The sequence below is a fragment of the Microtus oregoni genome, unplaced genomic scaffold (genome assembly GCF_018167655.1).
Source record: "Microtus oregoni isolate MIOR12 unplaced genomic scaffold, Mior012 000019F_ref0000042, whole genome shotgun sequence".
Taxonomy (NCBI): Eukaryota; Metazoa; Chordata; class Mammalia; order Rodentia; family Cricetidae; genus Microtus; species Microtus oregoni.
This window is the reverse complement of record NW_024543078.1, coordinates 35476313-35598279: the sequence shown is the minus strand read 5'-3', so window position 1 is coordinate 35598279 and position 121967 is coordinate 35476313. Positions and strand designations below refer to the sequence as shown.

The 121967-nt window shown below is 48.9% G+C and overlaps 5 protein-coding genes across 28 annotated transcripts; 2 read left to right on the top strand and 3 right to left on the bottom strand.

Moving 5' to 3' along the window:
- Window positions 1–19443: 19443 nt before the first annotated feature.
- LOC121459474 (ras-like protein family member 10A) lies at window positions 19444–23384 on the top strand. Of its 5 annotated transcripts, none has more exons than XM_041669285.1 (4): window positions 19444–19983; window positions 21178–21462; window positions 22257–22381; window positions 22516–23384. In XM_041669285.1, exons 2-4 carry the CDS (start codon window positions 21244–21246, stop codon window positions 22895–22897), a joined length of 726 nt encoding a protein of 241 aa, XP_041525219.1. In that variant the 5' UTR covers window positions 19444–19983; window positions 21178–21243; the 3' UTR covers window positions 22898–23384. The 5 variants fall into 5 exon arrangements, with proteins under 5 accessions (XP_041525219.1, XP_041525218.1, XP_041525217.1 ...); XM_041669284.1 differs by having other exon boundaries at window positions 19447–19983; window positions 21142–21462; window positions 22516–23379; XM_041669283.1 differs by lacking the exon at window positions 19444–19983 and having other exon boundaries at window positions 20123–21462; window positions 22516–23379.
- Window positions 23375–28142, bottom strand: LOC121459473 (GAS2-like protein 1). Of its 2 annotated transcripts, XM_041669282.1 has the most exons (7): window positions 27988–28141; window positions 27639–27814; window positions 26684–27336; window positions 25427–25534; window positions 25250–25346; window positions 24991–25162; window positions 23375–24662 (listed from the first exon to the last, which is right to left on the bottom strand). In XM_041669282.1, exons 3-7 carry the CDS (start codon window positions 27314–27316, stop codon window positions 23642–23644), a joined length of 2031 nt encoding a protein of 676 aa, XP_041525216.1. In that variant the 5' UTR covers window positions 27317–27336; window positions 27639–27814; window positions 27988–28141; the 3' UTR covers window positions 23375–23641. The 2 variants fall into 2 exon arrangements, with proteins under 2 accessions (XP_041525216.1, XP_041525215.1); XM_041669281.1 differs by lacking the exon at window positions 27639–27814 and having other exon boundaries at window positions 27988–28142.
- A 3890-nt stretch (window positions 28143–32032) lies between these two features.
- On the bottom strand, window positions 32033–63287 carry LOC121459283 (RNA-binding protein EWS). Of its 5 annotated transcripts, none has more exons than XM_041668823.1 (18): window positions 63227–63287; window positions 58158–58194; window positions 57989–58040; window positions 55683–55806; window positions 55133–55150; window positions 49673–49859; window positions 47493–47660; window positions 44868–45079; window positions 43733–43913; window positions 40986–41023; window positions 40422–40454; window positions 39903–40021; window positions 34986–35115; window positions 33778–33900; window positions 33281–33443; window positions 32944–33041; window positions 32543–32795; window positions 32033–32417 (listed from the first exon to the last, which is right to left on the bottom strand). In XM_041668823.1, the coding sequence occupies exons 1-18, from the start codon at window positions 63237–63239 to the stop codon at window positions 32378–32380; spliced, it is 1989 nt and encodes a 662-aa protein (XP_041524757.1). In that variant the 5' UTR covers window positions 63240–63287; the 3' UTR covers window positions 32033–32377. The 5 variants fall into 5 exon arrangements, with proteins under 5 accessions (XP_041524757.1, XP_041524758.1, XP_041524759.1 ...); XM_041668824.1 differs by having other exon boundaries at window positions 40986–41020; XM_041668825.1 differs by lacking the exon at window positions 55133–55150.
- Window positions 63288–63382: 95 nt separating this feature from the next.
- Window positions 63383–70505, top strand: LOC121459285 (rhomboid domain-containing protein 3-like). Of its 11 annotated transcripts, none has more exons than XM_041668833.1 (9): window positions 63384–63487; window positions 63967–64112; window positions 64579–64777; window positions 67246–67282; window positions 67619–67808; window positions 68472–68855; window positions 69578–69740; window positions 69826–70110; window positions 70195–70505. In XM_041668833.1, the coding sequence occupies exons 5-9, from the start codon at window positions 67661–67663 to the stop codon at window positions 70370–70372; spliced, it is 1158 nt and encodes a 385-aa protein (XP_041524767.1). In that variant the 5' UTR covers window positions 63384–63487; window positions 63967–64112; window positions 64579–64777; window positions 67246–67282; window positions 67619–67660; the 3' UTR covers window positions 70373–70505. The 11 variants fall into 11 exon arrangements, with proteins under 11 accessions (XP_041524772.1, XP_041524767.1, XP_041524765.1 ...); XM_041668831.1 differs by having other exon boundaries at window positions 63459–63583; XM_041668832.1 differs by lacking the exon at window positions 63384–63487 and adding an exon at window positions 63641–63789.
- A 200-nt stretch (window positions 70506–70705) lies between these two features.
- LOC121459626 (EMI domain-containing protein 1) lies at window positions 70706–119519 on the bottom strand. 5 transcript variants are annotated; one of them, XM_041669518.1, is made up of 15 exons: window positions 119405–119519; window positions 112811–112924; window positions 112383–112486; window positions 101686–101763; window positions 100662–100723; window positions 98261–98381; window positions 97815–97895; window positions 96748–96894; window positions 95280–95378; window positions 95105–95157; window positions 94707–94769; window positions 94560–94604; window positions 81716–81760; window positions 75083–75167; window positions 70706–71410 (listed from the first exon to the last, which is right to left on the bottom strand). In XM_041669518.1, exons 1-15 carry the CDS (start codon window positions 119503–119505, stop codon window positions 71283–71285), a joined length of 1326 nt encoding a protein of 441 aa, XP_041525452.1. In that variant the 5' UTR covers window positions 119506–119519; the 3' UTR covers window positions 70706–71282. The 5 variants fall into 5 exon arrangements, with proteins under 5 accessions (XP_041525452.1, XP_041525451.1, XP_041525454.1 ...); XM_041669517.1 differs by lacking the exon at window positions 75083–75167 and adding an exon at window positions 73891–73981; XM_041669520.1 differs by having other exon boundaries at window positions 112383–112480.
- Window positions 119520–121967: the final 2448 nt, after the last annotated feature.

The window sequence follows — 121967 nt, the reverse complement described above, 5'->3', positions numbered from 1 at the left end:
TCGGAGGTTAATATATAATCAAACTTTTTTTTTTTGGACACGGTATCAACTTTATTTTTGGTTTTGGTTTTTCGAGACAGGGTTTCTTTTTTAAAAAAAAAATATTTTATTTATTTATTATGTATACAATATTCTGTCTGTGTGTATGTCTGCAGGCCATAAGAGGGCACCAGGCCCCATTACAGATGGTTGTGAGCCACCATGTGGTTGCTGGGAATTGAACTCAGGACCTTTGGAAGAGCAGGCAGTGCTATCTCTCCAGCCCAACAGGGTTTCTCTGTAGCTTTTGGAGCCTGTCCTGGAACTAGCTCTTGTAGACCAGGCTGGCCTTGAACTTATAGAGCTCCATCTGCCTCTGTCTCCTGAGTGCTGGAATTAAAGGCATGCACTATCACTGTCTTTAACAGTTACCACTAATAACTTTTTAATAGTTTTTTTTTTGTATGCAATATATTCTGATCATGGTTTCCCCTCCTTCATCTCCCACATCTTTCCCACCTACCCAACCCCATGCATTCTTTCTCTCTGTAGAAAGCAAACAGGCAAATTAAAAAATGACCATAGAAAAGAAAAAGGGGGGATTGGAGAGATGGCTCTGCGGTTAAGAGCATTGGGTGCTCTTCCAGAGGAACTGAGTTCAACTCCTAGCACCCACTGTCTGTAACTCTAGTTCAAGGAATCTGACACCATCATAGATAGACATACATGTGCAAGCAAAACACATAAGATAAAAATAAGTTATCTTTTAAAAAAGGAGCATGAATATATGCAAGCACATGAATCAGAAACCATACTGTGTAAGCAAAAGATCAGTGAGGTCAGAAATTCCCAGACAAAACATTGAGACAAAAAAAACCTCCAAAACACCACTGAGTTCATTTTGAGTTGGCTGTCTACTACAGGACATGGGGCCTGCCCTTAAATGTGGTTTGTGTACCCTGTGAGACTCCACTGGGGAAAGTTTTCCTTTGCAAGTGGTTGTCAGTTGGAGATAGCTTCTTGGTTAGGGATGGATCTCGTGTTCCCTTCCCACTCTTCAGTGCAGACCCTGTACATGTTGCCACAGTCTGAGTTCATATGTAGGTTACTCCTGTTGTGGCTAGAAGGCATTGTTCCCTTGGTGTCTTCCATCCCTACTGGCTCTTAAGCCTTCCTACTTCCTCTTCTGTAAAGTTCCCTGAGCCCCGAAGGGTGTTCCAAGGTCTCATTCTCTGCAGTGTCCAGCTGTGGATCTCAGCTTGTTCCCATCTACTGCAGATGGAAGCGTCTCTAATGGTGCCTGAGCACATCACTGATGTATGAGTGCAGCAGTTGGGAGTCATTTTATTGCTACATTCCTTCAGCAGAACAGTAGTGTTTGGTCTTCCCCTACATCCATGGATACCTAGTTCCAGGTTCTTGACCTCCCCAGCAGCATCAGCATGTGTTCCATCTCGTGGAGTGAGACTTAAATCCAATCAGGTAGTGGTTGGTTATTCCCACAACCTGTGTGCCACTATTGTACCAGTGTATCATGGAGACAGGTCACCATTGTAGATGGAAGGGTTTATAGCTGGTAGCATGCAGCATACCTCCCAGGACTATGAACACTGTTGATTAGGGGTGAAGGTTCTAGTTAGGCACCAGCTCAACTCCCCCCAAAAGTGGACAATCAGGTACGTAGGCACTGTCTTCAGCAACAGAACCTTAGCATCAGTTTGTAGAGTAAACAGTAGCCTTGGCTGAAGGCTGAGTTGCCTGGGGTTTCCATGGGCCCCTTTGGCCAATAACCCAATTATATGTAACACATTCCTAGCACTGGAGTTTTCATTGGTGGCGAGAGATGTCTAGTTGAGGCTTTGTTTCCCTGCTAATTGGTGATTTCATTTAGGTTTGTTTTGATTTTTAAAACAGGGTTTCATTGTCTTGAACTCACAGACATTCACCTGCCTCTGCCTCTGTGCCCTGGCTTAGATTTCTTTGGTGTGTGTGTGTATACATATATATGTATTTATTTATATATGTATATATATATATTAAGAATCTTCTACTGTAGCAGGTTTCTATATGCCCTCTCAAATGTCCCTTAGTTTTAGCTGTCCTCCCCTTATTCCCACTTTTCCTCCCTCCCTCTGTTCAATCCTTCTGTTCCAGAACCCCCCATAAATCTCTCCATAAATATATATTCTATTTTTCCTTGCCCAGGAGATTATTCCCTCCACCCTAGTCTTTATACCTAACTTCTAAGGTTATACAGAGTGTGGCAATGTCCATTGAAGGCTTAAAAACGAACATTCACATACATACACATATTTGTCTCCACCCAAAATGATTTTTTCTAGCTTTATCCATTTTCCTGAGGATTTCGTGTTTTTTTAACAACTAAGTAATATTCCATTGTGTAAATGTACCACATTCATCTGTTGTTGTTGGTGTGTGTGTGTGTGTGTGTGTGTGTGTGTGTAGCTTTGGAGCCTGTCCTGGCACTAGCTCTTGTAGACCAGGCTGGCCTCAAACTCACAGAGATCCGCCTGCCTCTGCCTCCCAAGTGCTGGGATTAAAGGCCGGCGCTACCACCGCCCAGCTCACATTCATCTGTTGGAAATCTAGGCTGTTCCCAACTTCTGGCTATTGTGAATAAAGCAGCAATGAACAAGGTTGAGCAGATGTCTCTGTAGCAGGATGTGGAGTTGTTTGGGTATCTGTCCAGGAGTAGAATAGCAGGATCTTGAGGTAGATCTATCCCATCTTTCTGAGGAATCTTCTCACTGATTTCCATGGCGGCTGAACAAATTTTCACTCCCACCAGCAGTAGATGAGTGTTCCCCTTACTCTACATCCTTACCAGTATGAGTTTTCAATTTGTTTTATTGATCTTTGCCAATCTGATGTGTTAAAATGAAATGTCAAAGAAGTTTTGATTTGCATTTCCTTGATGATTAAGAATGTTGAACATTTCTTTAAGTGTTTCTTAGACATTTTTTTGTTTCATCTTTTGAAAAATCTCTGTTTAGCTCTGTACCCCATTTTTTAAAAAATTGGATTATTTTCTTTTTCTTTTTTTTTTTTTTTTTTTTTTTTTTTTGGTTTTTCGAGACAGGGTTTCTCTGTAGCTTTGGTGCCTGTCCTGGAACTAGCTCTTGTAGACCAGGCTGACCTCGAACTCACAGAGATCTGCCTGCCTCTGCCTCCCTAGTTCTGGGAATTGGGTTGTTTTCTTGATGTCCACTTTTTGGGTTTTTTTTTAGTTCTTTATATACTATAGATATTAACCCAACACTGATGTATAGTTGGTAAAGATCTTTGCCCATTCTTTAGCCTGCCATTTGCCCTAATAACTATCCTTTGCAGTACAGGAACTTTTCAGTTTCATGAGGTCCCATTTAGTAATTGTTGTTTTAGTGCCTGAACTATTGCCATTCTATTCAGGAAGTCTTTTCCTACTGCCATGAGTTCAGTATTATTCCCCATCTCCTTTTCTACCAGATTCAAGGTATCTGACCTTACGTTGAGATCCATACTCTATTCGAGTGAGTTTTGTGCAGGGTGACAATTATGACTCTATTTGCATTCTTGCACATGTAGCCATCCAGTCTGACCACACCATTTGTTAAAGATGCTCTCTTTTTTCCCCAGTGGTCCACAGGTATGTAGACATATGTCTGGATCTTCAGTTTGATTGCATTGATCAATGTGTCTGTTTTTCTGTCAATACCATGTTGTTTTTACTATTGTAGCTCTGTAATACAATTTGAGATCGGAGTGGTGATACCTCCAGCAATTCTTTTATTATTCAGGAGTGTTTTAGATATCTGGGGTTTTTTATGTTTCCCTATGACGCTGATCATTGTCCTTTCAATTTTTGTAAAGAATTGTGTTGGAGTTTTGTTGGGAATTGTGTTGAATTCTATCTATCCATGAGCACGAGTGGTCTTCCATCTTTTGATATCTTTTTAATTTCTTCAATATCTTAAAGTTTTTATTATGTCTTTCACTTGCTTGATTAGAGTTACCCCAAGATATTTTTGAGGCTATTGTGAAAGATGTTTCCCTGATATTTTCTCAGTCCCTTTGTCATTTTATATAGAAAGGCTACTGATTTTTGTGTGTTAATTTTGTATCGTGCTACTTTGCTGAAGGTGTTGGAGTTTCCAAGTGGAGTTTTAGCTTTATTTATGTATACTACCATATCATGTACAAATGAAGATACTTCGACTTCTTCCTTTCCTGTTAGTTTTTTTGTTGTTATTGTTTTTGTTTTGTTTAAGTTTGTTTTGGTTTTTCAAGACAGGGTTTCTCTGTGTTTGCTGTCCTGGAACTTGCCTTGTAGATCAGACTAGCCTTGAACTCAGAGATCTTCCTGTTTCTGCTTCCCCAATGTTGGGACCAGAGGTGTGCACCACCACCACCCAGCTCTTCCTTTCCTATTCATATTCTCCTGATCTCCTTCAGTTGTCTTTTTGATCTAGCTAAGACTTAAAAGTACTGGGCTGAATAGGTATACAGAGTGTGAAAATCCTTGGCTTGTTCCTGATGTTAGTGGAAATGCTTTGAGTTTCTCTGTTTATGTTGGGTGTGGACTAGCTGTAAGTTGCTTCTGTTATGTTGAAGTATACCCCTATACCCCAGGACTTCTATCATAAGGGGTATTGGATTTTGTCAAAGACCTTCTTTTCTGCATCTGATGATATGACCATGTGTTGTTTGTGTGGTGGGTTACATTTATTCGTCTATGTGTGTTGAACCATCCCTGCATCTCTGAGATGACTGTGTGTGTGTTGGTGGTGTGGTGGGTTACATTTATTGGTTTATGTATGTTAACCATCCCTGCATCTCTGAGATGACGCCTATTTGATCATGGTGGATGTTCTTTTTAAAGTGTTCTTGGATTTGGTTTACAAGTATTTGATTGAGAATTTTTCCATTTTTGTGCATAAGGGAAATTGGTTTTTAATTTTTTTCTTAGTTGGACCTTTGTGTGCTTTAGGTAGCAGAATAATTGTGGCCTATTAAAAAGAATTGGGCATTGTTCCTTCTGTTTCTATTTTGAGGAATAATCTGAAGCGTACTGATGCCAATTCTTCTTTGGAGGTCTGGTAGAATTCTGTGCTTTTCTTAGTTGGGAAACATTTAATTACTGCCTCTGTTTCACTTGGGGATTATGGGTCTGTTTAAATTGCTTATCTGGTTTTGATTTAACTTTAGCAGGTAGTATTCTCATGATTCTATGGTTTACTTTAGTGTCTGTTGTGATGTCTCCTTTTCATCTCTTAATTTTCTTAATTTTTATTTCCAGTCTTTTTGTTAATTTGGCTTAAGATTTATCAGTCTTATTGGTTTTTCTCAAAGAACCAACTCTTGTTTCATTCTTTGTCATTTTTGTTTCTATTTTATTGATTTCCTACCAGCTACTCTACTTGCCTTTTGAGTGTTAGGGGTTTGTTTTTTTTGTTTTTGTTTTTGTTTTTTTTTTTTTTTTTGGTTTTTCGAGACAGGGTTTCTCTGTAGCTTTGGTGCCTGTCCCGGAACTAGCTCTTGTAGACCAGGCTGGCCTCGAACTCCCAGAGATCCGACTGCCTCTGCCTCCCGAGTGCTGGGATTAGAGTGTTAGTTTTTTTTTTAATTTTTTCTAGAGCTTTCTGATGTGCTACTAAGTTGCTAGTATAAGATAGATTTCTCCAATCTTTTACATAGGCACTAGTGCTATGAACTTGCCTCTTAGAACTGCCTTCAAAGTCTCCCATAGGTTTGGGTATGTTGTATTTTCATTTTCGTTCAATTCTAAAAACTTTTAAATTTCTGTCTTACCAGTGATGATGGCATACACCATTAATCCCAGCACTCGGGAGGCAGAGGCAGGCAGATCTCTGAGTTCAAAGCCAGGTTGGTCAACACTGTGTGTTCAAGGACAGCCAGGGCTACACAGAGAAACCCTGTCTCAAAGAAAAAATAATAATAATCTGTCTTGTTCCATTCTCCATTCAGTAGTGAGTCATTCAGTTTCCATGAATTTGTAATATTTCTGTTGATATTCAGCTTTAATCTGTGCTGGTCAGATATGATGCTGTGTTTTTTCAACTTTCTTGTATCTGTTGAGGATTACTCTGTGTCCAGGTGTACTGGCTGGTTTTGTGTGTCAACTTGACACAAGCTAGAGTCCTCAGAGGAACGAGCCTCAGCAGAGGGCATGCCTCCATGAGATCCAGCTGTTAGGCATTTTCTCATTTAGTGCTCAATAGGGGAGGGACCAGCTCATGGTGGGTGGTGCCATCCCTGGGCTGTTGGCCCCGAGTTCTATGAAAACCTGAGCAAGTGAGGCTGTATTTCAGCTGTGTCTGTGCGTGGCTGCTGCTGCCTCACGGACCACTCCTGGGGTGGAAACTGTTCCCACCCCAGCATCCTTTCTTCCAGAGAGCAGTGCGCACAGCTTCTCATCCCTAAGACATGGCATTCCCCTGCACTGCTCCTTTGCCCAGCTGAGAAGACAGATTCTTAAAGCTTCCTTTTTCCACTTCTTCCTTCTGAACTTTATCTTGACACAAATCTTGGCCCGTTTGCTTTCAAGTGGCCCAAACAAGCCCATTTGCTGCCTTTTGCCCCATCCCTTCCCAGTTCCTTTAGCACTTTATGAACATGACTTACCTGTCAGTCTAAATCACTCAGAGCCTCTTTTACCAAGACCATGAAGCACTGTGGGGCTCAGCAAAGCCACTGAAGCCTCCTACTAGTCCAAAGTTCCTGCTGAATCCACTGGGCTCTCCTGTGTTCACAGTCTTGCCAGACCGGATACCCCGACTATCAGAAGACAGCTTGCACATGGCTGCTTCCTTCAGTAATGCCTGTCCTTCCTCTCTTGTCCTCCAGCCCTGGATATTCTTGGAGACTTCAGCTGGCAATAGGCTGACTGAGTAAACCTAATGTCTGTATAAACCAGTTCTTCAGGGGCTGCTCTCCCTCCAGTAAATCCCTCAGCTCGTATATAGTCTCCATCTTGAGAATGAATGAGCAGGTGCAGCAATCAATGCCCTGCATCCCCATGTCCCGTGGCCTCGAGTCAGACAGAGGTTCATTTCTTGTCTAAAAGTTCCCAGTATTTGGCAAATAGAGGCCAGAGGATCTGGAGTTCAAGGTTAACCTCAGCTATGCAGCAAGTTGGAGGCCACCCTGAACTCCATGAAACCCTTTGTCAGAAAATAACTGGGCTGGAGAGATGGCTTAGTGGTTGAGAACACTGGCTGTTCTCCCAGAAGAACCAGGTTTGATTCCCAGCACTCACATGGCAGCTCACAACTGTAATTCCAATCCCAGAGCTATGATCCCCTCTTCTGGCTTCTGTGAGCACCAGGCAAGTGTGTAGTACACAGACATACATGCAGACAAAGCATCCATACACCTAAGACACAGTTTTATAAAATTCAAAGTGATGGCTTAGTGCTCGAGGGTGCTGCATAGGACTCCCCTTTGGTTCCCAGCGCATACATTAGGCAGCTCCCAACTCCAAAGGGTGTGACACCTGATTCTGTGGACACCTGCATTCAGGGACACATTCCCACACACAGACACCTAATTAAAAAATAAATAAATAAAAACAACCAACAAAAACTGTAATTCAAAGAGTTCAAAGGCAAATGTGTTCCCAGTTCTTGTGCTTTTCTGTGCAGGACCATTATCAAGGACTCTGCATGCTGAATCGTGGGTTTTATTTCTTCCGCTTTCAGTCAGACCTGAGGAGTCCTAACACGCCTACCTCTCCTCACTGTCCAGTTCTTCCCGTGGGTCTAAGCGTTTGGATACCAGGAAGTGCTCTTAAGCACAGATTAATTTGTGCTACCCAGGCACACACACAAGCCGCAACAACTGGACAAACCCATCTCACCCTCGCCACCCCCTCCTGCCAATTTAGATAGTGGTGTGGGGACAGCACCTTCATTGTCACGCCTCCCTTAGACAGGCACACTGAGTAGAGTTGAACCTCCAGTGCCTATCTTGTCACCCACTGCACACACAAGAGCCAGCACAGCCTGCTCACAGTCCCATATCCTTTGCCTGACTTTTGTCAACAGCTTAGGGGAGGCATCCCTGAATTCATGTCTTGGACCCCATTCATAAAAGAGGAATAGCAAACTGAAGACAACAGCCATCATAGGAGACTCCCTCTCCATGGACACTCCATCTTCAAACGGAGCAGCCTCAGTGGGTGTCTTATCGCCTACCGCAGGAACAGCGTAGCTGCTTCTCCCAACTTATCTTTGGTTCAGTCATGTTCCTGTTTGGGTAGCAAGTGTTGTGTGTCTTCCTGGGAAGAGTGAACAGTAGACATTTACCCAGATAGGGTACCAGCAATGGAAAGAAAAGAATTCTACCCATGTCTAGCATGGTAAAGCCATGGATTTAAGGAGGATTGCTTACAGGAGCAGACAGTTTACAGCTGCACCAGCTGCTGAGGAAGTGTCCCTTCCTCCCCCAGCAAATGACAACCATTTCTACCATGCACCACCTTCTGGGCTGAGTTATGAGCCCTCCCTCCCTTCAGTGGGGACCAGCCACAGCTGCAACCCAGGGAGGAGTCCACACAGTGACCCACCACCAAGACCTCACAAACCTCACACTAGCTGGTTGCCAGGGAGCTCTTTCGGAGGGTTACCTTCTGGTCCCAGAGGCTAATGTTTCTAGAAGGTTTGCACATGTACTCCATCAGCCCTGCCTCCTGCCCGCCTCAGACACTGCTGCCCACTGGTCTGACCACTGCATAAAGAGAGAAAGTGCCCCTCTCCACTGCTCCAGCTCAATCTGTGTGCCAACAGTGCTGCTCTGGGGACTCCAGCATCCAGAGTCAAAGCCCTTGGGTGCACATACTCCATTGTGTTTTTTTTTTTAATATTTATTTATTTATTTGTTATGTATACAATTCTGTCTGTGTGTATGCCTGCAGGCCAGAAGAGGGCACCAGACCTCATTACAGATGGTTGTGAGCCACCATGTGGGTGCTGGGAATTGAACTCAGGACCTTTGGAAGAGCAGGCAATGCTCTTAACCACTGAGCCATCTCTCCAGCCCCCCACATACTCCATTGTTAACAGAAAGTCCGGTCTTGAGAAGCCCCAGGCCAACTGAAGAGAAAGACTGTCACCTACCACTTTCCTCCCCTGACCCAGCTTCCTGAGTACACCCTTGGGGAGCAACTGTGGGGATCGCTACTCCCACAGCCTGCATGTTTGAAGCTCCGAGTGCCTTGTAGGCCCCCTCCAGTTTCCACTCCTTCTCTGCTGAAGCCAGGAGAGTGTAGACACAGGACGACTGTCCTCCATGGAGGATGAGGACTTCAGCAACCTCATCCTTGGTAACTCTCCTCAGCCTACACCTTCCTCTCAGGTGTGGACAGAACCCCACCACAGCTCTGCCTACACCTACAGACGCTCAGTAAGAATGGCCCCAGCATGAGGGGAGAAGAGGCCTGAAGGGAACAGGGGAGTCTACACAGAATATGGAAGGATGGAGGGAATCCTAGGGTGGCAGGAGATGCTGTGTGAGAGATGGCTCAGTGGTTAAGAGCATTTACTGCTTTTCAGAGGACCTAGGTTTGGTTTCCATCACCCACACGGTGGCTCACAACCACCTGTAACTCCAGTTCCAGGGGATCCCTTCTGACCTCTGCAGGCGCCTACACATAGGTGGCACACATACAAACACTAAGACATGCACACAAAATAAATTTTAAATGATAAGAAAAGGGAGAAGAAGGAGGTTAGGGAAAGAGAGGTTAGGTTAACCAAAACTAAAGATGAATAAAAAAAAAAAAAGAGGAGTGGAGGGAGGGGGAGAAGGGTGGGAGGAGGGGGAGGAAAATGGGAGGCTGGGAGGAGGGGGAAACTTTTTTTTGTCCTTTTCTCAATAAAAAAAAAAAAGAAAAAAAAAGCCGTATGCAAGACCATGCATAGCAGTTGCACGCTTTTGATCCCAACACTTGGGAGGCAAAGGCAGGCAGATCTGAGTTCAAGGCTATCCTAATCTATATAAGAAGTCCTGGACAGCGAAGACAACACAAGAATCAAGAGCCAGGTGGTAGCACACACCTTTAATTCCAGGACTCAGGAGGCAGAGGCAAGCAGATCTCTGTGAGCTCAAGGCTAACCTGGTCTACAGAGTGAGTTCCAGGACAGCTAGAGATGTGATACAGAGAAAGCCTGTCTTGAAATACAAAAAAAGAGGAGGAAGAGGGAAAAGAAGAAGGTGCCAGGTGCCACCATATGGAAAGCCTACTAATTTTAATAATTTTAAAACTAATTTTAATATTTTTAACACTTTTTTTTTTTGCTCTTGGTGGCTCACCCTGTTGCTGAAGACACCACACATCCACACATCTTGGTTACAGGACAAAGAAATCAAGCTGACTGAACTGGAAGCTTCTTCCCTGCTGGCAAATTTTCACTGTGCCAGAAGGTGTTATGCAGGCCACCAGGCAAAGAAAGTCACTGAGGGGAGTTGCCCACCTGCGGATCCTACATTTGTTACTACCAGTCTGTGCAGTGAGGCAGCAGTGCATGATTGTTATGAAGGTGACCAGTTGGTTACAGTTTGAGCTGAGACTCACTCCCCAGGAGGAGTTTGTCCACGGCACAGCTGTCCACGGCGCTGCTGTCCATGGCACAGCTGTCCTTAGCACTGCTGTCCACGGCACAGCTGTCCACGGCACAGCTGTCCATGGCACTGCTGTTCAGGGCACAGCTGTCCACGGCACAGCTGTCCACGGCACTGCTGTTCACGGCACTGCTGTTCAGGGCACAGCTGTCCACGGCACTGCTGTTCAGGGCACAGCTGTCCATGGCACTGCTGTCCACGGCACTGCTGTTCAGGGCACAGCTGTCCATGGCACTGCTGTTCACGGCACAGCTGTCCACGGCACTGCTGTTCAGGGCACAGCTGTCCACGGCACTGCAGTCACGATGCTGCTGTCCATGGCACTGCAGACCTCAGCCCAAAGGCAGAGGAGGTCATAGGCCCTAGGACTGAACCTGCTTTTGTTTTGCTGAGCGGGCATATTGTCAAACTAACTCCTAAATACTTGTGCAGACTTCTGCCTTGATTAGAGAAGCTTGTTGTTTTTACAGCAAACAGCAATTACTGCAGATTCATTGCTGCTCAAGGTGCTGGGAATAATGGCTGTTAAGTGCTCAGCTCTGAGCTCTAAATGGGACATATAAATCCTCATCCCTGTTGCTACTTCCAGTTGATGGTTGTTTCTGGAGCTCATTCCCTGGGCATGAAGATCCACCCACCTCAGGATTTCTGGGCAGTCCCTGTCAGTGGATGAACATGAGGGATGTCTTCCGTGAGTCCCAGTGATGCCGCAGCCACACCCTGCCGCATACTCCCACGACCACTGGCACAATAGCGACCTGGGGCCTCACTCCAGGCGCCTTCAATGAAGGGAGTAGGAGGTGTACATCTGAAACTGTGATGGGGCTAGCTGAGGCTAAGCAGACTAGTGTGCTGGATTGCACGACGCCCTGGGTTTCATTACAGCACAAAAGAAAAAAGAGGACACCACTCCTCTCCCCAAAGGAAACCAATATGGTTATCTAGCATCTAATATTTTTTCCTTTTAGCTTTTTTGAAATGGGACCTTACTATACAGCCTTGGCTGCCCTGGCGCTCACTATGTAGACCAGGCTGTCCTCAAACTCCATCAAGGGTATCTGTCTGCCGGGCTCTAGCTCTCAAGTGCTGGGATTAAAGGTGTACACACCACACCTGGCCTTCTTTCCTCTTTGAGAAAGGGTCTCACTGTGTTTCTCTGAATAGACTGGAACTCTTTATGTAGACCCTACATGCTGCCCTTGAACTCAGAGACTGCCTGACCCTTGCCTTCCAAATGCTGGAATTAAAGGAATGTGCGACCATGCCTGGCTTGATTTTTTTCTATATTACATACAAATTGTGTTGCTAAAATTCCTTGGACGAGGGAAAGAATATAGACCCCTCCTCCCAAGATCCCATGGCAAACCAAGTGAGGCACAATTCCACCGCAGTTCAATCTGGGGGAAACTAAGTTTATTCCGTTTTTATCTGCAGAGATGGGTCACCTGGCAGGGGTGCCACACTGGAGATCTTTGCTTTCCCATAGCTGCACGGATGGAGGCGTCCCCCAATACTCCCCCACCTATACTCTAGCCTCTCCGTGTGCAAAGGAAGAGTTGCAAACAACTGATGGTGAAGGGCACCTGGATACTCAGGGAGGGTCTCCTGACCACGCCCCCCTGCACCTGGATGCTCAGGGAGGGTCTCCTGACCACGCCCCCCCTGCACCTGGATGCTCAGGGAGGGTCTCCCGACCACGCCCCCCCTGTACCTGGATGCTCAGGGAAGGTCTCCTGACCACGCCCCCCTGCACCTGGATGCTCAGGGAGGGTCTCCTGACCATGCCTCCCGGGGCTGCACCTGGATACTCAGGGAAGGTCTCCTGACCACGCCCCCCCAGGGGCTGCAAACTGCCAGCAAGCCCATCTGGGATGATCCTTTTGCAAAGGGCACAGCTGATCTCCCTGAGGTGGTGGTTGCTTGGCCCAGGTGTCAGTCATATACAAGAAATGGAACACACTGCGGGTGTTTATTTTACTCTTTTGGCTCTTTACTCTTTGTAGGGGGTGTGTGCCACCCAGCTCCCAAATAAATCACACAGAGGCTTATTGTTTCTTATGAATGCCCAGCCTTAGCTCGGCTTGCCTCTAGCCAGCTTTTCTTAATTGAAACTATTCCGTCTACCTTTGGCCTCTGGGCTTTTATCTTTCTCTGTTTCTGTACAGCTTTCTTTCCTTCTTCCTCTGTGTCTGGCTGTGTGACTGGGTGCTTGACCCCTGATGGCCTCTCCTCATTCTCCTTTTCTTGCTCCTCTATCTTTTTATTTCTCCTCCTATTTATTCTCTCTGCCTGCCAGCCCCGCCTATCCTTTCTCTTGACTTGCTATTGGCCGTTCAGCGCTTTATTAGACCATCAGGTGTTTTAGACAGGCAAAGCAGCACAGCTTCACAGAGTTAAACAAATGCAACATAAAAGAATTTGCATCGTGAAACAATTTCCCACAGCATGAGCAAACGTGACACATCTTCAGCTTATAATCTACAACAATGTCCTGCCCCACACCGCACTCCACCTGTTTTCCTGTCACTGAGATGACACAGAGACGTCCCTGTGTCCTACTCCGGGGAAGAGAATCCAGTTAGCACCAGCCTTGGGTGATTCAAATGAACTTGTCATGGGTGTCACCAGTACTATTAGTCAGACATATTTTTTAGAGAAACAACTGATAGAATTAATATATATTAGCCGCAAGGTGGTGGCGGCGCACACCTTCAACCCCAGCACTCAGGAGCGGAGAGGCAGGCAGAGCCCTGTGAGTCCAAGGCCAGCCTGGTCTACAGAGAGAGTTTCAGGATAGCCAGGGCTACAGAGAGAAACCCTGTCTCAAGAAAAAAAAAAGTTAAGAGAGAAAAGAAAAAGAATTAATATATATTAAAAGGATTTAGGGACTGGAGAGGTGACTCAACAGTTAAGAGCACTGGTTGCCCAATACTGAGGACCCGGGTTTGATTCCCAGCACCCACATGGCAGCTCACAACCTTCTGTAAGACTGGTTCAAGGGGACCTGGTGCCCTCTCTGATCTCTGTGGTCACCAGGCACTAATAAGGTGCAGAGACAAAACACCCACACCCACACCCACACATAAAATAATTTCTGGCCATCCATCCTGGTGCTAACAGCCGAGAGGATTCCTGGGGAGCCACTACTTTTCAGTCCACATCAGAGGACTGAATTTGAGGGAACTGGGCTCTGACGGCGGCAACAGACAGCTGTGGCTGTGGCTGTGTTCGCCAGCAAGAGGCGTGGGCAAGCAGGCAAAATGCGAAAGCTCTCACCCCAACCTCCATACAGCTGGGCCACTGCTGGAAGGCGACACCAGCATTTAAGAGGTCTTCCCAGTTCAGATTTAATCGAGAAAGCCCTCACAGGTGTGCCCAGAGGCTGGCCTCTCAGTTGAAGCCAGATCCAGTCAGGTTGCTAACCAAGATAAACGCTTATCTGCAGAGACAACTTGTTCCTCGTGTGCACAGGCAGATCAGCTCCACTGACAGGAATTTCTGGCTCACAGATAGGTACGTTGGTAATTCTGACAGCTGTAGCTAAATGACCCTCCATTGATACTCCACGCTGGCAGGCGCCAGCTTCCCACATCCCTACAACAAACTGGCCGGTGAAAATCGCTGTCCTCCTGTGTCTGTTTTCATTTAGTTACTTGTTTGATTCATCTGGACAAAACTTTTTCTATTACTCTTGTGTGCCACAGCGCGAGTGTGGAGGACAAAGAACAACTTTCCGGAGTGTTTTCTCTTTACCATGTGGGCAGAACTCAGGTCCTGAGGCTTGGAGTAGGTTACCTTTTCAACCAACTTATCAGCCCTTGTTTTCTTCTTAGGGAGGCAGGGTCTTATACAACCCAGACTAGCCTCAAAGTCCATATGTAGCTGAGAATACCCGAACTTCTGATCCTCCTGCCTCCACATGCCAAGTGCTAAGATTCCAGGTGCATGCTAGCACAACCAGCAATCCTGTGTTTAAAACTTCGTTTAGATTTACTTACCTTTCTTTATGTGTGTAAATGTTTTTCTGCATGTATGTGCACCATGTGGGTACTTCAAAGGTCTGAAGAGGGCGCTGGAGTTACAGATGGTTGTGAGCCCCATGTGGGTGCTGGGAACGGAATCTGGGTCCTCTGCAAGAACAAGTGCTCTTAGCCATCTCTCCAGCCCCAATATTGTATTTTAAGTGGGCCTGCATTCATGTATTTCTAGGCAATCTCCCATTTCTGGGGAGCTGGCTCATCCCTTTTGCCTATTTTTTTTGTTTGTTTTTCGAGACAGGGTTTCTCTGTGGTTTTGGAGCCTGTCCTGGAACTAGCTCTTTTTTTTTTTTTATTTATTATGTATACAATATTCTGTCTGTGTGTATGTCTGCAAGCCAGAAGAGGGCACCAGACCTCATTACAGATGGTTGTGAGCCACCATGTGGTTGCCGGGAATTGAACTCAGGACCTTTGGAAGAGCAGGCAATGCTCTTAACCACTGAGCTATCTCTCCAGCCCCCTGGAACTAGCTCTTGTAGACCAGGCTGGTCTCGAACTCACAGAGATCCGCCTGCCTCTGCCTCCCAAGTGCTGGGATTAAAGGCGTGCGCCACCACCGCCCAGCCCCTTTTGCCTATTTTCTGTGTGGTTGTTGGTTACTTTCTAGTGATTTGTCTTCATTTCTCCGCATTTTGTTTGTTACTCCCATTTCCTCTTCCATGTCAATATTGTGTTTTCTTTCTTCCTTTTTCTGTGTGTGTGTGTGTGTGTGTGTGTGTGCGCGCGCACGTGCACACAACTCTGGGAATGGTGCTTGGATCCTCTGCAAAAGCAGCCAGTGCTCTCCACCATCTCTGGGTTTTATGTAATTTCTTATATTTCTTTCTAGTACTTGTCTGGTGTGAGCGTTTGCATCTCGCTCCCACTCCATCTGGCCCTGTAGGAATGAGGTAGGGCTCCAACTTCCCCTCCCCCTCACGGTCCCCTAGTCGCCTCCACACCATGTAATGAATATTCATCTTTCCCCACAGATCTGCAACACATTTTTATTATATACTGAACTTCTACATATACTTCGATGTCTTTCTGGACTCCATCCTGTACCAGGAAATTTCACTACTTGCTGTCTTCTGCAAAGTGTGCCTGTCAGAGCTCGAATTAACCCTAGCACTCAGGAGGACTCAGGAGACAGAAACAGGCAGAACTCCGTGAGTTCCAGGTCATCCTGGTCTATAGAGTGAGATCCTGCCAGAAGAAGAAAGAAGGAGGAGGAGGAGGAAGAGGAGGAGGAGAACCGGGGAGGAGGAGGAGGAAAGAAGAAGAAGAAGGAGGAGGAGGAGGAGGAGGAAGGGGGAAGGAGGAGGAGGAAGGAGGAGGAGGAGGAAGGAGGAAGGAGGAGGAGGAGGAAGGAGGAGGAGGAGAAGAGGGGGAGGAAGAGGAGGAGGAGAAGAGGGGGAGGAGGAGGAGGAAGGAGGAGGAGGAGAAGGAGGAGGAAGAGGAGGAGGAAGGAGGGGGAGGAAGAGGAGGAGAAGAGGGGGAGGAGGAAGGAGGAGGAGGAGAGGGGGAGGAGGAGGAGGAAAAGGAAGAAGAAGAAGAAGAAGGAGGAGGAGGAGGAGGAGGAGGAGGAGAAGGAGAAGGAGAAGAAGAAGAAGAAGAAGAAGAAGAAGAAGAAGCAACAAAACAAAACCCCAAAACCCAAAACACACATACACAAAACAGCACCTGCTTGACCTTCAGAACTGGCTAGTGTTTGGAGGGAAAAAATAGTGTTTTTATTTAGAGTTCATCAACTGTTTACGTTGTTTTTAGAGCTTTGGCATCCTTATAATGATCTCAGTTAACACTGAGGGGTTGAGGAGAGCCAAGGGGTAGGGAACTTATGTAGGTTGTACAAGGCTCTGGCTGTGATCTCCACCACACACGCACACACACACATACACACACTTGTGTTAGTTTCATTGTTTTGCTTCTTAGACAGGTTCTCCTTGTGTAGCCCAGGCTGAACCGGCATTCACAGAGCTCCACCTTCCTCTGCTTCCTGAGTGCCAGGACTAAAGGCATACACCACTATGCTTGACTGCACACATAAAATTTTTTAAATTAAAAATAATAAAATATTTTTTTAAAGAATCATTTAGAGAATGGTAGAGGGGCATCCGACCTCCTCCTCTGGCCTCAGTGCACACATAGGAGGCTCGCGCTAGCATGCATGTGTGTATAACACTCACACAGCACAGGAAAAGGAAACAAACAGATGTGCTTGGTAAAGGCCAGGTCACAGGGACACATCTGGTTATTCCAGAATTCAGATGGCAGAATGATTCCAGAAGTTCAAGGCCAGCCTGGCCTACATCGTTCCAGGCCAGCAAATGTTATACAACAAGACCTGATCTCAAAAGAAAGAAAAACACTTCTTGAATATTCTAGTACATGTATTGATTTCTAACTTCAGGAGGTTACACGACACTTTGGGCTCAAACAAACCAACAAAATAATAACTAAATAAACTTTGTTTATACATTTCTACTGTGCTGGGATTAACAGGACCCTTGCACATGCTGGGCCAGAAATCAAGCTGCCTTGATTTTGCTTCTTTCCTTCCTTCCTTCCCCACTCCCCCAACTCTCTGCACAGGCAGCCCCGGCCTGAACTGGCATCCTCTTCGCACAGCCTCCCTGGTGCTGGCTGGAGGCCTGAGTCACCGCTATGCTCAGCTTCCTTCTGATTTTCCCTTTGTCCTCCCAGAGCTGGGGATACAGCCAGAACCAGCTAGACAAGCCACCGAGCCACCCCCAGCCCTAGGCCCCCAGATTCTTCTCTCTGGAAACAAGTCACCGACCCAGGGCTCTGGGAGACAGAACACGGCAGGGGGCGGGGGGAGGGCAGGGTACATACAATCTTTGAAATTCTTCTGAGAGAAAAATAAGTTTATTCTCTTGGGATTGTTTGCATATTCTAGCATTTTCATCAGTGTGGACTTACGGATCAGTTTTTGTGTTTGTTTTTTGGTTGTTATATATTTGTGTGCATGTGTGTGGGGTCAGCATGCACACGTGTGAAAGTCAACTCCATCTTTCTTTTTGAGATGGTATGTCCAAGCCTAGGATCCTCCTGTTCCCCCTCCACATGGGATTACAGGCACACTGCCTCACCCAACTTTTGATGTGGAGCTGGGCATCGCAGCTCAGGTCCTCAGCCTGCAAGCACTTTGCTGACTGAGCCGTCCTCCCAGGCCTTGTTTTGTTCTTGCTATCCAGCCTAGACAGGCCTTGAACTCAGGATCCTCAGCCTCAGGCTCCTGTGTGCTCAGCTCACGAATACCTGAGCAAGCCGGCCACATCATTGTACCTCCGCTGGAAGGGCTCCAGGCCCCAGGAGCCTTTTCCTGCCCTACTCTGTCCCTTTGACACACCATCCTTGTGCTAATTTATTTGTTTTGGCATTTCCTTTTTTTCCTGACTGCCCAAGCTATTCTGGGCTGTGTTTGTCCTGTCCCAGCCTTACAGCAGGTCATTTCTCAAAGAGCCTGGTTCCTGTCACTGAACACAGAGTACGGAACCGAGCCCTGGATCTGAGTGTGCTCCTTACTATTCAGAGTGTCACTTAGGTCCTCACGACTGACAGAACGGGAAAGCCTGGGTGCCCGCTCACCATGTAGACACAGCATCCTGCGGCCGCGTCTTTACTTTACGTATAAGATGGAATTGTTTTCTCTGGGAAGATTTTCGTTCCCTAATCTCATTGTGTCCCACAACTCTATGAGGTCCGGATTAGGAATTTTAATAATTTAAACTTATTTTCCTAAATATTTATTTCGAGACAGGGTCTTGCTATGCAGTTCCTTGTGCTCTGGGGTTACCCATGTGTGTGACCACCATCAGCGGGGTTACCGTCCCTTTGAGAGAGGTGGGAACCGAGGCTCCGAGGGCTTGAGCAGCCTGCAGAGACGACACAGCTCTGGAAGGAAGATCTGCCTGCTGAGGGCTCTTTAGCACCTGAGCTGACTCTTTGTCCCTTCAGGAGGGTGAGGCCACCGTGGATAGGAACATAGTGCCTGGTGTCTGAGCAGTAGGGGACCCCCATTTAATGCTCAGGGAGGTGAGTACGAGCTGGGACAGCTGGTGTGGTGTCATGATTGTAGGCAGAACAGTGATGTGGCCTGGGGGAGCCTAGGCCAAAGGCCCCTCAAGCTGATGCAGGCTGAACCCCAGGGAAACACTGGAACTGGGCTCCCCAGAAAGAAACCATATGGTGCAGGTCAATAGGATAGATCTGAAGATATGTCTTAAAAAATCAGAGTGTGACCTTCACATTGCTGCCTGAGAGGCGAGGGCAGCAAACTGGGAAAGGGAAGGGCCTCCCAGCCTGGCTTGCTCAGCTGCTCCCCCAGGCCACTCCACTATCTGGGGCTTTGTTTCTACGGGCTTAGCTTAGGAGACATGACAGCCTCCCTCTGGCTCAGATGGGCAGAGAGCTGAGCTCAGCTCTTCACTACACCAGTCTGGGTAAGTGTGAACTGCTGTTGGTAACTCTGGTGTGCAAGGGATTTGTGGGGTCCTGGGGGCCGTCCCAAGGATAGCATCTTCCACGGTTCTAGGAATACGCAGGCCAGGTATAGCACTGCACACGTGACCCCAGCGCTCAAAAGACTGGCACAGGATTAAAATTTTGAGGCCAGCCAGGCCAAAAACAGACATCTGGGCTGTGGTTGCACATGCCTTTAATCCCCGCCCTTGGAAGGCAAAGGCGGGCAGATCTCTATGAGTTTGAGGCCAGCCTGGTCTACAGAGCTAGTTCCAGGACAGGCTCTAAAGCTACAGAGAAACCCTGTCTTGAAAAACCAAAATCAAACCAAAACAGATAAACACTGGCTTCAACGTCTCACTGGGGGCCAGACGTGCCTCCACAATGTCGCTAGCGACTCCAGAGGAAACCCACCATGGGCACTCAGCCAAAAAAAGGAATCTGACGTTTTAGTTTTAGAGAACTCCAGCGCTGGGCCCTAAGACACACACAGCCCCAAAGACCAGCCTGGTGTCTGCCCTGCTCCCCGCCGTGTGGTAAGAGGAAGGGAATTTATCTACTCGCTTCTTTGTTTCTGGAAGCAGCTCGTAAAATCCTGAAGCCTGAAAACCTTTAAACGGAAGAGGAGTCATTCTAGGGAAACTCAGCAAGAAGGGGAAGGGGGCGGGGAGCCAGCTGTCACTTGTCTGAATGTGAAGGCCTAGACTGTCGCTGCTGTACAGTCCCTAGCGGCTGGAGCAAGAAGGAGCCAGACCAGGCCTAGGTCCGCTCCGGGACAGGAAGATAATCCAGCCTCCAAGCACTACCCCTGGCAGCTGACACCTGCTTCCTGTGGGAGGGTCTGCATTCTCCCCCTTCACAGGTTAGTTTCTCCCGCCCTTTCTTCCGCTAGTGCCTTTAGAGCCCTAGTTCAAAGTACTTCTAGAGCCTTCCGGCTAGACTTGCAGTACTTGTTGAATAGGTGACTGAATGACCGCCTTGGTTAGGGGGAGGTCACGTGTCTGCATTTCGCAGTATCTGGGTGGAGGGCAGAGGCTTGGAAGTTCTTCCATATGTGTGGAGATGGCAGAGCCAGATGGAGGCTGGGCAACCCAGACTTTCCAAACTGTCAGAGGAGCTTCGGTGCTTGCCCCGTTCGGATGGCATGATGTCTCCCTCTGAGGGATTCTATGCAGTAACCCGTGAATCTGGATCTGTTTCTGCATCTCCAACCTCTTGAGGCAGTGGTTTGGGGCTGAGCTTCTGAGCAGAGATTTGTGTGCGGGCTCAAACCCTTCTGTCCCCACCTCCCCTCAGGCTAGTCCTCTGAACCCTGTTCTTCTGGTCATTTGCCCTCGTGGGTGTAAAGAAGGTGGAAGGGTCTCAGAGGAGATGCAGGTTCGGACTAGGGTTCCGCTGTTCTTACTTGGGGACGCCCCTCTCCAGCCTCAGTTTCCTCCTCCCTAAACCAAGAATACCAGGTTAAGGTTTCAGGTTCAAAGATGACGCAGGGTAAAGCTCAGAAAAGGACTTGGCGCTTAGGGTCTCAGGCCATAGGAGGAAGCCTTGAAGCCACGGGTCAACGCTGCTGGCGGGGACGGAGATCCAGGAGATTTGTCCAAGGTCACTCAGCCCGAGGCCGGGTCTGACCCCAGGTGGCTTGATTCCCGGGACCTGGGCTTGGCCAACAGCCAGGTTGCAGCTAGCGGTGTTGGAGGAGCGGAAGGGGCTTCTGTTTCAGAACGGTTGAGGGGAGCACGCTGTCCCCTGGGGGACTAGGCACTAACGGGGCTGCAGACACTGAGCCCTGACCCTCCCCGGGAGGGGCGGGGCGGGCAGTTACCTCATCGCCGCCTCCGAGAGGCCCTGCTCGCTCGCTTGCTCGCCCGCGCGGCCGGCTGGGGCGCGGCTCCCGGCGCCGGAGCGAAGAGGACAGAGCTGCGGGCGGGGGCGGGTCTGCGCCGCGCCGGGTGCGCTCTCCCAGCGGGGCTGCGGGTTTGTCTGCCCGCTCGATCCTCGGGCCTGGCCTCTTACTGCCCAGGTGCTGCAGGCGGCGCGACGCGGGTGTCTTCGGCAGGGCGCGCACGGCGCGGTGCCGGCTCATGAAGCTCCCCGGCACCGGGCGCGGGGGCGCGGGCCAGCCATGGGCGGCAGCCTGCGTGTGGCTGTTCTGGGTGCTCCGGGAGTGGGCAAGACTGCCATCATCCGCCAGTTCCTGTTCGGTGACTATCCCGAGCGCCACCGGCCCACAGATGGTCCTCGCCTTTACCGGCCCGCCGTGCTGCTCGACGGCGCTGTCTACGACCTGAGTATCCGCGATGGTGACGTCGCTGGCCCTAGCTCAAGCCCCAGAAGTCTTGAGGTAGCGGTTCGAAGGTGGCCAGGGGTGTGTGTGTGTGTGTGTGTGTGCTTGGTGCCCACGTGCGTGTCCACGTGGACTGACCCAGGGCGCCCCAGCGTGTTACGGAATTAAAGAGTATGTCTTGCAGTACCGCATGGGAGCCTCCTGCACTAGCCTAGAGGCACCCGTGGCTGTTTCTTGTCACCGTGAGTTCTGGTGTCTTTCTTGCCTGCCTGGGCTGGTGGCGTGTGGCACAGTACTGTCTGAGCTGAGCCACTGTGATAGACTGAGCCAGACATAGATACAGGAGCATCTTTTCTAGAGGGGGTCAGTGCTCCCTCATTCCTGTGTTCTGGATCAAAAACTCAGCGATTTGTGCAAAGTCCCAGACAGACTACTAGTCTTTGGCGCTGGATGCCTTTGAAGACTTCTCAGAGGGGTTGGCAGTTGAGCAACACCTGGGAGGCTAAATGGATAAAGGAAGCCGTAAGAATATTGCAAGGGGAAAGAGCAGCAGGTGCTTAGGGCAGAGGCATCACCTGTTCAGCTGCACCGGGACAGTCACAACATCTGCTGGCTGGTGGAAGGCCGATTCCGGGGTCCGCAGCGGGCAATTAGAGTAGCAGTAGTTGTATAGGTTGCGGGGATATTAGTCTGACGGGAGGTCCCGGACGGAGGGAGAGTTCGGGACTGACAAGATCCAGGCACGCCGGGAAATCTAGACTGAGGGAGGGTGCATACAGAGTTTGGGAGGTGATGGGATCTGAGGAGGAACCATGGGGTTTTGGAGTACGTCCAGCTGTCTCTACCCCCAGGAGTGGCCAGACCCTAAAGAATGGAGCTTGCAGGACACAGACGCCTTTGTGCTGGTTTACGACATCTGCAGCCCCGACAGTTTTGATTATGTGAAAGCCCTGAGGCAGCGCATAGCGGAAAACAGGTGAGACTTGGCTGGCGGTGGAGGTCTGCTTAGGGGAGCGGGTAGTTCTGATTTGGGTGTTTTGGGATCATACTTTGTGCCCTTGAGGCCTCCCGCTGTATGAGGTCTTTGGAATACCCGGGGGTCTCTGGCAGTAGGAAGGGACCCGCCTGCATTTGTACACATGAGGAGGAGGCCACGGAGTCTCCAGCACTGCGTCTCTCATATCCATCCGGCCTCCAGGCCCGCAGGCGCGCCAGAGGCCCCCATTCTCGTGGTAGGCAACAAGCGGGACCGTCAGCGGCTGCGCTTCGGACCTCGTCGTGCACTGGCCACTCTAGTACGCAGGGGCTGGCGCTGCGGCTACCTCGAATGCTCAGCCAAATACAATTGGCACGTGCTGCGTCTCTTCCGAGAGCTTCTGCGTTGTGCTCTAGTGCGCACACGTCCTGCGCATCCGGCCCTACGACTGCAGGGGGCGCTGCATCCAGCGCGCTGCAGCCTCATGTGACTGGAATGGACAGGGAAATCTCATAAAAGCAGGCTCCCACCCAGTTTCCTAGCCGACAGGCTTTTCTTTGAACTTGATTGGACCCAGCCAACTCCCAATCATTCAACAAGATCAATTTTATCTGAGACCTTATTGGGTCACAATCGCTGATGGAAAGGACTGGAATATGAACATGGCTGGAAGCATTCGTACAGCTCCTGGCGCTTTACTGCAAATACCTTCTGGTTTTGGCTTTTTGAGACAGGGTCTCAAGACATAGGCCTGACTGACATTGAACTACAAAGATCCACCTGCCTCTGCCTCTCCAGTGTTGGACTATTGGAGCTACTTTTTAAGTCATGCCTTACCAGGTAATAAAAAACAATTTAAACGCACAATTTAAGGGTTTCTTGTTCTGGAATAGGCAGGTCGGAGCACTGAGGTTTAGCCTCGAGGCAGTTAACTCTAGAATCCCAGCATATAATGAAGGCTCAGTCCCCAAAAAACAGGAGCTGGAGCAAAACTTTACTGTCAGAGGTTCTGTTTACTGGACACCAGGCTGGCCCAGTATCCTCTAAGGCATTCAATAATATTAGTAATTAAATAGCAACACTCATCCCTGAAACCGGAATGTACAACAGGTGTCTCATTGTGCCATGTGGTCCCGTGGGGTCTGGTCCCATGAGGTCTGGTGCTCAAGAGGTGGAAGGGGGTCCCTGATGCAGAGGGTAGGTTAAGGCCACAAAGAAAATGGAATGGGGTATGGGTGCGGCTGAGCCGGTCCATCACATTCAGGAATCTGGTTGGGTCCTTGGGGTGACCGACTGCAGGGAATGCCAAGCCCCGAGCTCCATGGGTCCTGATGGGCGGCGGGGTCCCCGAGGTGTGGGGATGCGTGAAGGTTTACGGTCTGGTTGTGTGTCCATCCGCCCCCTTGCCAAGGTCAGAGACGGTTCTGGGCCAGTTAGAGAGCTGGTTGCATCCACTGCCCCCCCTACAGCAAGGCAGGGGCTGCCTTCATCAGAGGAGCTGGACAGAGCTTGGCTGCGGGGTGTAGGCAGCCCATTGGCTGTGCGGCCTGATTCCCCGGGTTGGCCACACTTGCCACCCAGGACACTGAGTGATGAAGATGAAGAGCTGGACGAACAGTAAGCAGAGTCCGGAGCTGGGGGGTCAGGGGCTGGTCCCATGGGGGTACGGCTGGCGGCAGCCTCCAAGGCTCGGGAATTGGCCAAGAACTCCTCTTCCAGTCGCCGGAACAGCTGCTGCTCCTGCTGTGGATCAAGCTGCAGCGGTGTGCGGAAAACGCTGGCGGGTGTGGCAGCCAGCTCTGGGCTCGGGCTGGGGCCCCGGGAAGGGCGGGGCGCCGCAGGGCTGCGAGCACGTGGAGTCTGTGGGGTGCTCCTTCCAGAACCCCCCGGCCCCCCGCCACCCCTGCCCCGGGCTATCCACGAGTGCTGCCCGTCTTGGTCCCTCCGCACCATCAAGACCGCCTGTTCCTCGCGGCTCTGGCTACGGGCACGACGCACGGGGCTGGAGGCCGAAAGCTGAGCGCCTCGGCCTCCCGGGGTCATGCGGGGCCGTCCCCGGTCCAGCCGGTCTCGAGACTGGCTGCGAGGGGTGGGCGGCCGTCTCGGGGAGGCGGGGAGGCCAGAGGTCAGCCGGTGGCTGGGCTGCTCCCTCCTGAAGCTAGTGGCCATGTCGTCGCTGCGGGCACCCAGGGAGCCGCTCTTGGCCGAGGAGGCTGAGGAGGAGTCACTGTCCCCGGAGTAGCGGCGGGAGCGGGGGAGGGGGGGCAGCTGATCTCGGGGCCTGAGGCGGGGAGCGAGAGAGATGTGCATCACTGGCGCGGGTGGAGAGAGCTGGTGAGGCTTGGGCTTGGCCAGGGGACTTCCAGGACAAGTGAGTATCCCGGGTGAGGCCGCTACTCCCCGCCCCAGGTTTCCGAAGTCTGGGTTGGACGGGCCACCGCCTGGAGCCCGCCCCAGCTGTGTTGTTGGTTTGTCTGGGTTACCATGGAGATGGAAAGCCAGGCCCGCCCCCACGCACGGGAACTTTTCCCAGGGTGTGAGTCACCGCGCCCAAGCGGACGCCCCTCCCCCACCAGCCCCGGTAGCTTCTCTGCCTTCCAGCTTCTCACCTGAGCGGGACCTCAGGCCCCTCCTTTGTGCTTCGCAGGCTGACGGGGGTCATTTCTGGCCGGGAGCCCCGGCGTTCACTTCCAGGGACTGGACTACCAGGGCGGGGACTAGGAGTGGGTGATCCCCTCCGTGGGGAGAAAGTCCCGGCCCTCTGTGAGGGCAGACGGTGGGCTGTGGGGATGGATGCTGTGGGTGAGGGCAGGGCCTCAGAGACCAGTCCCTCCCTGCCGGTGGCCTACACTCCCACCCGGCACTTACCAGTGGACGAGCAGCGGCATGGGTCATGCTTGTCTAGGTAGTGCTCCAGTGTATCCCAACCGCCACCCACGCGAACCATCACGTGGCTCCTCAGCACCTGCAGGTCAGAGGGCAGGTTAAGCGGGCCTCCTAGACACGCCCTGGGTGGCTAGACTTGGCTTTTCCGACCCCACTTACCCTCACAAAGATGAGCAAGCTGGAGTCTCCTACTCGGTACTTCCCCTCCGAGACCTTGATCATGGGGAACTGGTCCGGGCAGGTGCAACGACCCAGGATCTCCCTTACCTGAGGCCAAAGACCAGAGCCTGAAGGTCAAGGATCAAGTCCCTCCTTCTGGGGCTTAACAGCAGCAGCAGGACAGGAGGAAGTGCCCACTCCCTCCCACACAGGACCTTTTGCCAGCTCACTGTCGGGGCTCTGAGAACTCTCGAGAGTTCTGGAAGCCAACCAGAGAGGATAGGGCTGCAATCAGGTCAGGGACTGTTCTCTGGAAGAAACTCCCTGAGAAGCCTTAAGCCCAGGAGAGTCCTGGAGCCATCCACAGCCAAGCCAGGATGCGCACAGGAGGCCCATGCTCCCATCTGAGCATCCCAACCAGGGGCACCATGTGGAACACACGCACCGCACCGACAGGCACAGAGGCCTGACAAGCATGCATGTCAATAGAGGCCAGGCTGCGGTGACAAGCTGGCTCTGTGGGAGTCTATCCTCCCTACCAACAGAGGCACCAAAGGGAATGGGCAGGTGGGGCCTTGGGTGACCCAGGCCCGGGCTGGGGGTGGGTGTGGACGGCAGCCACACAGCGCCTCTAGAAAGGCACATCGTGGTCCAGAGCTCCTGATAAGAAGGAAACTCTCGGTCCAGCTGCGGGGAGTGCGGGGGCGGCAGGGACACCTAGGTCTTGGGAAAGGAGGAGGGAGCTGGAAGCCTGGACCTCCTATGCTCCAATAGCATTTCCTGTTCCCAGCAGCAGCCATAACGGGGCTAGGCTTTCCATCTGGGCACCAGAGCTGAGGTCTCCCCAGACACCGTTTGCACCTAGCCTAGGCCGGAGGCAGCAGGCGCTCAGCCTGAGGTCTGTCTAGCACCCGTGTGCCAAAAGATGCCCCAGTCAGTCCTCCAAATGAAGCAATGCACCGAACTGTGTTGCTGCTGACTGAATACAAAAAGAAGAGCTCATGCCAGAAGCTGGGCTTTTATCTGCTCAGACACAGCTGGGCTGTGTGGTCTAACTCTGCCTCTCTGGCCTTATCCAGTTTTTTGTGTCCAGGTATACACCCGGCAGTCACCATACATACCACCCTTTCTGTGGGGCAGGCTGCAGAGAGTGGGCCCCCGGAGGCTCAGGGATGGGATGGGCATTAGCTCTGCCATCTGGCCCCCAGGTGAGGAGGGTGGGCAGGGGCCACCCAGTGTGTGTCTCAGAAGACTCACCAGCTCATCGAGGTTCCGAAGGTCATTGGGTGTCATACGGGGTGTGCGCGTGTGAGCCCCGGATGCAGCGACAATTTCAGTGGTACCCTCTTCAGCAGCAGGGACGCTGGATACCTGAGGGGCAGCCTGCAGCTCCTGCTCAATTTCCTGCTCAAACTGTACCAGCCTCGGGGCTAGCAGGCCGAGGCGCGCTCCGCGCCGGGCCACCTCCAGCAGGCACAACACCACACTCTTCTCGTTCTTGCGCAGCACCAGGTCCTCGGTTTCAAACATGAGCACTTCAGGCACCCCCAGCTCGGCCCGGCACCAGCCGATGAAAGTGGCCACGTTGTCTCGGGCCAGGAAGGAGCCAGGCGCCACACTGTGTGCCTGGAAAGCTACACCTCGGGTTGGGCGGGCAGCAGCCAGAGCGCGGGCAGCCTCGGTGACAGCGTTGGCATGTTGGCACAGGGTTGTGCCTGTGGCCAGCCCTGTGAGGAAGCCATCACCACTACCGGGTAGACCTAGACCGTACAAGGCATTGAGCCAATCGGCCAGGTCTTCCTTCATGGCTTCCACGTAGGCCTCACTGGATCTGAAGGGCCGCACACTCTTGGCCGCAGAGCCCGCGATGCCCGCCACTGGGTCCGCCATGCCCAGGGCCAGTGGAGTCACTGTAGGCAGGAGACAAAGGTCAGGATTGCCGTGGAGACCCGCATGGACTCTCCCTCTGCAGCCTGCCACTGTGGCTACAGTGCCATGGCCTGCTCCAAAGCGCTCAATGAAGTTCACACCATCTTAGTGTTTGTTTGCTGTCTGGCTCTGAGGGGTGGCTGGCACCCGCGGGGAAGAAACGCCACTTAAAGACATGTGGGCAGGGAGGGCCAGGAGAGGGGCCTCGCCCAGGCAGGACCACAGAGGGGCAGTTTCCACGGCTCAGCCCAGAGCCCTCACGAAGTCCCCGCCTTTTCCTCACCCCTCCGCTAAGGGCCGCGCCACCGGCTGCGCGGCGACGCTATCTCCATTCTACAGATGAGGAAACTGAGGCGCAGAAAGGGCAGGCGCTGGCAGAAGGTCGCGGAGCAGTGGGTGGAAGAGTCGGGTCGCCCAGGCAGGCTCTGACTTCTGGGAGAAGCCGTCCCTGGCCGGTGCCTGAAAGACCCGGACTCCGAATGAGCCCCGCGAGCCTCCGCAGTGCTCGCGGCCTGGTCCAGAGAGGGTGCGTGGCCGGTCAAGGTCACACAGCCCTGAGAAGCGGAGGCCCCGCACCGCCCGGCCCACCTCCGGGCACCCAGGACAGGGATCCTGGGAGTCCCCGCGCTCACCTGGTTCACCTCGCCGCCCCGCGGAGCATCGCCCCGGCGGGGCCGGAGCCGGGCCGCGCCGCCGCACACAGGCGCCGCCCGAGCTCGCAGCATCCCGGCGCCGGCTCCGCCCCGCCCCCCTGGAATTCGGATCCGGCCAGGAAGGGGCGGGGCCGCGCTCTTAAAGGGGCCGCGCTCTTCTCGACCCTTAGACCCCGAGGCGGGCGAAGATGCCTTCTTGACGATCTTTCACTCTTGATCTGCCACCTCCTCAGTCCTGGATCTCCCGAGGAGGAGTTCGGACTCTTTTAGTAGTCCTCCCTCCGCGACAATGGCCTTCCCGGAAGCGATAGGGGCCCGGACTGCAGAGTCACCTCCTTCCCTGGTGGACCTCTGCAGGCCAGATAACCCGATGCCCTTCCTCCAGGATGGCCTAGAGACAGTAGTTTAGGGGACCAGACATTGGGGCTCAGGGATAGGCAGGTGGGTGCGGGTTAGGCTACGGAGGGGGCGTGGCAGGGGCAACTCCACGCCTGAGGAGGAGCGCGGAAGATCTGGGGAATCCTGCCCCCTACTGTCGCCCAACGGGCTGGGCACCGCCTGCTACTTGGATGGCCACAGCTTTCATAAAGCTCCCACTGTGCTCCCTAGACTTGTAGACTGTGGAATCACCTCTAGGAAGGGCATCTCCAGGAGAGAAGCTGAGGGAATAGCAGCTTGATCGTGACTGTTACACTCTCAAGGATCACAGGCATTTGTTAGCACCTACTGTGTGCCAAGTCTCACCCAGCTCAGTTGTCAGGAAAGCAGCCCCTGGTTTGAGAGAGGAAGAGGTACTAAGGAGAAGAGTCTGGAACCTGTGGGTGTGTGGAAAAACTGTAATTTTAACTCGGGTCAAGGAAGGAGGTGAAGGAGGAATCTGGGAGATATCTAAAGGAAGAGTTTTTCACACTGACGGAGCCTGTCTCAAAAAAGTAGGGAAGGAAGGAAGGGGGGAAATAGGGAAGAAAGAAAGGGGGTAGGTTTGCAAGGCTGGAGTGGTAGAGACATGAGGGCAGGTCATACAGGACCTGTGCTTTTCAAAGGACATTGACATTTTAGATGGGGCTTATTATTATTATATTGTTATTGCTGGGCGGTGGTGGCACATATCTTTAATCCCAGCACTGTTGGGAAAGAGCTGCTAAACAGCAACCAGCAGGGAGGGAGGAAGGGAGGGAGAGTCTGGAGGTGGGGAATTAGATATGGAGACTAAATTCTAAGTGAAGGAATTGAGAAATGACCTGGACTAGAACAAGCAGTAAGGAGCCATTGTACCCAGCAATAATCTGCTACAGACACTTTTTATTACATCTGTGTGTGTGTGTGTGTCTGTGTGCACGCATGCGCACATGCCAGGATATGTATGGAAGGCAGGCTTTTGGGAGTTTTTTCTGCCTTGCACCATGTACAGTCCTGGAGATTGTAGCTTGGTGGCAAGAGCTCTTATCTCTTGAGTCATTTTGCCAGCCCCATATGATTTTTGTAGATCTAGAGAAACTGAGGACTGGGGAGGTTGAGGTAAAAGTGCAGCCAGCAGCTGTGCAGGAATTTGACTCCTCCTCCTTCAGGGTTCTGGACACAGGAGAGACGCACGACAGACTGAGGTACAGATACCACAAAAGTTCAGTTTTTATTGGAGTTACGTACAGGAGCAGAAATGACTCAAAGACATCAGCATCACCAAAGCCTGTCCAGCATGAGTGATGGCTCACAGAGCTGGGAGGAGCACACTGCACAGCCTGCCACAGGTGCCTCAGTTGCTCTAAACCTCTTCTAGGCAGCTAGCTCAGCGGGTTTCTACTTCTTTCAGGTCTCCTTTCAGCTCAGCTTGTCTCAGAGTCTTCTTTGCAGCCTGACTCTGCTTACCCTGGTGGGGAGAAAGGGGCCTAGTGAATTTGGTCTGTTTCAGGGACTTCCTGAAGCTATTTTGAGTTATCTTCTTGCTTAAAAATAGCTTCCTTGGAGGATGGAATGTTTCAATCTTTTTAAAAATATTTTATTTATTATATATACAGTGTTCTATCTGCATGTACACTCGCCGGAATCAGATCTCATTATAGATAGTTGTGAACCACCATGTGGTTTTGGGACTTGAACTAACCCAGGTGTTCTGGTAGAGGAGCCAGTGCTCTTAACCTCTGAGCCATTTCTGCAGCCTGGAATGTTTCAATCTTGAAACTGCTTCTTAGTTAAGCTCACTAAGCCTTAATGGTTTCATCTGTAAAATAGGACTGTAGTCATCACAAGAGTTAAAAATAGTACTCGGTGTGGCTTGGTGATGTCTACCAACCTTCTGAAGGGAGGAGCAACAAAGACAACTCTTCCAGTCCCTTGAGCTGGGGCTTGTTTGCGTCTTGCTCCACACGGCAGCCTTTAACATTGGGATTCCCTGACATGGCAGCAGTGAATGCAGACCTCATGGATGTGACCATGAGGTCACACTGGAGGACCGTGATCAAGGTAGCCAGCTCAGGGCCACTGTGTAGCCTTGGGTTTCTTGCAGATCCTACACATACAGCAGAATCATCTAGAACAACAAAAGGGTTGTGTTCTGGGATGCCTCGAGGGACAATAATCTTGAGGCAATGGCTCCTGGTATGAACACACGACCATTTTCCTATTTGTTTTGCAGTAGGGTCCATGATGTTTCCTAGCTGGCCTTCAACTGAACAGTATAGCAGTTTTATTGCACTCACTGTGTGTGTGAACATGACCAGCTTCCTGTATTCTGTAACAGAACAAAGCAAAGGCTTAAGGCAGTCCCCTTGAGTGGTACCCCTACATCCTTCAGAACTGAGGCAGAATGGGTGGCAGGGAAGTTAACTGCTGCCCTGAATTCTGATTGCACTGAGGGATACTCCCAGCCTCTTCCCACATGACCCCACTTTTGTCAAGACCTGTGATGTGTGGCCACAAGACTATTTCAGAAATTCTATTTGCTGTCCTTCCTTTCCTCCCTCCTGGCATCCATCGGTCTTATGGATTCAGAATCTATACTACCTGGGTGTTTAGGCACATCTCCAGTCAAAGTGTTCCACCACTGAACCCTATCCTATCTCCAGTCTTCAGTATTTGTGATCTCAATTCATGATTGTATTTTAGCCTCCTGAGTCCTGGCCAGAGTGTGCACCAACACACTTGATTAAATGCTAAGTTCTTTAACCTCTCCAATCAGGTGTTTGGAGTTAACATGTTAAGACATTTGACATGGTATCTGACAGCTGTCTGAAGGCACTGACTGTGTGGTGCTTGACTGTAGTGATCAAGAGCTGGGTGTGGGTGAGGCACTAGTCAAGATCAGGTTTTGGGAAGGGTGGATCTGCCTCAGGCATGGCAGTTTTTAAATGTTTGGATGACCTTAAGCTGCTCTGGCCTGAGAAAAGGGAGCCCAGTTTGTGATGTCCAGGAATGTAGACTAATATGGAAGCTGGTGTGGGGTACTAATGGTTAAAGAACCAAGGCCTACTTCTGGTCAGACTGAAGCCGAGGCAGCTCTTGTAAGAAAGATGCCAACTGAGTTACAAGTACAGGGTAGGGACCTGGCATGGTGGCTCAGACCTTCAATCCCAGCACTTAGGAGGCAGAGGCGGGCAGATCTCGAGTTCAAGGCCAGCCTGGTCTACACAGGGAAAACCTGTCTCAAAAAACTAAAAGAGGCAGGGTGGGAGATCAGCTGGGTGTGAAAGCCCTGAGTCAGGAAGGGGGCAGGAAAAAGGAACTAAGACTGACCTGTTGGCACTGCAGAGGTCGCGGCGATTTAGGTCTATTGTCTCAGTGAAGACACTGAATGATCCTGTGGGCTTGGCTAAGTGGAGTTGGGATGACTAAAGGCCTGATGGCTGGCTCAGTCTTCCACAAGTAGGGGTGCAAACGATGCAGTAAAGCCTACCTTCCACCTCACTCTGTAGGCACAGGTTTCCAAAGGTTCACCCTTTCAAGAACACCCCTAAGTCAACTGTTCCCATCCAGTAAGGGCTGGAAAAAACTAAACAGGAGACTGCATTAACAGAGGCTGAGAAGGATGACAGTTTATAAACATTTGGAATTTTATTTAAAAAAAAAAATCACAACCATGAACATTGTTACAATTAGAGGCCCTCTTGGTTCTCCACAATGATACTGAGCATGCTCACAAGGGGTTCCCACTGTTAAGTCTTAAAACAACCATCTTTAAAAGGAAAAAAAAAAAACTCAGCACACTACCATTTAACTTGTTTTAATGTTTGTTCACAAATGGTGAAAATACTAAAGTACAGACAAGGAATAATCATAATGTTGTGGCCAACATTATAAATATGGAATTATAAATTTAAAACATTTTCTGGTTTAAAAAATAAATCTGGTCGTCAATGCAGCTCTGCAGGTCTCTTTAGTAGGGCCGGTCTCTACGTTCCTGACGGTGCTCGCCTCTGCAAAGTAAAGGGAGGCTTTAGTTAGAATGAGGAAGAAAGACAGAGCCCTATGAGAGCCCGGGTGCTCCAGGAGACTCACTGCAGCAGAGGCTGGCAAGGGCAGTGCTCTCCCCACCACATACTTATCCATTTTCCCAGGTCCTCCACGTCCGCCTCTTCTTCCTCCCATCTGTTCCATCAATGGTCCAGGAGGACCCCCAGGACCACCTCGTCTTCCTCCACCAAAGCCACCTCGGTCCATGCCACGGCCACCTCGGAAGCCACCTCTGTCTCCACCTCGGCCACCTCTGAACATTCCTCCAGGACCACCACGGTCCATAAGTCCACCTCTTCCTCCCCGCATACCACCAGGGCCGCCTCGGCCACGATCACCACCTAAGGCAGGAATAGTGGCAGTAGAGTCAGTCAGAAGAGTAGAGGCTGAGGCTCTGAGGACACAGTGGTGGATCTGCTAATCCTTCTCCTAGAGCAGACACTACTCAATCACCAGGAAGCTGAGGGGCTCCAGGAAACCTCTACCTACCCGGAGGTGGGAAGGGTGGCGGGAGGAAGCCCTCAGGCTTGGGGGCCTTACACTGGTTGCATTCTGTTCTCCAGGCAAAGTTCTGGTTTCCACAGCCCCTGCATAAAGTTGTACACAGCAGAAATCACCAACAGAACAGAGGGAAGTAGAGAGAGCCACACCATTCTATCCACAATCATGGGATTCCAGGCACGAAACACTAGGTCTGCACAAAGTCTCAGGCAGCGAGCGATGCACCCCAGCAGCTCAATCAGATCCATACCCTCAACAGTACTGCCCGAGTGGGAATGGGGTGACACCACTAGCAGGCTCTCAGTCTGCAGGGGGAGGTACATACGGATTGGGACACTGCCAATCTCCGGCTCGGTGCTGGACATTTCCTCCTCCAGAGGGGTTCCCTCGGGAGCCCCGTGGTCCTCGTGGGGGGAAGCCTCCTCTGTCTCCTCCACGGCCTCCCATGCGACCCATGGGCCCTCCAGGACCTCCAGGGCCACCAGGACCTGCAACAATAGTCAATAGTCACCTCTTCATTCCAACTTTGCTACAGGAAATTCTTCCACCGGGCCCAGAGTGCTGGCCATGAATGCTATTCTTTCTGTGTAATTCCATCCAAGCAGAGGTTCTCTGGAAGGAACTTCCACCCCCTCTAGCCAGTTAACACAATAGTACAAACATGCAATGTTGGCTCAATCGTCTAGTATCAACTTTACACACCCTTTTCTTAATTTGTTGCTCTATTAAGTTTCTCAAGGGCAAAAATTACTGGGGGAAAAAAAAAAAAAAAAACCAAACCAACCCTGTTTAAAAAGTAACAGAAAAGTGCCCGATTAATACCTCCACGAAGTGGTGGTGGCATCCCTCTGCCCTCACGAGGTGGCATGCCACCCCGCATGCTGTTCATTGGAGGCTTCTTTCGGGCAAGAGAAACTTTAAGTTTGCTTCCTTGAAAATCTTTTCCTGGAAAAAGATAATAGAACATCAGTGATCCTCACATTTCAACTCTTCTCTCTTCAAGCAGACACTTTACAACAAATTCCCCCTTACCGAACTTGTCTACCTCCGGAAGCATAAAAACCTGCTCTCTCAAATCTCTAGGATCTTTCCTGGTATGATTGGAGATATGTCACAGTTGGTAGGGTTTGTTTAACATGTACAAAGGTTTGGGTTCAATCCCTAGCTCTGTATAAGACTGAGCATGGTAGCCAGCTAGCTAATGCTTATAATTTCAGTATTTGGAAGCAGAGTAGGCCTGGAAGATCAGGAAGCATAAGTCATCAATAGCCGCATGTGGAGTTTTGGCCAGCCTGGACTAGATGATAAGCCAGGAAAGAAAAATGGAGAGAACAAAGGCTGTTAAAGATATTTATTTAAGCAAGGTATGTGGCATACTCTTGTAATCCTAGCATATGGTACAGAGACTGCCACATTTGAAACCAGCTTGCCCACACAATGAAAATGTTATTTAAAAGACATCAAAGGCCTAGGAATAAAACTCAGCACTCGTGAGGCAGAAGGATCTGAGTTCAAGGCCAGCCTGGTCTACACTAAGAAACCCAGTCTTGAAGATTCCCCGCCCCAAAGATGCAACTGCCCTAGCCTAATTATCAGAACTTGGTGCTGGCTGTTGAAACAATCAATGTATATTGGGACAAAGACATTTTCCCTCCTGTGTATGTCTCTCTCATGGCACTAGAAACCGAACCCAGGGTCTGTACACATTAGGTGAGCTTAAGCAAGGCACCTTTGCAATAAAACACACATTAAAGGGATATTCTGACCCAGGGGTAGTGTCTGTGTGCTTTAACAGTTGAAGAGGAACATGATGAGCAACTTCTGTAGTAGACCATCTTAGTGTTTAAGCTCTCAAATTCCTCCCTCCTCCTATACTGTGGTCCAGAAAAGGTTTCTGCATCTAGACTCTATTTTAATGGTTTCCAGTATAGCATATGCTCTCTCGGAAGGTCACACACACACACAACTGCTCTAAGTTCCTAAATATGCCTGAGTGAGCAGAATTCAGAGCAACAAAGAGCACATCATACCATCAAACCATTCCACAGCAGCCTTGGCAGTTGGCGGATCTTCATAGGACACTGTGGCATCACCTTTAGGCTTTCCTGTCTCCTTATCCAAGTAGATGTGGATCATGGGTTGCCCAGTTCTCTTGTTCATCTACAGATAAAACAATAATTAGGATGTGACTATACCACCCGAGCCTTAAAGAAATTCATAGTTACAGGGCGGTGTACTCCTTTAATCCTAGCACTCGGGAGACAAAGATAGGTGATCTGATCTCTGTAAATTCAAGGCCAGCCTGGTCTACAGACTGAGTTCCTGGACAGCCAGGACTACACAGATTAACCCTGTACCAAAACGAAACAAAACAAGCCAAACATTCACACACATAAATTGCTGAAAAGCATTTCTGTCTTTTTTTCGGGGGTGGTGCTGGATATTTTTCTAGACAGGGTTTTTCTGTGTAGCCCTGGTGGGATTAAAGGCATGGGCTGTCACTGGCTGACCAAACATTTTTATCTCATTGAGCCATCTTTCACAGTATTAAGACTTAAAAAAAAAATTATATGTGGCCGGGCGGTGGTGGCGCATGCCTTTAATCCCAGCACTCGGGAGGCAGAGGCAGGCGGATCTCTGTGAGTTCGAGACCAGCCTGGTCTACAAAGCTAGTTCCAGGACAGGCTCCAAAACCACAGAGAAACCCTGTCTCGAAAAACAAACAAACAAACAAAAAAAAAACAACCAAAAAATAAATAAATAAAAATAAAAAAAATTAAAAAATAATAAAAAAAAATATATGTATGTGTGAGCCTTCAGAGGCCAGCACAGGGTGTCAGATCCCCTGGAACTTAAGTCATGGTTGTGGTTCACCATGTGAGTGCTGGAAACTGAATATGGTAAGGCAGCAAGTGCTCTTCATTACTTAGCAATGATGCAAACTGGGGATAGTTGCTCATGCCTATAATCTCAGCACTCAGAAGGGTGAGACAGAAGGATCATCACTGGTTCTAGGTAAGACTGGGCAACAGGGAGTGAGACACTGTTTCAAAAATCCTAAAATTATACATGTGTCAGTCAATACCATTTTTTGTTTTTGTGACAGGGTTTCTCTGTCTACCCCTGGCAGTCCTGGGACTGCTCTGTAGACCAGGCTGGCCTCCCAAGAGGCCACTGCCTGGCAATCAATACCATTTTTAAAAAACACAGGAAAGAATACAGCAAAAGTCATATAAACAAAACGTCATTTAAAAAAGATTTTATAGCCCAGAATGCCTGCATGTATGCACGTGTATCTCATGTATGCAAATAATCACAGAATCCAGAAAAGGATGTCAGATCCCCTGGAACTGCAGTTACATAGGGTTGTGAGTGTTAGGACTTGGGAAAGATGCTCTTTAACTGTTAAATCACCTATCTACCCAGCCCAAAATGAATGAGCATTCTACCTGTGAATGTCAGCATACTATTTATGTGCTGGACCCCTTGAGACTGGAGTTACAGACAACTATGAGCTGTCATGTGGGTGCTGAGAACTGAACCTAGGTCCTCTGGAAAAGGAACCAGTGCTCTTGACTCCTAAGCAATCTCTCCAGTCCCACAAAACCGATGGCAAATTACTGACTTAACCAGAGTTAATTATTAACCCAATTAATACTAGAACTCTATGTGCATGTACACATGCATGTATCTATCAGTCTGTCTCCATACAGCCCCGCCCCAAACAGTTGGCTGGATGGTGCTAGAGTACACCTTTAATCCCAGTACTCAGGAGGCAGAGGCAGGCGGTTCTCTGTGAGTTTGAGTTCAAGGCCAGCCTGGTCTACAGAGTGAGTTTCAGGACAGCTAACCCTGTCCTGAAAAACCAACCAACCAACCAACCACACAGAGACTGACAAGCTGGCTCAGCAGGAAAAGGTGCATATTGCCAAGTCAACCTGAGTTCATCTCTAACATGGTGGAGAACTCACTGATTTACAAGTCATCCTTTTATCTCCATATACACATTGAGATGCACTTTTAAATACAACAAACTAAACAGAAGTAATCAACAGACCCCCTGTCCCCCAGGATCTCCCTGTGAAGCCATGGCTGGCGTCAACTCGGAGGTTGGCCTGCCCCCTGCCTCTGGAGTGCTGGGGTTAGAAGCATGTCACCACACCTGGCTAATAATCAACATCTCAAACATAAAATATAAGTACAGAATTTGGACTTTCACTTTTGCCCAGAGTGGCTAGGTCAACAGAAAATATAACAGCATATGGTGAATGTCTGTGTATGCATACACATAGAGAACATGGGGTATTCTTACAAAGGACCTGTGTTCAATTTACAATACTGATGCCAGACTTTGCAACTGCTGGTAGCTCCAGTTTCACCAAAGATACCCTCTTCTAGCCTTCTTGGGCGCATCTACATGCATGCAATTCAGAGACAAACACTCAGAGATGTTATAGATGGGGTTAAACCTGTACTGCAGACTGGACAGCAACTGTGCAAAGAGGGCTGATCAGACAACTGACACAATCCCTGCATCCTACAAAGGGGAAGGAGAGACATGACCCTCAAATTGACCTCTGACCTCTAGAGATATCCTGTGGATCGTGTATATATACGCCCACATTTACACAAACATATGGATCTTAACTGTAAAGACAGACAATACAGAAGAACCTATTTTCCTGGCTATGGAGACTCAGAACAAAGCTGTCAGACAAATCAACCAAGTGCACCAGTCAGCCAATAGTTACATATGGGTAAACCTTTCAGTAAGATGTCACAAGGGCCCGTAAACAGGAAAAAGGAAAAGAAGTCAACAAAGAGCAGATCTGATAGCTAACAATATTTAAACCAAGAACTTCTAGTCCAGCCAGGTGTGGTAGCAATGTGCTTTTAATCCTAGCTCTGGGGAAGAAACAGGCAGGATTATCAGCCTAGTTTACATGGCCAGCTTCATGCCATTCATCTTTAAAAAACAAAAACAAAAAAACAAGCCATGGCGCCAGGGAGTTAGTGGCGCACGCCTTTATTCCCAGCACTCAGGAGGCAAAGGCAGGTGGATCTTTGAGTTCCAGGTCAGCCTGATCTACAAAAGTTAGTTCCGGGGCAGTTAAGACTATTACACACAGAAGCCTTGTCTTGAAAAACCAACCAACCAACCAACCAACCAACCAACCAAACAAACAAACAAACAAAAAAAAACAAAAACAAACCAACGACAACAAAAATCAAAGCAACCTATAAAGAACTTCTAGTCACCAAAAGAATACAAGTACATGAACAAGAAGATAAAGGCTGAAAGAAGGTACTTCCAACAGACAAGGATTAGCACTCAATCTATACAGGGCTAGAGTTGGTTTATTAGTTAAGAGCACTGGCTGCTCTTTTTTAGAACAGTTGGGTTCAATTCCCAGCACCCACATCGCAGCTCATAATTGTAATTCCAGTTCCAGGGATATCTCACCTTTCTTCTCTCCTCTGAGAGTACCAGACATGCACACAGTGCACACACAGACAAAACACTTATAAAATAATAAGTCAATCTTTTTGCTGCTGTTATTTTTGAGATAGGGTCTCACTATGCAGAACAGGCTGGTCTTGAACTCATAGAAATCTACCTGTCTTTGCCTCCAGAGAGCTGGGATTAAAGGTATGTCACCATAGCTGGGCAGCGCTGGCTCATCCCAGCACTCAGGAGGCAGAAGCAGACTGATCTCTGTGAGTTTGAGGCCAGCCTGCCTACTCTTCAGAGTAAGTTCCAGGATTGCCAGGGCTGTTACACAGAGAGACCCTGTTGTGTGTGTATGGGGGTGGGGACGGGAACACACACCCCAAGAGGGATCACCACACTTGCCCTAATTTACTAGTGTATTATATTTTCAGAATTTGGCTGCTTAATAGGAATGTGAAATAAAACATTATTGAAACTATATATTTTAGAGATGAAAATAAAATTTAAGTCTAAGGATGAACTCAATTGTTATAGGCCAAGTAATTAGAGTATATATCTAAATCAGGTGTGTGGTACACACCTTTAATCCCAATACTAGGAAGGGAGAAGCATGTGGCACTCTGTGAGTTCCAGGCCAGCTGGAGCTTCATAGTGAGACTCTGCCTTAAAACAAAATCAAAATTCATAAAATTCTAATTGTTTGTTGTTGTTAAATTCCCTATGTGACTGGGTTTTTCTGAGCACTCCAGACTTGCCTTGAACTCAGACATCCTAGCAACCCTTCAATTCTTATTGAAAAATAAATCTGTAAGCATTTAAATGCCTCTAAGTATTACACAGTTTATTCCTAGTGTTTGTATAAGCATTTGAACAATTAATAATTTGAAACCATGTCTCCAAGTAATTAACTATTCAGGGAATATCAAGAAAAACCTATGTTTATTTTTTTTCCTTAACAGAAAATGACAAGTTTATCTTTAAATTAAAAAACAAACAACAAAACAGCAGATTTAATAAAAGAATCAACAGTTGCTTAGCATTTTTCATCTATAAAAACTGGCTAAAGTTGGTGCAGTAGTACCAGACTATAAACCTGGCACTTGGAAGGTGGAGGCAGAAAGATCAGGCTATCCTGTATTAAGAGAACTTGTTTGGGGGGGGATGGGGGGTGGGAGAGAAGACGATAACAATAACATCCCCCCCCTCCAACAGAAACCAAACTAACAGGAGAAGAAGCTATTTATTTTTGTAGCCTTAAGGGCCTTGTGCATTATATTATGTACATCAGGCAAGTGTTCCATCACTGGGTTATAGCACTCAGGCCTTAACACAGGGTCTTACACCACACAGTGTTTTAAGGAGTAAACTACAAGGTACATATCCATCGACAAAAGAGTCAGGGAACTTCATCAATAATTCTTGGCATGGTTTTGCTATTTCAAACATGTCTTGTTGGCTCAATTTCTGCTGGATCACTTGATCACTAGCCATTTACCTTGACAACCCCACATTGCTTAAAGAAGTCTGCCAGATCATCCAGGGTCACATTGTCATTTAAACCTTGCACATAAATTGCACTGTTGTCAGAATCTTCATCAGGATCTATAGGAAGGCCTTCCAGAGAAAATAAGATAAAGTAGAATTACTGTCTGTATTAATAGTGGGGAGAGATAAGCTGACCTCAAACTGCTAATTCTCTTTTTTCAAACTCACCCCATCAGGAGCTAAGAATAGGGACTTCTTAAGCAACTGAACATTTTATCAAACAATATTCATAACAAAAGCAAGAGAACTACCAATCATACTGACAGTAAGATGGAAATTTTTGGTTATTTTAAAACAATTGTAAAAGGAAGCCCCAAGTTGTCTGTCTTTGCCAAGAATGGCATCAGTCTATAAGGCTACTGAATTCTCTCTCTGTCCTTTTTTTTTTGGGGGGGGGGGCAAGGTTGCTGAACTCTTATTTCTATGGTATTTACTCAAAATAGCACAAAGTTCAAGAACTCCAAGTTACCTAGATCAAGATCTGGTCCTTCATCCATGGGTCCTGCCAACCAGGAAAAGATCATATAAGATATTATTAGTGCAAGCCTTGCAAGCTACAAATCTTACAAACACACACAGCTATCTACTACACCACCATTTGATGGGGGACTCATTAATTCAAAATGACCCGCACTGCTAAAATGGAGCAGTGCCCCTTTAGCGTTTGTGAAGTTTGCTAGGGTTTCTTTTTCCTTTGCTCGTTTGTTTCTAAACCATTAACCAAATACACTCTTAATGCCTTATGTGCCAAATTAGTGTTAAATTAAAGCCAAAACCTTTCCTCCACATAAACCAAATTAAAGCTGTACTCTCCCCCATATTATAGAAGCAGTTGCTCAATACTTCAAGTTACCCTTTGTTTTGTAACCATAGGTTAACCTTATAACCCCTAAGACAATGCCGGCAGTACCCATTAGTCTCTTTTGTATAGATCATTTTTAAACCACTTATGAAACTAGTAAAAATTATAGTTTTCTAAAAACTGACTGTATTTTTTTTTAAACACTATCCATGGTAATACTCAAAAACTTACCACCAGGCTTATTGAAGCCACCTCGCTCTCCAGCGCTGCTGGGGGGATAAACGAAGAAATGAAGGCCTTTCCCTTTAAAAGCCAGTACCGCTCTGAGCCTTGCGGGGGCTCGTGGGGAAGAAGGGCACTGGCTAAACACATCTCCAAACAATGCATCTCTCTCATCTTGTCACTATGCCTTTCTTCAGGGCAGCTTGCTCAAATTTCCTTAATATACAACCTTGCTTGTTTGATTGGACACACCAGTGTGGCTGATTTCTTTCATGTCAGGGGCTGGTATTAATAGTGCAATACTTGGCAAATTAAGGAAGGAAAAAAAAACCCTAGACCCAAACACCCACCCCATCAGCTGAAACACCAGGGAGCTTGGTATAGATCTGTGAAGGCGGAGACAATTGCTGTGATGAACCTTTCCACGTTCATAAAGGTGCACCCTCAACCTCTCCCAAGGGAGAGCCAAATGAGGCCCTAGGCTTCCTAACAAGTAACAGTATAATAGAGCAGGAGACAACCACATTAAATGTCTACAACACACATCAGAGGACGCATCCAGCCAATCTTCAGCATAAAGCCATACAGTCCAGGGCCCTAATGGATTCAACAGTTACTGTGAAAGGAGAATTTACAACAAATACCAAGGCTCAGCGGACTGGGGGTGCAACTTTATAGACATACCAGTTAAGAAGACTATGGCAATATATACACTATAATACAGAGAGGAGAGGGAAGATGAGTTGTCGGGTTTTTTTGGGGAGAGGAGAAGGCAGCACTTTCTAAAATTAAAAAAGGTAGCTCCCCAGTGGGAAGACCTGACGTTTTCTTAACCAGTATTGCACCTTTAATACCTAAATATACAATTAATTTCAAGCTGTTGCATGCAGCTTTGCTTCTCTTTTAAAAGTACACACCATAAAATGTTCTCTCTCTTCAAACACAAAGTTTACACTTTAATGTTACACAATTCTAGAGTATTATACCTCCTCTGGTTCATTACCAAACAACAAGTATGCAGTTACCAAAGTTACAGAAGGATTCCATTTATACAATGAATACATTTTGTTTAAAATATTCTATGTATATTTTTCCTCTCCATATGGACACCGTGTCTAGTCCCACTTTTCATTATGCTGCCGGCTGAGTACTGAGTACGGGTACTTTTTAAGTATTGAAGTGTATACAAGGCTCTCACTTTGTAACCTGTAGCATATAAATGCGACAAAGCATGTTAAAAAGTTTCCACGTTTAACAGCCAATGAAAATATCAAAATACTGAGGCAATGAAAAAGGGCATGTTAACAACATTGAGCGCCTTACCTGGAGCAGACACTGAAAACCATCACCACACCACAATAAAAAAAGGGAAAGGGAACTGCCCCGTGTCCTGTCCTCACAGGATCCAACAGACTGCTTCACAGTCTGTTAAAAACCTATGGGGCAGGCCATGGTCTCTTCTATGGCTCCAGGAGAGACTTCTCATATCCAGAAAGATGGGCCCCTCTAATAGTAGTCTAACAGAGTCAGTAGAATCATTACTTCTGGAGTATTAAGATGAATAAACTTCAAATTGCTTTTGCAATTGAAAAATACTAAGAATTCTAGGTGATTTGAGACGTGATGATAGTAATTTCAAGTGTCTATGTCTATTTTAAAACATCCATAAAGACGTGAAACCTTTATAATGGAATGATATCCAAATCAGAAGACCAATTTTTACTTTGTCAAATTATTCATAAAAATTTGCATGTTATGAAATAGCTTTTTCCAATAAAGATTTCACTTAAGACTTTATTAAAGTTATGCAGAATTAAACAAAACATTAACTATCTTTCAGCAGTATAGAAATTTGCTAGTACGTGAATAGGTCAAATTCATCGTTTTGAAGTTTGTTTCTACAAAAAAGAATTGCTAGCTTTTTTTGAAGTTACCCCAATCAAATTTATATTCACTACAACATTCTGCATAACTTTTTTACTAGTTTATATAGGGACAGAACACACACATAACTAAATCTGGATTATGTTAACCACTAACATCATACCTCACCTTCATCAAAGTATAGACACCAGAAAGGAACGAGGGATGGAAGGAGGGAGGGAAGGGAAAGCAGAGGCAGCAGGGTCACGTTACTGATCTAAACAGTTTTCTAAACCAGATCGTGGCATCAATCACAATGGTCAAACCAATTTAGACTTTTAAAATCTCCAATAGGGAGCGATGCTACACTCATACACATTACTCTGTAAAAAAGTTATTAGATTGTTCTGTGCTCCAACTCAGGCCATGGTTTAAGAGTTACGGGGCCAGTCTTCATCATGTTCAACAATTCTGGGTACAAACACTGGAAAACAGCTGCATCCTTTTTCTGCAGTACATACACCAAATATTTTAAGACAACCGTTCAAAGTTCACTAGTTAAAACCTAGGTTGTTAGATTAGATGGTTGTGTGTGTTCCATCCCAAATCTATTACCCAAAGAGGTTCTCACCTCTCAATACCATGAAGGGGACTGAAAGCTCTAGTTTCAAAGCCATTATTTGTTCACCCCAACCCAACAAAGGTTACTGGCAGGGAAAAAAAAGCAAACTGCCACTTAAATGACATTTCCATGTTTTAGAAGATAGCTTGACCTCAACAGATTGTCCATGGAAATGTGGAATAAATTTCTTATGTCTTTCAGTCCCTTCTTCCCATTGAAAATCCTATGGATGAAGCAAAATTAGGTAAAAGGAGAAAAGGTTTGCTCTTACCCCATTCCACCGCGTCCTCCTCCCCGCCCACCTCTGCTCATGCCTCCACGATCAAATCCCCCTCTTCCCCTGCCCCGGTTATCAGGGCCACTCATGCTCCGGTTCTCTCCTGGTCCGGAAAATCCTCCAGACTCCTGCCCATAAACACCCATGCTACTGGGGTGGTCCTGTCGGAATGAACCTGAGGAAAAGAGTCACATCTGTAAGTCACGGACATTTATACCACTGCCTGACACCCTCTCTTGGAATCATGATCCCCTCAATTATAAGCAACTGTATATGTACTACACTGGAAGTACTTCTACCAGAAGGCTCCCTTAAAGAACTATTGACGACTCAACAAGGCCAACACATTCTTGTACAGCCAGGCTATAATAAACCCTTCCAAAGGGAAAAGGTGTCTTGGAAAAAAAAACACATTCACAGGTTTGGGCCTCCAAAAGCAGTTCTTTGCACCACCCTCCAGAAATAAAAGTAGAGCCGGGTTTTCTAGGACTCTGAGTTATATAGCAAGGACCCTTAGTTATTCCAGTAAAAAAATCAGAGATGAAACAAAAGGGACAGCCAGGGCTACCCAGAAAATCCCTGTCCAAAAAAAGCAACAAGTGAGGCAGAAATCAAATAGTTAATAGAGATACTTTTAGGTTTCAGTTACTTCTCCAAATATAAGTATAAGCACAGGGACTCCATGGTAGAACTTGTTTTTAAGATCCTGGGCTTAAACCCCAGCAGAAAACAAAACAAAACAAAAAAATCAGTTCCACCCCACTCATATCCTAAAGTTTTAAAAATTCCTCCAAACTACAGTAAGGACTCTGTTCCTCTGCTTTACGGATTCACACAAAAATCAAAATACACAGATTTTACTTGGCTATCAGAAACCCCAGTAGCCCTCTACAGCTACCTTTCCACTCTTAATGATTTGGGGCAGGTCCTAAAGAATGCCAGCCCTACTCGCTGAGACAGCCCACCCTGCTGACTGAATCCTACTGGGGCACCCAGACTATTCTCCAGGATGTTATGCCTCATACTCATACCCCAGACCCCAGAAGCAAACAGTGGTAACAAACAGCCCCCATTTTCAGAAACTCCAAGCACAAACACTCATATTTATTTCTCTCTCTTAGCAACTCACTCTGCTGCCCGTAGCTGCTGCTCTGTTGGCTATATTGACTTGGAGCCTGGCTGTAGGATCCAGTCTGAGGGGGGTAACTAGTGGGAGGCTGCTGCCCATAGCTGCTTTGTTGACCATAGCTACTCTGCTGTCCATAGCTGCTCGGTTGCCCATAGGTGTTCTGCTGAGAGTAACTGCTCTGATCGTAACTAGTTGGCTGTGAAGAGGAGTAGCTGAAAGAAAGAAAAAAAAAGTTTTCAGAAAGGAAAAAAAAAAAAGGCATGCTATTTTCGCCAAGACTCCAAATACAAGACATTTATGGGTATCCTAATAGTTACTATTTTCATTGTCATGAGTCTTACGATATGCGTAGCCCAGGCTATTCTTCCACCTACACACAACGTTTCTGCCTTAACTTCACGAGTGCTGGTATGCTTCACTGTATCTGGCCAAGGCAACATTTTTTTGTATTTATAATAACAAAGCTTTAAATGGAAGAGAGAAAATTAAAACAACTCATGTATGTTCTGAGCTGCAGATTAGAGCTCCCATTTAAAACAATATTTATTTTGAACTACATTTAAGGCAAATCCAGGAGATCAGATGGGCAGAATATGTTGTATATGTGCCCTTAGAAACAACTAATGCAGTGAAAAATGACACTGAAAGTAAGGACAAAGACTCAAGTGAGGTATTTGGTTCCAAGAACGCCTTCCTTTCTTTTTGTAGCACCAAGGCTCCAAACTAGAGCCTCATACACTAGGCAAGAGTTTTCTACTCCAGTCATCTAATAAGCTGAGTGGTGACTATGATGTTCTGAGTCACGGTTTTATGGTACAGTGTGAACATGTGTGTATGCCACTCCTAAAATACCAGTTTTTCCTTCAGACTCAAAATTGCTTTGTTATAGTTTCAATCTTTTAAACATCCTTAGAAGTCTAGGAATAAACCTTAGGGTTGTTCTATCAAAGATGTTGTATCAAAGTCTCTGTGAAACTACCCAGCAAGTAATCTATGTATCTATACATACTATTAAAAATAAAACAAAACTTAGCTGGGCAGTAGGGGCACAAACCTGTTCCAGAACTTGGGGGCTAGGGGCACAAACCTGTTCCAGAACTTGGGAGGCAGAGGCAGGAGGATTTCTGAATGAGGCCAGCCTGATGTACAGAGCGAATTCCAGGATAGCTAGAGCTACTCACAGAAACCCAAAACCAACCAACCAAAACACACACACACACCCTAACCCCAAACCAAACCCTTAAAAGCCTCTCCAAAGCCAGACTTAGTGATGATATGCCTTTAATTCTAGCACTGGAGAGACAGGCAGATCTGAGTTTGAGGCCAGCCTGATCTACAGAGCAAATTCCTGAAAAGCCAAGGCAACAGAGAGAAATGCTGTCTATAAAGAAAAAAAGAAACAAAAAACCTAATGCTCAATGAAGCATAAATATGTGCATTTGTTACACCTTTCCACAGCTGTTAAAATGCACAACTACGCACACCAGTTCAACTTTCCAGAGCAACTGTTTTTTTTTTTAAAAGATTTATTTATTTATTATATATACAACATTCTGCCTCCATGTATGCCCACACGCCAGAGGAGGGTGCCAGATCTCAGTACAGATGGTTGTGAACCACCATGTGGTTGCTGGGAATTGAACTCAGGACCTCTGGAAGAGCAGCCAGTGCTCTTAACCGCTGAGCCATCTCTCCAGCCCAAGAGCAACTGTTTTTAACGTTGACAGGTATGGGCCTCCTTTCCAAGAAGAGTTATAAACCCTGCCCATTGGACTGACTGGAGAGATGGCTCAGAGGTTCAGAGAACTGGTTGCTCTTCCAGAGGTCCTGAGTTCAATTCCCAGCAAACCACATGGTGGCTTACACCATCTGTATGTAACGAAACCTGGTGCCCTCTTAGGGCAGAACACTGTATACATAATAAACAAATAAATAAATCTTAATAACAAGAAAACCTGCCCACTTCTGGTCCTTGTTGTTTTCAATGTGTTAACCTATGAAATAGATGATCAGGAACTATTTTAGCAAATTAACTTTTAAAGACTCAATTCTGCCAATTCATCGGACGCTTACTTCAAATAAGACATAGGTCAGAAAACTTCAAGTTTTCCTTATTTTAAAGAAACCAAAATTGGACAGTGTAGCTACAGTGGTTAATTTAATACAGAATATGAAGGATAACAGAGTTTGAGCTGGAGTAGTTCAAAGGTAGAACACCTGCCCAGCAATGAACAAGACCCTGGATTCTCTCCCCAGCACTGCAATGGGTAGTGGGGAGGGAAGGCTTGTCCCTACTTTACTCATGGTGACTGTATTTGAGAAGACAGTTTCTATGGTTCTATGAAGATCGTTTCAAACATTTCTGTTTCTCACACTTCTAAGTAAATTGCAAGAGCAAAAATAAGTGTTTTTGGTCAGTATTTAGAGAATAGTTATTAAGATAGATCCCAGACACCACTATAGAAACCCAAAACTGAGGTATGAATATTAACTATTATGCAGACAAGAATTATCAGAGAGTCAGAAAACAAATCTTACCAAAGGAAGCCAATGCTAGGTGGTTAACAACCTGAAAAAAATACCTGTCTTGTTATGTTATTTACTTGCCATAAAGGAGAGACTGACCTGGTAGGAGGATAGGATGGAGGTGCGGTGACTGGCTGCATGGGGTAGCTCCCAGGTACCTGGGGATAACTGTAGTTACTCTGTCCATATCCTAGGCTGGGCTGGTTATAACCCCCTGTGCTAGATTGAGGTTGACTAGTCTCAGCGGGCTTGTTACCATCCTGTGGTCTAAAAGGAGAAATAAAATAGTCAGACTTAGTTTCAATGACCCCAAGCCCCGGGTTAAGAACCCTACAGTTCTGTGAGCAATAGGAAACATAAAGACCAAGCTTGAAAAAAGAAAATAAACCCACTATCAGTCCATCAGTATTTGCTGGAAGAGAACACTAAGGGAAGTGAACCGTGTACTTCATTTATTTTGTACCTTTTGGGGGTGGGGGACTATTTGTTTTTCAATACATGCTTCTCTGTGTAGACCAGGTTGTCCTGGAACTCAAGAGATCCACCTGCCTCTGCTCCCAAGTACTGGGATTAAAGGTGTGCGCCACTACACCCGGCTGGACTTCATTCCATTTGTAGTATTAGTAGTTACTTAGGGACTTTTCATCATGTTATATTGAGTAAGTAATGGAGGGAGGAAAGAAGAAAACACTTTTCTTTTTTAAAGTGAACTTCTGAAGATAAGAAATTTGAACAATGTAAACTGAAGTTTAATTTGTAAGGTCACAGCACATCATACATTTTGAGTATCTGTGGGTTTGAGCCACTTATTTACTAGAAACAGATCAGAAAAGACACTTTCTAACTTGGGCTGCTATAAACTCACTTAACCTTCCACAGCAGTCTCTACAAGTCAGGGATGCACCTCCCATCCCATGCTCAGATTAACTAACTCAGGACCCCCAATTCCTCAAGGCCCCAGTAGTTTACACTGAGGCAGTAGCTATCTCAAGCAGAGCCCAAATCAGCAGGTGGACCAGGGAAGATGCAAAAGTACTGGTTTCTTCACTGAGATGAAATGGGTTGTAAAGTTGTAAGGTTCCTCTTTCCAGTGAGAAAGGGATAGACTGTTGATCAAGAGACAGCTAGCTATTCTTAAAGGTAGCCAGCTCAGAAAACTTAGCTTGGGGGTGGGACACAAAACGATGATCTTTCAAAACCCAACTAATACACAAGTAGTATATTCCATTGTGGCTTGGATATACAAACCACTGCATGAGAGCATCACATGGGACGTTGCATATTTGATAAAATTCTGTAATACCTAAGTCAATTGCAATGGGACCTTCTAGGGACCAGCTGGTGAAATATATAACTACTGTACAGGCTGTCTATTGGATATCAACTACAAGTGGCTCTGATTACTCACTGTGCATTTTAGAAGTAATTTCACGAGTGTTTGCCAGAGCTAATGTCTTACCTCTACAGCAGATAAAAAGTCTAGGTTACAAGTTGATCTCTTGTTTATTCCCTAAAAAGTCTTCATTCAAATCAGAATTCAGTGTTCCTTCAAGACTGTATGCAGAAGCCACCTAAGTGCATTGTCTAAAGCAAAGACCTGAAATCTTCTGTTAAGTAATAATATACACCACTTATCTACCAACCAGCTATGGAGTATGAACTTTATTGGACTCTTAATATTTACCACATAGCTGGGTACCCATGAATTTATTTGTCTATGACTTTCGGTCCAAATCACTACACCATATGGAAGAAATTATGCTTCAACGGAGGCAATAATTCTTTCTAGACATGGAAATACCCTTTACTGATAACTGGATCATATACTACTTCTGACTCACGTGTAACCCACCCATCCTATCAACTACTGCATTATTTCCTAAAGGAAAAGGAGTTACCAATTTACAGGGTAAATAAACCAAAGGTAAGTATCAAAAGTATAATCCTATTGGTAGTTAAACAATGTGGGAAAACATACTCACTTTTCTTTTGTTTAGAAATGTAAAACAGTCTCTTCCTTCCCCTAAAGTAAGTTCTGAAACCAGGCAACTGACAGTCCTCATTTTTGGTCCCCAGACAGTACCATTTCTTTACCAGAATACCTGTCTGCTGTGCTCCAGCACCCTGACTGCTGTAAAGACTGTGAGAACAGTCAATACCCAGGGTATGTAAAGAGCCATCAGAGGAAACTAAGTCATGGACAGTCTAAGTATACAGAGTTACTCTTTCCTTCATATCCAAAGCTGACATATCAGAGGAATACGCAACTATTGGCTTACCTTGTAGGTGCAGTGGCTGCTGGCTGCTGGCCATAGGCTGGGTAGGCAGGCTGGGTGCCATATGCAGACTGAGCTGCATAAGAGGCCTGGGTTGTGGTGACTGTAGCAGTGGTGGTGTCATAAGCACCAGTGCCATATCCTTGGACAGGCTGGCTGTAGGCCTGGGGGGCAGTTGGAGTGCTATAACCTACAACAAGAGAATTGGATCAGACTCAAGAATCAGACTCCAGGTCCTTTTAGTCAAGAGGGCTACCCAAACAACTCATATACAGCCTACTTTAAAGCATCAAAAATTGAATCCCTATATTCTCCTTGCAGGAAGAGTAGCAAGAAAGGAGTGTTTAAATTACTGTTTTTATTACATCCATTTTTTTTTTTAAATTAAGTGTGTGCACATGGGAGCTCACCACGGCACGTGTGGAAGCAAAAGACAAATCTTGGGAGTTGGTTCTCTCCTTCCACTACATGGATTCTGGTCATCAGGTTTGGTGGCAAGTGCCCTTATCCACTGAGCTATCTTACTGACCCAAAAATTTTAAAGTCTTAGGTACTGTTTTTTAGAAACCCATTCATTCATGCATGTGTTTTGCCTACATGCCTGTCTGTGCAAGTGTGTCGGAAAATTGAACCCTGGTCCTCTTGAAGAGCAGCCAGTGCTCATAAATGCTGAACAATCTCTTTAGCTGTTTTTTTGTTGTTGTTTTAGTAATGTATTACTTCATCTCTTTTCAAACTGTTATCTACAAGAGAGGTAAAGTGTGCTTTTTTGTTGGTGGTGTTTTAATATGGGGTCTCATGCAGCCTAGGCTGTTCTTCGAGCAGAAGATATCCTTCCAACCCCCTAACCCCAAGTCTCTGGCCTCGGGACTACAGACACACCATACCTAGTTTATTGGTGCTGGGGAACACAGGGATCCATGAATGTTAGGCAAGCACTCTACCAACTATGCTACATTTCCTACCTCAAGACAGAATACTCTATAAAAACCCGTTGCCATGGAGAACAGGCTTCTTTCTACCCCCATGAAAATGAACTTGACAGAAGTTTTTATTTCTCTGATTATAGACCCATCTTACTAGATTTCCTTTTTCTTTTTTTTTTTTCTTTTTTTTTTTGGTTTTTCGAGACAGGGTTTCTCTGTGGTTTTGGAGCCTGTTCTGGAACTAGCTCTTGTAGACCAGGCTGGTCTCGAACTCACAGAGATCCGCCTGCCTCTGCCTCCCGAGTGCTGGGATTAAAGGCGTGCGCCACCACCGCCCGGCTTACTAGATTTCCTGAACAAGTTTCTCAACTAATTAAAAAAGAAACAGATAAACCCTCTCAAAACAAGAAATAAAATGCTCCAGAATAGGAGGTAAAAAGCAAATGATATAACACTTAAAAATAGCTACGTAACAGTCAACAGGTACTAGATTATGCACTAAAATCTACCGTTTTAATGGCAGTATATTACATAAGCTTAAAGTATCACAACCTTTCCTGGTACTGGATCTTTGTTTTCTTCGTAATCAACAGGCTCCAGTAAATGATGCACTTTAAAAGCTCAGTCCAGATGCCAGGATTCTCATCTAAAGAACCCTATTCTGCCAGGCGGTGGTGGCGCATGCCTTTAATCCCAGCACTCAGTAGGCAGAGGCAGGTAGATCTCTATGAGTTCAAGGCCAGCCTGGTCTACAAGAGCTAGTTCCAGGACAGGTCCCAAAGCTATAAAGAAACCCTGTCTTGAAAACCCAAAACAAAACAAAAACCCCAACAACAACAACCACACACACACACACAAAAAAAAAACCAAACCCAAAACAAAACTCAAAAAGAAACCCCAGCCGGGCGGTGGTGGCACACGCCTTTAATCCCAGCACTTGGGAGGCAGAGGCAGGCGGATCTCTGTGAATTCGAGATCAGCCTGGTCTACAAGAGCTAGTTCTGGGACAGGCTCCAAAGTCATAGAGAAACCCTGCCTCAAAAAACAAAAACAAACAAACAAACAAAAAACCCCAACACAACAACAACAACAAAAAAAAACAAAAACAAAAAAGAAACCCATTTTTACTAATGTTAAAAATGATTTCTGTGTGGGAGCTAGAGAGATGGCTCAGAGGTTAAGAGCACTGCCTGCTCTTCCAAAGGTCCTGAGTTCAATTCCCCGCAACCACATGGTGGCTCACAACCATCTGTAATGAGGTCTGGTGCCCTCTTCTGGCCTGCAGACATACACGCAGACAGAATATTGTATACATAATAAATAAATAAAAATTAAAAAAAATGATTTCTGTGACCAACACTGCGGGATCACAAATACCAAACCAGCCTGGCCTACAAAGGAGAACATAGGAAAAAACCAAACAAACCCTCAAAATAAAAAACCCCAAACAAACAACCCCCCCAAGAAAACAAAAACAAGAGTTTTAACACTTAAAAAAAAAATCTTGAACTAAGACTACTTAATTTACTTTATATTTAGGACTAGCCAAGAGAGTATCCAAAAACCAAACCAAACCAACCTACAAAAACAAAGACAACACCAAAAACTGAGGTAGTATCATTAAACCATCCATGCTTGCTTACTGTAATCCTTTCTTTTCTACCTCAACTGACAGACTTCTGGGATTACAGACATAAACAACCATGACCAGCTTCAACTTACTTTTATTTCTTTGAAGCAGGGTCTCACTATGTAGCCCAGGCTGTCCTTGAACTCAGACAGGAGCCTGTCTCTTGTTTTCCAAGTACTGGGATTAAATTAATTAAAGGTGGCACCACCATCTGATTCAACTCTTTTAATCTAACAGTATCATTTTTTTTGTAGCATGAAATCCTTTCTTCTTAAACATCTTTAAGAAAAAAAAAACCTCTAAAATTATATACAAAGACAGTAGTTTCCTGTCTAAACTGGTGAAAGCCACTAATATATATATATTTTTAACTTTTTTCTTTCTTTCTTTCTTTCTTTTTTTGGTTTTTTTCGAGACAGGGTTTCTCTGTGGTTTTGGAGACTGTCCTGGAACTAGCTCTTGTAGACCAGACTGGTCTCGAACTCACAGAGATCCGCCTGCCTCTGCCTCCTGAGTGCTGGGATTAAAGGCGTGCGCCACCACCGCCCAGCTTAAAATATATTTTATAAAAGAGCCCCGAACACTTTTGAGATCACCTGAAATGGCACTGCTTTCTTTTGTAGTAAGAGGAATAGAAAGAACCCAGAGCTTCACACACATGCTAGGGAAGAACAGTACCACTGAGCCGTGTCGTGGGGATAATCCTTTTGTACACTGTGAAGATGTTGCCGCTGTTTTATCTTGCCTGCCTAGGCACATTCTGATTGGTTTAATAAAGAGCCAAACGGCCAACAGTTAGGCAGGGAAGGATAGGCGGGATATGCAGGAAGAAATAGGAACTCTGGGGAGAAGTAGGATTTGGCAGTCAGATACACAAGAAGTAGGACGAACAGCACTAAGCAGAGGTTATCAAGCTATGTGGTAGAATGTAGATTAACAAACGGGTTAAGTTTTAAGAACTACTTGGGAACAAACCTAAGGCAAGACTAAGCTTTTATAATTAATAACAAGTTTTCATGTCATTATCTGGGAGCTGGTGGTCCAAAGAAAATCTAACTACAGTCCTATGTATTTTAGAGTTCTTAGCAAAGTTCTAAAGTTAACCATACACTGTACTCATTTAAACTACAACACAAGTCCACCTATCCAATTACTCTTTATATGACTTCTCCTTACATGATAGTAAGAACCACAAAAGTTCAACAAAAACCAGACTGATCAAGACAGTAACTTATGTCTTAGATCTGCAGAGTAAGAGCCTGTATAATATTGCTATTAAGAAATGGCAATAAATAAAATAGCAATGTTATATTAGTACTAGATACCAGGTTAATTAAGTAATCTTTTTTTAAAATATTTATTTATTTATTATATATACAATATTCTTTCTGCGTGTATGCCTGAAAGCCAGAAGAGGGCACCAGACCTCATTTCAGATGGTTGTGAGCCACCATGTGGTTGCTGGGAATTAAACTCAGGACCTTTGGAAGAGCAGGCAATGCTCTTAACCACTGAGCCATCTCTCCAGCCCCCAATAAGTAATCTTTTAATTAATCTGTAGTACCTACATAAACACCCAAGCAAAATAAACAAAAATCCATAAAATGACAAGACACTAACAGCACATCTGTGTGATTTTGTCAGTGAAAAAGGTGGTAAGAAACATGGCACAAAATTTTGTTTACACTGAACAGCAGAAAAAAAACCCCATAGCTTAAGAATTGTTTGAATCATGTAAGTGAGATGCAAATATATAGTACCTTTCTTCTGGAGCTTCATTTAGAATCCTAGAAGAGAACAGTGTATTTCGATGCATTCCCTTAGATAGTTATTCACTGATTTTTATGTGTAAAGGCAACATGGGGTTCAGAAAAATATGCCTGGATTCAGCTTCCTACACACTGGTTCTTAGAGCCTAAAAGCAGTTGGCAGGAGTTAAGTGAAGTATGAGAGGTAACTTAGAATCACTTACCATGCAATAGCCTGCCTGGCTCACTAAAGCTACCACTTTCTGTTTACAGTGCTCTATAGTTTCTGGGCTCACAATCAGGACTAGACTTTCTATTATGCTTAAAATCACTTTGTTACAACCCTGTTAAATGGCTTAGGGATAGAAAAGGCTAAACCTAAATCATGTTCTCAAATCTACAGCTTTAGTTTCAGTTCTCATCACACCTGCACTAGGTTAGATACACACTTCCATCCAAAGACAGTAGTTAAAGATAGTTAGCAAATTCTTACCATGAAATCCACAACAGTGAACTAAATGCCACATATTTCCCCTTTAATTCAGAGTTTAAATAGTTGGAAGATAAAGTCTTTATATCTCCAACATTGTATCACAAAGCAAAATATGCCAAAGCAAAAATATGGTCACTTTTCATATATATACCATATAATGACTCTTAGACCAGCTTTCTTTTTTTAGTGTCCTGGAATCTTATTTTATGTTTAAAACACACTATGTCCTTAAAAAAAATTCATAACACTTTTAACAGAAAACGGATTAAAATAATTTGTAACACTTAAAACAGAAAATAAAATGTGCCTGTGCTATACAATGGATAAACATGTACATGCAGGGTGGTAGTCTGTTCCTTAAATAAATCTAATCATGCAATCTAGCTTTCAGGAAGCAGGGAAAATCAGTCGGAGTAATATCTTTGGGAAGGCAAATGACTTTAACAAAGGCTTGATCAAAGTTAAGTTCAATAGTATAAAACCTTCCCCCAATAATAGAAGGGCATGGATCTGCAAATGGCACCTGAAGCAGCCTTTTTCATTAGCACCTTTTGTGTGATGTTAGAAAGTCTGGGTTTAAACAAATGAAACACCTAAGGGTTAACATTACAGGGTTAGACAAGATGAAAAGCATTTCCCATGCAAGAATGAGCAGGATAGTCAAACCTGTACTGGTCCCTTCTACTGTGGAAAGCACAAAGCAAAAAGTAGAGGGTACACTATCAGATGAAGCAAACAGATGTGAAAACCATTTTGTTTTTCCTTGAGACAGGGTTTCTCTGTGTAATAGCCCTAGCTGTCCTGGAACTCACTCTGTAGACCAGGCTGGCTTCGAACTCACAGAGATCCACCTGCCTCTGCCTCCCAAGTGCTGGGATTAAAGGCGTGTACCACCATGCCCAACAACCATTTCAATTTCTAAGCAGCTCAGTTTAAGAAGGCTAAATCCTTAGGATTAGCACAATCTTTCACAGTAGTCCCATTTTGTTGTATATTATACAGGATATAAAGTTTTAATTTCTTTTGGAACTTATTCCACCCACATTCTATTGAAATACAGCCCTCAAGAATTTAAGGGCAAGGAAAAAAAAAAACACTTCCTAAAATAAAAGATCCCCAGATGTCAACACATGAACCAGAATATATACCTAAAAGAATAGGCCTTTCAGCAAATACCCTCGACATTATCACCAAGTCTCTTTAAGGCTGGCCTTACCAGTGGGAGGCTGTCCATAAGAAGTCGCATATGCAGTCTGCCCGTAGGTGGCAGTGCTCTGAGCCTGGGTATAGCTGACATCAGTAGGCTGTCCATAGGTTCCATAGCTTTGTTGCCCATACGCCTGCTCCAAAGAAAAGCATGTAGCTTTGTAAGAGAATTCTGTATTTTAGCAAAATACAAACTGATTTATTAGTTCATAAACTGGAGAAACAAGTAGAAAATACTGCTTTCTGAAAAAAAATTTTAAAAATAAGACAAATCTTAAAAATTCTGAGTGTTCAGAGGCAGGCAGATCTCAAGTTTGAAATCAGCTTGGTCTACAAAGTTCCAGGATAGCCAGGACTGTTAAACAGATAGACCTTGTCTTGAAAATACAAAAATAAGTAAATGGTATACATTCATGTTTTAGTAAATCTAGAAATAAATAATTAGGTACTGAGTGATGGTGGAGTACGCCTTTAATCCCAGCACTCAAGAGGCACAGGTAGATAATCTCTGTGAGTTCGAGGTCAGCCTGGTCTACAAGAGCTAGTTCCAGGACAGCCAGGCCTGTTACAGAGAAACCCTGTCTTGAAAAACCCAAAATAAACAAACAAACAAACAAAAAATGACAAAGTCTCAGTTAACTGAGCTTAGCAAAATGCTCTCAAGAGCAATACAGGCACAGGTATGTAACTGACAGCACAAAATGAACATCAAGAAAGATAATTAAGGATCAGAAAGTATCCTGCCATATTTAAGAGCCAGATTTTCAACATAATATGAAAATAAAAGCTCTTAACCCTATTTCAAGAAATTGAACCAGAACAGTTTTTATGAATGTTAGTTTATCAAAATTACTGATTTTAAACTTAGACATCAATACCTAAAACCAGACAAGGAATAACTTTTTTTTCCAGATACTAATGTTATTTTATAAACTTATTTGAAAGATCAATTAAATGTGAAACATGACTTCCAAATGTTTCCATGGCAGTTAATATCAACATCTTAACAGATTATTCCAGAATTAGAGGTATTTTTTTTTAAAGACAGTTTTACTGTTTTTGTCCTGGAACTTGCTATGTAAACCAGGCTGGTCCACCTGCCTTTGCCTCCCCATGTTGGGATTAAAGGCTTGTGCTACATGCCCAGCTGAGATAATTAATTCTTGAAAATATAAACAATATATACTTTCTAGAATCTGTTACCTTTGGCATTTTCAAGTGTTGGTGGCTGAAGTCAGCATATCACACATTCTACCAATGAAATAGTCTCCTACCTCCTGGTCAATCCTATACCACTCCCCCAAATATTTCTGCAGTGCTGGTACACAATCTACCACTGAACTCCAGCTGAGAAGTATTTAATTACTTAATTTGACTGGTGGAAGGCTGCATATGTACATATCATGCACGGTGTATATGCGAAGGTCAGAAAACAATTTAGAATTTGGTTCTCTCCCTCATATGTGGAAGTTGGGGGAATCAAACTCAGGATAGGTGGCAAGCTCTTTTCCCTCAAAGAGCTATTTCTCTTGCCCCTGGCCTAGGTTTTTACACAGACTTACATATTGGCAAAAGCCGAGGAATAGTAATTTTAAAAGCCGACTCCAGTAGTCAATGTGCAACTACTCGCAAGTTATATAATAACTATATATATATATATATAATTTTCTCATCTACAAAAGGTCAAAACAAAAGATGATCTTCCTCTGAAGAACTGCAATGATGACTAAATTAAGCATAATAAAATATATAGACGAGACCAAGACTACAGTGAAATGCTTATTTTGAGCCTAGAAGTTAAAAAAAGCCTATTTTCAGTTTTTTTTTTGGTTTTTCGAGACGGGGTTTCTCTGTGGTTTTTGGAGCCTGTCCTGGAACTAGCTCTTGTAGACCAGGCTGGTCTCGAACTCACAGAGATCCGCCTGCCTCTGCCTACCGAGTGCTGGGATTAAAGGCGTGCGCCACCACCGCCCGGCCTATTTTCAGTTTTAAAATTGTTTCATTTACAACAAACCCTCATTGTAAAAGATTAAAGTTACCGAGTTTTTAAAGATTAGAAAATATCACTACTAGTTACTTGCATATAATTTTTAAAAAATATCTGCTAGCTACTGTTTTAGTGGTCAACGAAAACATCTTTTTGTTGTTGTTGTTGTCTTTTTTTAAGATAGGGTTTCTCTGTGTAGCCCTGGCTGTCCTCGAACTCAGAGATTGGCTTTCAGAGTGCTGAGATTAAAGGCATGTGCCACTATAGCCTAGCTAAACTGAAACATCTTTATTGAAAATATAACTACACATCCTTGTCTTTGGGATTACCTGGGTGGTCTGTGCATATCCTTGAGTTGGCTGGGCGGTGTAAGCACTGTAGCTGCAAAAAGAATTAAACACGAGAATTGAATACAGAACATCTGACTGTGCGACTATATCCTTTATAGTTACAAAACATTAAATGTGGACAAAGTACTGTTGCAGAAGGCTGACTTACCCCTGCTGGGCTGCAGCTTGGCTGTAGGTACTATAATCTAGAAGAAACAAGAAAAAAAATTATTAGTATAGACAAGGAATAGTAGACAAGAGGAATAATTCAGGCAGCAAAGGTTAATTCTTTAAATATATCATTTCTCAACACCAAACCAATTAACTTACGTCAGTTAAATGCACAAAGTCTGAATATGGTGCTAACTAATGAGGTCAAGATCACTTGAGTTGGCAGCGATACCTTACATATCCTGCATACTCCCATGACCATAACCCATCTCAACCACAAGCTATCAATTCAAACACATGATCATTATCTCAAGGCTAATAAAAACTAAGACCACAAAACACGATCAACTTTACAGTCATAAAAAAGGACCCTCACAAAAGTACTAGAATCCACCCCACTCCCCTGCTTTTCTAGACAGGGTTTCTCTGTGTAGCCCTGGTAGTCCTGGAACTCACTCTGTAGACCATGGTGGCCTCAGGCTCAGGTTCAGCTGCCCCCTCCCACTAAAGGTGTGCAGCACCAGTCCCAGCATTTTTGTTTTTGAAATAGGGTCTCTCTAAATAAGCTCAAACTCTGATCCACCTGCCTCTGCCTGCCTCCCCAGGGCTGGGATTACAGAAATGAGCTACTATGTCCAGCTTCTATCAATCAGTCTATCACTTTAGTAAGACCACCACAATTCCCTCTAACATTACAGGGAAACAATGACAAAAAATTCAACAGCTATTAAATCTAAAAGGGGCCTGTTATCAGAGATTTATCTTCATAGTAATGAAAAAACTAGAAACCCCAGGGAGGCCAAGGTAAAGGATGGAGTACATCCATGGTTGGAACACACGCATATTCTCACGACTATAAGGTGGCACCTGTGGATGCCCTGGGTTCCAACTCCAACAGCATGCACACACAACTGAAGCAAGGTTAACAGAATCCTAGAAATTGGCAAGGATGAGAAAGCACTTAATAGGCCTAGGGGAAAAAATTATTCTAGGCTCACTATTGTCATTTCCAAAAACTTGAAATTATTTCAACCTAAAAAAGCCACAAATTTTCTTCTCTCTAAATAAGTCCAGCTATCATTTTCTTTCTCATATGTAATTTATACTATATCAAAAGGAATTAGCTTGGTGAGGTGGCATATGTTTTTAATGTCAGCACTCAGGAAGCAGAGGCATGTGGGTTTGAGTTTTAGGCCAGCATGGTCTACATAGTGAATGTGTTCTAGCACAGCCAGAACTATGAAAGACCCTGTTTCAAAAACACCAAAAAGGGACTAAATTTAGTCTATACAGGTATCAAGTGATGAAAATAAATGCTTAAAATTTCAAATCACCACTGAATTAAAGTTCTGCAAGTTTGGGGGCATTTTTTTTTAAGGCAGAGAAAATTTTTTTTTGTTTTGTTTTTCCTTCCATTTTTTGAGACAGGGTTTCTCTGTAGCTTTGGAGCCTGTCCTGGAACTAGCTCGCTTAGACCAAGTAGGCCTTGAACTCACAGAGAGGGCGTAACAGGGTTTCTCCGTGTAACTGTTCTCTGGCTGTCTTGGAACTTGCTTTGCAGACCAGGCTGGTCCTGAACTCTGCCTGCCTCTGCAGTTTGAGGTTGGCCTCAAACTCAGATCCACCTGCCTCTGCCTCCCAACTGTTAGGATTAAAGGCCTGTGCCACTATTACCCAGTGAGCAAATATTTTCAAATAATTCTACCTAATTATTTTCCCTTTATAAGAATACATATCTTCTTTGGTGTTCAAAGACAGCACTGCCATTAAGAGAGAACAAAAGGGTCCTTTCTTTTCCAATCAGAAAGCAGTCAGTCCCTAATCCAAAAGCAACAGTTGACATCTTTATAGAGGGGATCTTCCCCACTCCATGCAATCCAAAGCATGCTTCACAATATCCTGGCCAAGAGTACTTTCCTGAACCCATCTCTTATAAGCTGAATTTCTTTCTACCTTTTTGCACCTCATGTGACTATTTCTCTCCTCTAGACCCTTAATTTCAGAGCCTGCTCATCAATGTCATCAGTAAGCTGTCCAAAAGATATCTACAACAAAAAAATGTTCAACAAAATCCTATTGCTTTTTTGAGACAGGATCTGACTACATGGCTGGCAGACCAAGCTAGTCTCAAACTTGCTACAGACCCTATACCGCTCTCTCTACAATTTAAATGCTGAGAATTACAGGTGTGTGCCACCGTGCCTACTAGTTACTTTTTTTGTTTGATTTTTTTTTCTTTTTTTGGTTTTTCGAGACAGGGTTTCTCTGTAGCTTTGGAGCCTGTCCTGGAACTAGCTCTGTAGATCAGGCTGGTCTCGAACTCACAGAGATCCGCCTGCCTCTGCCTCCCAGTGCTGGGATTAAAGGCGTGCGCCACCATCGCCCAGCTGTTTGATTTTTTTTCGAGACAGGGTCTCAACATGTAGCTCTGGCTGTCTTGGAACTCACTACATAGACCAGCCTGATCTTGAACTCTGCCTGCCTCTGCTCCCCAAATTGTAGGATTAAACTATGGCTATTTGTCACATTCTTTATATGAAATAAAAAATTGTAAAACACCTCCTTCCATGTAGTGTTTGTAAAATACACCAACAAAGCATGTAAACCCAAATATTGCAACCTTCATTTTGTTGAGGTTTCTATGTAAAAAATGATTTTGAGTTACTGGCATTAAGCTCAATGTTTACAAAAGACTTACACAAGAGCAGTTATGTAAAACTGGCAAAGCTGATACAGAACAGCTAACCACCTCAGATCAGCATGAAACCAGAGGATTTGGTGGGAGAAGCAACCCCCAACTCATGTTTATCTACTTAACAGCACACAAGCCTCCTACTGTCTCAAACATGACACTGAAACAATGGCCAGATAAGTTAACAATCAAAAAACCATGCCCAACTATACAGTGAAAGAAGCAGATAAAGGGTATGATGGGTGGGAAGGGCTGAAGAATGCTGGCAACGTTATTCTTGTTCTGACAGTAGTTATTTGGGTATTGTAATTCTGCTTTATTGAACATACTCTGTAGGCACTATTGCACAAGACGTAGATGAGGGGGAAAACCATTATTCCCTAAGGCAGCGGCTTACAACTCAGGGTAGTCATTAGCCAAGCTGTAGAGATTTGGAGGTTTAGGCTACATAATGTATTAAAGTCAGCAAGGGAGATTTCCTGGTACCCAAAAGCTTTAAGGACTGAAGAGCTCAAGAAAACTTTTTTCCCCCCAAGACAAGGTTCCTCTGTGTAGCCCTGGCTATCCTGGAACTCACTCTGTAAGACCAGGTTGGCCATGATCTGCTACCTCTACTGGAACTAAAGGTGTGTGCCACCACCACCAGGCATCAAGAAAACTTTAGCTAAACTATTTTTCAGGAAAGGACGCTAAGTCCTAAACAAGTTCCCTCAGCAAGGGCAGGACTATGGATATAGCAGAGCATGGCTTTTTTTAAAACTTTATTTAACTTTATTTTATGCACATTGGTATAATAACGATGTCAGAGTCTCTGGAACTGGAGTTACAGACAGTTGTGAGCTGCCATGTGGGTGCTGGGTCCTCTGGAGGAGTAGCCAGTGCTCTTAAGCACTGAGCCATCTCACTGTGCCCCAGAGCATGGTTTCTAACTCGAATATGGTTCGTGGCAGTCTTCAGCAAAAAGGATTTAAACACAGATGACTAAAAAGTGCCAATGATCTACCAAGCAAAAATCTGCAATTGCCTTCTTGGGCTTTAGCGGGTAAGAGAAGCGTAGAAGGAAGGCTCACTGCTGAAATCATTTCCCACCAGAATGTACTGGGCTGTAGCTTCTCAGTCTTTCTCTTAGGGACACTCTTGGTAGCCTGGCATCAAAAGCCAGCATTTACCTGTTTACTGACTTACACCGTTGGCATCGCCAAACTGTGATGCTGGAACTTTTCCCAAGGACAAAGGACCCAGAGCTTCTCTTGTCTTCCCCTTCGATTTCTCCTACTGTCTCCAAGGCCACATATCAGACCCCTAATTCCTCCAGACGAAAAAAAGATCGCCACTGTGCACCAAACTGCTGGTGAAGCCTAGGCTATACTCACTCGCTCATTAAGGACCACAACACTCATCGCGTCCCCGAGCTCCTAGCCGCCCACTTTCAAAGTCCGTCTTCTTTCCCTGGCCTCGATAGGACCAAGAAAGAAGCCTGCTGGTTTAACGAGCAGGTCTACAGAAACGTGCTGGGTGAGGCTTTCTGTTTCTCCTGGATCAAAAACGCTAAACCCTTCTGGTTGAGAATCTGCTTCCCGGATCCAGACGGGCCTGGTTATACAACCGATGCCCGCGCCAAACGCTTGCTGAGCAAGGGACCCCGGGAAGCCACTGCTTTTTGGGTTAGGGAAGGTAGTGGGGTAACACATGATCAAATCGATGCCTCCGAAAGGATCTGTGGGACCCACTAGGTCTAAAGGCCGAGCGGGCTTTAGACCTCTGAGGTCGAGGCTGCGAGCCCTCCCGGGTGCGCCGAGCCAGGCCTGGAGTATAATGGGGCTCCCACTCATAAGCCGGCGCCCCTCAGCTCAGACAGTTGCGACGCCTTTTTGTTTGTTTTGAATCTGAGTTTCTATTCAAGAAACACCCTCAGGCTGGCAGCGGGAGGAGAGGTTACCGGGGCCACCGGCCGCGGCTTCTCGAGCCGCTACCCGACACCCCACCTCACGCGCCTTGGGGTCATGGGCCCGAGGCCCAACCGCGGTCCCCTCTGGGCCTCGGAGGCCGTAGGCCCCGCCCACGTGGCGGGAGGCCCGGGGCACCCGCATCGACAACCGCCACACAAAGGAGGCCAAGGCGGGCCCCGCACGCCCCAGCTACTGCGAGGCCCTCGCGCGCAACGCGGGCGCCGGAAGGTTCCAGAACCAGCCCGCCTGGTGGGGGAGGGGCGGGGGGAAGGGAACGCGGGACCCCCGAGCTCGTCGGGTGGCGGCGGGAACTCCAACCCCTCTCGGCAGCTCCACTCAGTCATCCCTGCCACCCCCAGAGACGAGCGCCCCCGAGTTTGGGTGTCCCAGCCGTCGCCAGCGCGACCGCGATCCCACTCCACTTACCCGTGGACGCCATTTTCTAGCCTTCCTCCTCGTTCTCTCAACGTCCGTCTCCCTCTCGCGGTCCCCCTAGGCGCCGCACTGCGCAGGCGCGAAATCCGCAGCCTCGGACGCTACCATAGGGCCAGGCCGCGGGGGTGGGCAAGGAGGTTTGAGCCAGTGATAAGCCGGTCCTTGGCGCCTGAAACCGGCGACCCAATCCTCTCCAAAGAGCCGGACGTGACGCGCGGGTTAAGAAAAAACACCTCAGCGGCCAGCGCGCTCGTGAGCGAGTGTCCCCAACAAACCTCGGGGAGCTTCTGCACGAGGGTCGGGGTTGGAATGGTTACGCCCGCTGGCTCTAGGGACCGTCTTCGAAGAGTCTGTCCTGGAGGGAGACGGAGGCTGGCGGGAGGGCTGGGGGGGCGAGGGAGGGGGAGGGATCCCGGCCTGGAACAACTGCTGACTAATCGGCAGGCGGGATCACGCGCCCGTGTGTGCGCGCTGTGGGTTTCGGGCACCTAGGTCTCGGCCTGGAGCTGGCGGCCAGACTCCCAGGCGGGGCTCCCTCCACCCGGCCTTCCAGGGTAGGGGAGAACGTGCTTCGCAGAACCTTGGACGCGTGGCCCGAGAGAGCGGGGGAGGGGACTGAGGTCGGTCGGTCGGCTGGGTAGGGAGGCCGGCAATGCCGCGGCCGGCTCTAATAACGGTCGGAGTTGGGAAGCCCTGTAATCATCCTCCAGCCAGTACCCTTGTTTTAACAGAATAGAATAACCCAGGCCCACGAGATCGAGTACTTCCCCCTAAATTACAAAGCTGAATTCGACCCCGGGACTCCCCCCCTCTGTGCACCACCCGGAAGCATCTTCCCTGCCCTTGACTTCCCAGTCTGCCCTGGCTTCCCAGTAAGGTAGGCAGGGTGTGATGGTGCAGAACTGTGAGAGGTCCCTGACGAGGGCTCCAGAGGGCCACCGAGGCGGACTGTTAGCGAGTGAGGAACTGTCTTGTGACCAACCCCATGGACGGATTCAAACAGAAGCATGGCGGGCGGGCGAGGACTCGGAAGAAAGCAGGGCCCATGTGGGAGCAGTAGGCGCGTCACACCTTTCGAAGGATGGGAGTGGTTTCCCCGCTGAAGCTTAACGCCGCTGGGCTCTCCGATTCCCTGGCGAGAGGGGAGCAGATTGTCGTGGCCCCCGGTTTCCTATTTGTTGTAAACTCACTTCCTCAGATGAGATCCAGGCACCTGTTAGCTAGGGACTCCGCGTCTAAATAGGGTGCCCGTGAGTGTGGAGAGCTGCTCCATGTGCTGTGTGCTAGGAGCAGCAGCTGGGTTCATTACTTGATTCTTACGAGTTCCATTTTATTAATTGAAGATTCGGTTGGAGATAGAGGCGCAATGATACTGCGTGCCTAAGATGTGTGAGGCCCCCGTTTCCGTTTGCAACATCAAGAAAGAGAAGAGACTGATCCAGAGGACTCGAGACCTGGTTCCGAATGTCCATGGATCAGTCCCTTAGTGCTCAGGGATGGAATGGTTGTGAGAAGCTTCAATTTAGGTGACCCTGCCTCCAGGTAAGGGTGAAATGAGCCTGCTTTTCTAAACCCAGTGCCACAGGGGAAGGGCAGAGTTCACCCCAAATCCAGAGTTTACCCCAGCAGGATCTGGAGCCAGCTAATATGTCTTTCAATGAACACATTAACTGGAGATTGAGAGGGAATGTTAGGTCCAGATTGCGGGGACCCCCCCCCCCCCCCCGCAAACCACCATAGAGTCTGCACTCGTATGCAAAAGTGCAAAGAGCCTTTAGCCGGTCTGTGGTGGCGCACACCTTTAATCCCAGCGCTCGGGAGGCAGAGGCACGCAGATCTCAGTGAGTTCAAGGCCAGCCTGGGCTACAAGAGATAGTTCCAGAATAGGTTTCAAAGCTACAAGGAACCACGTCTAGAAAGACAGGGAAAAAAAAAGCCTTTAATCAAGCTCCAGGTTGGACCATCCCATCTATTTTTTTTTAAAATGCGTGTGTGATTAAAGGCGTGCCCCATCAATGCCCAGTTGGGGTGTTAGGTATTTCCCCTTGGATGGTCTGTTCCCGGGTGGTCTCTGTTGAGCCTCTTTTCCTCCATTATTTCAAACCACTTGGGAGAAAATTCAAACTTTGTTCATTAGGATAAGATTCACAATGTGGGAAGGCGCATCAGAGTAAGTAGGAGGCTGTTTGTTGAGGGGATGGAGGTTAAGGACTCTGCAGGCAGAGATCTTCACGGTTCTGTCCTATAGGAAAGGATCTGCTTTCTGCCCTGAGTCATCCCAGGAGACTTGAGAGCATTGCTAGGGAGAGCTCGCAGGGCCTGCAGGCAAGGCTGGGTGTGAGGAAAGGGAAGGAAGAAAAGAAAGGGAGCATGACTGCTCCCAGAGTGTGCAGACCCTGAGCTGGGCCATGTGGGGACGGGAGGAAAGGAAGAGGGAGAGATGAGAACCAGGTGCAGCAGCCCGAGGGCCCACCATACACAGCAGGTTATCAAAGTCCCTGAGCTGGAGAAGTTTAGGGTGGGGGTATGCCAGCCAGGAGGGCTGGGGACCAGGGGACTGCTGGGAGAACCTGCCTGCCAGCATCTGCTTTGATATGTTAAATAGGAACCTCAGCCATTCGTCCTGGTTTGAAACCTAACTGGAGAAAAGCTTTGCTGGTTGGGCAGGGTATGACCTGTTTGGGGACCTGAGCTTGAACCAGCTGGGCCTTCACTTGTAAACTGTCTGCCTTCCGTAGTAATTAGGTGGTGCCTGGGTTTATTGGGAAAGAGCTGGGGGCCAAACTAGGTGCAATGGTGCAGATTGATGATCCAGTATTCAAAAGTCCAAGAAGACACTGGAGAATCTCACATCACAGGCTAGCTTGGGCTCCGTGTTGAGATTTTTTTTTTTTTTTGGTTTTTCGAGATAGGGTTTCTCTGTGGTTTTGGAACCTGTCCTGGAACTAGCTCTTGTAGACCAGGCTGGTATCAAACTCACAGAGATCCGCCTGCCTCTGCCTCCCAAGTGCTGGGATTAAAGGCGTGAGCCACCACCGCCCGGCTTGAGATTTTTTTTTTTTAAACAAAACTTTTTTTAAAAATATTTATTATGTATATAGTATTCTGGGATGTTTGCTTACGTGCCAGAACAGGGCACCAGATCTCATTACAGATGGTTGTGAGCTACCATGTGGTTGCTGGGAATTGAACCCTAGGCCTCTGGAAGAGCAGCCAGTGATCTTAACCTCTGAGCCATCTCCCCAGCCCCCAAACAAGCAAAATTTTAAAAAAGAAAAAGCTGAGCCAGGTGTCGCCTTTAATCCCAGCACTTGGGAGGTAGAGGCAGAGGCAGGCGGATCTCTGTGAGACCAGGCCATGCTGGTCTACAAGAGCTAGTTCCAGGACAGGCTCCAAAGAAACCCGTCTCAGAAAAAAAGGAAAAAAAAAAAAAACAACTGTGGGCCTCCAGTCTTTTCCCTTATGATGCTGTAAGCAAAATGTGTTGAGTTTTTTTGTTTGTTTGTTGTTTTTTTTTTTGGCTGACCTCTAATTCACAGAGATCTGCCTGTCTCTGCCTCCTGAGTGTTGGGATCAAAGGCATGCACCACTACTACCCTGCAGCAAAAGGTGTCTTAATCACCATTTCACAGACTGGGAAACTTGCCCACAGGCACACAGCAGAAGGCTGTAGCAGAAACCAGGGCTGGAGAGGGAACAGTGCCACAGTTATGAGCCACTTTGTAAGGCTTGGAATGTGGACTCCTGTAGTCCCACTTCAACCCCAAGCTGCTTGACCCATTGGTGGGTCTCATAAGGCCTCTTGTTCAAGGGCACCCGAGGCTATCCGGACTCCCTGAGGCGTGGAACACTAGAAAGCGGGGTGGGGGGTGGGGGAGCAGAGTCCAACTTTTCTGGTCCTGTATCTTCCACTAAGACACTTTCAGGGCCCACCAGACTCTCATGTCACCCAGGCTGGTTTTTCAACTCCATATGCAGCCAAGATCTAAATGTTTCTTTTATTTTTACAGCACTTGGGGAGCAAATCCAGGTGCCCATGTATGCTAGGTAAGCACTCTCCTGCTGCGTCTCTACTGGCCTTGGTCTCCTGAACCTCCTGCCTCCACCTCCTGAGTGCTAAGATTACAGGTGTGCACTACCACACTGGCCTCATCAGGACTTTAAGCATGGCCCATGGCCACCCCAGGCCTGTGGGCAGGTAGGATAGAAACGTGGCTGATAAGCACACAGGTTGGGCTTGATAAGCACACAGGCCAAGCTACTGGACCTGCCTCTGCTGGTTCAGTTTCTGCCTCTGTATAATGGGGCCATTGGTAAAGTAGTTGGGAGGGAGTCAGATAAAAGCAGCAAGGATGATTTGTTACTGTTTTTGTTTATTCCCAGTGTACAGCCTCAGGACCACCTTTGACCACCATCAACCAAACTATGCATGTCTGGGACTCTCCTGGCTCTCTGTCCCGGGCACTGCCCCTTGCCTCCTCAGTCCTGATGCTCCTGATGAGCTGCCTGTGGTTTTTGGGGGCTGGCCCCAGCCTCACATTGGCTCCAGAGCTGCTGCTGGACCCGTGGCAGGGTGAGGACCAGCTGCATGGCCCTTGGAAGCTAGAAACTCTAGGGCCTGAAGCCACTTAGTGGAATCAATGTGCAGCTCGTGATGGTCACAAGAATAGGACGCAGTGTCGCAGGGCAGGTTAGCTTACAGACATGCCCAGTTCGTCCATAGTTGAGAAGGAGGCAGAGAATCCTGTACAGAGGGCAAGGTGGAAAGCTGTGGGTGGGAGTTCTGATAGTGTCCCTTTCTGACAGCTTTCCCTGGAAAGAAGAAGTTAAATTTCTGCCAAACACGTACTTCCCACAAAGCCTCCGGTTTACATCTGAGGAACCCAAATGATGTTCAGAGAGGTTAAGCGATTTTTCTAAGGTCTTGCAGCTCTGTGGGAGTGAGAGGTTTTGGCAGGCAGTTTTCATTAGAACTTGTGCTATTAACCAGATGCAAAAAAAAAGATTCAGTAACTGATAAACAGCTTCACTGTGCCTGGGGCATAGCACCACTTGGTAGCTGGTGGCAAGTGAGAAGACTGTGTGTTGGTTCCCTTCAATATACCTAGAGAGTAGCTGTGGTGTTGAGAAGCCTCTGGTCCCATCTACTGGCTTCTGGGTGGGGGAAACTGGCCTACCAGGTCGCCCTAGCAATGGCTAATCCAGCCCTCTAACCTAGCACCCTTCTTATTCCCAGTGCATCGGCTTCTGACCCATGCTCTGGGCCACACCGCACTGCCGGGCCTGCTCCTGAGCCTGCTGCTCCTGCCCACTCTGGGCTGGTGGCAGGAGTGCCATCTAGGCACTCTGCGCTTCCTGCACAACTCCGCCCTGCTTGCCCTGGCTGCTGGGCTGCTGGCTGTGCTGCTGGCAAGCCTCGGGGTGTCCAATGCAGCCGGAGGCTGTGGATATATGCCTGTCCATCTGGCCATGCTGGCAGGGCAGAGTTACTACCCTGGATGGCGTCAGGGGACATTGCCACCATGGCTGCTCCCATGGCTACTGCTGGCCCTGACCCTGCTGCTCAGCTCTGAGCCGCCCTTCCTGCAGCTCCTCTGTGGCCTTCTTGCTGGCCTAGCCTGTATCCTTTGCCTGAGCCCAGGGACCATGTGGACCTGTGGCCAGGCCTCCGGGGTGCCTTGGAAAGAAACGGTGTAAAGAAGTTCAATGTCAGGTGAACACCTGCTCCTGGCACATCTGTGCCATGCTCTGGGCTGGGGACAGGGCTCATGGCCAAGAAGAGGTGTCGGTTACAATCAAAGGACCCCATGGGATGCTTGGAATAGCTGAAGGGACCTGGAAGTCACTAACCTGGATCCTGTGTGAAGGTGGCATCAAAGCAAAGATTAGCAAAGAGGAAGGCTTAGGATGGGAGTGAGTGTGGGACTCTGGGAACAGAAGGCCAACTTAGGGCTCATAGTACGGGTATCTTTGCTCCCAAAATATGGGAAAATAGCTACCATTTTTGGTGGTGATCATATAACCCTTCAGGCAGTCACAGGGAACCATTTCAGAATCCAGACACCAGCTACTTAAGTCTGGCTGACAGTAGGAGGACCTATCTCAGGTACACAGGGTTATGCAGTAGCCAAGAAAGTGGAAAATAAGGTTTTGGGAAGGCACATATGGTTCTTCCCGGCTGAGTAGTTTCAGGTAGGCAGTTTCCTTTTGTTCTCAGCTTCATCTGCTCATGTGGTCCTGGGGGATGCATCAAGGGGAGTCGCATGGGAATGCCCAGCACACTCTCCTCCCCCCAGTTCAGTTTGATTTTCCTTGACCTGCCGCCCTGCCCTGGGCAGGCAGACGCTGCTGGGGCCTTCCGGTGGCTGGAGCTCTCCGAGCGGAGATTGCAGGTGTTACAGGACAGTGTCCTTTGCAGGACTCTGGCCCAGTGGTGGCCACTGAGGCTCTTTCCCACCCCAGGCAATCTGACTGAACTGCCTGTCACTTATCCTGCTGTAGTGAGGTGAGGGCGATGCCAGGGGCTCAGTATTGGGTGGTGGAAGTTGTGACAGTGGCTGGCAGCCCAGGCCATCCACCTCTCCCTACAGGCCTGCTACCCCTGGACCTCCTTACCTTGCTTCCCCAAGCTCCTGGTCTCACAGTGATGGTTCTGCCCAGCTTCCACCAGGCGTGGGACCCGTGCAGCCGGCATGGAAGGACTCCGAGAGGAGCCTGAAGTGGGCTGCGTCCAGCTTTGCCCCAGGAACCCCGATGTGGGCAGCCCTAGATGAGCAAATGCTACAGGAAGGGATCCAGGCTTCACTTCTTGATGCGTCAGCTCAGGGTCCTCAGAGCTTGACATGGTTGCCCAAGTCCTCTGGGTCTTCTCTACGGTAAGACAGGGTGGGCAGGGGTGTGTCTTCCCCGTGTGGGAGCCATGCATGCCCTGACATTTCCTCCTTTTCCCCACTGAGCAGGCTGCAGCAGCTAGAGCACATGGGATTCCCCACTGAGCAGGCCGCAGTAGCCTTGGCAGCTACAGGGCGTGTGGAGGGTGCAGTGTCACTGCTGGTTGAAGGGCTGGTAGAAACCGAGGCCGTAGCGACTGAGGGGAGGAGTGGTCCTGCCCACTGCAAGGGCACTGGACCCTCATAATCCAGGAAAAGAGCAGAATCTTCGGCCTGACCTGAGTCCTTGCCCAGTCTGCTGAGGGCATCCCTGAGGGCAGGAGTGGGCCCCAGCATGTTCTAATACTTTCTGAGAATAAAAGCTAATGTTTCCAACCTGGCCTCCTGAGTGGCAGTTGTGTCTGGCTCTTCTGTGTTGGCATGGGGAGGATGAAGGAATGAGTGGAGAAGGAGTGAATGGGTGGCTGGTGGCAGGAGGGTGACTTGTGTCTAGGCCCACAGGCCTCCTGCCCCAGTATCCTCAGCCTAGGTGGACCCTCTAGCTGCAGCATATAGAGACCAAACTGGGTAGGATCAGGCAGGGGCGTTTATTGTCCAGTACATAGCAATCCATGGCATCTGCAGCAGATGCTTGGAGTGGGAGTCCTTTCTATACATCCCATCCCCACATGGAACACTGGGGAGTGGGGATGGGTAGAACTGATTTCAGGAGCACCAACCATTCAGTCAGGGATTAAGCAGCCTGGACTCAGGTAGGAACTCAGCACCAGAAAACAGGGCTCCCCAAGGTCTTAAGGAGGGGAACAGAGACTTCTGCCTCCATCCATGCATGTCTACAGAGCCAGGCAGAGTCTCAGGTCCCTACTTTAGAAGACTGGAAGCCTTGTACCTCCACCCATTCCTCTTTTCACCCTATTCCACAGAGGGAAATAGGTCTGACGTCTTGAGTAGACTTCCTCTCAGGGCCCAGTCCCTGCTTCGTCTGTCATGTACAGGCTGACATCACTGAGACCTGCCTGCCTATCCCTATGGCCAAGATGGCACAGGGGTCCCTGAGGATATTAATAAATAGGAACTGGCGGTCTCTGGAGGCAGCTGGCCAAGTCCAGGCTAGGGGAGGAAGCCTGGTGTGGAACCCTGAAGAGCCACCACCATCCTCAGCTCCTCCTGTCGTGTCTCCTGGGGGTCACGATCTGGTAGTTGGTTGGGTGTCCTCCCCTCTTGCCTCGAAGGAGGCTGGGGGTACCCGTGCCATCAGGGCCTACCCCGGATCCCAGCTCTGGTTCTGCCGGAGGGAATAAAGAGAAAAGCTATATTAGGGGGTGCATTCACATTCATGAAGAGTGGGGGAACCCACTTTGTGCCCTGGGAGGTAGCAGGGTACCCTGGCATCCTAGAGATGGAGCTGTGGGAAATAAGGGTACAGAAGGCTGGTTAGTACTTCCCCACAACCTCTGCGTCCCCAGCCATCTGATGCCTGATTTGTCTAATGGGGATGGCCGGGCTCACCACTTTTACATGCTTGGCATATGAATAATGCTCCCCAAGTAATCAATTTGGATTGATTTGGAGTGAAGGTGAATTCTGCATCATCCAAACTTCATTGCAAGGAAACCAAACTAGAGAAGAAACTCTCTTTCCTTGGATTATAGCACCATTTGGAGGAAGGGCTTAGTAGAGTCAGGCTTTGCCCCGGAGCAGCCTCAGGGAAAATGGACCTGTCTGATTTCTAAAACCAGGGACATTTTCAGATAGACTCTGAGGCCCTAGATGGCATCAACAAAGCCTGAAGTCAGTTACCAAGGGAGTTGTGGTGAGATAAGCCCAAATCTACATATAAGCTGAACCCCAAGCATGAAACAGCATGCTTGCCCCCCCCCCCCCCAGGAAACTAACATCCTTCAAACCCCAGAGGGTGCTCTCTTGTCCAGGAAGCCCAGCCCATGCATATCCTTTGGTAGCCCCTAAAGCCAGGGAGAAGGTCAGGGTAGGCGGTTTTTCTGGTGGGGGAGAGCCTCGGGATGGGGACTTGGCCAGGCCTTTCCTTGTTCCTAGGACAGACAGTGGGACGCTCGATGATGACTGCTTCCCACAGAAGGTGCGGCTTAGGGGTGGGCCACTAATGGGGCCTGGCTTTTCCCAGGTGCCTTGTACATCCTCCAGGGGCTACCAGGAGCTTAGCCAGCTAAGGACGGGGTCACCGCGTCCCTATTCAGCTCCTCTACGCTATCCAGCTGCCCCTTCTGCTGCACCACGCTGAGAGGAGGAGCACCTGGAAATGTGCTGAGAATCTGGAACTTGGGTCTTTGCTCCAAATGGTCCCTCAGGTCATTTGGAGGCAATGAGGGATGAAGGACAGGTGCCAAGAGGCTTCAGGGGAGGGGCTTGCTATGTCTCCATCAAGTCTCATCAAGGCTGCTGAGGCCAAAGGAGGTGCAGCAGATAGTCCCTGATGTTTCTAGAGGTCAGAAAAGCCACACGGCTAACGGTGGGGATTAGAAATGGACCGTGTCAAGCAAAACCTGACAAAGTTTTGCTCAGTAGCCCAGGTCAGCCTCAAATTCGCTATCCTCCTGTCTCAGCCTTCCAGTGCTGAGATCTTAGGCACGTAGCCACCATTCTTGGCTTGGACATACACTCCAACCTCCAGATCTTGTCTCACATCAGACTTCCTGACAGAGTTGTCCCTCCACCTCCACCAGACACAACCATGTATCTTCTATGACCCCCTACATGGTCCCCTCTTCCAAGAAGTCACCAATGTCTAGCAAGAAGGGCCCAATCCTTGGGTACTCCCTTTGAGTGTCTAAAGTGACTGACGGACAGCTCCCCAAAGCCCAGCTACTTTGACGGGCATCTCCCCAGAGCCCAGCTACTCCGCAGGGCCCAGTGCCCATCCAGACCTAGCGCCAGTAGGTGCTTCCTGGTTTTGCTGACCAAAGGATTGGTTTTAGCCCCGACCCAACCCTCCTCCTTCACACTTAAGGCCTAAAGGGGAGGTTGGACACAATCTGGAGGCCTCTGGGCAATGATGTGCATGAAGGAACAAAGGACAGCCAGTGGGTGGGGCCTCTCGGTGGGCAAACATTCCTGTGAAGGGCCAGCCCCATCTTCCCACACCAAAGCTTCACCCCAGGAGCCAGGTGCAGGGTGGAGGGACTGCCCCTACCCCGAGTCAGAAGCCTAACTGCCTTTCAGGCTGCCTGAACCAGCCTTCTAGAACCTTCCCAGTACAGCTCTGCTTGGTGTTCGTCTTCACCTCTCAGAAATCTCGAGGGAAAAAACTCTGTAGACTTCTTAATCTCTGATTCTCCTCTGCTTGGTCACTCACCTATGATCCTTGCCTTTCTGGGCTCCACTGAAATATCACCTCCAGGAAGCCCTCCTGGACTGTCCCCTCACGGTGACAACTGACTAAGGACTTGTACACACGAGGTAAGTGCTCTACCATGGAGCCATGTCCCCAGCAGGCCAGAGGCATACCTATGCTCACTACTCTTCTTGGCTTTTGCTATCGGTGCCAGCCCCCACCCCCACCCTAAGCTACGCCAGGGCAGGGCTACATCGTTTGGTTATGTTGGAGCCCGTGCCGATAGGTGGCTGCCAGAACACGAAAGCTGGTTCGCTGTGCCAGGTTCTATTTCCTTGATGAAAGGAAGGAGCAATGTCTTCTGGCCCAGACCAAGCACTGGGAGACATCATGCCCAAGCCTGCCTCAGGCCCTTCCTGGGTGGGTTTGCCCCTGCCTGCCCGCCCCGCCATTACCTGGCCAGATGATGGCTTCCAGCAGGGTGACCCGTCTGGCCAGGAGCTCCAGCTGGGCCTGCTGCTGCCGGAAGCTCTGTAAGCTAGGAGCCTGATGGGAGATTGAGAAGAGCAGACGGTGCCGAGTGTGGCCTCTAAGGGCCGGGCTGGGAGCCCAGTGGTGGGGGACACAGAGAGAGGCTGATGGACTTCAGGGCAGGCAGGGGTCTGGACCAGTGTCCATCAAACCTCATTGTACCCCTAGGAGGTGAGGAGAGGGCGTGCCTAGCTCCTCAGGTAGCCAGGTGAACGGGAACTAGGAGGGTGAATGTCAGGCTAAGGATCTGGCTCCCTTGAGCCCTGGTAGGGAGCTTCAGGACACACTAGGACTACAGTGGCAATGTGAAAGGGATACAGGGGCCAGGAAGGTAGGTCCTGTGAAAGTCTCCAGAAATTTATGGGGAAACTGGTCAGAACTGGCAAGTGGTCTATTACCCAGAGTTCTCTGGGTCCTGAGTCTGACTCTGTCACCCACAGTTCCCTGCACTTTTAGAATCTAGCTGCATTGCTCACGACTTGTCAAGAGTTGAAGCCCAAGTGGTTTACAACCTTGATCCATAATTCTGTGGGCTTGGGCTCTGACTGTGTGTGACCCATGACCCCAGTATGGCTAGAGTTTGCTTGTTAACCTTAATGTCTCACTGATCAGAAGTCTGGTTTTCTTTTTTCTCTCTTTCTTTTCCTTCCTTCGTTCCTTCCTTCGTTCCTTCCTTCCTTCCTTTCTGAGACAGGGTTTCTCTGTAATGGCCTTGGCTGTCCTGGAACTCACTTGTCGAACAAAACCAGGATGGCCTTGAACTCACAGAGATCCTCCTGGCTCTGACTCTCAAGTGCTGGGATCAAAACCATAGGCCACCACACTTGGCTTAGGAATCTGGTTTCATTGCCCATAACTCCTTGCAAATCTCATCCTCCGCTGTCTCCACGTTCCTGAAGTCCTGTAACTATATCACCCACACTGTCTAGAGAGAGGCACACGGATGGGTTCAGGTGCAGGACCTTCCCCTGTAGAGCAGGAAAGGGTTGGGTAGCCTCTGTAGCCTAAGCTTCTTCAGCTTCAGAACTGGACTCAGGCCAGTTACACCCCAGGACGGTTTGGGGAGGCTGGTAAGCAGGGGCTGGGCTGGCCGGCCGTCTGTCTGTCTCTACTCACCATAAAGCCCAATCATTGTTTCCAAGATTAAAACCCTCTCAGCTAAAATCTTCAAAGCCTCGCGTAGTTGGTGCAACCCCTCCCCCTGTGGAGAAAGAGACAGATGCAGCCGTGATGGAGGGTTGGGAGGGGACCCCACAAAGCCTGCCAGTGGCCCCTGCCCCAATCGGGACAAGCACCTGTAGCCCTGTACCACCTGCCACAGCCCAGGACCCACGGACAGCCAAACAAGACAGAGAGGGACAGGAGGGAGGCAAGGCAGGAGGAAGCGACCCCTGAAGACCCCCTCAGAAAGTTCCACTTGATCCTAACTGGCTGCAGATTGTGCCACTCTGGAGGGCAACTCCTCTGCTTGCCCCACAGGCTGCCATTCATTTGTTCCCAAGGCCCTGGGGAGCCAGCTTGTCCTCTCATCTCCATTCTCATGTCCTCTGCCCAGTTCCTGTGACATCCCTGCCACCATCTGTACGCTGGGGGCTCTCTGCTCTCTCCTTCCTCCCTCCTCTCTTCTCTCACTCTATTTCTTCCCATTTTAAATTCTTATTTTTTTATATTTATTTATTATGTATACAATATTCTGTCTGTGTGTATGCCTGAAGGCCAGAAGAGGACGCCAGACCTCTTTACAGATGGTTGTGAGCCACCATGTGGTTGCTGGGAATTGAACTCAGGACCTTTGGAAGAGCAGGCAATGCTCTTAACCACTGAGCTATCTCTCCAGCCCCTAAATTCTTAATTTTTAAACATCTTTCTCTTTACTCATAGTCTTCAGATTGACTTTTTGCTTTAAGCCATCACGCCGCCTCACCCTAACGAACTCTATCAGGGAGAGCAAACTAGTGATTCTGTCCCCAGTAGAATGGGGAGTAAGTGAAAATCAAAAGACTTCAATAGCATTGCTGCTTAAAATGAGGCTGAGCTGAGACCCCAGCTCCATCCCCTTCAGGAGACCGGTCCCACATTCTCTCTGCCAGCACCAGTCCCACATTCTGATACACCTTGGGGAGACCCTGCAGCCCAGCCCCTCCCAGCAGCAGCTGAAGGCATCAGTGTGTTCCCAGGGGTGTGGCAGTGGGTCTACCAAGCCCCAGGGCTCTCCGCTTCCCCAAAGCAGAGGCTCATTCAGAGAGCTCTCTCGGACTTCCAGTTTATTCTCTCCTTTCCTAGCACTGGGTCCATGGTCTTCACTTCACGTTCCCTCCCTAAACAACTTCCAAAATTGAGTGTTTTCCAACAGAGCACCAGGATGGTGAGACAAACCATCCCAAGCCTGACAGCATCTAGAAGAGCCTCTCGGCATTTAGGATAGGACAGGCGAAGGGATGCTTAGTATGCACACATCTCCGTGTGTGTGTGTGTGTGTGTGTGTGTGTGGTGTGCACACACGTGTGCCCGTGAGGACTTATATAGAGGCCAGAGGAGAATGTCTTCCTCTTTGTTCTCCATTATATGTAAGATTTTTATTACATTTAGTGTGTGTGTGTGTGTATGTGTTTATGTGTGTGTGTGTATGTGTTTATGTGTGTGTGTGTGTGTGTGTTTATGTGTGTGTAGGCCTCATCGTGCCACAGTGTACATGTTGAGGTCATAGGCCAACTTGTGGTCACAGCATGTGTGCAGACAACAGAGAACAAATTAAACGAATCGGTTCTTCCTTCCCATCACTCGAGTCCTGGAGACTGAGCTCAGCCCTCAGCCTTGTGGGAAGCATCTTCCCCAGCAGAGCCACCTTGCAGGCCCCTTCCTCTTATTTTCTACATTAATCTTTGAGATAGGGTCTTTTTAAAAAAATATTTGCTCTGATTGTTTTATGTATGTATGTATGTATGTATGTATGTATGTATTATGTTCTGCCTGTGTGTATGCTTGCAGGCCAGAAGAGGGCACCAGATCTCATTACTGATGTTTGTCATCCACCATGCGGTTGCTGGGAATTGAACTCAGGACCTTTGGAGGAGCAGGCAGTGCTCTTAACCACTGAACCATCTCTCCAGCCTGAGATAGGGTCTTAAGGTGAACCTAATGTGTGCTGTCTCAGCTAGTCTGGCTGGTCTTTGGGCTCTACCTGTTTCCAGTTCACCATGCTAGGGTTACAGGCATACGTGCGATGCCTGACTCCTGTGTAGTACTCCTGTTTGTGCAGCAAGTGCTCTTACCCAGTTAGCCATTTTCCTACCCCTTTTTATGTGATGTGTGTATGGTGTGTGCATGCATTTGTACACGGATGCTCACATTTGTGTGCACACACGCATGTGCATGTGTCTGCAGGCTAGAAGTGGACATCAGGGTTTTTTCTATTTATTGAGGCAGCCTCTCTCAACTGAACCCACAGTTTGCTCTGGTAATCCTGCTTCTGTCTTCTAAGCTTTGGATTTAAGGGTGGGCATTTATGTGGATCCTGGGAATTCAAATTCTGTTCCCCACAGGGCTTGCTATCTCTCCAGTTCCTCCTCCCTCCTCCCCTTCTGTTTTGAGATATATCCCTCTGTAGGTCAGGTTAGCTTCAAACTCACAACAGTTCTGCTTCAAACTCCCATGAGCTGAAACTCCAGACATGAGCCCCGACACCTGGCTCACCATCTAACCCATTGAAGCAATGATTCCCCATAAGAACACTGAAGCACCTAAGAGGACTCCCAACACGTCCATTAGGAGCTTGTTCATTCCCTGGGGCATTCCTTATGCTCCAGCTGTCCTGTTAATATAATAAAGATTGAGCTACTCATGGGTCACTGAATTGCCATTTCAGCCTGGGGTACTGGGGTCACTACAGGTCACAAATGCAGAGTAATCCCTCTTTGAGTATCATGGAGCAGGATGCGAAAATGGATGATCCTGGGGCTGGGGAGATGGTTCAAAGGTAAGAGCACTCCCCAATAGCGAGGACCTGAATTGGAGCCCCAGAATTCATGTAAAAAGCCACCTAATGCTCATAACCCCCGTGCTGGACAGGTACAGAAAAAGGGAGGTTGCTGGCTGCTAGCCTCGCTGAAAAATAGTGAGCTCCCAGGTCCATTCACAAGGGAATAGGGCAGAGAATGATACATGTGCACACAACCACACACTTGTATACACACAGGCACAACACACACAATCACACACTTGTATACACACAGGCACAACACAAACACTGCACACACAATCACACACTTGTATACACACAGGCACAACACACATACTGCACACACAACCACACACTTGTATACACACAAGCACAACATACACAATCACACACAACCACACACTTGTATACACACTGGCAAAACACACACAATCACACACTTGTATACACACAGGCACAACACACACAATCACACACTTGTATACACACTGGCAAAACACACACAATCACACACTTGTATACATACTGGCACAACACACACACACTGCACGCATTTGTATACCACTGGGACAACATACACTGCACACAACCACACACTTTTTTTTGTTTGTTTTTTGAGACAAAGTTTCTCTGTGTGACAGTCCTGGCTGTCCTGGAACTCACTTTGTAAAACAGGCTGGCCTCGAACACACTGAGATCCACCTCCTGCCTCTGTCTCCCAAGTGCTAGGATTAGAGGTGTATACCACCACCACCTGGCTTACAACCACACACTTGTATACACACAGGCACCACACACACACACACACACACACACACATACACTGCCTTGCTGCCCGTCCATGCTCCCACTGGTCTCTGAACAGGCTGCTCACAGCCTTCTTGAGTCCTTTTCTGGCTCCAGTCCATCTATCAGGCATTCAGAGACATACTTTGCAAACAAAAACCTGACCATACCATTCCCTCTACTTCTTTTTTTGTTTGTTTGTTTGTTTTTTTTTGTTTTTTTTGTTTTTTTTTTTTTTGTTTTTCGAGACAGGGTTTCTCTGTGGCTTTGGAGCCTGTCCTGGAACTCCCTTTGTAGACCAGGCTGGTCTCGAACTCACAGAGATCCGCCTGCCTCTGCCTCCCGAGTGCTGGGATTAAAGGGGTGTGCCACCATCGCCCGGCCCCTCTCATTCTTTAATTTTTTTTTAAAATGATTTTTTTTGAGATCCTTGAGTATCTCATTCTGTAGCCCAGGTTCACCTTGTGGCCATCCTCCTGCCTCAGTCATCTGAATGCTGGGATTACAAATGTGAGCCACCATGCCTGGGTTCAGAAATACTAAAACAATGTCCCAGTGGCCACCAAGGTTTGAATTCTTTAATGCAGCCTCCTAGTTTTTGAAAGCCTCTAGCTTCTGTCACTTGCTGCCTGTCAAGCTGTCACTCTGCAGACATCCCAGGCTCACTCCGACCCCAGGCCCTTTGTACAGACTGCCCCTACTTCTCAACTACCCTGTGACTGGTTATGTTCCCTTCATCGCCAATACACTATAGTCCCAAACACAGCTAAATTCCTTTTGTCCTGTGACTGGTGACCCCGGCTCATGGTGACTTCTCCTGGGGACTGAATCTGTGCTGCCCAGCCCTGAGCTTGGCATACAGAAGAGAAGCTTCGGGAAAAAGCAGTGGGTTCCCAGGCCCCCTCGGGGGATTTGCATGTCTCAGCCTGTTTCAGTTCTGGCCCCAGTTTGCCATCAGTTTGCTCTGAAGAGCCGGGCCTCAGTTTCCCTGTCTGAACAAGAGCTTCCCTCTTAACTAGGTAGAGTAACTCAGGCCAGTCACTCAGCTCTTGCAGTACATGACTGTGACCACCTGGTGACACTGCTGAGCCACAGCTAAACTTGGCAGATAGCTCAGAAAGCTGCACTACCCCTAGGGGGCGCTGGTAGGTGCAGTGTATCTGTAGAGTGTCCACAGGCTATTTCCACTGTACTAGGATCCCTCCCTCCCTCCAACAGAGCTGGTCCCTCAGCCCAGAAGCCTCATGCATCTGCAGCCCAGCGAAGCCTTTCCCAGGCAGCAAGCAAAGGAAGAAGTGCAGGGGGTAAAAGAAGGAAGGCGGGCAGGTAGGGGTCCTGCTACCTCTTGGAATCCTTCCCATAGGTGGTCCTAGGTTCAAGGTCTCACCTGGGGTAACCCAAGGTTCCCATGCAGAGACAGCTCAGCCTGGCTCTGCTGTGACCTGGATTTTCCCCGTGCCTTCCGGGATGGGTGAAAAAAGCCCGTTTTCTCACCCAGGGTCTCTGGGAGAGTGACGGGAGGCAGAGGTTGCTCACATGGGAGAGTGAGGGTGGAGAGGGGGGAAGCAAGCATCTTGGAGAGGTAGCAGGGCCCCCACAAGTCATGGGCTACACGGAGGCAAGCTCGTGCAGGATGAGGACTACACGGCTGTATCCATCACTGACTCCATGACCACAAACAGGGAAGACATGGCTTGTGGCTGGTGCTGGCCACACTCTCAGGAACAACAGGAAGGCGCAACGACACCTCCTAAAGAGTACCCAGGCTGGCTTACTCGACCCTGCCTATTTTCCAAATGTCTCCCATGCCAGCAGTGGCTGCCAGGTTGTGTGTGCATCAGGGCATGATTCGTTCTAGGCTCATGCGTCTTTAGCAGAGTAGACTCTCGGGCCCCAAATCTGTTCATCAGTTATCTCCACTGACCTTGAAGGTCCCCAGGACCTCACATGCATCATAAGATTTTTGAGTGTGTAAATCGTAAGTTTCTGGGTCTCTCTTTCCATTGCTCAATCCCTGCTAGGTATGTGACAGTTTCTAGGCCTCCCTTTCTCTTGTTCACAGTTTGCTTTGTAGCTGGTAGCGTCTAGATCTGCCTCATCTCATTTTCCACGGTTCTCTGTGCATATGACAATTTCTAGGTTTCCCTTGGGGACTGCTTGAAGTATGTGATAGTACCTATTACAGATCTTTTGGGTACAACAGTTAGGTCTCATGACCTCATTAACTATGCCAAACACATATATAATGGTTTCAAGGTTTCCCTTCCCATACTTCCTAGAGTCTCTATGTGTATGTTGGTTTCTAGGTCCCTGTCCTTTGTTCCATGAATCCTTTGTCCCCTGTGCTTCCCTTTTTTTGTTTCCTGACTTTCCTAAGGTCCTTTTCTGTTTGGGTGTATTCTGACTTCTCTTTCCCCTTCCTTCCGTAGACAACAGGACAAAGCCAAAACCTTTGACGGGGGGAGGGGGGGACAGGGACCCTGGAAGTGGAGATGCAGTCTGGGTCACCGAAACTGCCCAGTAGAAACAGGCAGAGCCTCCCGGGCTTGGAAAGGCAACAGAGGGTAGGTGGGTGAAGACAGAGACAGAGACAGAGAGCATGGGTGGGGGCCGCTGGGAGGGCTGGTCCTGCCTAGTGGGGGTACCAGGAGGGGTGTGGGAGCAGAGCTCCTGCAGGTATGTGACTAGACACACTCAATCCCAGGATCTACTGGGGACAGAATTTTTTTCCTGAGTACCCAGGGCATGGGAGGACAGGAGGAGGTAGGGTAGAGGAGGGGAAGATGGGGAGGGCAGGGGGAGATAAGGGAGGGCAAGAGAGGCAGCAGAGGGCAGAGAGAGGCAGGGGAGGGCAGGGGGAGGCAGGGTAAGCAGGGGGAGGCAGGGGAGGGCAGGGGGAGGCTGGAGGAGGCAGAGAAGGCAGGGGAGGGAGGCAGGGGATAGCAGGGAGAGGCAGGGGAGGGCAGGGGGAGGCAGGGGGAGGCAGGTGCAGGGATGCAGCTTACCCAGTGACTCTTCTCACCAGGGTCTCCTTTGGGGCCAGGTTCTCCCTGAAAGGAGAGTCAAAGTCAGAAGCAAGGAAGAGGGGGGTGGGGGGGCATGAGGGAGAAAAACTCAGAACAATTCAAAATGACAACAGGGGCAACTTCCCAGCATAGGTGGGTTAGATCCTTGGGGGAGAGAGGAGCGTGGCACCCAGGGAGCAAACGGCTGGCAGACCTGAGCAGACTTTCCTCACCTCCCATCACATCGGAGGCAGAGCTTGGAAACACCAGTGATTTTCCGTGAAATCGCAGAAAACCCAGGCCTTAAACTAGAGCACACAGGCCAGGGCTAGGGAAGCTTTCTAGGACCAAGAACAAAACCAAAATGGATTTTCTGTGATAAAACTGAATTTCTGAAAGAGTGAGGTGACGTCTGTAATTTAGCCATGGGCACTCAGCACTTCTCACAAGAACAGAACGGAGTTCTTCAGGCATTACCACTCTCCTCCAACAACGCATATGAGAGTCACTAGCTATGTGAAGAACAGGAAACGGGAAGCACATCTATGAGAGAAATCAGTCAACAAAATCAGATCCATAGCTGACTGGTGTTGTCAGCAGAAGACAGGTATTTACTATATCCACGACGGGCTGGAGAGCCGGCTCAGAGCTTGAGAGCACTGGCTGCTCTCGCACAGGACCCGGGTTAGATTCCCAGCACTCACACGGTGGAGCACAACCATCTGTAACTCTAGTCCCAGGGGATCCAACACCCTCTGCTGACCTCTGCAGGCACCAGGTACACATGTGGTGCACAGATATACATGCAGGCAAACACTCATACATATAAAATGAAATTTAAAAAAAATAATAAAAATCTATGACAGATATCTGGATGATCAGGATGATTCTGCAAACCTGAGCACCAGAGAGCCTAGTGGTTCGATTCCTGGAATCCACAGGGGAGGGAGAGAGATGCCTCCTGAAACCTGGCCTGTTTTCCATACATGCTCCCACCATCAAACACACACATAACAATAGTAAAGAAAATAAATAAATTAAAATTTTTTTTTAAAGATTTATTTTGTTTTCCAAGACAGGGTTTCTCCATAGCTTTGGAGCCTGTCCTAGAGATCCGTCTGCCTCTAGCTCCCGAGTGCTGGGATTAAAGGCGGGCACCACCACCACCCAACCAAAACTTTTTTTTTTTAATATTTATTTATTTATTTATTTATTTATTTATTTATTTATTTATTATGTATACAATATTCTGTCTGTGTGTCTGCCTGTAGGCCAGAAGAGGGCATCAGATCTCATTTCAGATGGTTGTGAGCCACCATGTGGTTGCTGGGAATTGAACTCAGGACCTTTGGAAGAGCAGGCAATGCTCTTAACCGCTGAGCCATCTCTCCAGCCCCCAACCAAAACTTTTAAAGAGATATGTGCTCATGAGTGGTACACCAACAGAGGCCAGACGAGGGTGTTGGGTCCCCTGGAGCTGGAGTTGCAGGCAGTTGTGAACCACCTGACAGAAGTGCAGGGAATAGAACTTGGGTCCTCAGGAAGAGCAGTTATGCACACTTAACCACTGAGCAATCTCTTCAGTTCCCTAAAAAAAATGTTATAAAAGAATCATTTGGGGGGACTGGAGAGATGGCTCAGAGGTTAAGAGCACTGATTGCTCTTCCAGAGGTCCTGGGTTCTGTTGCGAATTAGGTGAGTACGATAAATAACAAGGCCAGCTCAAGAATAACAGTTATATTTTAATGGTTAAAAAGGGGAAACTCACATTACAAGAGTGGGAGGTCCGATGTCCTATCTGTCAGGCGGGCACCATGCAGAGAGAGCAAGCGCACCTGAGTCCTCCCCGTTTTTTCTCCCTGGGGGTCCAGGTCGCCACGCCCTTAATTATATGTGATTGATTGACAGAGTTTCCCCATCAGAGTTCAATTCCTAGCAACCACATGGTGGCTCACAGCCATCTTTTTTTTTGTAATATTTATTTATTTATTATGTATACAATATTCTGTCTGTGTGTATGCCTGAAGGCCAGAAGAGGGCACGAGACCTCATTACAGATGGTTGTGAACCACCATTGAACTCAGAATTGAACTCAGGACCTTTGGAAGAGTAGGCAATGCTCTTAACCACTGAGCCATCTCTCCAGCCCCCTCACAGCCATCTATAATGAGATCTGGTGCCCTCTTCTGGCATGCAAGTATACATGGAAGGAATGTTGTATACATAATAAATAAATAAATCTTAAAAAAAAAAAGAATCAGTTGGGCTAGACATGGTGGTACATGCCTGTAATCCCAGCTTTTAGTAGGCTAAGACACAAGGATTGCCTGGTAGGAGTTCAAAGCCAGCCTGAGTTAGACAGTGAATTCCAGACCTATCTAAGCTACAATAGAGATCCTGTCTCAAGAGAAAAATAATATAAAAACAAACAAAACAAGAACTCAACTAGGATTGATATACTATGTGACAAGATGGAGAATGTGAAGAGACATAAATTGTTTATAAAAAATCAAAGGGTGTCGGGCAGTGGTGGCACACACCTTTAATCCCAGCACTAGGGAGACAGAGGCAGGATCTCTGTGAGTTCAAGGCAGCCTGGTCTACAGAGTGAGTTCCAGGACAGGCTCCAAGGCTACACAGAGAAACCCAGTCTCAAAACAAAAACAAAAACAGATAAACAAAAAAGGAAATCCTGAAAATAAAGTCTCATGAGACGTGGGGCCAGTGAGACGCTTTAGCAGCTAATGCTACTGCCGCTAACCATGAACATCTGAGTTCAACCCTCTGGACCACAGAATGAGGAGAGAATCAACTATTGCAAGCTGTCCTCTGATCTTCACTTGTGCCATGGCATTCCTGTGTGTACACACGTACAAAATAAATAAAATGTGATAAAATATTTAAAATTCATTAATAGAGCTAACGAAAGATTGTACAAAAAAAATTAACCAATTTTGAAGAAAAGCTGACTTAAACTGAAGCGCAAGGGAAAAAAGCATGCTTTTAAACACTGGGCCGGGGAGACCTCCTGACGGGTATGTGCTCTGCAAGAATGCAGTCTGGGCCCCAGGCCATCACCGTGTGTAACTGCTGTTCCAGGCAAAGAAGACAGTGGGCCAAGAACATTTCCCATTTCCCCTCGACACATTGTTTTCCTTCAAATTTGATTTCAAAACAAAGCAAAATACACTTTTTTGTTGTTGTTTATTTGTTTTTCGAGACAGGGTTTCTCTGTAGCTTTGGTTCCTGTCCTGGAACTAGCTCTTGTAGACCAGGCTGGCCTCGAACTCACAGAGATCTGCCTGCCTTTGCCTCCCTAGTGCCGGATTAAAGGAGTGTGCCACCATGCCTGACAGGAAAACCTACTTTTAAAAATTATTCATTTTATGTGTATGGGTGTTCTGCCTACAGGCAGGTCTGTGAGCCAAATGCGTGCCTAGTGCCCAAAGAGACCAGAGAGGGATCTGGACCCTTGAGTTATAGATGGTTGTGAGCTGCCATAGAACCTGGGTCCTCTGGAAGAGCAGCCAGTGATCTTAACCACAGGGTCATCTCTCCAGCCGCGGAGAAACTATACCTCCTGAAACTAATCTCTAGAGTTTCGTGAAAGTCTGAGCTGCCTGGGAAAGGGGATATTCATTCCCAAGTCCTCCTAGTTCCCAGAACACAGGGTAAGGCCCAACTGAGGGCATGTCAGAGAGCCCCCTGCCCAATACCTTAAAGACAGAACAGACATCGCAAGCCACAACAAAAACTCCAGCTCCCCACAACAACCACTGCATTATTAAAACCTGTCTGCCAGTTTCTGGTTTGTCTACTTGTCTGTGTGTATGTGTGTGTGTTTGTCTGTAGCCCAGGCTGGCATGAAACCATTGATGCTCTGCCGGGGTCACAGGAGTACGGCGCCATGGCCAGCTTTACTGCAGTTTCTTTAACTCAGAGCATCATGGCCACTGCTCAACACAGAGACAAGGCACACTGGAACAGTTCAAAGACACTGAACACACATCAGAATAGAGTCACAGATGGCAGAAATGTTGGGATTACTTTAAAACCGACTGCTGCCGAGGGATGCAGTAGCACACATCTCCAACCCTGGGACTCAGGAGGCAGAGGCAGGAATAGTAGGAGTTCAAGGTCTTCCTCAGTGTGGTGGCTATGTTGGTTGTCAACTTGACTGCAGCTGAAATTAGCTCAAACCCCAGAATGGCTGGGCACTCCTGTGAGGGAGTTTTTGCTTAATTAAATCATTTGTAGTGGGAAGATCAACTACTAATCCAGATCTTTTTTTTTTTTTAAGATTTATTATGTATGCAATGTTCTGCCTGCATTATGCCTGCAGGCCAGAAGAGGGCGCCAGATCTCATTACACATATGGTTGCTGGGAATTGAACCCAGGTCCTCTGGAAGAGCAGCCAGTGCTCTTAACCTCGGAGCCATCTCTCCAGCACTCATCAAGATCTCTCCATATGTATTCATTCTATAAATTCTGTAACTCTACAGCACTCTGACTAATAATACACTCAGCTACATAGTGAGTTCAAGACCAGCCTGTGATGAACTAAACTGTCTTAAAAAATATAACTTACTGACTAAAGTCATATAGTGTATGGGGTGGTGTAACAAGGAGGCAGAGGCAGGTGGATCTCTATGGATTTGGGGGGGGGGGTCAACCTGGTCCAAATAGCAAGTTACAGGCAGCCAGCCAGGACTACATGAGATTCTTTCTCTAAACCAAAAACAAACAAGCCCCCAGGCATATAAAGCCCTCAGTTTAAAGCACAAAGGGGTATGATGGGGTGCAGTAGAGGCTTGCCTTGCATGCATGAAGGGCTTCCTCCCTCTGCAGTGGCCTTAGGTGACCCATGAAAATGGCTCCCTACTCTCTCGACCTAGAATCTCCACAAAGCCACGCAAATCAAGAGGTTCCAATCTTTATGTTCATCTTAAGGACACTGTGAGGCTGCCCAGGCCCCCAGGGGTATACATAACCCAATGTTTTCCAGGCATCTGGAAGATGTCACCTTACAGAAATAGCGTGGGCCATTCCAGGGGTATTACACAATGTTAGAAGAGCCCAGGACAAACAGTGGGGCTGGACACCAGGACACTAGCTTTAAAAAGTGTTAAATTTTAGTTATACATGCTTTTAAAAAGGCAGTCACGCTGAACTGAAAGATCAGTGAACACATCTAGGCGAACAGTGTACCAACTACTGGCTCATGTGACTAGCCATACATGAGCTCCTCCCAGCCCCCGCCAATACATCAACTCCCCTGCCACACGGAGACAGATGATCACACTGAAGAGGAAGGCATGGTTCCTCAGCAAGATGGAAGATTGTCCAGAAGAAAAATGTCCCAAGAAACTGAAGAACCAACACTTAAAGGACGGGGATAAATTTGGCATAATCTAATGCAAATAAAAGCAGAACGTGGCAAAGGATGAAGAGGCAGAGGTGGGGCTGCGGGGACAGCTCAGTCGGTGAGGTGTCTGCTACACCAGCATGCAAGCTGAGTGTGGATTCCCAATGCTGAGGTGCAAAGCTAGGTGTGTACAAGGCTAGGTACACACACACACACACACACACACACACACACACACACGGTAGAAGAATATGTAAGAGTAAAATAGCAATAGGCGACCAAGTAGAAAATAGTAGCAAATACGGCAGACATCAGCCCAACACTATCAACTACCCCTTGCTACATCAGTGGTATATGTGCTGGCTGGTTTTTATGTCAACTTGACACAGGCTAGAGGTACTTGGGAAGAGTGAACCTCAGCTGAGAAAATGATCCCATCGGATCGACCTGTAGGCATACCCTTAACTAGTGATTGATGTGGGAGGACCCACATCTTCTTACTATGGGCAGTGCCAGTCTGGTGGTCCTGGGTGCTATAAAAAAACAAAACCAAAAACGTTTATTGTCAGGCAGTGGTGGCGCACACCTTTAATCCCAGCACTTGGGAGGTCGAGGCAGACAGATCTCTAAGTTCGAGGCCAGGCTGGTGTACAGAGCAAGTTCCTAGACAGCCAGGACACACAGAGAAACCCTGTCTCAAAAAAAAAAAAAAAAAAAACAAAACCAAAACTCAACAAATCTCACAGACTAAACAGTCAAGCAGATACTCACATTAAATAGAAAGACATAATAAAAATAAATCTTAAGAGGCCAGATGGGGCTGGAGAGTTAGCTCAGCAGTTATGATCACTTGTTGCTCTTCTAGAGGACTCTGAGGCTGGATTCCCAGCACCCACATGGTGGCTCACCGCCATCTGTAACTCCAGTTCCTGTGGATCCAGTGACCTCTCCTGACCTCCGCAGGAACCAGGGGTGGCGCATATACATAGAAATGCAGGAAAATCACTCATACACATAAAATAAGGAAATCTAATTTTTTAAAAAAGGATCCAATAAAGTGCTTGCTGAGTTTAGACTTCCAGCACCACATGGCAGGCTGAGCATGTGGCTTTACCTGCTCCTAGAACTGGAGCGCAGGAACAGGAAGATCCTGAGGTTTTCCCATTAGGTGAGCTCTGGTTCAGTGAGGGACTTTGTCTCAAAACCAAACAAATGAATGAATGAATGAATGAGTGAATGAAATGGAAAGCAATAGAAGGCGCCTGATATTGACCTCTGGCCTCCAACATATGCACACACACAATACACACAAGATTAAAAACTAAAATGTCTTTTAAGTTGTCTCGGTCCCAGTGTCTCCTCACAGCAGCAGAACAACAACTCAACAGAAGGCAGTAGGGCACAGCTACCCTGAAAGACACATTGGCAGTTTCTCTGATTTTTTTGGCAGGGTTTTGTGTATTCCATGCTGGCCTTGAAATCTGAAGCTGGGGATGACCTTGAACTTCTGATCCTCCTGCCTCCAACTCCTGAATGCAGGGATTGCAGGTGTGCACAACCACGCCTAATTCATGTGGTGCTAGAGATGGAACCTGAGAGCCTTGTGTCTGCTGGGCAAGCATCCTACCAACTGAGCGGCATCCCAAGTGTAACCCTGGCAATTTGTTAAAAACTAATCTCTGTGGTCCAGCAATTATGCTCATCGGTCTTTTACCCAAATGAGCTGAAAACTTTGTGCCCCCACAGAAACCTGCCTATGGGTGTTCATACAGCACTGTTCATAATTTCCAAACCCTGGAGACAACCAAAGCATCCTTCAGTGTGCAAATGGATGAACAAATTAATACACCTAGACAACAGTGTTATTCAACACTGAGAAGTCACAGGAAAACATGAAAAGGCTGAAATCCGTATTAGTGAGTGAAAGAAGCCACAGGAAAAGGTTATATACTAGAAGAGTCTAACGACAGGACAGTCTAGAAGAGGCAAAACTATGGAGAGGGTGAAAAGATCAGAGGCGGTCGGTAGTCAGGTAGGAAGGAAGGATGGACAGACAATGCATAGAGAGTTTCTAGAGCAATAAAACTTTATTGTACTGACTGGCAGTACTTGGATGTTATGCCTGTTACAGCTTTCAAACCCTCAGAGTGAACAAATCTAAGAAAGAACGAGATCCTTGTTAGTGCAGGTCCGTCCAGTGTCATAGAGGGGTTGTCAACAGAGGAGAGGGTGTGCACGTATGTGTGGGGTTAGAGCTCTCTGCACTTTCCACTGAACCTAAGGCTATTATATAACATTTGTGTTAATTTTATTAATTAACTCCCAAATCCTGTAGGAGGCATAGAGGTCTTGGTGCTCACAGATGTGCAATAGGGGAACTTGGAATGTTAGCTCAGAGTTGTTCCTTCAAGGGAAGGAGTGTAAAAGCCATTTCCCACCCAGAGAGCCGGAGCAGACCTGCTGTCTAGCCTGGTGACCTCTGAGAAGTCTGTGCAGCTGAGATCTTCTGGCACCAGACTCTTTTCCAGGTCCGCTTTCATAGACTTGTGTTTTCAGTCAATCTACAGAACCTACTTTATGGAAGGTGTCAAGTATACTTCACAAAGGGTTTCTATGTAGTCATGTGTGTATTTAGCTCCCTTTGTAAGCTTTGCTGTGGACATGGGATTGAGTTCGCCAACCCCAGAATAGTTTTCACCAGGCTGTGCAGTGTTTCAATACACCCAAAATAAGCAACTCCCAGGATGTGAACCAGCACCGGCTACTGCTGCACGGAGCTGCCTTTTTGCCTCCTGTGGCTTGTGGCTCTGCTGCCCATGAAGGTACAGAGAGCCCCACACAATCCCCATGTACATTGTTACTATACCTGTTTACAGATGACCAGAAGAAATGGTGAGCAAAGAAAAACTGCACAGGTCCAGGAATCTTAAGGAACCCAGAGCAGGTGAGACACAAGAATACCACACCATACCACACCTAGCCACATCACTGCCATATCTACTGAAAACCAAGGCTAAAGAGAAATGTTAAAAGCAAAAGGGTCACACACACACACACACACACACACACACACACACACAGAGGGTGGGGGAGGAAGAGAGTGAGAAGAATAGTGACAACTAATTTATTGTGAGAAACTATGAGCAAGAAGGTCATAGAGCAATCATTACCTTTAAAATGGTACAAGATGATAATTTTATATCCAGAAAAAATGTCTTTTACAATAAAACAACAATAAAGAGTACCTTAACCGGGCATAGTGGTGCATGCCTTTAATCTCAGAACTCCGGATGTCTACATGTCTACGAGTTCAAAGACAGCCTTGTCTACATAATGAGTTCCAGGACAGCCAGATACAGAGAGACCCTGTAAAGCCTGTAAAGTATCTTACTATTGATTGATTTTTTTTTTTTTTTTGGTTTTTTTTGAGACAAGATTTCTCTGTGGCTTTGGAGCCTGTCCTGGAACTCCCTCTGTAGCCCAGGTTGGCCTTGAACTCACAGAGATTTGTCTGCCTCTGTCTCTACCTCCTGACTGCTGGGATTAAAGGTATGCACCACCACTGCCCGGTGGTTTTTAAAATTCTTGTTGATGAATGCTTTCCCTGCATGTATGTATGTATGTATGTGCACCATGCCCGTGCAGTGCCCATGGAGCCCAGGAGTTGGCACTGCATGGTTGTGAGCCACCAAGTGACCCTGGGAACCAAGTCCAGAGCCTATGTAAGACCGACAGCAAACAGCAGGTGCTCCTAACCACTGAGCCATCTATCTTCCCAGTCTCGGTTTTTTGTTTGTTTGTTTGCTTATTCTTACTTTTATTTTTATTTTATGTTCTTTGGTGTTTTGCCTGCATGTGTATCTGTGTGAGGGCACCAGAAGGCCTGGAACTGGAGTGACAGACAGCTGTGAGCTGCCGTGTGGGGCTGGGAATTGAATCTGAGTCCTTTGGAAGAGCAGCCAGTGCTCGTAACCATTGAGCCACCTCTCCAGTTCCTGCTTGCTTTTTTTTTTTTTCCTTTTTTTGTTTTTTTTTGAGATAGGGTTCCTCTGAAGCTTTGGGGCTTGTCCTGGAACTAGCTCTGGTAGACCAGTCTGGCTTTGAACTCACAAAAATTTGTCTGCTTCTGTCTCCCGCATACCCCAATCCCAGGCTTGTTTGCTTTTCTAACTGGTTTTTAAAGATTTTTTTTTTTTTATGTATTGGTGTCTGTGTGATGGTGTCAGGTCCCTTGGAACTAGAGTTACAGACAGTTGTGAGCTGTCATGTGGGGGCTGGGAATTGAACTCAGGTCCTCTGGAAGAACAGTCAATACTCTTAACCTCTGAGCCAACTCTCCAGCCCCACCTACTTGTTTTTTTAAGGCAGGGTTTGTAGCCTAGGCTGGCCTGGAACTTACTATATAGACCAAGCTGTTCTCTTGAACATTTGGCCTCATCCTCCCATACATTGGGAATATACGTATGTGCCAGCACGCCTAGCTTTCTCATTTATTATCAATTAATTAATTAGTTAGCTAGTTATTGCAATGGTTTGAACTCAGAGCCAGACAAGAGCTCTAACACTGAGCAACACACCCATCCCCTAAAAATAGTTTTAGCTAAATTTAGAAAAGCTAAAGGATGTTCTTTAGGCTAACAGGAAATGCTATCAGTGGTATATGGTTTGGTTTTCATCTTCAGCGTGGGAACAGTGCATGCATCAGATTGGCATGTCTGTGGGGCATTCTGATGGCTAACAGGGCCCAGTCCACCGCAGGCAGTGCCACCCCTGAGCAAGTGCTCTGGGTTATAGAAAGCTGGCTTGAGCACGTCCCAGTGTAACCATATAGGTCATATTCCGTCATGCCCCCTGCTCTAGCTCCTGTCTTCAGCTTGCACCCCAGCTTCCCTCAATGACGGATGGTAACCTGTAAGCCAAACGAACCTTCTCTCTTCTCCAGGCTGCTTTGGTTATGACGTGTATCACAGCAACAGGAAGCTAACTAGGACCGACAGAACTCTGGATCCACAGAAAGGTACAGCATTAGAAATGAAATAGCATCAGAAAACCAAAAAGACTACAGCCATCCCTCTGCATTCACATGGAATTCATTTTCCTGTGGGTACCAAAACCCACAGGCATTCAAATCCCTCAGTGAAAGGCTTAGTCTTGTATGCCACCTGCAGGTGGAGAGAAGAGTTCATCTGCCTCTAGATTCTTTATACCAACGTATTGTATACTGTATCATCAGCCGTACGCTTGCCACTGTATGGCTTAAGAACTAGTACCCCTGAGCCTGGTGAGGAATCCCGGCTACTCAAAGTGCTGAGGCAGTAAGATCGCAAGCTCTTCAACCTTGGCTTGCATGAGCAATTTAGTCAGGGGATAGAGTAGGGGCTGGAGAGATGGTTGGGTGGCTAAGAGCACTTGCTACTCTTCCAGAGGACCCAGGTTTAGGTCTCTGTACCCATGTTGGGTGGCTCACACCACCTCCATCTCCAGGACATAGGACACCCTCTTCTGGCCTCCAAGGACCCCACCACCAGCACTGTTAAACGCTCACACGCATATACACAAAGATAAATATAAATCTTAATAAAAAAGATGGCTCGGGATGTAGCTCAGTGATAAGGTTGCTTGCATAGCATGTGCATGGCTCTGAATTTGATCTCCAGCAACCAGAAAAAATGAATAATGATTTTAAAAATCTGTACATGGTCAATATGGGTTCAGGATTTTGAGGTTTTTTGTTTTTTTTTTTTGTTTTTTTTTGTTTTTTTTTTTTTTTTTGGTTTTTCGAGACAGGGTTTCTCTGTGGTTTTTGGAGCCTGTCCTGGAACTAGCTCTTGTAGACCAAGCTGGTCTCGAACTCACAGAGATCCACCTGCCTCTGCCTCCCAAGTGCTGGGATTAAAGGCGTGCGCCACCACTGCCCGGCTTTGAGGGTTTTTTTGTAATATTTTCAAACCATAATTTTTCAAACCATAGCTGCAGAATGTGCAGTGTTTAAATTTGTATCTTTTTTTTTCAAGACAAGAGTTCTCTGTGTAGCCTTGTCCTGGAACTCGCTCTGTAGACCAAGGCTGGCCTCGAACTCACAGAGATCCACCTGCTTCTTCCTCTGCCTCCTGAGTGCTGGGATTAAAGGTGTGTGCCATCACTGCCTGGCTATCTTATTTTTATTTTTTAATGCTAACTGACTTTAAAGCGATGATGACAACGACGATGCCAATGACATGGGCGTGCGGATGTTTGTAGCTTCATAGATACCCACTAACGAAGCTGCTCAATGCCCTGGGTTCAATTCTCATCACTCTCAAAAAGTGTTGTGGGGCTTATAACAAATGTAGAAGAGCACAGAGCGGTGACAGCACAGGAAGAGGATGGGACTAGGACCACGCACACCTAGAGCACCTACATCCGTGTGGGACACACACTCACAGTTGGCGTAATACTGAGGCATTATGTAATTCATGTAAAACGTGGTGAAGGAAGGACAGTGTTGTTCTTAGCAGCTGTGATCAAACCAACAGAAACAGGGCTCGCTACAGAGCTATCAGTGGGAGCAACAACCCCCAAAGTACTCTCTTTTGAGGGAGGCAAGTGAGCCCGCGGCTCAGAAGCAGAGCAGTGACTAACTGCAAAAGAAGACCAGGAGAGGAGCAGAATAGAAGAGCAGATAAACAGATACCAGCTGTAGATGGTGACCTAAACAGAACTCTGTCGATAATTGTGTAGATGACGAAAACATCAATGAACTAAATGGCAGACTCTGGAAACTGCAAGCCTCATGTTATCTACAAGAGATGTACTTTGAATACGTTGGCACCAACATGCAGAGACAGCAATTATTACAGCATTGGTGTGGTGACTCTAACAGACGACAGAACAGAACTCAGGGTGAGTGTTCTAGAGATGTAAGTGTCAATTCCACAAAGGCAAAGGCAGCACTGAAATCCTAAACATGTATCTGCTTAACGACAAAGATTCAAAACACATAAAGCAAAAATTGACTATATTAAGGAGAGAAATAGACAAATCTACATTCAGAGATGGAAAAGGAAAGAGAAATATAAGCCAGGTGGTGGTGGCTCATGCCTTTAATCCTAATACTTAGGAGGCAGAGGTAGGCGGATCTCTGAGTTTGAGGCTAGCCTGGTCTACAAAGCAAGTTCTATGACAGCTAGAGCTGTTCCCAAAAAAAAAAAAAAAAAAAACCCTGTCTCAAAAAGCCAAAAAAGAAAAAGAGAACACAAAAAAAGAAAAGAAAAGAGAAGAGAGAGAAAGAAATACAGGGCCAAAGAGTCACGCAGAGAAAGAAATGGATATAGAGCCACAGACAGACAGATTGAAAAGGGTAGATGATGGGTCCCAGCAATAGGCAGCAACTGATGGAAGGAGCTCTGAATCACACAGGAGAGTCAGGTGCTCCGGGTTCAGGAGCCTGGGATGATGGGATTCTGGAGGGATGGGTAGGGGGAGAGTGCATCACTTACCGGCAATCCCATTAACCCTTGGGGGCCAGGTTCCCCAGGCAGTCCCTATATAAGAGGGGGAACAGAATTAAGTTAGCTGATGGCAGCTATCACCTAGGACCCCACAGCCTCCCCAGATTCCCCCACTGAGGTCACTGGTGTACTCACTTTCTCGCCTTTCTCTCCTGGGTGGCCAGAGGGTCCTTTGGGTCCAGAAGAGCCCGGGGTTCCCTGAACAATAAGACAGGGCCTCAGTCTTGTGCTGGGGTAGGTATATAGACAGGAGATGGGGACAGAGGAAATGGGAAGGGAAGCCCCAGCTTGGCCCAGGCCTCATAGCAGGCTCAGTACACAGCAGGCAGGTCAGACATCCCCACCCCATGGGCCGAATGCAGCCTGAAGAATCCCCCTCCGCCTCCAGGGATAATAGTGCTTCTTGTTGGGTGAACTGAGTTAAGAAGATTTATGGCAAGCACTTTGCATATCAAAGTACGCACTGAACGGCTGGATGAACAGACGGGAGAATGGAGTTACGCATGGATGATAGAACCTGGATAAAGACTTACCATGTGTCCAGGACTCCCAGGGGCACCCGTGGGGCCAGGAAGTCCGGGAGGACCTGAATAAAGCAGGATGTCTTCAGGAACAGAATGGACCACAAGACTAAGGAGTTTCCCAATAACCACAGCCCTGCTCCTTTCTACCAACCCCTACCCTTACCCCAGCCTGGATTCAACTTACCCATGGGCCCTGGGGGGCCTGGAGGGCCTGGGGATCCAGTGGGTCCTTGGGGCCAGTGGCTGCCGGTCTCAGTGAAGGTGTTAGACAGTAATGGATCTCCTGAAGGGGGAAAGACAGCAAGTGAGTGGAGCTGGGGGAGTAGGCCATCAGCCATCGCCTGTCACTTCTGCTACATTGGCTCTGACTGCCCTACAGGACAGCCTGCAACACAGACAGGGCCACCAGTACCTGCTGCCAGGTACAGAGAGGAAGGGAGCCTGGGTTCTAACCCTACCACAGTCTGGTTAGCGACATTAAGAATGCCTCTCTCTGGGCTGGAGAGATGATGGCTCAGTGGTTAAGAGCATTGCCTGCTCTTCCAAAGGTCCTGAGTTCAATTCCCGGCAACCACATGGTGGCTCACAACCATCTGTAATGAGGTCTGGTGTCCTCTTCTGGCCTGCAGGCATACATGCAGACGGAATATTGTATACATAATAAGTATAAAGAATGCCTCTCTCCTTTGCTGGCCCCGTACAGTTCCATGCTGAATGAAAGAGAGAGAGTGGAAGCTGCCTTTTGCCAACTGTCTACTGTGTTTCGGGCTTCTGTGCATTGAGGATCATGGGGTCCCAGAAGCCTGGCATTGTTGCCTACACACGAAAGAAACAAGGACACTGAGGCTAGGAGCAAAGACAAAGAAGGTGAGATGAGAATGATAAGTGAGAGAACGAATAAGGAATGGTACCCAGTCATTCGCCAGAGATGGAGCTGGGTGGTGTGGGCACACGCCTTTAATCCCAGCACTCGGGTGGATCTCTGTGCGTTCTAGGCCATCCTGGTCTACAGAGTAAGTTCCAGGAAGAAAGAGGAGGAGGAGGAGGAGGAGGAGGAGGAGGAGGAGGAGGAGAAGGGGGAAGAAGAAGAAGAAGAGGAAGAGGAAGAAGAGGAAGAAGTGGAAGAAGAGGAAGAGGAAGATGGAGTTGAAATTGCCACAGTGCACTCCCTTGCTCCAACCTCTGGTAGCATGCGGGTAGGTCAGGCCAGGCTACCTGCAGGAGATGCCTGGGATCCATGCTGGTATTCAGTTGGGGAGGGGCTGGAGCCACCCTGTGCAACAGAGGCCCAGGGCTGTGACATTGGGAGCTCAGAATTTGAGTCTTGAGTTAGGCCTGGAGCTGCCTGGCACTTTGAGGGGCTGAACTGCAGCCAGCTCTGAGGCATGGGGAGGGCCTAACGCCAGGTTCTGAGCAGGTGGGTCTGAAACCACTCCCCATCTCCCCAGTGTGTGAACACGGCATGCGATTCCTCCCTGGCCTCAGTGTCCTTCCTTGGTGAACAGAGATTGGCAGTACCTGCTAAGCAGGGTGACAACTGGGCAAGTTCAGCATGCAGGTGACACAGGATGGATGGCCACAGGTACCAGGGTTATGGCTGCTTCAGATTCGGTTACCCTACCTCAACCCCCCGGGACCCCAGGGGGACTTACCATTCAGGGAGATATGGGCGTGGGGTGGTCCAACAGGGGCTGGGGGGCCTGGGGGCCCAGGAGGTCCAGGAGGTCCTGGAGGGCCCATCTCTCCAGGGATGCCTGCAGCTCCTGTCTGGCCAGGACGCCCTGGGGGTCCCTGTGGACCTACAGTTAAGAACAGGAATGGATGGGCATATGGGAGGCGGGATAAAGATGTCGGGGGTAGTGGGGTCTGCCCTTGTCGTTCATCTGTTACAGGGACGAACGAACACAGCATCGTGCCCTCTGTCTCAGTCAGGCTGTCCTGGGCTCCCTCCTGGAGGCCTTCCAGACCTCCCAGTGTCCTCCAAAGAACCCTGGTCAAAGGGGCCGGGCACTGTCATTTCTCATCTGCCTAGCTATCCTCCATCCTGGAGGCAAAGACTGGGCCAGTTCCACCCAGTACCCAGTTCAGGGTCTGCTGAGCGGGGTACATGAGTCAAGTGGACCAAGACAGTTTCACAGCCCAGGAACGAACAGGTACCACTGCAGGGCTGCTGAGCAGGGGCCAGGGAAGAGGACCGGGCCTGACTGGAAGTTTCCAGAGGACACTGCAATTTCAGTGCTGGGTATACCCAGGAGAACAGAACAATTTTTGTTGTTCACAAGAAAAATGTATCCTCAATGCTCATAGTAGTATTATGTAGAGCAGTCAAAACTAGAAATCATATGCCCATTAACTAATGAATGAATAAATAAAACATAAAAAAAGAGGACCAGGCCTGTCCACTTTGACGATGCCAATGAAAGCATCCTCTAGTCCCCCGGCAGGAGGGATGCCTATATAAGTTGAAGAGAGTCAGCCTTGGGGGCACACGCCTTTAATCCTACCACTTGGGAGGCCAAGATAGGTGAATTTCTGAGTTCAAGTCCAGCCTGGTCTACATAGCAAGCTCCAGGCCAGCCAAAGGGCATAATGAGACCCTGTCTTAAAGCACAAAAAACAACAACAAATAACAACAACAGCAACAAAAAACCCAAATCTCCAACCAACCAACCAATACAATACAAAAAGAAGCTTGGGAGGCAGCCCCATGGGCACTCACCTGGTGGGCCTCTCATCCTCATTGGGTCCTGACTGTCAGTGTCTCCCTTGGGCCCAGGCAGCTCCCAAGGATCAACTCTGTCTGAAGAGGAAAGACCAGGAAGCAGCTCTGTGGTGCTTTTGACCCGACCCCATCCTGGTCCCTCAGATAGATCCTACTATCTTGAGGTAGATATGCACCCCCTCCCATTCCCACAGATCCTAGTAAACCTTGGGCTGAGCAGTTAGGCAGGGGTCAGCATCCCTGCTGGGCCTGGGAGAGAAGATCCCAGATCCCCCTCCCTTAACTGGAACTGTTTGCTTCCCAGACTCCAACGGTCAGGAATCCCCAAGGGCTTCCAGTCATGGCCACTGGAGAGCTGGGAAAACCAGTGCCCTGAGGGTCAGAGGGGCATTTTCTCCACCTAAACTATCACATGGGGGTATATACCCTGCTTTACTCCTTACCCTGCAGGTCTCCATCTCCAGGACTGCCCTGGGCAGCTGGGGAACCCCAAATCAGGGCAGAGTCCTTAGGGGTAGCTGGGATTGAGGACACCGTCCGCTCTGTGACACTCAGAACAGCTACCTGTGGAAGAAGACAGAGATGGGGTGGGCTCAGGAACTCATGAGGGACAGTCCAGCCTTGGCCGTGGGGGTCAGGAGGCCCAAGGAGCCAGCAGAATCCAGCTGTGAGTGGAGACCTTGGGCTCACAGGGGTCAAGAATGTCATCAGAAGTGTCACACTTCATAATATGCCCTGGGGAACAGTCATTCTGTCCTGTTTCTGCCACCCACGTTGAGCTCTGTGATCATGGGATCTGCTGGCCATAAAAGTATGCTGCTTCTGTTAAAGCTCCACAGGAGGTTGGGAGGAGCTGTGTGCATGTGTGTGCGCGCACGCGTGTGTGCATGCTGAAGACTGGCATACCGCCTCCCGCATGCCATGCAAGTGCTGTACCATTGAGATTTTGCAGGGGTACTGGGAGGGTCTGACCCCCGCCCCCGACCAACATTAGGGCCTAGGACAAAGAAGATTCTGCAGATATGCCAAGCTCCTGACCCTTGGTCAGGAAAAGAAGAGATGACCACTGGCGGTGGTCTGTCCTCACAGCGGGTGGTTTGCAGTTATGTAACTGCTCCTCCTGCTGTGATATGGCTTCCAGATTTCCCTATGACAGCTAACACTTTACTAAACTTCTCCGCATCTGATCAGGACAAGTTCCCAGAGGAGGGCCATAACAGAGAAGAAACAGCATGTATCCATGCACGTCCAGAAACCCTGGAAGAAAAAGATGATTAAAACATGGTAGCTGCTGGGCAGTGGTGGCACACACCTTTAATCCCAGCACTCGCGAGGCAGAGACAGGCGGAGCTCTGAGAGTTCAAGGCCAGCCTGATCTACAGAGTGAGTTCCAGGACAGTCAGGGTTACACAGAGAAACCCTGTCTTGAAAAACCAAGGAAAGGGCTGGAGAAATGGATCAGTGGTTAAGAGTACTAGCTGCTCTTCCAGAGGACCCAGGTTCAATTCCCAGCACCCACATGGCAGCTCACACCTATCTGTAACTCCTGTTTCAGAAGATCCAAAGCCCTCGCATAGACGTGCAGGCAGAATACCAATATACATGAAATAAAATAAATAAATTAATTAAAAAAAAAGTGGTATCTTAGGAGCAGTGAGATGGTTCAGCTGGGAAAAGTTCCTACAGCCAACCCTAATAACCTAAGTTCAATTCCCAGGACCCACACAGTAGAAGAAAACAGCACCCTCAAATTGTCCTTTGCCCTCCACACACTCACACACGCACAAACAGCACTCTGACATGCCCACTAAACACAAATAAATAAAATAGTTCTCTAAAAAGGTGTCAGCTTACGGCTGTAAGCCCAGTTACTAAGGAGGTAGAGACAGTAGGATCTATAGTTCAAGACCAGCCTGCACCACACAGCAATACCCTGTGGGGGCTTAAAGAAAATGACCCCCAAAGGCTTGGCAAAGCGACTCAGTAAAGTCCTGCCACTGACTTGATGGACCCACAGGTTGGATGGAGACGACCCCACATACACACAATAAACAAACACATGATTTAAAAAGATAAGTGGGTCTCTAATAGAAGGCCAGCCTGGTCTATACAGTGAGTTCCAGGCCAGCCAGGGCCACGGGGTAAGATCCTGTCTCAGAGCCGGGCGATGGTGGCGTACGCCTTTAATCCCAGCACTCGGGAGGCAGAGGCAGGCGGATCTCTGTGAGTTCGAGACCAGCCTGGTCTACAGAGCTAGTTCTAGGACAGGCTCCAAAGCCACAGAGAAACCCTGTCTCGAAAAACTAAAAAAAAAAAAAAAAAAAAAAAAATGATCCTGTCTCAGAAGCTGCTGGTTTTCTCTTTGGGACTCAGGCAGTCTCTGCAAATGGTTTTCTGGCACGTATTCTAGATTTCTGAGTTTTCCTGACCCTGTGTTTACTGTCTTCATTTTGTAACCTTAAAACCCTTCTTGAGCTAACTTGAGATATATAATGGGCATTTTCATTTATGTATATGGTGTGGAGGGGCAGGATAAAGGACAAAGGTGAGAGGCAGGAGAGGCTGTCATTGTGCTTGGGGATGTGCCTTGACTTATCTGCCTGGAACTGGGCCTCCCAGAGGGATGGTATGCCAGGCTATAGCACCGGGCAGTAGCTTCATGGCGAGGGCAATTGAGGAGCAGAGGGCAAAGAGCTGGAGGGACATCAGGCAGGACAGGGCCATGACTTCTGGAAAGCAGTCTGCCCGAGGGTGGAAGCTCAGCGGATGGGCAGGGGGTACAGGAAGGAGTGAGGAAGGCCAAGGTCTCCAAGGCCAAGGGCAAGAGGGAGGCTGCTCACTCACCTTGGCCTCCAGCACCTTCAGTCTCTCGGTCAGCTCAGAAACTTTGCTGCAGTTGAGACAACCTATGGGGAGGGGAAGGCTGGGCTAAGGCGAGAGGTCTAGGTCCCCTTAGGGGAGACAGGTACCTAACAACCCTAACTACAGGGAAGCAGTGTAGGGCTGGGCTGCAGAGTCACTGTAGGCCCAGGTGGACTACACCCCTCGGGGTTCTTTCTATTCGAGAAGCCTTCAGAATGGAACAATTCTCCCAGCACAGGCTCTGGGGCCCAGTCTGGTGGTCTCAGCATCCAAATGTCCAACTCCAAAGCCATAGGCAGGAAATCCTGTTGTTTCCTACTGGGTAGGGTGGGACCTGGGCTCTGGGGATCAACAGACCACAATCGGATGCTACTGGCCTCACAGGTAGCACTGTCTGGCTGTCACAGAACCACACTCCAGCTTCTCTGTCCATTGGTTTTTTTAAATGAAGCCTGTACAAACTGGCTACTCTGGTCTTCACCGTGGCCCCGTGTGTTACACAAATGCCAAACAGGAGGCACCTGAGTTTGTGACAAGGTGCAGTGAGTGTCCAATACAGTAACCCACACAGCTCAGAGCAGCCAGGCCCGGTGCTGCCCACTCCTGGCTATGGCACCTTGGACAGGGCAAGGTACCACTTGATCCTCCGTGTCCTGCTCAGGGGAGTAGACTGAACAAGGTCTTCTGGGCGTCGTGGGGAGCTATGAAGCTTGGAAGCATCTGGCTGAAGCTTCAGGCTCCCCAGTACAGAGAGGAAACTGATGAGTTGGGCGTAACAACAAAATCCCAGGGTCACAAGACTCAGGGTGGCTGGCCCAATTCAGACTCCCCTCTAGGAACGCCGTCTGCCTCAAGGCTCTCTGTCCGGGGGATGAGGTAAAGTAGTGTTACCCTTGATCCTCTACTGCTGGACCCAGTAGACTTCCAGGGACAATCACCACACTCCCCTGGGTCCACCCTGGTCTCCTCCACCCCAGAAGTCCCCACGAGGCTGCCCCAGACCCACCTGAGAACGCTGTGGGCCGCATTGCCATACGTCGCATGCTGCTGCCTGACCACGTAGGCTCCAGGAAGCCAGGGGAGCCTGCAATGGAGGGACAGTGGGCTAAGAGTTTGCTGACCTGAGCTAGCCTTGCTCCATTAGAAGGCACATCATGCTGTTGTTGCTCCAGCAACGATCTCTGCTCCCCTTCACTCACAGAGAAGCACAGGGAGCTGGGTAACTTCCTTGGGTCACACGGCAATAAGGAGGCAGGACATAACAAGGTGGATGGCTGGTCAGAGGGGCTGGCCCTCTGTGAGGGCCACATATAAGTTGAAGGTTTCCCCAGGGACCCAGTATATGACAGAGCTGAGAGGGTAGAGCTAACAGACAAGCCCAGCTCCCAGTTCCTGAGTGATCTGCCGTCTCTGACCTGCTCTTTGCTCCCATCTGTAAAACTCAGCAGCGAGGCCTCTCTTCTTATTCAGCAAGGCCAGGAAAGAGTGATGCGTGCAAAGGGTCTACTGTTCATATACAGGGCTCAGGTACACAGTAGATGTTCAATAAATGATTGCACGGTTGCTATGCTTGCTCTCCATACCCCACTTAGTAAGACAATACTGAAGTGGTATGTTTTAAATGAAAGCCAGGGAGAGGCTGGCTGCCCATTCCAGGAGTCTACCCACTCCACACCCTGGAGGATTATTCAGCCTGGCTGGTCTGGTTTCTTGGGCCTGGGTTTCCACACAGCTGGAGGGACAGACTGGCCAAGCCAAGGCGGAAGGCGCAGCTGGAGGGCTCTCCAGCCGACAGCGCTAACTGCCCTCCTCAGCCCCCTGTGCCTGCCTTTTAAGGCCATGAAGTGTCATCCTGGGGGGAGACAAGACCCAAATAAGGCACCAGCCTGGCTGTTTGGACATGGGCTGTGGGTTGAGGCAGGGAATGAGAGGCGCCGGCAATCCAAACCAGACGGGTCTCTCTGGCCAGCCCCCAGCAGGGAGGCTGCCTGGCTCTGCTGTGTGCACATGGGATTTTTTGCTCAGGCAACTTCCTTAAGAGTCCCAGGGACCTGCAACTTGCTCAGGTATGGGGGTGCGGTGGGGGGGGGGTAAGAGCCTCCTGCAGGATACAGGAGTGGGGGTTTGCAGTCCAAGACAGTGGCACAGATGGAAGTTCCTGGAGAGAGTGGATTCCAGCGTGAAGTGCCCAGTGCATTGCTCTAAAAGAGGCAGTCACGGCAGTTAACTTGTGTTTAGTGAGTGCTCATACACACACACACACACACACGCACGCACGCACGCACGCACGCATCCATTCCTGCACATCCTAAGCACCCCACATATGTCTTGTTTTGGTTTTACCATTGCAAACTGGGACCATATGGTTCTAACAGGTGGGCAATCAGGCATCCTCCTCTGGTCCCAGGAACAGCCAAGTGAATGGGTGAAAAGACCCCTCCCTGCTTTTCTACTGGGGAAACCAAGGCAGAGGGATGAAGTGACTTACTCATGGTCCTCCCTCTGTTCTTCAGTTCATGACCAAACCCAAGCAAGGACCAAATCCAAACAGGGACTGTTTGCATGTCCACCTGGCAGGAAGGCTAGCATCCAGCAGGGGACAAACCCTTTGCAGCCCTTTATCTTTCTGTTCCAGGTGAAAATGCAAAATGCCACTTGATTATCTTTGCAAAACATGGACCCAAAGCAGCACCAGTCTGTCTTTTTCTTTCTCTTCCTCCTCCTCCTCCTCCTCCTCCTTCCTCTTCTTGTGTGTGTGGGGGTGATGTCTCATAGAGCCTACACTGACCTAGCACTCACTGTGTGGTCAAGAATTTGAATTTGTGGTCCTCCTGTATTCACCTACCAGGTGCCATGATTACAGGTGTGTGCCACCATGCCTAGCTCCCAGGTGTCATGATTACAGGTGTGTGCCACCATGCCTAGCTCCCAGGTGTCATGATTACAGGTGTGTGTCACTGTGCCTAGCTCCCAGGTGTCATGATTACATGTGCCACCATGCCTAGCTCCCAGGTGCCATGATTACAGGGGTCACCATGCTTAGCTTCATTTCCTGATTTTAGAGGACATTCTCCCTAAGTAGCCCAGACTAGCTTTAAATTTTTAATCCTACTGCCTAATCCTTCTTACCATTAGGATTAGAGGTGTGCGCCATCATAGCTAGCTTCTTTTATTTAAAAATTTATGTAAAAAAAAAAACCAACTATCTTTTCTCATTTGACCATGCCAAATCCAGTTCCCACTCCCTCCCTTCATCCCACTCCCTCTACACCCCCCCCTACAATCCTCAGAAAGGGTAAGGCTTCCCATGGGGAGTCAAGAAAGTCTAGCACATTGCTTTGAAGCAGGACCAAGGCCCTCCCCACTATATCTAGGCTGAGCAAAGGAATGGGTTCCAAAAGCCAGAACATGCAGTAGGGATAAATCCTGGTCTCACTGCCAGTGGCCCCACATTCTTTCCCAGTCATACAACTGTCACCCACATTCAGAAAGCCATGTTTGGTCCTATGCTGGTACCCTCGCTGTCAGACCGGAGTTGATGGGCTCCCATTAGCTCAGGACCCAGGCATCCACAAGGATGATCCCAGCTAAGACCCTAAGCAATAGAGGAGAGGGTGCCTGAACTGGCCTTGCCCTGTAGTCAGATTGATGACTATCTTAACTGTCACCATAGAACCTTCATCCAGCAACTGATGGAAGCAGATGCAGAGTCCACGGCAGAGCACTGGGCTGAGCTCCCAATGTTCAGTTGAGGAGTGAGAATATGAGCAAAGAGGTCAAGACCATGATGGGGACACCCACTGTTCCCCACAGCGCTTTCGGTGTGGGCATACCCTCGGAGACATACTGACTAGAGCCTGATGGAGGAAGGTCATTGGCTAATAAAGGAACTACCTTGGCCCATTTTATTGGTTGAAAGATAGGTGGGAGGAGTAGGCAGAACAGGATACTGGGAGGAAGAGGAAGTGAGCTCAGAGACTCGACAGCTCTCCTCTCGGGAGCAGACGCCTGAGAGAGATGCCATGCCCCGCTCCCGGGATGAAGCTCCGACCCAGGATGGACATAGGCTAGAATCTTCCTGGTAAGCACACCTAGGGGTGCAACACAGATGATTAGAAATGGGCTAAATTAATATGTGAGAATTAGCCTAGAAGAGAATGGGCCAAGCAGTGTTTAAATGAATAGTTTGTGTGTTGTTATTTCGGGCATAAGCTAGCCGAGCAGGCAGCCGGGGTGCTGGGGACGCAGCCCCGCCACTCTTATTACTACAAGAGCCGCTCTCCAGATGACCACCACTGTCTGTCCCTTGACTTCAGCTCCTGCCCCACCAGGACAAGGACTCTTTCCATCTTGTATCTGCCAAAAGTCCTACAAGCCCCGCAGGACTACAAGCTCCTTGATTAAACTTTTGTCCGTAAACACACTCATACCTCGGGCAAGCAAAAAATAAGCTCCCAGCAAGCACAGTAACAGGCAAAACAGTGCAGGTGATGGCCACAGCCGCCCCGAGGACGAGCTCACAAACGCTCGTGGCACACAGGCTGTCTCTGAGCTGCTGATCAGTGCACCTGCAGCTGCAAATCATTTTCCAAACAATTCAGTTTGGGACATTTAGCCTAGAGACGGAAAGAACTGGAAAAATGAAGAGAAGGGCTGTGGATGGCTTGGTCCGGAAAGTGCTTGCTGTGCAAGCTTGGGGACCCGAGTTCAATCCTTAGCACCCGTGTAAAAACTGTGTGTGGTCGCAAATGCCTAAGCCCAGTGCTGGGGGATGGAGGGAGGATCCCTAAGGCATGGTATGGGCCAGCCAGGCTAGCTGAATCAGTGAGCTCTAGGACCAGTGGTAGACACTATCTTAAAAGAAAAGTAGAGAGAGAGTAAGGGAGACACTCAATGTCGAGTTCCAGCCTCCATGTGTGTATACATGTGCTTGCCCACATGTGTACACATACATTACACACGCATACACATACCTACATGCATGTACATAATTTGGACCCCCCCACACACATATACATTCACACACACATACATACATATACACATATACGCATACACATACATGTATACACACATATGTGTACACACACATATGTACATGCACACACATACCTGGAGCAGCAGTATAGACTGAGTAGCTAAAAGTGATTATGAATTCCAATTAGTAAAGTAAATTCAGTTGGACCTTGTGGTGGGCACCTGCAATCGCAACACTCGGGAGGCAGAGGCAGGATGATCAGGAATTTGAGGTCAGCCTAGTCTGCGCAGATAGACCTAGTCTCAAAAATGCTTAGGTGGGGCTAGAGAGACTGGCTGTGGTTAAGAGTGCTTGCTATTGCGGGGCGGTGGTGGCACACGCCTTTAATCCCAGCAGAGGCAGAGGCAGAGGCAGGCAGTTCTCTGTGAGTTCGAGGCCAGCCTGGTCTACAGAGCTAGTTCCAGGAGAGGACAGGTTCCAAACTCCAAAGCTACACAGAGAAACTCTGTCTTGAAAACAACAACAACACAACAACAACAAAAGCAAAAACAAAACTCCCCCAAAAAGGAAAAGAAAATAAAAGGAAAAAGAAAAAGGAAGGAAGGAAGAAAGGAAGAAAGGAAGGAAGGAAGAAAAGAAAAGTGCTTGCTATTCCTCCAGAGGACTCCAGTTTGGTTCCCAGCATCCACATTGTTTGGATCACAACTGCCTATAACTCCAGCTCCATGGGATCTGACACCCTCTTATAGCATCTTTGGATACCCGCATTCTCATGTGTCTATGTACATGCATACACATGTATGCACACACACGAGCACAAACACACAACCGGATTATAAAATTTGTTTTTAAAATATTATTTTGGAGCTGGAGAGATGGCTCAGTGGCTAAGAGCGCTTGTTCTTGAAGAGGCCCTGGGTTCAGTTCCCAGCACCCACATGATGGTTCACAAGCCTCTGTAGTTCCAGCTCCAGGAGATCTGGGCACATACAAATACACAAGCAGAAAGCCCATAAAATAAGTAAATCTAAAAGAGAAAAATGTCTGGGTGTAAGGCTAGGGGTGTGGTTAATTCAGTGGAGGATTGCTGACCTAGCACAAGCAAGGCCGTAGGTCCCATCCCCACTGGGGTAGTTTAAATGTGATCGGCCTCCATAATCTCTCTCTTTTTTTTTTTTTTTTTGAGACAGGGTTTCTCTGTGGTTTTGGAGCCTGTCCTGGAACTAGCTCTGTAGACCAGGCTGGTCTCGAACTCACAGAGATCCACCTGCCTCTGCCTCCCGAGTGCTGGGATTAAAGGCGTGCGCCACCACCCCCCCGGCTCGGCCTCCATAATCTCATAGGGAGCAGCACTATTAGGAGGTGTGGCTCTGTTGGAGTGGGTATGGCCTTGTTGGAGGAAGTACATCACTGTGGGGGTGGGCTTTGAGGTTTCCTATGCTTAGGATATGACCCAGGGTCTCAGTTGACTTCCTGTTGTCTACAAGATGCAGGACTCTCAGCTTCTACTCCAGCACCACATGCTTGGGTTGGGTGGGGGCGTCCTGCTATGGTTAAGATATTCCATCACTCCCATTGGTGTTTGGTCAGAGGCCCTAAAGCAGGCTCACGGTTGAGGCCCTTCTTGCCCTGAAAGACTCCTCCAGCCCCATATTGTATACTAGAAGGGCCCTAGGCTGGTCCCAGAACCCCAGATCCCACTCACTCTGGGGCACTTCCCACTATCTAGGAGGTCTCCAACTGTCTGCCTGCATGTATACATCCCCTGCCCCAATTCCCACATCCATGGTTCCTATGCCACCTCCTCTAGTAAGGCCTCCTAAACAGGTCAGGTTGCCCATCACTGCCAATGCCCTGCTAAAGTGCTTATCGCTCAGTGTGCTGACTCCTGAGGCTGCTGTGCTCTGCAGTTTCTAGCCCTGTGTTCCCCTTCCTGTACCAGTGTCCTTCCACATAGCAGGGCATGGAAGAGCACCAAGGCCCAGAGAGGAGGTCTCTGCCCTCTCCACACAGCAGGACCAGGTGGGCTGGGTTCCGACCCTTCCCCAAACTGGAAATGAGGAAGAAGCAGTTTGGGGGTCTCTGGGCTCCCTCAGCCCTGTGACTTTTCCTGCGATAGAGCAGAGCTGGGGGGAGGGGCTTCCTGGTTCACATCTGACACCCCAGGCCCACATGGCTTGGTGACCACACAGACCACACGGCCACAGCCTTCCTCGCTGGGTCATGTCTCCTGTGTGAATTTACTTTGCAGATGTAAATATTTGCTGACTGCCAGCCGGTGGCCTAAGTCAGGGCTTAGGGTCAGAGCTGGGGCTCTGAGCTCTAAGAAACCTCCGGCCCAATGAGGGGGCCTCTGAGAAGGCTTGCTATGTTCCTGGCCTGGTCAGGGTGGGTGAGTTTCATTCATTATATGCCCACTCTCTGCCAAGCCCATTCCAGGCACTGGAGCTGAAGGGTCACACTGGCAGTGGGGCCAGCTTAGTCAGCCTCCCCTCGGAGCACCAAGGTGGTCCCAGGCAGACCAGCTAGCCACTGTCAAGGCCACAGGGTGCAGGGAGAAAGCCAGTGTGGCACAGGGTGAAGGGTGTGTGCGTGAGAAGCTGGGTGTTATGGGAACGTAGGACAGCAGTGGCCTGCTGGATTAGCAGGGAGGAGGGGCTGGCTGAGCATTCTAGACAGGAATGGGAGTGGACGGGTGTTAGAAACGGGCGGGATGACAGAATATTTAGTTCTCGGGACTCTGAGCCTATAAAGCAGAGGCTTGGCTCTGTACCTGGCACCTGGCTGGCATAGGCAGACATAGAGAGTGGAGAAGCTGAGGGGCCCTGGAAGGGCGTGGCCACACCCTGTCCCACATCTGCTCTGAGGCTTTGAGGGCATGGACTCTTAAGTGAATGTCCACCTCTGGTTCCCCGCCATCGGGGACAGGGGCCGTGGAGGTTCTAGGAGAGAGACATACATATTGGAAGACAGTGAACCAAAGAAGAGAAACAGAGGCCACACGTCTCTGAGGAACCCATGAACAGAAGAGGGTGAGCCCCAGCTTCTCCACCTTTCTGTCTGGGGATGCTAAGGCCAGCCTCACGGCACCCCACCCGTCTGATCAAGCTCCTCGGGGAGTCGTCAGCTGTGCTACAGCAGAACTCAAGCCTCACTCCGGAGCTGGCTTGACCTGGCTTTCCCCTCTCTGAGCCTCACTGTGGTGACAGAGGACAGTTGATGGCTTTCCTTCCCCATGTCACTGTCATTGCAGGAGGGGCTGAGACAGGATGCCACTGGAGAGAACCGGGTCACAATACTTACGTACTGTGTGACGTTGTGCAAGACCCACACCCTCTCTGGGCCTAGTTTTTATCTATGGGATTGGTGGACAGAGTTACGGAGTGAAAGGGCAGGGAAGGGCAGTTCCCCCCTCTGCACAGGTTTAGGCACTGACCCCTCTTCCAGCCAGGGCCAGGGCCCTGGCACTGTGCCAGCTCTCTGCCTGCCCTGCCTGTGTAGTATATTTTGGCTTTGGATCTTTCTTATCCACTGTTTCCACAAGTAGGTGGCCAGGCAGAGCCTGAGCCAGGCCATTTTTAGCCATATTGCCTCCTCCTAAAATCTGGAAGGACCAAAAGATGGGCGAATCTCAACCCTGGCTCTTTTATGCTGTGTGACCCCAGGCTGGTCCCTTCCCCTTTCTGAGCCTCACAATCCCCATCTGTAACATGGGACCCTCATGGTGGTCATGAAGAATGTTACTGTCACAGCATGGACGTCCCCTTTCCATATGTGAGGAAATGGGTCCCTGTATCTGCTGGGTCACCATGGTCACCCCCAGCATAGGCTGCAGAGAGGAGAGGAAGATTTATCTGGAGTATATGAAAAATGCCAGGCACAACTGTCCACTTTTTTGTAAATTCTGGAATAGCAATGTTTCCCTTCCTCTGTAGCTGGAAGTGAAACTCTGGGACCCAGGGTCATGTCACAGCTCCGGGATGGCCACAGGAGCAGCCAACAGCAGGGGAAGCAGCTGGGGGAAGATGGCCTAAATCCAGCTGTGGGAGGAAGGGCAGAGCCCACGGTGAGCCAGCAATGTCCCCACACCTCCCAACTCCAGTGCCCACAACAGTTTTCCAGAATATTCGGACCGGGCCTCTCTTCTCCTTAGCCCTCTTATCCCATCCGTCACCGTGAAGCCTGACACCACCTCGCCCCAGGAACACCTGGGGAAACAGACTCCATTCTCAGTCTCAACATATCACGGGTGGGGACCCTGAGGCTCGGATGCACCCGACAGCCTGGTGCCCTTTACTGACGCCCCCACATACACTCCATTTTTGTTTTGTTTTGAGATAGGGTCTCACGACGTATTCCTGGATGCTAGAACTCAGAGATCCGCCTGCCTCTGCCTCCCGAGTGCTGGGATTGAAGGTGCGCACCAGCGTACCCTGTCCTCCCCACCCCTGAGTGCTGGGATTGAAGGTGCGCACCACCATACCCTGTCCTCCCCACCCCCGAGTGCTGGGATTGAAGGTGCGCACCACCATACCCTGTCCTCCCCATCCCCGAGTGCTGGGATTGAAGGTGCGCACCAGCGTGCCCTGTCCTCCCCACCCCCGAGTGCTGGGATTGAAGGTGCGCACCACCATACCCTGTCCTCCCCACCCCCGAGTGCTGGGATTGAAGGTGCGCACCAGCGTACCCTGTCCTCCCCACCCCCGAGTGCTGGGATTGAAGGTGCGCACCACCATGCCCTGTCCTCCCCACCCCCACTATGAACAGGCACAATGCTCAGAGTGCAATCCTCCAGGCCGGGCTCTTGCATAATGCCTGGGGGGTTCTGAGCTAAAGGTTCCACAGCCAGTGGGTGGCGAAGCTGGCTTGGCCAGGAAACCCCAGGTACCTGGTGCCCAGGGGACTGTGAAGGCCCCACAGTGACAGCGGGGAAACATTGGAAGTGGTCTGGCACACAGCCTCCAGTCTCTGCCCCCACAGCTGCTCTATCCTCACCTGCTCACCAGGGCCCCGGGGACACAGTAGCCATTGTCTGATAAGGCCTCACCCGACCTCCCACACCTTGGGGTTTGCCCACAGTACCCCTGTGGTCTCCTTGGCAGCCGCCCCCAGCAGCTGGCTTTCCTTTACCCTTGGGGCCCTTCCATCTTCTCTGCTGGTGGGGAAGGCACTGGTCCAGGCTTCTACCCCTCCCATACTGACTGCATGGTTCCCTCAGCAGGGGTGTCTGATCTAGGGCTTGCTCACCCCGTTTCTCTGCAGCTCCACTTGAGACCACTGCCTCAGAACTGGCAAATCTTCTCCTGTGTCAGCTCATGCGAGGGATGGAACCCAGAGCTTTGCATATGCTAAGCAAGCACTATGTCACTCATAATGGACCCTGGGCTACAATCCCACCTCTCTGCCTTCAGTTCCCCATCATGAGTTGGGGGAGGGCGGCTTCACTCAGCTCCTCACTCCCCTGAGGCAGAGCCCCACTTTCAATGTCACTGTTTGCGCTAAAGCCAGCGCCTCAGGTTTTGGGCCACTCTGTCCCCAATAGGGCCAAGCCTGGGTATGAAGTTCTTTATCGTCTCAAACCTGCTGCTGTGAGCTCAGCCACGCAGTGAAGCAGGCAGCAGCACAGGAGGCAGGAAGGCCCAGGGAGAGCTGCAGGCTCCAACACCGAGCCACCCCAAGCTGAGCACATACAAGGGCAGTGTGTGAAAGGGTCCCTCTGGATGGGACACATTCTGTACATGGGGAACACAGATGACTGTACCCCAAAGACCCAAGACAACAGAGCCAGGGAGACAGCATTTCAGTCCCAAGTCTGCCACGTAGCTCTGGGCACCCGCGACTTCACAGGGTCTTAGACTCTTCTGCCACAGGGTGGGGAGCACAGCCCCCCTTTCCTAGCTGGCTCAGATAAATGATCTAGGCTTTGCTATCCTGTGGGGACATCTGGATGACCTCCCCAGTGCAGTGCTTGGATGTTGAACATCCCATAAGCTGAGATGCTGAACCTGTGGTCCTCAGGGCAGCACTATTAGTGGACCTTGGAAAGGCTGGGTCCATGGACTGGGGATGGAGCTCGGCTGGTAGAATGTTCGCCCCACACACATGAAGCACTCGGGCATGGTGGCGCACACCTATAATCCCAGCACTCGGGAGGCAGAGGCAGACAGATCTCTGTGAGTTTGAGACCAGCCTGGTCTAAAGAGTGAGTTCGAAGACTGAGAAACTCTGTCTCGAACTCCCCCCGCCCCTGCAAAAAAAAAAAAAAAAAGAAGAAGAAGAAGAAAGTTCAAGACTTACCTGGGCTATTAAAAACTCTATCTTTGAAAAAGGAGGTGGGGCCCAGCAGGATTCTTTTAGGCCACTGAGAAGTGCACTTACAGGGGCACTAGCACCCAATCCAGCCCTTTCTGCATCGGCCGTGAGATGTACTCCTTCCCACAGGCCCAACGCTCTAAGACCAACCAACCAGTCGGGCTGGAAGCTCCAAATGTGAACCAGAATAAACTCTATTGCCGTGTAAATGCATTGCATGAAGTATTTTGTCCTAAAACAGACGTGTGGAAAGCTGGCTCACACAGGTTAGAAGAAAGGCCTCGGGATGGTACGACTAGAAAGAGTGAGGCCATCTGGGCCCCTAAGAGGCCAGCCGTGACCATGAAGGGGACAGAAGGCATCATCTGGACGGGAGGCACTTCACAAATGTCCCAGGCCCCAGGCTTTCCTACCTTCCTCACAGGTCACCCCCGAATGTCCAGGGCAGCACCTCCATTCGCGGGTGGTCACTGTCTTGTATATCACTTTGTATGTGGGCCTCACCACCGTCCTGTAGCTGAGAGAAAAGCCAGGAGTGCCAGCTCAGCCTTCCACCAGCTTTCCCGCTCTCCTGTGATGTCGTCTTCCATTTCCACCCTTGGATTTAGCTCTTTACTCACCACCACGGCCACGGATAGCCTGCTCCTCACTGTGCAGTCAGAGCTCTAGCACGATCCTCCATGCAGAGGCCCTGAAGTTCCCCCTACACAATGCTGCCTTTGTCTCACCTATCCCGAGGCCCCCCCGACTTCCTGGGCACTCCATGCAATCACTCAGGTCTTAGCCCGTGCTGTGCCCCAACGAGAAGAGCCAGTTCCTTCCCCACCACAGTGCCACTCACCTGCTCCCAGGGCAGCCCATGGGCCACGGGCAGTTCTGCAGCACTCGCTGGAGGTAGGTGCCATTCTGCACATGGCACGAGACAGTGCGGGTCACCACGTAGGAGCACCAGTTCCTAAGACAGACCCACAGAAAGGAAGTTCAAGTGGCAGGCCCAGGACTCCAAGCAGATCTGTTCTCCAGAGCCCTGTCTCCAGGCAGGGAGACCCCTGGGTTCTGTGTCTTTTAAGTGTGGTAGCTACAGAGCCTCTAGTTCTTAAGAAAACTTAATGAAGCCGGGCGGTGGTGGCGCACGCCTTTAATCCCAGCACTTGGGAGGCAGAGGCAGGCGGATCTCTGTGAGTTCGAGACCAGCCTGGTCTACAAGAGCTAGTTCCAGGACAGGCTCCAAAACCACAGAGAAACCCTGTCTCGAAAAACCACAAAAAAAAAAAAAGAAAAGAAAAGAAAAAAAAAAGAAAACTTAATGACCCCCATGCTAGGGGCTCCCAGGAGGCCTCAGGGAATGAGCTACAGGGGCAAGATGAAGCAGGGCATGATCATCACGGCTCTGCCTCACTTCTGGTCTCTAACATTGAGTTTCTGCCCTCCCCGCCCACCCCGTCCCCTGCCGCCCGTTGAAGCCTTTTGGAAAGAAGCATACCTTTCCAAAGTTATTTAATCTTCACCTGTTTCTTAGGAAAAACATTTCCAGTCAGGGGTTAAGAGGCAAACCCTGGGGTCAGCTGGCACTGAGGCCAACAACCACCCACTGAGAACACTGGAGACTCCAGAACCTCGGTCTCCCCATGTGGGAAGTGGCCCTTACGTCAGGGTGCAAGAACTTCAGTAAAGGAAGAATTCCTCACGTGCCTCAAGTGTCACAAGCAGGCTCCCATCAGGGTCTGTGACGGACAGCACTCGGCCCCAGAGGCGGTTTGACAAGCATGGCTTATCTTAAGGTTGTGCACACACAGGAACACGTGCAGGGAAGCGGAGCGTGGGCTAGGTTCTTTCCCTCTACTTTATTTTTCTTTGTTTATTTAAGACAGGATCTCATTAGGTATCCCAGGCTGGCCTCAACAATCCTCCTGCCTCTGCCTCCTAACTCTGGGACCACAGGCATGCGACATTTTCCAAGCTCCCGCCGTCTGGAAGGGCACTTGTTCCGTAGCTTTGGGCTGTGTGTGAGAGCCGGTTCTCAGGTTAGCCTGCTGAGGCCTAGCCTTCTGCCATAGTCTTGTAGCTGCTCAAACTAGTGCCAGGTTTGAACCATGCCCAGCATTGTGACGACACTCACTTTCCTTGCTCCTGTCAAGCCTGACCATCCCATCCATCAGCTGTCCCTTCCCTGGACCTCTCTCCCCTTGGCCGGTTCCTCAGCCTCACAGACTGAAGCTTTCTCTTCCTTGTAGGTGGAGTGGAGCTGGGGCAGCTGAGTGGGGGGTGGGGACTGCTGGACTGGTGCAGGGAGGGGACAGGGACATTCCAGGTGCTCAGTAGCCCTCAGCCTTGCCTGGGGTCAAGAGCCCAGAGCAATTTGTTGGGGCTCAGGAAGGAGGAGTTGGTGTCAGGTGGCCTTTCTCAGTCTGGGCTATCTTCCCTGCAGACTACTCTTCACGGCCTTGAGCCCAAGGTCAGCAGCTTCCCAGGCTGAGGCCTTCACAGAGCCACAAACCATGTCTCAACCAACACAGAGCAGATGAGAACCAATGACTCTGGAATCAAAGGCCAGGCCTGGCCAGCTACATTCTTGGGCTCAAATCTGACTCTGTGCCCCCAGCTTGGTGACATGTTGTCTTCTCTTCCCAGGGTCTCAGTTTCCTCTCTAAAATGGAAGAACGTCTTTCTGGCTTAGTAGAGAACCATTTAAATACCCATAGCATATAGTAAGCCCAGTGTGTGCAATTCGGCATCTTGACGGGTCAGTCATCTGTGCTTAGAACATTGCATCCTAGCTCTCTCACGGAGGCGACACGAGCATCAGTGAGGTAGTACCTGACCTCTCACATGGCATCCACGGATGGGGACAAGCACAAACCAGCGACCTAACTCTACATGCTAAGGAAGGTAGGGAATGGAGGGTTAACCACAGCAGGTTCTGAGCATCAGGAAGAGAGAGGAAGCAAAGGAGAAACATGGTTGGCTCCATTCACGGCACTCCTTAGATGGGTGTGGTGGTTTGACCTGCATTGTCTGTGCTCTGGAGGCTGAGGCTGAGGATCGGTTGGCTAGCCCAGGTGACAACGCAAGACTCCCACCTCAGAAAACTAAAATATAATGGCAAATGGCTCAGCTGCAAATGCCTGATGTTGAATCCTTGGAACCCACGTGAGGGTAGAAGGGGAAAACCAACTCTCCAAAGTTGTCCTCTGACTTCTACACATGTGTGACACACACACATACACACACACACACACACACACACACACACACACACTGTGGACAGTCTAAGATCATGCCCTCTGTATGTTTCCACACAAACAGTGTCATATAGTCTCACCATGCACACCCGTGCACACACACACACAAACAGGCAGAGGCAGGCTCAGCAGGGCTCACATGCATTTGAGCTTCTGGGCACACGGCACACCCAGCCATGCTCTACATGCGTGAGAATACCCCTCCCCAGCTGTGAATGAGGCAGGGGCAGTCCGAGAACTGTGGAGACTCACAGTGTTCCCAGTTATTTGCCACATGCCAAACTCTGCCTGAATCCCCTGTGTGGACACTTGGAGCAGTAGCTGACCAGACATTTTATACAGGAAGGGATACTCAAGCCAGGAGGAGTGCAAGGTCAGCGGCAGCTGCCTCCACCACCTGAAGGAGCAGAAGCCCAAGCTCCGACCTCGTCCACTTCCAGGCATAGCAGGAGGTTTGACTTGGTTTTTTACATCTTATTTGTGTGCGTGAACATGTGTGTGTGTATATAATTGTATGCATTCCTATGCATGTATGTGTGCATGTAAGTATGTATGTGTATGCATGTATGTGCATGTACATTTGTGTGCGCATGTGCAAGCATATTGTATGCATATGCATGTGTGTTCATATGTATGTGTCTGTGTGTATGCCAAAGTGTGTGAATGGAGGTCAGAGGCCAACTTGTGGGAGTCGGTTTGTTCTTTAATGTGGGTCCTTGGAATTGAACTCTGGTCATCAGGCTTGGTGGCAAGCACCTCTACCTGCTGAGCCATCTCAGTGGTCCCTGTAAGCTTTTTGCAAAGCATGTATTGAATACGGTCTCTGCTTGCCATGGAGCTCAAAGTTAACCATGACTCCACATTGTCCTGCAACCCCTGTTGCTTCCATCCTCAGTGCTACTCACACCTACTGAGCACTCACGGGCCAGGCTGCCCCTTTTCCACTTCTGTTGTTTAGGATCTATTTGCAGAGCTCCACTCCCTTATTCTGGCGATTCCTGTTCACCCTTCAAGGTCCAGCCAAGACTGAGGTCTCCTCAGCCACGCACAATAGCCCTGAGCTATATTCTCTCCCATGAGACGAGGGCATAGGTAAGGACCAAGTCCATACAGAATTCAACTCAGGGATGTTTGTTGAATGACTGCGTGACTGAGAACACAGCAGCCTGGGCAGAGAAGTCAAGACCCAAGGCTTTCAGAGAGAGACATGCAATCAATACTCAGACACCCTGCTGTCTCTGAGGACTGCCTTCCTTGAGATGTGGCCAGTGATAGAGGTGCCCAGAGGCCAGGTAAGGCTGAAAGGTGGGTCACGGGTAGGGCTGGGTGGAGACAACACATGCCTTCCTGGTCCTCCACCTCTGCCCACTCAGCACCTCCAGAACCTCCAGAGGCCACTGAGAGGGGCAAAAAAACAATCCAAACCAGCTCATCCTGGCCCCAGCGGCCAGCCCAGCGATCCTCCCAGATGTCCTCCCAGCTGTCCTCCCAGTGGACCTGCGCATCCGCCTATATGGAGTGGCCCAGGGGTCTTTGTCTCCTCAGGGCCCAGGGCTGCGATCCGGAATAGCGATAGGAACTAATTGCAGAAGGCAGCCAAGCAGGCCAGGGGCCAAGGGCCATTATGAAAAGGAGAGGAAAGAACTGAGACAGGCCGGTGGGGGTGGGGTGACAAGAGCCAGAACCAGAACCGCACCGGGGTACAGCTCCAGTCCTGTGATGTAGTTTCCTACAGCTGTCAGTGACCCTGGGACATGGTCCCTCCTGGCTCAGACCTTGCTATGCCCATCTGCAAATGGGGAGAGCAGAGCAGCTTCCCTGCAAAGTGCTCTGTGAGCCCTACCTCTGGGGACAGTTCCTCCTGGCCTGAGGTGTCACAGTCAGCCGTCGCTGATGACAACCTAGTAGGAGGGGCCGGGACATCAGCATCATGCTGTCTTCACAAGGTTCCACAGGCCTGGGGTTAGCCATGTGGGCATAGAACTGGCATCTGTGAATGGCTGGAGCCATTCAGAGAAACAAGACTGAGGCTGGGAGGGATGTCACAGGGGCAGAAAGCAATCCTACTAGGTGGGGGATAGGGACTGGCAGCAACAACAGGTTCCAAGGTGGTTCTGCACAGCCCCTGGACACCCTAGCTGTAGGGGGCCTGAAGTCTCACCACATTCCTGGGGTTGGGGTGGCCCCTTGGATGCCTTCCCAGGCCACCCCCTCCTCAGGCACAAAGCCTCTTTTCTGCCTTCCATCCCTCAGCTGCCAAGGGGTGCCTGGGGCGCTTGGCTGGGAGTGAAGGGAGGGCTGATCGGGCGCGACATCCCCATGCTGTCTCCAAGATGCTGGGACAGGGCCATGAGGGGAGGCCCTGGCAGCCGAGGACCTCAGTTAACTCCAGTTTGAGGTCCCTACCCTACTTAAAGTTGGTCACAGTGGGGATCCACGTATGTGGCCGGCACTGGTTTTCACTCTCAGAACAAACCTTCAAACACAAGAACAGCAAAAGAGGAAACTGAGGCTCGTGGCCATGGTCTGGCCCTGTGTCTATAAAACGGGGGTGAGGGCACAGCAGGAAGGGCTTTGTGACCCTGACATTGTGACTGCAGTCTGTACAGAGATGGAGGAACAGACCCCAGTGAAGGCCAGAGACCTGCCCACAGGCAAAGCTCCCACACAGGACGCCCTGCGGCTCTGGGCTGGCTAGTGGGGAATATGGCCATAAGCTTTCTCTTCCATCACCCTGTCTGACCCTGGAAACCCCAAATTCCTAATCCCTCTCAAGTCAGCATCTGGGATTCTGGGGGCTTGCTGTACGGGCTCGGACAGGTCATCTCTGTACCTCTGTTTCTCTAAAAAACAGACCATAAGAGAAGGAGCCTTGGATGGCAGCTGGGGAAGGTTCTAGAGGCACCAGAAGTAGGAAGAGGGCCAAACCAGCTGAGGCTGGCACACTGTAGGTGGTGCTGTGACATCTGCCACACGGCTGGCTGTCCCTATGCCTCTGCCACTTCTGCCCTCTGAGTCTGCTCATGTCACCTGCTCCTGGGGACCTGCTGGCCTCTGACCACTGAGAAAGGGGAATTTCTGAAAGGAATGAAAGACTGAGGCCGCAGGGGGCCGGGGCCCTGGAGGCCGGTGAATAGGCTGAAAGGACTAAGAGGCCCGGCTAGTCCACATTGTCTGTCCCGGAGACAGAAGCAGGGACTGCAGGCAGAGCAGGGGCCAGAGCAGGTTCAAATTCTGCCATCAAGCCCAGGGGGAGATGTGAATCCCGGCCTTTTCACTTATAACCCACGAGGCCCCATCTCGGCCATCACCGGCCTCAGTTTGCTCCTCTACTGAATGGGGGCAGATTTTCCTCCATTCTTCAGTCCTGAAAGACACCATCTAGAAAAGGCCCCACAGGACCTTGTCCTGGGAAACACTCCACAAAAGCCGGCAGAGAGTTACAGGCTGCTGGAGTTCCAACCAAATGCCAGGTCCCAGGGGAGCCTCTGACACTGACCCACTGTGCAGACTCCACCCCAGTCCTTCCTCCAAGCGAAATAAATAGCTGGGGCACTAAAAAAAGTCAGCAACAGGGAAAAGGGGAGGAGATCCCTGAAGCGCCAGGCCCACAGAAGTCCTGAGGGGCTTTGGTTACAGTGCCATGGGGTTTATCTTCTGGGGGCTCTGGGATCTCAGGGGAGGAGTAGGGGAGGCTGTCTGTCCTTTCATACAGGGGTAGGTGAGCGGGTTCTCCAGAGCACCGGGCGCCTAGGTCTCCGCCCCCACAGTTATGGTATGGGGATGAGAGATGGAGCCCCTGCTCCAGTCTCAGGCTGCCACCAATGTGGGAGACAGGTCCCTTGCTCCAGTCCCGGGATTGCACGGAATTGAGGTCAGGTCCGCGTCCCGGTGTTGCAAGGAGCTGGCTGGGGTCGGGTCCCTGTACCAGTCCCGGGTTTGCACGGAATTGAGGTCAGGTCCCTGTCCCAGTCCCAGTGTTGCAAGGAGCTGGCTGGGGTCAGGTCTCTGTCCCAGTTCCAGCGTTGCAAGGAGCTGGAGTCCTGTTCCCTGTCCCAGTCCCGGGATTGTTCGAAGCTGGGGTCGGGTCCCTGTCCCAGGATCGGGGCTGCTCCCAGGCTCGGGGTTGCATGGAGCTGGGGTCCAGTTCCCTGCCCCAGTCCCGGGATTGCACAGATCTAGGGGAGACTTACCTGCGACCCGAGAACCGGGCGCCCGGGACGGTCCACGCGGCGCCGCCTCCCGGGAGCAGGAGCCCGAGGCAGAGCAGTGTCCAGGCCCGCGGACCGCCCATGCTGTCGTCCCCGCCGCTGCCGCGGTCGCGCAGAGCCGGTTCCGGGCTGAGCAGGGCGGGGGCGCTCGGCTTCGCCCGCCCCTCGCCCCCCGCCCCCGCCAACCCGGAAGCCGCCCGCGCCCCCGCCAGGACGCCCTCCAGGTGCCCACCTGAGCCACAGACCGGGAAACCAAGGCTCTGGCCGCGGTCCCCCCAAGCTGCCAAGACCCGAACCCACCACTCCTGAGTAATCACGCCCGGAGGCACTCCGCTCTGACATCTTTGAGGAACCGGGTTCCCGAAACATGCAGGATCCGCCCATCGACCCAACAAAGGCTTCCTGAGCTGTGCCATTGTCCCGGGCATCTCACCCCGCATATCCTGCCCTGAATGAAGCTTTTCATCACTCCATGCTGGGCGGGCAAAGTTGTCCAAGTTACAGATACGAAACCCAGGGCCCGGGCACTCTCTGGGCACCCCCTAAGTGCAGTGTCTCTGTTTTACAGATGGAGACCCTAAGACCCAGAAAGATGTCACCTACCCAGAGCGAACACTCTGGCAGTGACTGGCAGAGTCGGTCTTAGGGCCCCAATCTCCGCAGCTCAGTGTTGGGACCACTTAAGCACATACATAGTCAGCATTAGTGTGGGCCTCAGTTTCCCATTTTGTAAGGACTGGCTGAGAGTGGAGGGTACGGGTGGGACTCAAGCATGTTCCATGAGGCATAGTAGGTGTGTGTTTGTGTGGGCACATGATAGGCTGTTTGTATTTAGGCATGATGCTGTGTGCATGCATGGTGTTCTATACATGTATGTGCTGGATCTGTGTGCATGCATGACGTGTATGTGTGCGTGGGCAGTGTTGCTGATGTATGTTTTGCACAGTATTGGGAATTGAACCTATAACCTTGACTCTATCCCCAAAGTTAGCCCTGTTTTTGTCACAGCAGATCAGCAACTTAACTCCACCTCTACATGCTCGTCCCACTGCGGGGCCTACGTCTGTCTGAGGTCCCAGTCAAGCAGCCAGGATCCTCCATCAGCCCAGGGACACGGAGAGCACGCTGGCTGCCCTGCTTCCTACCTGATGGGAAGCAGCCAAGAGACCCCAGCAGCTATTAGCAGTATGTCTGGACACTCCTGTAAGTTAGGACACCACATTCCCTAACTGACCCACCGAACACTCGGATGCTCCCTGCAGCTCTGGACTATTTCACACCGGGACAGGGCCTGACTTGCTGAGGTCGGAACCCCATAGTCTGCAATGTTGATTTATAACACGACCAGGCTGTTCTGTGCCCACTGAGAGCTGTGTGACCCAAGCCGTGTTTCCCCCATTTTGGGAAAATGACCTGGCATTGGTTTCTCTGAGGTGGCGAGGGCTTGGAAGCTGATATGACGGTCAACAGTGGGCTTTCTGGTTCTCTCTCTACAGAGGTGCAGAAAGCCGGGATGTATTTCCAGGGAGGGGCTTTTGGTTTAGTGGAGGTTTCCATGTTCACTGAGGAGGGCTGGGAGGGGCTGCTGACTCGAAATCGCAGGTTAAAGCCTCCTCCCAGAAGCCCAGTCCCCTCACTTGCCAATCCCATATCCTAACTGCCAGCGACGATGTCAACTCCTGCCATGCCTCAGTGCCCCCAGCTGACCACAGGTCAGGTGGCGCTAAGCAGTTTGCCTGCTCTGTCTCTGCCCAAGCTTCTGCAATCTGGGAGTCAGCAATTTGTTCCCAGGTATAGGATTCAGGGCTGCTGGAGAGTGGGGGGTAAGGCCCTGTGCTAACGACCAAACACTACTACCTCTTTCAGCCAAGTCCCACAGGAGGAGACTTCTTTGGGGTGAGGGAACTTGGCACAAACTTGGGCTCCCATCTGGACTGAAGAGGACAGAGCACATGCAGACATGCAGGGACCTGATAGGGGACACACAGATGGACCTCCTGGGGCTGGCCGTGGGGTGTGGGGACAAACCGTCCACCCAGCATTGCCCAAACAGGAAATGCTTTTCTTGCAAACAAACCTGGGCCATGGCCTCTTTCCCTTGGGAATTCCATCTGGACCTCAGCTCCGGACTGCCCCTGACCCCGCTTTGTCCTGTGAGACATTCTCCTAGCCCAGGGTGCACTGAAGTCCTGTCTCCAGCAGCAGGGCAGGACGTGACCCTAGCAAGTCTGATTCGTATCCACCAGCCCCAAGAGTTCAGGCTCCATAGATCTGCCATCAAAGTCTACTCAGATAAAAGGCAAGGGCTTCTAGATCCAGGCTGGGGAAGGCGCCAGCTTGGTCAAGGAGGACTGGCTGGTGTGTGTGTGTGTGTGTGTGTGTGTGTGTGCTGGGGGGCGCTGGGCGAAGGAGGCACTCTGGCTGGCCGGCTGGGTGAACTCGGCCCACTGGCTGCAGCTGCCCTACAGTTACTTCTGCTCCGTGAGCTGCTCTTCTTACCCAGCTGGGGCTGGCGGGCATGGGAAGGAAGTGTCAGGAAATCATA

What these genes read in the sequence shown, in the direction of transcription:
- LOC121459473 (XM_041669281.1), bottom strand. Translation starts at nt 27,316, where the DNA reads ATGGCGGACCCAGTGGCGGGCATCGCGGGCTCTGCGGCCAAGAGTGTG. An exon ending in TTCGGAACCTCGATGAGCTG is followed by an intron (nt 25,535 to 26,683) that starts GTGAGTCTTCTG and finishes CTTTGGCCTCAG; the next exon opens with GTAAGGGAGATCCTGGGTCG. An exon ending in GCTTGCTCATCTTTGTGAGG is followed by an intron (nt 25,347 to 25,426) that starts GTAAGTGGGGTC and finishes TCTGACCTGCAG; the next exon opens with GTGCTGAGGAGCCACGTGAT.
- LOC121459474 (XM_041669285.1), top strand. Translation starts at nt 21,244, where the DNA reads ATGGGCGGCAGCCTGCGTGTGGCTGTTCTGGGTGCTCCGGGAGTGGGC. An exon ending in CAAGCCCCAGAAGTCTTGAG is followed by an intron (nt 21,463 to 22,256) that starts GTAGCGGTTCGA and finishes CTCTACCCCCAG; the next exon opens with GAGTGGCCAGACCCTAAAGA. An exon ending in CAGCGCATAGCGGAAAACAG is followed by an intron (nt 22,382 to 22,515) that starts GTGAGACTTGGC and finishes GGTCTCTGGCAG; the next exon opens with TAGGAAGGGACCCGCCTGCA.
- LOC121459285 (XM_041668838.1), top strand. Translation starts at nt 67,661, where the DNA reads ATGCATGTCTGGGACTCTCCTGGCTCTCTGTCCCGGGCACTGCCCCTT. An exon ending in ACTTATCCTGCTGTAGTGAG is followed by an intron (nt 69,741 to 69,825) that starts GTGAGGGCGATG and finishes CTCTCCCTACAG; the next exon opens with GCCTGCTACCCCTGGACCTC. An exon ending in TCCTCTGGGTCTTCTCTACG is followed by an intron (nt 70,111 to 70,194) that starts GTAAGACAGGGT and finishes CCCACTGAGCAG; the next exon opens with GCTGCAGCAGCTAGAGCACA.
- LOC121459283 (XM_041668823.1), bottom strand. An exon ending in TGGCTTCAATAAGCCTGGTG is followed by an intron (nt 40,455 to 40,985) that starts GTAAGTTTTTGA and finishes CCTGGTTGGCAG; the next exon opens with GACCCATGGATGAAGGACCA. An exon ending in GCCACCACCACTTCGTGGAG is followed by an intron (nt 33,444 to 33,777) that starts GTATTAATCGGG and finishes CTATTGTTGCAG; the next exon opens with GTCCTGGTGGCCCTGGAGGT.
- LOC121459626 (XM_041669517.1), bottom strand. Translation starts at nt 119,505, where the DNA reads ATGGGCGGTCCGCGGGCCTGGACACTGCTCTGCCTCGGGCTCCTGCTC. An exon ending in TGGAGATGGAGACCTGCAGG is followed by an intron (nt 97,896 to 98,260) that starts GTAAGGAGTAAA and finishes TTTCCTCTTCAG; the next exon opens with ACAGAGTTGATCCTTGGGAG. An exon ending in CTGGTGAGAAGAGTCACTGG is followed by an intron (nt 73,982 to 81,715) that starts GTAAGCTGCATC and finishes ATCTCCCATCAG; the next exon opens with GCTCCTAGCTTACAGAGCTT.